We start from the raw sequence: 144,179 nt of genomic DNA, 5'->3' as shown, positions 1-144,179 counted from the left end.
AATGTAAATATGGGGTAATTGCTCATTAATGTGTGTAATTCTATTCTCTTCTATTAAATGTATTTGAATCGTGTGCTTCTACATGTTTTCCCCTTTTCTTAATTTCACTTTGCAATTTTTACACATGCTTTTCTTTTATTACAAAGCTGCTATTATTACAATTCGTTATCTAATTGCTTTTGCAACAAAGGCTGCGAGCCGTAATTGTGTTAAATTGAATTGAATTGACACAGTGAGAGACTCACAGAGGCAGAGAAGAGAGGGACTGGAGCTGGAGACTCGGCTGGCAGAGGACAGTCAGTTTGCCCTTGCAGTAGGACCACCTTATCAATTTGATTAGAGTGTGAAAGGACACTTAAGATCTCAATCCTCCAATTGCCAGCACATTAGTAGTCCACTCAGCCTCTCACCACGCAATTCACTGGCTAATGTTTGGGCTAGTGAGGGGAGTTTAAGAAGATTATTTGATTTCACTTAGATATGCCCATGCACCTGAAATCAAATAGCAATTAGATAAGGTGTGTGTGCTAAATATGAAAGGCTGAGCTTCATTTGAAAGATTGATTTACATTTCAAATGTTTTTGCCAAGTGAGTAAACACAACAGTCAGCTCTGCAATATATGGAAAAAACACAACATTTCGATGGCTGCGCCTATTAGATGACACCGATTACTACAGTCCTGCCTCACCGCTGACATACAGTAGATTAAAACTTTTAAGAGCCACTAAACGCAGTTTAAAAGATGAGTTACGGTGTAGATGTACGAGATAAAGTTTTCTTATTTTCCTCAACTCCCGGTCAAAGAGTGCAGGGGTAGGCAGAAAGTGATAATAATTCAAAGCCTGCAAAAAAAATAATAATTCAGAGAGGATGAACGGGGGGAGAGCAATCTGCTATTAGACCTACTTTATCTTCAGTAGAGAGAGGAGAGGAGAGAAGAGAAGAGAAGAGAAGAGAAGAGAAGAGAAGAGAAGAGAAGAGAAGAGAAGAGAAGAGAAGAGAAGAGAAGAGAAGAGAAGAGAAGAGAAGAGAAGAGGAGAGGAGAGGAGAGGAGAGAAGAGAGGAGAGGAGAGGAGAGTGAGTGTCAAATGGTAAATTGCAGAATTTTCACTCTCACTTCTCTCCTTTGTTATTCTGTTTCTATTCATCGTGAAACCTCAGCAGATTTTCATTTTACTTGCTTAGGGTTAAACAGGGAACTGTCAACAGCTTGGGTACGGCAAGTTCACCTGCGCAAAGAACTGCACCTTAACAACGGCCCCTTACTTGCAAAGGATAAATGACCATGTTGTAGTGACAGCAGCTCTGTGTGTATTCTTCACTATATGTACAAATGAAGGAGCAAACACACACACACACACAGACACATATTTGCAATGGTTTACACTGCACAAGGAATCTACAATCTCTTCAGGCAATTCAGAATTTTTGGATTGACTGGCTTCCTCATGCGAGCTGTAGGATTACAGTAATTACCTGAGCACGCCGCGGGGCAGATACCTCGAGGTAATTTGGGGAATGTTTCTCTCTCACAAAGACACACACACACACACTGTTATATATTTAAATAAATCTGCCCCCCCCCCCCCCCCCCCCCCCCCACCACCACTAAGTAGGAGTAATGCACACACACGCACACTCGATCAGAACTCCTGAGTTGAATACCACAGCACTTGTGTAAAGTTATACAAACTCATTCATCCGCACAGAAATCATCCAACAATCCAAAGCTCATTACACTCGCACCTCTTTGACTTAATGAATAAGGGAGCGTCTGCATTCAGCCAGGAGGCAATTTGATTTAATCCGTCACCTTCCTATAAATATGTTGAGTCAAGGCCACCGCCATGCTCATCACATTCAATTCTTTAGCCCGTGGTTCCAATTTCCGAGACATTATTACCGAACACACACATGCACGCACACACAAACACACACACACACACACACAAAAGCACCACACTGTGATTCTGTGAATTTTCAGATAGGAGTAAGTGCCCAATGCTCTTTATACCGTATGGGAAGGTTTATAATCAACGTTGATCCCTGCTATATCATACACACACAAAGACAAACACACACCTCTGATAGACTTGCTGTGAGACTAATCGTTACTAACATAGCAGTGTATCCAGCCAAGAGAGATGACTCAGATCACCAAGGGAACGGAGCAGCAGACCTTCAAGAAATGTCTCCTAATTTGTGACTTTCTTTTCACAGCTTTGTCTCTCAATACTCCTACATCTCCATCTATCCTCAAGTTTTGCCTCTTGCCTCTACAGATACAGACACAGACAGACACAGACACACACACACACACACACACACACACACACACACACACACACACACAAAGTCAATTTCCTCAACCTCTAAAATTTATTGGGATCCACTGAGAAGAACTAACACACCATTTATCGAAAGGATGTAAGCCTGCAAGCATATACACATTCATGCACATGTATGTAGATAGGCTTACACACACCCACACGTACACACACACGTACACACACAATTTTATCCAGGCACTTGTGTTAATATGCTGATGTCTGGCCTGGGGCAAGGGTGAGACCAGTCACTGCGTGCTGTTTATATTGGTGTTTCTGATGGGCTATGCTGTTTGTGTTTGGAACGATGAACACCTCATCACCGCAGCTATTACCGCGGCAACTGGCAAGGACAGAGAGGCAAGATTGAGGGGGGGCAAGGTGAGCGAAGGTGTTTCCCAGAGAAGGATATACAAATAAATATGGGGGGGGGGGGAACAGTATATGTATGGTAATTTGGGTCATTGATGGTCATTTACGCTTGGTGAAAAGAAGATAGGACACACACACACACACACAAACACGCACACACCAGTTAACAGACTGTGATAAAAGGATTGGAATGCAGCCTTCCGAGCAGCGAGGGTATAAAGTAATTTAACTGAAACATCCCCACAGAATAGAAGAAGGCTTAACGTGTGCAAGTGTGTTGCTTCGTATGTATTTGGGGATGTTTCTCATCCGTGTGTGCCTGTGTGTGTGTTCTTACAATATGCATATGCATGTGTTTGCCTGTGTGTGCATGTGTGTGGGAGTTTGGTTAGTGGTTATGTAAGAAACTAATTGTCATGCAGCGTGCAGGGTTCAGCCACTGCAACACAGACATGAAAACCTTCTCCAAAGCCCTCAGCAATGAATATTAAAGTTAATTAAGAACAAGCCTGCCCATATTCACGGGAGGGCATGTAAACACGAAAAGGCTTCCACATGTGCGCCTGTTTATGTACTCTTTATATAGTAATATATATGTTTAGTGCATTTACTGTATCTTGTATGCTTATGTATGCCTTGCATAATTGTGACCTCATCTGCATCTTGAGAAGCTTAGAAGACAAAATAATGTGACGTATTGCCATTTCAAAATAAAGTAACATTAAGAAAGTTTCAACAAGATCTCTCTCAACACACACACACACACACACACACACACACACACACAAGAAGCGCACAGAAAGGACCAACATGATAAATGAAGAGTGTATACCTGACCATATCAGATCCAAAGTGGAGTTGATACCACTACAGGGCAGTGAAAAATGTCCAGACATGAGGACAACAGGTTTAAGCAAAGTACAATGATGTATAAGGTGTAGGGAAGGAAAAATGTCCACATATGAGGACGCAGGGTCTCAGCAGCTTAATATTACAATTATCTGAATAGCATTAATTTAATGCGAGTTTTGGCTAAAAATGTGGCTAAAAGCCCACAGTGGGGGGTGCGGCTCGTTGTTTTAGTAAATTAAGCACCCGGGTTGAAATCTTTAGGTCGGAGTGAAGGCGTTTGGAGTTTGAGGAGTTTGAGGTCTTAAACCGTCGGTGACATGACATCATGGAACGCATTAGGAAAGGAGAGATTTAACTACAGATGAGTTTATATCAAAGGGCATAAGGAATCGAGACGGAGCATTAGTTAGAAAGGAGCACAATCAATTTTGCATGAGATTTTTTCGAAAGGCAATTTGCAGAGTCTGTGGCACCCGACTCAGCCTTCAAAGACCCACCACAAAAAATTGTCTTTGTGTCCCTCACTTTTTACATTTCGTGCCCTCGTTTCAAACCAGGACACTCGAAAAAAAACATCAATGCAGTTTTATTTTTTTATTTTCGATGAAATAAGGGGGCGTTTCGCAGCAGCCGGGGTTATCCTGTGAAATATTTTCAATTTGTTGCAGCGCCACCTTACGGTGGCAGCTTCTATCCCCGACAAGAAGCAGAAATCAGGGACGGTTACGGAATGAAACCATTTAATCAAACAGTATCAGGAACTGCGATCATAATGAATGTACACGCTGCATATGTGACTGTTTATCTGGTTTCTGTACTTCTAGCCTCTAAATCATTGTGACTTATTGTGGGATAAAACATTGCTCAGGATGTTGAAGCTCATTTACTATGAATCATGCACACATTACATTATCGCATTTTACGACGTATGGTGAAGTGTCGTGTAAATTCTCTTTCAGGCAGCTATTAACCTCTTAAATTCCAGAGCGTGCATATGATGTTTAAAGAGGTCTGGGAGTTTCTCTCTCTCTCTCTCTTGTTTGGATCTTAAATGCTTGAATGAATTGGTGAAATTAGGAAGGAAGAGTTTTGGTGACCAGGGGCTCCGGTTTGCCCGAGGCTCCCAGACACTGAGAAGGGGCCATGTTGGGAGGTGAGACAGGCCATGGAGGGGAGATTAATTTGTCTTAGGGACTCTGCATTACAACATTCCATTACATGAGCTGCTATTTCTAAGGGGTAGCATGGTTCACACACACACACGCACACACACATGCACACACACACAGTAACGGCAGCATGGGTCTAACACAGCAGGATAAAGAAACAGAAGGATGTCATTATTCGGCACAAATCAAATCAAACTTCCATGTCCTATTCACAAAGGCTGTCTCTCTCCCTCTCTCTCTCTCGCTCACTGTCTTTATTTCTCTCTCTCTCTCTCTCTCTTTGTCACAGCCGTTCATATTCAATTCATTCAAAAGACGAAGCAGCGTTCTCTCAAAGTCAATCACAGCACGCCGGCTCCCCACTGTTCCTTTTCTATAACCATACAATTACAATATTTATGAGAGCTCCTGCTGATGGAAAGACTATTTCTCTGGATCTGGATCTCCCCAGCTCGCTCTCTCTCTCCTTCTCTCTCTCTCTCTTCCTCTCTCTCCTTTATTCCGGCTCCTCTTTTCTCCTTTTCTCTGGGGTTTGTTGTTTTTTTGCAGCTACTTGAATGGCGGCGACATTCTGCGGAGGTTGTAATTTCCACAATACAATGACGCGAATAACTAAACTGACGGTCCTGGCGACATCGACAGGTCGCAGAGTAAATATGATTTAAAAAACACAGAGGAAGAAAGAGGGCTAACTCCCTGTTCACCTGCACACCGCTTTGTCCCTGAGAGCCACGCATAATAAAGCACCACAATTGATTGAAAAATGTAAATGCTCAGAGAGAGAGAGAGAGAGAGAGAGAGAGAGAGAGACGGGCGGAGTGACTGTGTTTAAAAAGAGAGTGGACAGAAGGGAACGCAAATGTTCCCATCAGGGCGAATATGACCTAACACCTCCACAGGGGGGCAGCAAGGCGGTGCAGTGGGGGATTACTGATGGTGAATGTATGATTGTTGGTGGAGGGGTTGGGATTGGAAACTCTCCCTCTCTCCCTCCATCCCTCCATCTCCTTCCTTCCTTCCTTCCATTAAACTCCGACTCGACATTATGCATCGGGATCGCTAAAAGGTGGCCGTCGTTTCGAGTGTGAAATCTCAATCGTGTGAACTTGAGGCTGTGTGTGTGTGTGTGTGTGTGTGTGTGTGTGTGTGTGTGTGTGTGTGTGTGTCCTGGTGAGCGATGACTTATTCATGGCGTCGTGCGGCAGTGGAAGATTATCTCCCTTGTGGGGTGTAACTCCCCTACCAAGGGCATCCCAATGTGATGGTAACGTAACGTAGCATGGCGTAGGATGGCCAGAAAGGCATTAAAGTAAGGGAAGTTAGTTTCAAAGTAAGTGCCCCAGGGTTATACAAAATTGATGCAACATTAGAAGCGACAACTTGAGGGAATGACGTCCAAACTGGGTCAGGATGACGGCTTGTAAAATCAGTTTTCTTTGAGGTGCTTTTTTTCTTTTCAATGCCACTACTCCTCCAGCCGACACATTCCTGCTCTCTGGGATCTGTATGTATATGGCACCGGCATTGTAAGTGTGGGTAATGGTGGATTCTCCTCTAGGGACAGCGGCCATTTTATGGCTTTGGCTGGCCACTCTGGTCTCTACAAGCACTGCGCTGTGATCTCTCTCCCTCCCTCCCTCCCTCTCTTCCTCTCTCCATCTCTCCCTCCCTCAGGATATTTCTACACTGGGTTACGCAGTGATGCATTTGATTGCATCGCACCTCACCAGGGCCAGCTCATCAAAAACCTTAATCCTGGGTGAGTCATGTGGGCGAACACGTTTTGTGAAGCTATCTCCAGTGGGAACATGTGGAGAAGATAAACTCCAGAAACTACACGGCAGAACTTCTCCCCGATGACTGAAATGTGGCGTGTGCTGTCAGGACGGTCGTTACTAGCTGGAGTAAAATAAGCAGATTGAGGATATAAAACAGTTTGAGGAATTTAAATGTGTCCATGCATTTTGATTTGTAACGTGTAAACAAGCAGCTGCTGAGGGTCAAAGATCTACAGCAGCTCTGGTGACTCTGCAGTTGAAGCCCCCAGCAGATGGCCCAGCGTCTCCGCTGACTCAGCGTCCCTCCATGAGGCTCGTCACAGCTTCAGACTGCTGCTTGAATGATTCAGTGGGCTTCCCCGGCTCTTCACTTAAACTTCTCGCAGTGTTTGGATTTCATTATTGATGAGCTGCTGGCCGCACGATGTCTCACATACGCAGCGTTTGCAAACGTCTGGCAGGGCGAACGTCACCGAGATGGGATTGGATGGGATGGAAAGGCAAAATGGAGAGACTGTGACGAGTGTGTGCGCGTGTGTGCCTCATTACAGTGCAGATATCACCTTGGCTCAACCTCTGGCCCTAGGCATTGCCAATGGACGACTGCACACTCTACAGGGGCAGCTGAGAGCCACACACACACACCCGTGGCCACTTTCAGGACGCTCATATTCATAACATAAGGTGCAGCCTGAAAACAAACTGGCACGCTCCAACTGTCTCTACGTTCACGCTAAGAAAGCGAGTGAGATGCTCTAAGCTGGATTTTGTTCAGCAAACAAGGAGTGTGAAATAAAATCTGTTTACACAAACGTAGCACACTGCGCTTGAGTGTATTCATCGCTGGGCGAGAAGAGCCGGGGGACTCGACAATATTACTCAGTGCAATCCCTTTTGTAAATTAACATTCTATCCTTCTGCGTCCCCTGCAGACTTTTCCACATACTTGTTTTTCTTCAATTCCTTTTATCTTAGGCTGGAGGTGTATGTATCTCAAGCCTTTTCTCTGTATCTTTGCTCTTTTTGCGCTATCTCAAAATCAAGCCACTTCACACACACACACACACAAGGTGTGTTCTTCTCCCAGGAACAATGGTGATCCGTGGTTGGGGGAACAGCCCAGATAGATACAGGCCGAGGCTTGATCCCATCTTTGAGCCACTCCTCTCAGACAAAGATCCAGTGTAATTACAAGCGTCTCAGCCAGCCATCAGCCCCCCAAGCACCCACACTGGAACACACGTGTGTATGTCTGTGTCACATTAGATTTTCGAGCCTGAGCAGTTGACTTCAGAAAAAAGCAATGATTTTCTATTGACGTCTCCTGGGGAGAAGCTGTGGGTGAGCACAAAGAGAGTTCAGGGATTTTCTACACTGTATTTTGCACATGGCTGAAATGACGAGCGTTACAGGTTGAAGCTCTTTGTGGGACAATAATTGCACAGCACAGGAGAATGAAAACATTGCAACGTAGCAAGGAGGGAGGTGAAAGAGCAGCAGAGGAGAAAGGAGAATGAAGCAAACAACAAAAGCAGAGAGAGGGAACGGAGTGTTTCATAAGCACAGCTGCTGATGTGTTGTGTATATGCGAGATGACATGGACCACCGTGAGGCAGACGCATGAGAGAAAGAAAGACAGTTTCTTGCTCCTCGACTCGTCTGTACAAACAGAATTGTGAGACAGTTTGCTGGGTTACAGCCATGTGGGAGAAACTTAAGAACAGAGAAGGCTTTACAAATGAGCGGACCTGTGACTGAATTAGCTTTTCTGTTCCGAGTTGCTGTCATCACACGAGGAATCTATGCATATTCAAACACACACACACTCGCCGGCTGCCTGGTGAGCTGGTATGCGCGGTGCTACCATGCATGTAATTCCCGACTCAGGCTGGCTGCCTACGGTTTAGCACGCCACCTCGGCCTCCTGCTTGGGCGCTGTGTCACAACGCCACATTTACATTGAGGCACCATCTACCCAGGGCCGACCACTATGGCGAATTAGCTAGCTGACGTCAAAAAAACATCTTCAGGACTAAACTTTGCTTCTAATTTAGAGACACTAATCAGTGGAGGCTACAGAGTTCATGGGTTTCCAAGAATCTCTACACACATATGCACGGGCTGAAATGCTACACCACAGTAAATACTCATCATAGTACTTGTACATGCCTTAGTAGACATTACGCGTTACACAAGCGCAGAATCCGGCCAGTTTATGAGCTGAAATGTATCGATTTACAACCGCATAATCAAGGCCTGTTACTTGTGATGAGCGCACCTTCATTTAAGATGAATAATATCACATTACAGCCTCATTATTACATCTGAGAATAAATTAATGTACTGCTTTAATTGCAGTTTAATAGTTGTAGGTGCATGTATTCATCATGACTGTACGTTCACTACAGTTTCTAGTCGGTTTCCTCAACACTTCCAGCGTCTACTTCAATAAAATAGCTAAAAAAACACAGATACTTAATCTAATGATGACATCGCGATTGCCCTCATGGATAAGGCTACAAAAGTCTCAGAAATTACATCCATAATTACACCTACAACTTTCTGAGAGTGAAGTTTTGCTGAATTTGTCTCGACCCCAATTTAGCGTCTAAAATTATACAGCAGACATTTCTGTATGCAACACCAGTAAAATTAAGTGGTTGCATAATAAGACATTTCATTTGTTTCCCTGTCGGTGTGTATGTCCCTGGTGACTTCCTGTTACATTACCTGCCCCTGTTGGTTTACTTTTCTGAAGCTTTGCTATGCGAATTGCAGGCTGGCGACAACATCTTTAAAATTGGAACCTAGAAGAAGTAAAGATAATAAAGCATCTTCTTCTTCTTCTTCTTCTTCTTCTTCTTCCATCTGTTTGGTATGTTGGGAGGTGTTTAAGGTGAATGTCTGTGTCGCTTCAAACTGCTGTAGAAGTGAAAAACTGCACCACAGCCACAAACACTATTAAAATAATTGCCACTCCTTGCTGTCGCCTTTCCAATGATTTTGTATATTGACTGAATAAAATCATTTTTTACACCCTAAAAGTGATTGACGAGACTGTACCGACAGAATATCGGCAGGATAAAACTGAGCAATAACGCCGAGGCTGTAAACTGAACATCGTTGCTGGTGGAAAGTTTGTAAACAATCCAGTGAAACGTACTTCTGTGAGTTGTACTAGTTCACACTTCAAAAACTTCTTCCCGTCATCCCACAGTACAGGGATGATGCTCGTGCGTCCTGTTACTTTAGGTTGTGTGTGGGCAGTGTGTGAATGTTCAGTCGTTTTGTCGTTTCGTTTCTGTCCTTCACTGCTGCTGACAACGGATATAAATTCATTACTGGCTGAAGTAGACAACCCATCATTCTTTGCAGAGCAGTTAGGCGGATGGGTGTGTGTGTGTGTGTGTGTTGCTGCATCTCAGTGCGGTGTCTGCTTCCACTGTGTGGGTGTCAGGCCTGGTGAAGGTCAAGCAGATAGGTGGGGTCAACACTGCCCACCGTTATTCAACTGCAGCCGTAACAGAGGCTGCCAAGAATATTGATCGACAGGATTACACCAGACGGGACAAATGTGAGGCTTCCACGCCAGTCAAGGAGCTCCAGATGATCTCACCTGCACGGCATTTTCAACACCATGAGACAGACAGAGACAAATGGGGGGGTTAGGGGGGAGAGGGAGAGAGAAAGAGATCCTCCCTGACCTTCAATGCCGAGAACATGAAAATGCATTTCATGTTGTCACCATAATCCACAATGGATAGAAACCGCCGAGTGCACTATATAAACACAACGTTACGTAAGATGCACACAAACACACACACACACACACACACTTTCAGGGATGTTTTGAGAGCTATTTAATCCTGAATCAATCTTAATGGTGGGATTGGGTACTGGCAGGTATTTCTACATTCTTTTGCTGTTCTCATTTCCTCTGGTGATTTATGAGCGGAGAAAGTATGAAGGATATCTGTTTAAAGCAGCAGAAATGCCCCCTCGCTCTCCCAGGCGAGCTCATTCAATCGCCACCCAATATGGCAGCGACAAATGACAGCCATTAGGGTGCAAAGCTTCCAGCTGCACTTTGGCCTGTGCCTCTCACCCGCTGATTAGGCCGAGCATTCATCAGGAGGAAGATTAAAGCGACTCGAGGAGGACGTGATCACAAGCCGGAGTCTGTAAAAAGATCATTATGTTCCTATTAGACATACTGCAGCAATATTACACTCTCTGAACCCAGAGTTTCCACTTCAGCACCAACTGAAAAACAAGGCGTGTCGAAGGGTCAAAGTGCAGTGCAGAGGGATTGGTGACAGAGACACAGTGGCATTTCAGCCAAAATGTCACAGTCCTTGATCTGACGCCATCTGAGGAATAAGACTGGACGCAGCTTCGATTTCCTCCCAATATGACAAAGAGAGAGAAGTTTATAGAGGAAATTACACAAGAACATCTGAGAGGAACAAAAGAGTTTCACTCTAACCTGGTTACAAAACAATTAAACATCAAATTCGGGAGGAAAGGAGTTGATTTTATTCACAACAACAAACCCGGTCAGGAGAAAATTTGAAAAACTATTATGCACACTTGAAAATATTCATAAAGTGATGTAATGCATTGGTGATTTGTAGTATATGTGCTAAAGCATAAATCAGCAGTATAATCATTTTAAGTGCTGAGTATTTATGTCTGCACATCAGGCACAAGGGCGAAGCACAGACCACACAGCTTTAAGAGGGGAGAGGGAAACGCAAGAGTTTGATTGGTCCGGGCTGATGTCATCCTAAACAAACTTGTTGATGCTTTATTATCAGCAGAATCCCTATTTATCAAGTTGACGATACAGAAAAAGAGGCATTTTCTTGCTTTCATCCACTCGGGTTTTCACACTAACTGGATTTTTTTGGAAGCGCAAAAAACCTCCCAGTCTCTGCTGGATTGAAGATTCACGCCAGGATGAAATTTTAAAAAGAGCAAGGGGAATGATAGATGAAATTTCACCCCAAAGGTCGATGAAACTGTTGATGTGGTTCAATGCACAAAAATGACATTGCGGAGAGGAAGGGTCAACCAGGGGGCAGACGGGCGGCTGTCGGCCAGACGTGGCGGCTCGGCCATGTGTGGCGTAACAACCACCGGGATCCAGGGGCGGGTCGGATGATGTGCTCGGCCGGGCGTGGGTTCCACATATGGCGGCGTCAACTAGGAAAACCGTTTTCCAATCCGCAAAACAAAGGGCAGCGGACGCCTCTGTGCAGCTTCATGTTCTTTACTTTTGAAATTTGAAATCTGTTGATCTGTAGAAGCAGAGATACACAATGATCCCCACCAACAGATAAATGAAATATTAAGTATCAAAAGTGTTTTTCTGACGTTTTCTTTGATTCCCTTTTGTTTTCATCATCTGTCCTTCAAATGTCATCCCTAAATCCTGTTTCTTTGTGCTCCACTGGCTTGCTCGCTTGTAAAACAGCAGATCTGTGAAAGAGCCGAGTGACACCAGTCGGCTACATAACTATATTTTAGTCCCATAAAGGCAATAAAACTGACAAAATTGGAATAATTAACAAGAGCAGCGAAATGGAAGGAGGACAAGGAAGGTGATAGAGCAGCTATGATCAATTAAGAGGCAGGAAGAATAAAACATTGCTAAAGCCACATCACCAATCTGTGGGATGAATGTACCAGGAGGAATCTGATCAATACCGGGGGTCAGAGTTACCCTCTGCTGTGAGTGTGAGGACGCAAACAACAACGGCACACCTACAGCTTCACTCTCCTCTGAAAGTGGCTCCCCTGCACACCTGCTCTCTCCCCGACAGCTCAAAGAGATCTGAAGGGCTTCGAGTGGAGCGGCGAACACTAAATATTTTACAGCATTTTTGGGAACCATAAAAAACGAGTCATTCCATCTCAGTGCTAAAATCTTTTTTTTTAATAATGTCAGTGAGTCACAGTGCACAGAAGAAGAAGAAAAAGAAGAAGCACAGCATACCTCCTCTTGAGCAGGGGGGGGGGGGGTATTTACAAACTTTTACCATGCTCTCCCTCCCTCTGCAGCAGCTCCAAGTCATCCTGCGAGCGAGGGAGGATGCGAACAAGGATACAAGGGAGGATGCGAGGGAGGATGCAGCGGTTTGCGGTGTGGGAGCACTCGACTGCATTCAGGGTGAAATGTGGAGCGCCTGCGCAGAGTGTGTGCTCGTGTGCGTTTATGTATCTATATTTTATCATGGGCAGTGCCGTGTTTCTACATGCACAAATGAGACGTGTGACGTGATGATATAATACAATATATCATCATAAACTCCTTCATCTTCTCCCCAGACTATCGACCCTATGCGCCTGTTTGTAGTTTTCGTCATCAAAGCTAATGGAACATCTGTCTGCTGTTTCTCCAACGCAGGCTGCACTGTTAATTGCAAATAGATTACTGCTGCTAATTATGTCACTTTTTTAATGCCGTGATTGTTTTGAAAGCATTTGAAAGCGACGGGAAGTGAGTGACTACGACTTTCTGAAAGGCTTTTCAAATCCGCCTTTGTGTGAGTGATTATTTGCGGCTTTGTGACCAATGACATTTGGAAATAAATAATGACCTCGTCTAGCTTTATGCAACCTCACGCTGTTTTTAAACCATTTTGTCTATTATGTAATTCTATTTTCAAAGAATTTGTCCCTTTCATTTCTTCTCACAAGCTCAGTCTACACTCCCTGAGTTCAGAGGGCGAGACAAACTGCAGAGGAATCTATAATCATTAGTCTCTTTTCATTTGCCCCTTATTCCGCTATATGTGCATGCGTGTGTATGTGAGGATCCCCTACAGGCAAAAAATCCTTCATTTGCTGTCTTCACCTTTTACACTGCTCTCAGCATTGGCACGGAAGAGGAAACGAGAGGCGAAGAGCGGGAGGAATGCCTCTTTCCTTCATGTGAGGGAGACAAAGGTGGAGACGCGGCGTAATGGTGGGAAGCCAAATCAAATGGAACGGGAAACGAGGAGAGGTCACGAGAAAAGGTCAGCCGAGCCGGGAGAATGAAGGAGCGGGAGGACTTGCCGAAACATGCAGCGGTTCAAAGATTCGAGAATCTTGGCAGACCAGAGAAAAATGAGAAGCGGTTGAGTGGAGATGTTGGACGGAGATGCTAATCTTAACTTCAAACAGTGACTGCAAACAAAGTGGCGCAAGGAGGGAAACGCAGTGTGGCGGCTTGAAACGAATGCAAACACAGGATGAGAGGAGACAAGCAAGGGAGCGGAGAAAGAGAGGGAAAGAGAAGGAATGGGGGCGGTGTAGAGCGAGAGAAGGAGATGTAGTAGTTGACATAATGAGAAGAGAAGGTGGTTAGTAATTCCATAGTAAGCTATATGGTAAAGGTGACCCGTCTACCCTAGTGGGTATGTAAGTAGGCGTTCAAGTCGCAGCCCAGGGGCACACAGGGGATAGAAAGTGTTCTGAGGTCAGATCACAGAGGCGCCAAGCACGGAGCCAAATCCCCCAGGGGCCCCAAGATCAGATGAAATTAAAAATGCACGGGCGAGAGCTATACATTCACGCTCGAGGCTCCACTTTGGCAGTCGAACAACAAAGCAGGAAAAAAAAAAAAGACAGAAGAAGAAGAAGGAAGGAACATGAGCTGATGAATGAGGATTGAAGGAGGGAAGGAGAGAAGTGAGGGAAATAAGAGACGATGCAATGGATGAGAGATGTACAACAATGTACGTGTTATGAAACATTTAACGGCAAGACACATCCACAACTGTTTGAATTATTCCAATACTGGGGATGATGATGATGATGATGGTGATGGTGATGATGATGATGATGTTGTGGCGGATCTACGAGGAGATGTATTATCAAAACATCGATGCCTCAAGCATCGGTGCCAAGGATGCGTAATTACCTCCATTCGTAAAGAGACGGGAGGCCGGATGCTGATTATGAACAATTATCTTGTTGTTGCTGTGTGACGCGTCGCCATTATTCCCCTCCCCTAACCTTTTGGGGCGAAAACAAGACATGACACACGTTCACCCTCTCTGGTACTTTCTTGAAGGTTTAACATGCAGAGTGAGCCACTGCCAAAGGAGGAGCTAAACTCAGAATCAACCGGGCCGTACTGCAAGAGATGTGCGTTTGAATGAGGCTTTGACACGATCCTCCCACTGCAACGCCGTGTTTTAAGTACAGTCACACAACAACTGCTTGTTTATATTTTTTAAAACTGAGCAAAAAAATCAGAGGGAGTTGAAGCGAGATAATTAATAATGTTACAACCATAGCAAGAGTTAGAGCAAACTTTGAGGATCTCTGGCACGTAATTAGAAGCTGGGATGGCGTTTCTTCACAATGTTTTCCGCTGCTGGCAGTTGGAAGCTGTCAGCCGTCCCCTCATCACCTCCACTACAGCAAAACTTTTGGCTGCATGAGATAGATTTGGTGCGGAGGTGGAATTCTGTTAAAAAATCTGGGTATTGTTTGCTTGAATATATCAAACCTACAGAGGAAAAGAAGGGAATAAATGAAGAGTCAGAGTGGCGCCTTGTATAGTGGAAGCAGCAGTCACGTAGGCTCCGGGTCATAAAGCACCTGTATATACAGATTGATAGTAAAGCTCTCAGTCCTGCACGCTGTAAAACCCGGAGCGGGACATGAACTAAGCTGCTTAATGTCACGGCAGCCGAGAGGGAGAGCTGAGGAAAGGAGAGAGGAGAGAGAGAGAGAGAGAGAGAGAGAGAGAGAGAGGAATAGGAGAAAGGGGGAATGTACTGGAGGACGGACGGAAGGGGATGAGGAGAAACAGGATTGGGGCTGTGATAGGATGCCATAGGACGGGAGCGAAGGGAGGGAAGGGGTTAGATAAACTAGTGGAATAAAAAAAAACCCTCTGCAGACAGCTGGGTGACAGGCCTAAGTAACCCCCCCCCCCCCAATTCATGCCTGCACATAATCCAGGTAGTGTGGCAGGAATAATAGATGAAACATCAAACGTCAGCCCTCCTACCTCAATCTAACCACAGTGTTCACACCCCTGCCTGCCTGCCTGAGCCTCTCCCCGATGCTCTTTCATGCTGGTGCCGCTCCAGCAGGACGCTCCAAAACGCTCATCACGCTGACTAAAAATGACGCTCTCAATGTTCCAGCAGAAAGAGAAATGCCGATGAGTTCGGTGTTCTATCTGTGTGATGATGCCGTGTGTGTCGTTGGGTGTGTGATGGGTGCGTGATGGGTGCGTGATGTGTGCGTGATGGGTGCGTGATGGGTGCGTGATGGGTGCTTGATGGGTGCAGCGGTGAACACAAATTTGGATTCAAACCTGTATAAGGTCACAAGACGACCACCACAAAAACAGTGTGTCCTCTATAGATACTCAAAGCCATGACAGGGGGTGGTGGCGTGCATTATCTAGCTTTCATTGCCATTTATTAGGGGGTTTAGGACAACATCAAAAAAAGGCCTTGCCAGCTTACGGCTGAGTAATCCACCTTCAGGGCCGCGGCGAGTGAAAACTGCACACACAAACGTAATTGCGAGTGGCAGAGAAGTGCCTGAGCTCTGCTGGAGGGAAGGAAAGGTTTGATGAGGAATCATGGGGGTAACAAAAGGCTGAGGAAGGGCGAAGCGGCGGGGGGACGGTGTTCCCTGCCCTGGAGGAAGGCGACATGCCGAGGCTACTTTGATTCCCTTCTCCTCCCTGCCTCTCCTTCACAGATCTGACCACCACGCAGGCACACACACACATGCCATTCTGTTTTGGAGCCTTTAACTCATCAGAGCAGAATCTTTAGAGGTAGATAGGACGTATTCTCCGCTTTCCTTACCCTCCTTTCCTCCCCCCTCAACTCCCGTCCTTTCTCTCCACAGAGCCCCAGAGCCGAGGCCTTAATGAAGACGAATGCGAGGAATCAATTTGCGGCATCTTCCCTCCATCTGGCCGCGGCTCGTCTCTGTGCCTCAATTAGCACGGCAGCTGGGGGAGAACTCCTCCAAAGCAGCCCTATTACACACACACACGCGTGCGGACGTCTAACAGAGCAGCGCCGGGGCCACGAGCGTTGCTAGGAGAACAATGGATTAAAATGGGAGGGATGTGCTACTTACAGCTTAGCAGTGAAAAGCTGTATTTTCCTCTAAATGAAGGAATGAAATGATAGGTTTGTAAAGCTCCACTCGGTGCGATTAGAGGTTGTCTAACAGCCCAGCTGACAAATAATAAAAGGAAGAAGTCAAATATTGGAATTGTATCACTGTAATAGCTGGTGAAGAACAAGAAGGGGAAATTATCCTTACAATAAAATTACCCTAAATAGCTTGACAGTTATGCTTTATGGAAAAACCATTAGATAAGCCACAGAGAACCAAACAGGACCTCTGATCTGAGCTGAGATATTGGACAGGAGGCAAAGTTTGGAGCCTTTCTGCAGGAGATTGCGAGAACCCATCGAGCTGTAAACTAACGCGAAGACAATTTACCTGAAACAAGCGGTTTGCAGGGAGTTTATGCTCCCTCGAGCGAGAAGCACATCTCCAATTGTTCTTCTGCGCAAAAGAATCCATAGACTGGCTGCTCTCCAGGCACTAACATAAACACTGGCATCAACCCTGGCTCAAACCAGCTATTCCACCGATCTCATCAATATCGGTCCAGTGCCGCTTATTGACGGGACTGACCAAATATTGACACGCTGCCATCGCTGACCGTCCCGGCTCAAACCGCTGGCATCCATCACCTTGCATATGAGATTAGCGTGAGGCCGACAAATACGGGCAGCGAGCGACTGAACTGAACTGCCAATACGAGGGTTTGAATCCTGGGTATTTACACTGTAAGCTTATTATGAAGACAGCGCGGGCAGATCATCCTGAGTGGCTCCACAGCAGAGAGAAGGTTCAAACGGACGACACCAGGAGGTTGGTTCATAGACGGACTCCTAACGCCTTGTTGGAAGGGGGAGGGGCTTAATCAGGTGGGCCACAAGGCAAGCAAGTTCACTATTTGCTCATTTGTTTGACACTGGCTTGCGACTCTGTGAATTAATTGCCTTAAGGTAAAAGAAAATGAAGACCCAGAGGAGATTGTAACTCTTGGATAAAGCCGAGCTAATGATTCATGCAGATTCTACACGTTGATATCTAAATGAGGGCACACCGAGGCTGTTAAAAGCAGCAATCATGTAACTCACATTACCCGACAAACATTTCATTAATAAAAGAACCACGTTCACACACATACACACACACATACAAACCAGTGGGTTAGTTAGTCACTGATGTGCAGTGTGTTGTTATCCTCCCTCACACTAAACGCTGCCTTATCAAAACACGTCGCTCCGCTCTCACCTAATTGACTCTATGTAGGTCATGCGTGTGATTCACGACACGCGTGCACATTCTCTCTCCATCGCTCTCCTCTGACTCTCTCACCCTCCCACTATATGTTAAAGCATAAAAAGCGTAGGTGATATAAAGTCTGACTTCTTCCTCTTTAATATGTTGACGGTACGGCGCTTTTAACAGTGGAAAAACATGTACTTAAGTATAGATGGCAGGCGAGATGAGAAACAGAGACATATGCACCCTCATAAACATGCATGCATTAAACATCCATACATATATGAGCTTTTATAGAGACAACCATACATCTGTGTGGCTTCAAACATCCTTGCGCTTTATGAGAGTCACACACACACACACACACACACACACACACACACACACACACCGAGACACACGCACACACAGTGCCCCTAGCAGTGTGTCTTCTTGCAGAAATGGTTACACACTCTACTGGATGAGCTTTTGCAAGGGATGAGATGTGTGTGTGTGAAACACACAATAAACAAAGAATCATTTTTCCATTATGTGTCATGTACATTCATTCATTAGTTAGTTAGTATAATACTGAAGGTACAGTGTGTACTCTTTGTGTCTCTGCCGGCATATTTCTACATTTATATCTCAGGACAACTGAGCACAGTCATGTTGGACAGGAAACAAAGGTGTTCATTTTCAAAGGCACAGTGTCTGACATGGTGGAGAGCTGCAGTGAAGCACCAGGATGCCCTTTGTAATAATTAAAAAAAGCCCACGAGGGAGAGGAACCCCCTACATGCTCTCTGTATGAGCCTTCCATCTATGCTCTCCAGACCCTGCCACCTCCTCTAACCACTCAACCACTCAGCAGCTGCCCTCTCTCTCTCTCTTCGTCTCCCTCTCGCTCTCTTCCTTCTCTCTATCTCTCTCTCCTTCTCTCTCTCTCTCTCTCCTTCTCCATCTCTCCTTCTCTCTCTCTAAGTCAGTCCACACCAATTAGCCCTCGGTACAAGCTGTGCCTTCGAGCTGTCAGAGCAGATCACCTGCTAGTTCGGCGCCGCTTATTAAACATAGGGCTGACAGAACATGGAGGTGGTCAGAAAAAAGACAGACACACACACACACACACACACACACACTAGCAGCCCTCACGAATGGTACTCATCCAGATATTGCCCTGTTTGACTTGACAAAAGAGCCGCATCTGCTCCAAATTTCTACAGTCGAGCCTTTTTCCCCCCTCGGAGTGCTGTCAGTTTGGCATCTAAGAATAGGGCGAGGGAGGGGAAGAAGCCTGTGAGTGTGTGTGAATGAGAGAGAGAGAGAGAGAGAGAGAGAGAGAGAGAGAGAGAGAGAGAGAGAGAGAGAGAGACAGGGAGACAGAGAGACAGAAGAAAAAGAAAAAGAAAGAAACAGAGACAGAATGATTACTTGTCTCAGGGTTACAGGAAGTATCTGTAGGAAAGCTGCATCTCCGCTGCCCCTCTCAGGTAATGAGATGTAACTGTACTCTGCTTGGTGGGAGTGTGTTCTACTGTAACGCTCCCTGCTCTTCCTCCTTCTCCTCCCCTCCCCTTCCCTTGCTCCCTTGCTCCCTAACCCTTCGTCTTCTTTTTACCTTCATTTGTTTCTTACATGACTTTGCATCTTTCCTCGCTGCTTACCTGTTACAGTCTGACAGCATAGAAAGATTTGAAACAAAGACGTAAAGGTAAGCTTGGTAGGAATAAATGCTAAATGGAGGGACACACAGACGCCAATCCAACTGGAGTCACTTTACATTCATCATTTAGCTGGGCGACTCCTTTGTTATCCACTGGAGACCAATAAAGACGACCGCTGGCAATGATGAAAGTAATTAACCACGGGAAGACGCTTGAGAATCGTTTACACTTTGTATCTGACGCCTCAAATTTAATAAATGCAATATTCTATTTTACTGATCACATTTCCATTAAAATTAGGATTACCTCGCCACCGCCATTAGTCACACGGTCTCTGATGGGGTTTCATGTATAATCTAGTTTGTGAAGGAGAGGAATGGCGGTGATGTCGCTGTCCGTGGTGCTGAGTGAGGAGCTGTCCAAGGTACTGGAATCTGAAGCACGCATGCTGCACTACATGTTCATTTTCAAATGATTTAAGTGTCCTCTCATGCGTCAAAAGGCAAAAATGTGTGTTGAGGCTTTACAGCAATGCAGTGGCAGCACCACACACACCTACACACACACACACACACACCACTACCAAGGGTTTGTTTGGGAGGGAAGATGTACTTAGAGCTTTACTGGTGTACGCCAGACAGCAAAAAGCTGACTGCAGAGTGCTTGAGCACCAGGGGGGACGCCAAAGGGAGACGAGGGGGAGCGAGATGCGAGAAGAGAGGAAGAGGAGGGGATAGAGAGAGAAGGGAGGAGGAGGAGGAGGAGTAGGAGGGGGATGACAGAAGAGCCTCCATTACTAAACAGAGGGAACATTAAGGGGATTTAATTTGCCTAATGACAAAGACAGATTCCCTAAATGGCTGCACACTATATTGTAGTGAAGAATATTCGATTAATGCGATACATGTCTGAATATCCAAGTCTTCCTCACTCAGCTTTTACTTCTCATTAGCCTTTTCCCTCCTGTCTTTAATGTCTTGCTTACGCTCCTCCTCTCTTTTAACTGTATGTCATTGCCTAAAAGCACGTCCGATCCATCTCTTGAAACTCTGTCATTATCGCAAGCGCACACAGACACACACACACACACACACACACACACACACACACAAATGCAACCAGATACACACAAACAAAAGGAGAGTGTGTTGGTGTCAAGTTTTGCCTCATTCACAGAACTTTGGTGCAGCTGAAGCAGGGGGAACCCTGAATAAAGCCAGCGGGTCGTATCTACACCATGCACACATGAGAGATGGATGACTGTGTGCAATACAGTCAGTTTGGTGGGTGGTGCTGCAATTTGTTGCGCGTAAGCACGTTGTTCCTCTTTGTTAGCAGTTAATGTTCTTTAAGTCAGAGGACTCAGTTGCGGTGGGCTGTGAAGCTTTCGCCAGCTCTCTCTCTCTCTCTCTCTCTCTCTCTCTCTCTCTCTCTCTCTCTCTCTCTCTCTCTCTCTCTCTCTCTCTCTCTCTCTCTCTCTCTCTCTCTCTCTCTCTCTCTCTCTCTCTCTCTCTCTCTCTCTCTCTCTCTCTCTCTCTCTCTCTCTCTCTCTCTCTCTCTCTCTCTGGATTGTCCCATATGACCTCGCTATCTGCCGCCCAGGTTTGGAGATTAAAGATTAGAAGGTGGGGAAGAACACAACTAGGGGGATTTAGATTGTTAGAGAGAATCTAGGGCTTGAAGCGTGGCGTACTTGTCTTTTGTACGCCTTCGGCTAGACGTGGTGGGAGGTCTTGAGTTTTCATTCCAACATAGTGGTTAATTGCGTAATTGTGCTTAATTACCTGATGGCTCTAATTAGTGCCCTTGATCGTGTGAGAGCAGCGACCCTCCTGATCACACTGAGAGAGTCATAAAGAGACCCCAGGCTGACTGACTCCTGCCCTCTCAGGAGAGAGTGTGCGTGTGTGTGTACGTTTGGGAAGAGTGAAAAGTGAGGTAGTATCATACTTGACTGTATTTGATGGGGGCCAGAGGTGGAACCATGAGTGCTGGTGGAGTAATAGGATCTGGCTATTAGGAGGATTTCACATTAACAGGAAATATCAGGTGTCAATATATCTCACTCACTCATCAGGAGGCCGAGTACGAGACCGTCTGTGTCTTCAAACGATGCCTGTGCCTTTAAGTGTTTAGTGTGCAGGAGAAAGAAAACAAATTAAAGTGAGAGACAGAGACGGTGAGTAAGCATGTCTTCACTTTTCTACCTCGTCTCATCCTCGTCACCCCCTTCTTCTTCTTCTTCTCCTTCTCTCTGTCTCTCATTCCTCCTCCTAATAATGACGAGGGGCTGACATGGCAGTGGGCCTGCTCTGTTAACCAGCTTATGTAACCGTGCCCCGGCGGCTCGGAGGATGTGCTGACAGCATGCTTTCTCAGCGTCATTAGCAGAGTTACACAGCTGGCTCCCGAGGAGAGGGAGAGGAGGAGGAGGAGGAGGAGGAGGAGGAGCATGGAGATAAAGTGGAGGGAGGTAAGAGGGGGAAAAAGAGGAAAGAAAGTGTGACTAGGGAAGTCAAGAACGGGGCAAAGACGTCAGCATGGGTGGAGGGGAGAGATGTCTGAGTACAGGAAGCGAGGAAGGAGCAAGCCAGGGCTGATGTAAGAATACACCGCAAGAGAAGATCCTGGTCTTAAGTCTAACCCCACTACTGTGCAAACTGAATATCTAATAACCAACTCAATCACACACCCACACAAATAATCATAGATTATTTTTTCTCCCCCCCACTACCCCCTACACACACACACACACGCACACACTTATTCAATTTCTACCGCAGCAATGCAGCAGGAGAGCCTTAGTTCCACCTATTGTTTTTGCCTCAAAGGAGAAAGACATGAAAGAAAGGAGAGAATTGCTTTCCTCCCATCAGGCGCTCGTTCAGCATGATATCGTGGCCCACATCAGAGGCAGCAGAGAAACAATTCACATGCAAATACAATCTCCCTGTGTACTCCACGCAGATTAGAAAAGCAGCAGCCTTGCATCACAGACCCCAAACAAAGTCAGGGACAACGTGCCAGATAGCGGCGATGCACCCTGATAGAATCATCAAACGCAGCCGGGAATTCTCGTAAAAAATGTAAGGCGGCGGCTGCGTCCGATTCCGCAGTGTCTGAACTCCGGCGCTCACCACAGATCACACAAAGTATCAAGGAAAATAAGCAGTGCCGGGCCTTTGTACGCATTCTGCAGTGGGGTTCGGGCGTTTGCAGCGAGCAAGTCAGCAGAGCCCGTTTGAGTCGGCTGTGCTGCTGCCATGCACATAAAAACAGGAGCCAAAATATCTCTGAGGCAGTTATGAGCGATTTAAATTAAACTACAGCAGCGACCATTTATTGGCCACTGAGCAGGACGGCCATAGAAAGCACACAGGCGTCAGAACAAGCTGATAAAAAGTTTCTCTCGCTCTCTTTCTGTCTGTTCCTAACCCATTTTTTCCAACATACATCTACCCCAACCCTCAACCAAACACACACACACAGTCTCCATTTCTGTCCCCCTGTGTGACTTAGTGCGAGCAGTTGCTGTGTGTTTATATGTTTGTCTTCAAGCCGAGCATGATTGGTTTAGGGCCCCAGTCCACAGAGAGCCGGGAGACTCGGGGCCTGGATAAACACCTGCCGGGCACGGCACAGCGGCGGGGAGAGAGGTAGAGTTAGACTTAAAAGCAGCAGTTCATTCTTCTTCACTTTAAACTTTGATGAAGATGAGAGACAAACAGAGGACAAATGTTTGCGTCGACGAAACAGACTTGTTCTATATTCTGGGGATGTAATATACAGTATGTGCATATAGTGAGTGTGGGAGGGAGACAAGGTGTGAGACACGCACACAGAGAGCGAGACCAAAATAAATTACATTACGATCATTTGGCAGACGCTTTTATCCAAAGCGACTTACATTACATTATATTATATTACCACCCTTCGCAGAGGGGGGAGCAATTGAGGGTTCGGTGCCTTGCTCAGGGGCACCTCGGCAGGGACTCGAACCGGCAACCCTCCGGTTCTTAAGCGGAAGCTCTACCCACTCGACTACTGCCTCCCTAAAATAACAAATAGTGTGTGTTCATGTGTTTGGTACACTGTGAATACAGCTTTACAGCCTTTGTCAGTCAGTCGGTGACTTGCTGCAGGATAAGTGCCGTGTCATGGTTTGTGTTTATGTAAGGACTGTGGCCTGCTCTGTGACATCACAGGCGGATAACGGGCTGAGTGCTGACGAAGCCGGCAAGTGCCTCGGGGCAGCGCGGTGACACGGTTTTACTTTAAAACCTCTTACACCTATTAATACCTCTTAATACAGAGCAGAACCGCTTTCAGCTGATGGGAGACTTTGCTACTTTGCGTTGCCCGAGGAGACGTGAATAAGTGACAGCGTCGAAACGCGCTAAGACTACACACACACTCATTTGCCGGCTCACAAAGTCCCGTCCAAACCAGTCACTTAGCGAAGCTCAGCGCTGTCTCAGAGAACCAAACGTCAAACATTTGTTGTTTTTTTTTCTTCCTTTTCCCAAATGTCAGAAGTGAAGGGCTGTGATTTTAAGTGGACGTCTCAGAGGACAATGAAAAGTGGACACTAGTGCGGCGCCCTGCTGCCTCGGGCCACGACGGTGCCAGAGTGATGCTGCAGCTCCTCCTAACTTGGTCGGTACTCACTGTACTTTGGCTGCTGAGACAACAGAGCTTCAAGGGACACACACACACGCAGAGAGAGAGAAAGCAAGTGATAGATATGCTACTGATTCTGTATTCCGTGTGAGGTATGTGCTGTCACTGTACATGTGTGAGTGTGTGTCCCCTGCAAATTTCTGTATTTTCAGAGCTTCTTTTAAGTAGCACACTGCAGGCAAACACAAATATCCCCGAGGTCGAAGAGGAGGGAGGGCTTGAAGATGGCACAGAGAGAATCGATTAAGACACACACACACACACACACACACACACACACACACACACACACACACACACACACACACACACACACACACACACACACACACACACACACACACACACACACACGGTCCCCAGACATTTTTCTGATTGGTAAACGCATGCATGCTCGTAAGGACACACATACTGTAAGTGCACACATATATAAATGTTACACACCCCCACACACCACTCTGACAAACTGCAGCAAATGAGCAAAAGTTGAAACATAGAAACAGATTTTTTGAAAATATTGCGAACAGTCTGGTGTTAAGAGGAAACAACTGAGTCTGCTGCCAAGCTAGACTTGCTAAGTTTGAAAGTCCACTTTTGAGTGCACTCTCTGTTTTGTAAATCACTCTGGATAAAAGGAGCCATTCAATTATAGATTAAGCACAAACCAGAATTGTGCTTCTAATGAAACATTCTTTTCAGGAGAAGCTGGCAGATATACAGATGATGTCAGAGGGCTGGGGAGAGCGCAGCAGCGTTTGATTAGGATTTCTGCATAATGTGTGGCCATATGCGCACACACACACACACACACACACACACACACACACACACACACACACACACACACACACACACACACACACACACACACACACACACACACACACACACACACACACACACACACACACACACACACACACACACACACATCTATTGGTATTCAACTGCTAGCCACTGCCTTGCTTTGATCTCTGCCCTGCTTTTGTTCTCCCTGTATCTCTATTTACCTCCAATACAACATTTGCATAATTTAGTCTGAACATTCAGCTTCAGAGGCCTGTTTCAGCCGACTTCAAAGTCAAGGTTGAAAGATTGGTTATATAACAGTGAGGTCATAGAGTTCATCACCTTTACAGGCTGGAGTCGACCAACAGAAACACATTTAAGAGCAAGTGCTCAAAACATGCAATTATGGTGTTTGTAACATTTGCTCTTAAAAATAATGTGGCTAAATCCACCACAGTGTCACGAGGACAGAGCATGATGTTTGTGACTCAGTAACGTATTGGAAAGTGGCATCATTTGACTATATTTCTGTTCTATTTTCATGTCTAGACTCTTTTTGCACAGCTCCTGGCTACGCATAATTTAAATCCAGCAGAGAGCGACAGCAGGGAGGGATATCAGTGCAGCCTCACTACCACCAACACAACCACCTGCCCCACAGGGAACCATGGGAAAACACATAACAGCCCACAGGTGCATACTGGGATTAGTGGGGCATGCCGTGCATAGGTAAGAGGAGCAGACTGCCCAATTAGTAATCCAGCGCGCGGGAGCGGCCGACCCCGACCACTCAAGGACCCTGGAGGTCCCAGACTCGCTCTCACATAACATTAGGCTACAGGGTGTTACCTAACTCACTCACTCAGGAAGTGTGTGAGTCTTTACAAAGTGGATTCTCCGGGGGCGGGGCCGTGTTATAAAGCACGTGGATGGGCAGGCGGACAAGTGATATGTTCTTTAAAATGGTAGATAAAGATAACAGAGACGGTGTTCATCATCAGCACGGCGCACTCCTTCTCTTTGATCTATATCAATGAAAAGGCTACTCTGGAGAGAGACAGCGCCTGCATTGATCCAGCTTTATGAAATATCAACTATGCATTCAGACACACTTGGCTGAGCCGGCCGCCGATCGAACAGGTTGAAAGGTGTGTGTGTGTGTGTATGCAAGCGTGTTTGTGAATGTGTGCATACATGGCCAGACCACCACACAATATCACATAAGGGCCTCTCGCCTATATGTTTACTTGGCACGTATGCGTTCTTTACTCGCACTCATTACCTCCCACATACTTACAGAGCTCTCTTGTGAGTAAAGTGCTGCGTGTAAAAGCTTCTACGTAATGCCCGTGTGAGAGATGTAATGCCTAAAGACAAAGAAAATCCCCTTAAATATGCAAATGCAAAAGGTGGAACTTGAATTATGACCTAAACAACCACTCATCGTTTGTGTGTGATACATTTTGAGGGGGTTTATGGGCGGGAGGATTTTAGTGGAGTGAAGTGTGTGTTTGTGTGTGTGTGTGTTTGCTTTAACGTCACGGTCCAGGAGCAAATACAAACAATCTTAGGGCCCCAGAGTCACCCAACGCCTCAGGAAGTTACAGCGCTTCATTAAACTCTCACACATATACAGGTACACACACAATCCTTCACTCAGCTGTACAAATGTGCAGGTACACACAGAAACATACACATACACACACACACACACGCCCTTGTTGCCTGCAGTGGGCTCGCTGGCACACATCCACCACATAACTCTGATTGCATTAGCTGTACGGCGTAATGACGGGCGAGGTTTTGACTGTTTGCCATCGTTTAGGGCCTCAAGCTACTTTCACACACGCGGGTGGGGGGGTGGGGTGGCAAAGCAAGGTCAGGCGGGAGCGTGGCTGTCACATGAGCATGTAAAATGCATTAAACTGATGTCCTTACAGCGTACAAGAGCCACATCACAACCGAGATTTCTGAGTGTGAATGAAAAGCTCTGATGCTCATTTGTTCTTCTGAGGTCGGATTGAGGAGCCAGTGTTTAGAGTCTCTGGTGATGTTAAGCTGGTCTGGGTGATACCAGGGAAAAGGATCGTCTCTGAAAATGTGGCGGGGAGGTGGAGGAACATGGCGGAGAATAGGGATCTTGACCTTGATGCGTCCTTGCTTTAACATTTGAAAACCGTTACCAACCGCTAGCATCAATCGCTCTGTTCCGTTTTCACAGAAGATGAATGAAACCTTCAAGCTCGGCATATCATAAATAATTGATAAAGCCGATGATGTTTATTGGTTCCAACGCAGGCTGTAATCAGACGGTGAGTGATCTTGACAGCTTCCTGGTGTATTCTACTGCTCTTAGAACTTCTCCTCCAGGGACGATGCTGAATATTGCACTTGAGCGTTAGAGCTGGAACAAAGAGCTCCTCCTCTCCCCATACGTGTCCTTTACAGGGCTCTTCTCTCAGTATGGGGGCGCACATCCAAACTTTGGCGTGGCTCCTTATTTCAACTCGGCTACTTCTTCTGCTGGGAGGACGCAGAAAGGGACTGAAGGAGGTGAGAGAAGGAGAGAGAAGGAACGTTTAAGAGGAGGTGAGCAGAGGTGAGATCATTTATCATCTTAAAACGTCTTTTGATGGAATATAAAACTACAAATCCTGTCAAATTCAATCAGTTCATCTCATTACGTCACAGTGTGTGTGTGTGTGTGTGTGTGTGAGGTCCCCAGCCATTCAAGTCTCTTGACAATGACAATGTATGGCACTGAAAGCCTGCAGCCACATCTCTGCTAGAACAGCATTCTACATCACTCCTCATCCACATGGAGAGAAGAGAAGGCACACACACACACACACGCATACGCACACGCCACTGTCACAGGCACTAGCAGTGTAGAGGACAGGTTGGAGAGAGTAAAGCAAAGCTAAAAGGATCGAAGGGCGAAGGAACACAACAACAGTTTCAGAGAGAGAAACTAAATGGAACACACAATGGAAACTAAGCAAAACAAATCAAGGAACATTTGCAGCTATGAGGATTTGTTTGTTTGTCACTTTAGGTGCATTTTATAGCTAATCACACCGATGGAATTAGATCACATAAATGTAATAACAAAACCTGTGAGAATCAGCTGCAGTGCCTTCCTACATGACCCAAAACCTCACAAAGGGATGTGCAGCTTCTGTTGTTCAGTATGTCGATGGAAAGAGGAGAGGCGTGTGTGTGTGTGTGTGTGTGTGTGTGTGTGTGTGTGTGTGTGTGTGTGTGTGTGTGTTTATGTAAGCTTGACCAAGGTCCCTCAATATAAACTACTACACGTATACGTCCTCTACGTGCTGTGTTTGTACTCTTGAGCACAGTCAACAAGAGAAACGGTGAGGAATATTGAAGTTCACAGAGTTGAACACACAGACACACACACACACACTGCTCCCATGTGTTCTGCCAGGGATGGTCAGGGACAACACACATTGTTAATTCAAACAAACCCACTGCATGGCCTTCACGATTTTTGGATTCAGCTCTGCCTCGTCTTGCCCACAGAGGCACTCAAAGACACTCATTGTCTCCCTCCTCTTCATCCTCTCCGGTACATTCTGTCTTTACCCCCGTTCGTGCTCTCATTCAAACTGGTCAACAACGGCCAGCAGAGGAAACCCAGCCGTCCCCTTTGTCACCTTATCCTACTGGCTCCTGCACAGGCGGCTCTGATACCTCAACGGTCGACTCCCAGTCGGGAAAAAGGGAGCAGATGCTGGGTGCCTGGATTTCTCCTGAAGGAGGCGGGAGGGGGGGCATGGTCCTTCCAACACACACCCCTCCAGACAACACACACACACACACAAACACTGCTCTCTCAGCTCTTCTCCATTGCACAGGCAGTGTCTTAAATTAACAGCAGTGTCTGGGGCTGCAGACAGCAGCAGCCAAAACAGAACGCAGACACAGACACACTTCTCAAAGACAGGCAAACACATAGACTCTACTTGAAGGACTTCTGCTCCCAACTTGCTGCCGTCAAAACACACACACACACACAAAGTAAGTATACAGCCGACTGCACACACACACCAAGCACTGAACAGCATACAGTAGATGCTGGCACAGAGGAAGTACACACTGGCCATTCTACTTTGCCTGGCAGAGGGGATCAAGCGGTGGAGACGGACGCTCTGGGGGGGGAGAGCGACCGTGACCAGGGGGATGGAAAAAGATGGAAAAAAGAAAGAAAGAAAACTGAGCCTTGAATAAAAAATGCTCATTGAGTGATAATTATGAGACAAAATAGTCAAAATTATGAGTTAAAAAGATGAAATTATGAGATGAGAATGCTGTTTATGTCATAATTGTAACTTTCTCAATCTTATAATTGACCGAACATGAGCACGTTTTAGGAGTTTTACAGCAGATTAAGAGCAAAATACTAACACACAATTGCACACAAAATATACAAGTGGAGACTCCTCATCGCAAAGTGGATTACAGGGCAACAAGTTTAAAATCTTGTGTGTAACAAACAATTTTAGTCACACACACACACAAGATTAATCTCCTCTCTGAAGTCACAGGGGGTATTAGAGCAGGTATGAGACATTTGTTATTAAAATGTGAAGAATACAATACACAGTGTCTGAATCAGGCCCAGTCTGTCCCACTTTACCGCGTCTCTGTATCATTGAGTGAAACTGAAACACACGCTTCTGCCTTTATCCAATCCTGCTCTGCCTGCATCATTTAACACGCCGCCACTTATTTAACGTCTAGTCTAGTTTTCCTCAGATTTCACATGTGAATGAGCACCAAAAGGAGCTGGTCAGTGTTGGCTTTATTCCTGGGCGCGCATGTGTCAGTGTGTGGATGATCTCTGTGCTGCGGTTTGGATTCATCACTCCAGCAGTATATGTGAATCCATACATTAGACGGCGACGGTGCTGCAGTGCGGAGAAGGATTTCCCCTGGAATCCCCGGACTGCGCTGTACCCAAACGCTCAGACATAAAAGACACAACCGTTTTCTCTATAACATTACCTTCCTCTGCTCCCCCACCTCCTCTTCCTCTCGCTCTGCCTGCTGTTGTGCATCTGTTCCAATGATGTGGAAAGTGCGCGACGTTTAGTTGCGAGGGTTCAGGATTGTTGTGTGTGCCAGAATGCATTTTGCAGTCCTGAAATACGAGTTATGAATGACAATTGGCGAGTTTAAATCCCGGTGTCGTCTGCGTCAACGTTAACAGCCGGCTCAGACTGGCTGTGGAAACATAAATGTGTGTGACTCTCTGCACTCTGTTCTCTACATCTGCTGCAATGTTTGCTCGCTGTGTTCACATTTGTGTATTATCGTGCCGTCCTATGCTTTACTTTTGTCGTACAACTTTGTTTTGCCTACAGTATGCTCTTTTACTGCGCGAGTACAAACTACTTTGCATATTTGCCGTGCTGAGAGAAAATATGTGTGTGTGTGCCTGTGTGTGTTTGTTGGATGCCACTAGCTTCTGATCCTGATCTGATGGAGGCCCAGCTTTGGGAGAGAGCATTTGGAGAGATAGAGTCAGGGGGGCACGGATGAAAGACAACAACAGCTCCAATCCTCTGAAGCTGATGACCGTGCGTTTGTGAATTTATTTATCACAGATGCCAGTGAAATTAGCATTAAAACCGCTCTGGCGACAGACTTTGCCCTGGATATCTCCAATGGCAGACGCCCAAAATGTTTATGGTTGGCAAAAAAAAGTCAGCGAGAGAGGAAGAAGTGAATGTGGGAAGATAAGTGAGGCGAGATTAGGAGTAAAAAAATGTACAAAGACAGGGCGTGAAAAAAAGAGGAGATAAACAGCAGAACAAGACAAAGTGAGGCAGAGCAAGACAGACGGAACAGGACGAGGGGCGCCGTGGAAACAGGCTGCACTGTGAATCAGTGGAGAGAGAAAGAGAGAGAGAGTGGAGAGAGAGGCTGAGGGAGGGAGAAAGAGAGATGGAGAGAGTGAGAGAGAGAGATGGAGAGGGAGGGAATGAGAGAGAAATAAAGAGAGGGAGGGAGGGAAAGAGAGAGAGAGAGACCGAGTGAGAGATAGAGGAAGGGAGGGAGAGAGAGAGGGAGGGAAAGCGAGAGAGAAAGAGAGGGAGGGAGGGAAAGAGAGAGAGGGAGACTGAGTAAGAGATAGAGGAAGGGAGGGAGAGAGAGAAAGAAAGAGAGGGAGGGAGGGAGGGAAGGAGTGAGAGAGGAAGTGAGAGAGAGAGGGGGAGAGTAAGAGAGAGAGAAAGAGAGAAAGCGAGAGAGAGAGGTTTATATTGGACAAAGATTGCCAATACAAGAGAACAATATGAGAGAGACGCTGTATTAAACAAGAAAAAAGTTTGGTGCGAGTAAGAGGAAGACATCAAGATGAGAGATTCTGTGATGAAGTGACAGCTGAGAGAAAGAGAGAGAGAAGAAAAAAAGGGAACTGGAAGACGAGGCTGTGGGGAGAGAAAGCAGCGAAGAAGAAGGGCAGCGCAGGGGGGGGGCCTTCTTCGTCGAGCTGCACTGCTGGGTGAGGATGAGGATGTGGATGAAGATGAGGACGAGGGGGGGTTGACACAAAAGGGAAATAAAGGCGTCAGAGGAAGAAATGGACGAACACAAGAAGAAGAGAAGGGAGGGGAGACATTTGCAAATCGTATCTAGAGAGCACACACAGAGAGAGTATCAGTGTGTTGCCATGGTAATAGATACACCAGTGGCACCGGCGTGACTGTGTGCATATAAATTGAAGCGAATGGGTTCCATCCATTTCTGCAATTTATTAGTAATAAAAGTCTCAATAGAATTCCGCTCGCTTATCGCCCCTGGGCTTAATGTCTATGTGTATGTGTGTGTGGGGGGGGGGGTTCTGTCATGGCGATCCTGCCTTCACGCCACCACTCACAGAGCTCATCTCTGTTTGCTTCCCACCCGCCGGACCCATCAAAGGCAATCTGACTGCTAAACAGAACGTCTGCTTTCATCCAGGAAACAAATTGACGAATCAAAACTTTCAGGGTTCAAGGTTCATAAAGCTGGAATCTATGAGGGGGAATCATTAATAAGAGATGAAATACCACTCGGCACGTCATCATCATCATCATATCATCATCATCCTCACACTGAGCTCAGCTGCTGCGTCTGACTGTGACTGAGCGGTGAAGATTGGAAACATTATTCAGTACAGAGCTCCACTGTAAGCAAATCCATTGGGGATCTATAAAAACCTTATTAAGCTGAGCGATAAAGCTGAGAATTAACCACTTAGCCTCTTAATTTCTGTTGATTATTCAAGAAATTAAACGTGTCAGCTCTTGCGGTTGCGGTCTGGAGCAGTCGGCACACTAATTGTTCACTGTCCCGACATTGCCATCCAAATGTGTACAAGTAAAGTAATCAGTGTCTGATGCAGAGAATACTGAAGAGTCGACCCCAGGGAGCAGAGTCCACAGAGGACCAAACAAATATGAATCCCAATCTGCCACATTTATTTTAAGATTCTGTTGAAATGAGATAAGTAGCAAAGTAAACAATCCAAGCGTATAAATCCTGCTAATCCCTCACAGGCTCACACACAGACTATCCTTCGCTTTACCTCTGATTTCCCAATTAACAAGTGAAACCAAAACAAAATGTCTTGTTATCTAAAAACGCTGTGATGTGCTACAGTGCGGTTACACAACTCAGCAGTACACACACGCACACGCACACACACAGACTGGACTGTACAGTCGACTGTAGTAACGTGTAGTAACCAAGGCTGCTAGTACCAGTCGGCCCGCAGATTAATAATGTGCTGGTGTGGTACAGGCCGTGGATATCTCTCTCTCTCTCTCTCTCTCTCGCTCTCTCTCTCTCACTCTCTCTCGCTCTGCAGTGGTTGCAGCAGTGCTTGGGTGTGTGTGTGTGTGTAAAAGGCGAGAGGATGTTTCTGGGTCACCAGCTGCCTGCATTTTCTGCAAACACAGCAGCGCCACAGACCTCACCAGCTGTTTTCTCTCACCGCCTCCAACTGCCCCTCTTCTTCTTCTTCTTCTTCTTCTTCTTCTTCTTCTTCTTCTTCTTCTTGTGGGAGGAGTGATTGAGTGGAAGAGCTGAGCGTTTGGGAGAATGTTTTTTCCTATTTTTCTTTTTCTGTTGGTTGTTATTTGATATTTTGTTGGTGGCATTTGTGTTAGTTATTGGGCGTAGTGTTGTGTTTGTTTGTTTTACTTTTAGATTTAAGTTGTTTTTGTGCGTTTTCTCCCCCAACCAGACTGTGTCTGGTTGGAGGCTATCAGAAGCTATCATGGCCTCTGGTGGTTTGTCCACGCTGTCCCGGAAGCACGGCATCAAGGTTGGGGCTGGTTCTGCGTGCAGCGTGGAAGAGGTGGCACTGGTGGTAGGGGAACTAATCGGGCACAGCTCCATCAAGTCTGCTGCCCGGATGAATAAATCGGTAGTGTTATTTTTGGAAAAGATCGAGCAGGTGAACCGGCTGGTGGAAACGGGCATCACGGTGAATGGGTTGTTTGAGCCGGTGCTGCCGTTAACACTACCAGCTGCGAAGATTACTTTGTCTAACGTTCCCCCGTTTATTAGCGATGAGTTCCTTGTTAAAGAGCTGTCTCGCCACGGGAAGGTGATCTCCCCCGTAAAGAAGATCATGTCGGGTTGTAGATCGCCTCTGTTGAAACATGTTGTGTCCCACCGTAGGCAGGTTTTCATGATTCTCAATAATAAATCCGAGGAATTCAACTATAGGTTCATCGTCAGAGTGGACGATTTTAATTACGCCTTGTTCGCCACGACCTCTCTGGTCAAGTGTTTCGGTTGTGGTGAGGAGGGACATCTGATCCGGGCCTGTCCGAACCGAGACGGGGCGGCTCCGATGAGCTCGGCTGTCGCCGAGCAGCTCGCTCCCGCTGCGCCGCGGCTGCTGTCCGGTGCTCCGGGGTGTGGTGCTCCGGAGCCCGGTGCCCCGGAGTCCGGTGCTCCGGAGTCCGGTGCTCCGGGGCCCGGTGCTTCGGGGTCCGGTGCTCCGGGGCCCGGTGCTCCGGGGCCCGGTGCTTCGGGGTCCGGTGCTCCGGGGCCCGGTGCTCCGGGGCCCGGTGCTTCGGGGTCCGGTGCTCCGGGGTCCGGTGCGGCGGAGGAGATGCTCGGCTCCGACGGGGCGGTGGCTCCGCCTCAGGTGGCTGAATGTCAGGTGGAGGAGAGACAGAGCCAGGATGAAGAACACACGGAGGTGAGGGGGGAGATAGAGAATGAGGGAAGTGGTGAAATGGAAGCTGAGGAGACAACTGAGGCCGGGCACAGTAAGATGGGCGAGGTGGGGCAGACAGCTGAGGGCGGGGGGACAGGTGAAGTGACCGGTGGGTTGTGTGAGGCAGGAGGCGAAACAGCTGAGTTGTGTGAGGCAGAGGAGAGAGGTGCAGCAGTGGCTGCAGCTATGGACACCAGTGTGTCCAGTAGATCAGCGAAGAGACGCAGCAAGCGTAAGAGCGCAGTGCAGGCGAGTGGGAGATATAAAGCGGGGCGTCTGGAGGGGACCCCCCCGGCTGCAGACAGCAGTGATAGTGAAGCCTGGGTGTCTGACTCTAGTGACACTCTGCTGTCTGCTAGTCAGGAGAAAACATTGTACCCAGCAAAAATGTTTAAACTCTTTCTACAACAGACCAAGGGCATGAAGGGCCTGGATCTAGAACAACACTTCCCTGACAAACTCAACTTTTACAGATCAGCCAGATATCACATTAGACACAAAGATGCAACTGATCTTTCAGCGCAGGAGATTTATAGACTTAAGAAACGAAAAGAGGAAGTTAGGAAGCAGCTCAGTTTTTAATGAAGTTAAGGTGTTTTGGTTTATTTCTATTTTTTACTTTTAAACACCCTCCTTATGACTATTTCACTTAGAGTGGGGACATTGAATGTAAATGGAGCCAGAGAGGCAAGGAAGAGGGCGCTAGTTTTCGATACCGCCAGGATGAAAAATGTTGACGTGTTGTTCTTACAAGAAACACACAGCGATGAAAGCATTGAGGCAGACTGGAGCAGAGAATGGGAAGGAGAGGTGGTGCTGAGCCACAACACCACATCCAGTGCTGGGGTGGGATTCCTGTTCTCTAGAACTTTTGCTCCATCATCACTGGAGGTTGAACATATTGTGAAGGGGAGGTGTCTTTTGACCAGGGCTCATTTTGAACATCACACTCTGGTCTTCATTAATATTTATGCTCCAATCAATGGGATAGAGAGGAGGAGCTTCCTCAAAAAAATTACTGCTAGTTTAAACTGCTGCGGTGGGGAGGAGTTTCTATTTTTGGGTGGAGATTTTAACTGCACAGAGAATGAGCTCTTAGATAGGAATCACACAGAACCTCACACAGCCTCACAACACACTCTGAGGCAGCTGGTCTCCTCTCATGGCCTGGTGGATGTGTGGAGAAGGATGCACACAGACTGCAGGCAGTACACATGGTCCCACCTGAGAGAGGATAAGATCTCCTTAGCTAGACTTGACCGGTTCTATTGTCTCAAGCAGCATTTCAATGCTTTTAAGTGGTGTAGAATCATGCCAGTTGGTTTTACGGATCACTCCTTGGTTTTATGTTGTGTTGCTATAAAGAATATGTTGCCCAGGAGTGCATATTGGCACTTTAATTCTGGTCTTACTTTTGATAAAGGTTTTATGGAGGCTTTGAGTTGTTTTTGGACTGTTTTTAGAAACAGAAAAGGTGATTTTACGAGTCTCAGGCAGTGGTGGGACCATGGTAAGACAGTGATAAAAATTTTGTGTCAACAGTATACTCTCAATGTCACACGAGACACCTGTCGATCTATGAAAGACTTGGAGACTGAGATTGTGGAACTAGAGACATTGAGTGGTTCCACTGGAAATCGAGGATATATTGAAATCCTCACGTCTAAAAAAATGGCTTTAGCCAACCTGGTGGAGAGTAAGGTACAGGGTGCACTGGTCCGGTCCCGGGTCCAGAACATCACAGAAATGGATGCTCCCTCTAGCTTCTTTTTTGGCCTGGAGAAGAAGCGTGGACAGAAGAAGGCAGTCCACTCGCTGCTCTCAGACACAGGGCAGGAACTGACAGAACCTAGCCAGATAAGAAAACGAGCTATGGATTTCTACTCTTCCCTCTATTCGAGTGAATATGTAGAGAATGAGGCTATGTTGGAGGGATTCTGTGTGGATCTGCCTCAAGTCTCTGAGGAAACCAAGTCGCAGCTGGAAAGGCCTCTGCAGATGGGGGAGCTGCACGCCGCCCTGCAGAGCATGCAGGGAAGGAGGGCTCCTGGCATCGATGGGCTGACTGTTGAGTTCTACAAAGCTTTCTGGCATATTTTAGCTCCAGATATACTCAATGTGTTTAACGAAAGTCTGGTTTTAGGCTCTCTGCCGCTGTCCTGTCGCAGGGCTGTTGTGACGCTCCTGCCAAAAAAAGGCAACCTACAAGAGATAAAAAACTGGCGGCCTGTGTCCCTTCTGTGCACGGATTATAAGATCCTATCCAAGGCGTTGGCCACCAGGCTGAGGGAAGCTATGGAGCAGATTATCCACCGGGACCAGACCTACTGTGTGCCCGGCAGGTCTATGATAGACAATGTCTATCTAATTCGTGATATTTTGGAGGCTTCCAGCTCGTTGGGCGTCAACACTGGTCTCATTTCGCTAGACCAGGAAAAGGCATTTGACCGTGTTGAACACAACTTCCTCTGGAAAATCATGGAGAGGTTTGGGTTCAGCACTGGATTCATTGCCAAGATCCGGGTGTTGTACAGTGACATTGAGGGTATACTGAAATTTAATGGCAGTTTGTGTGCTCCCTTCAGGGTGCATAGAGGCATACGGCAGGGCTGCGCTCTGTCTGGAATGCTCTATGCACTCTCCCTAGAACCCCTCCTCTGCAAGATTCGCACAAGCATTGATGGCCTGTCTTTACCTGGTTGTAGAGAGAGCATTGTGTTATCTGCCTATGCAGACGACGTCATAGTGCTGGTAAAAAAACAAAGAGATGTCGATGTTCTAATTGATCTAACTCACTCATTTAACACTCTGTCCGCAGCAAGGGTCAACTGGAGTAAGAGTGAAGCCTTTGCTGTCGGTAGGTGGAGTGACGGTCTCCCAGCCCTTCCCCAGGACTTATACTGGAAGAGAGACGGGCTAAAATACCTTGGTGTCTTCCTGGGGAACGACAAAATGGAAAAAAGGAACTGGGAGGGCGTTGCAGAAAAAATTGAAAGTAAACTTGATAAATGGAAATGGCTGCTCCCTCAAATGTCATATAGGGGTAGAACACTCGTAGTGAACAATCTTGTGGCCTCCCTGTTGTGGCACCGTCTCGCCTGCGTAGACCCCCCATCAGGTTTTTTGACCGCGATTCAGGAGAAACTTGTGAATTTCTTCTGGGGTGGGCGACACTGGGTGCCACAGGGGGTGTTGTTTTTACCGAGAGAGGAGGGGGGACAGGGACTTATCCACTTAGCCAGCAGAACTGCCACATTCAGGATTCAGTTCATCCAAAAGTTTCTGACAGGACCAGCAGACCTGGTGTGGAGAGAGGTGGCCAGCTGTATTTTTGCACGCGTGGGTAACCTGGGACTGGGTGCGGCTTTGTTTTTAACTGATTTCAGTTTTTTAAAGCTGAATGGGATACCGCCTTTTTATCAGGGCATTTTCAGGTCTTGGGCCCTTTTTAAACGTGTTTTAAAAGAAAGCTATAACTCTCTGTTCTGGCTGTTGCAAGAACCAATTGTGCATGGAGCCAGACTGGATATCTGCAGCGGAGCCACACCTGGGCTGATGGCAGCGCTGTGCAGAACTAAGACTCTGGTCTTTCAACAGCTGGTGGACACCGCGGGGCCGGCGCTGACCAACTCCCAGGCTGTGGGATCTATGCTGGGCATCCAGTCGGCCAGGGTGGCCCGGAAGGTCTTGGAACTGTGGAAGATGAGGCTCTCTGTGAGAGAGAGGTGCCTCCTGGAAGACTATGGCAGAGGGACCAAACCCAGCAGCACAGATCCATTCCCTGAGATCTGCCTGAGGCCACAGTTGGGCGAGTTTGGTGGACCTCTGCTTAAGGAGACAAAGGATCTCAGCCTGCGTACTGCTGACGGGAAGATAATATACAGGAACTGTGTGAAGGTCCTAAATAAATCAAGACTGTGCAACAGAGCGCCCAGCGTGTGGACTGGCAGGCTGAGGGAGGGAGCAGCTCCATACTGGAGGATTCTATACAAGCCTCCTCTAAAAAAGAGGACCGCCGACCTCCAGTGGAGGATTTTACATGGAGCCATCGCCTCCAACGCTTTCATCTCTGTCATCAACCCTGCCGTGTCACACCAGTGCCCTTTCTGTGGCCTACACGAAACTGTATTCCATGTTTTTAGTGAGTGTAAGAGACTTGCGGTGCTCTCCACTCTTTTGGCAAGTGTTTTTAACTTGTTTAATGAAAGATTGCACACTACTAGTTTTATCTACGGTGCAGGGTACACGAAGGTGCAGCGGGAAAAGTGGCAGCTTTTGAATTTTATTTCTGGGGAAGCCAAACTGGCTATTTACATCAGCAGAAAAAACAAGATAGAGGAAAGAGCAGGTCAGGAGGCAGCGTCAGTGTGGCGCTGCAACACCAAATGCAGACTGAGGCTAGAGTTTTGCTTTTACAAAATGATCCAAGATCTAGAGAGTTTTAAAAAAATCTGGTGTTACGAAAATATCCTGTGTACTATCAAGGCCGGTGAAATGCATTTTGCACATTTCCTACAGGAATAAATGTCACGCAAATTCATTTATTTATGTATTTATTCTAGAGTTTTTTCTTGTTTGTTTAACAATTTCCTGTTGACCGTGTAAGCTGTCATCATGTAAATAAAATGTGTTTGTAAAAATCAAATCTTCTTCTTCTCCTTCCTCTGTGTCTTTTTTACTACATGTGCCGTTTCCCAGGAGCGGGAGAATTGAATGTCTCTCCTCTTGCGACCCGGCTTCTCCCTGTGTGTAATTTCTTTGCTTGTTAATAGAGACGATGTAACAACGTCTTGAAATATTAGGAGGGATTTGATCATTAGTAAGGGGAAAAAGGGAGCGAGGGAGGGATGGAGGGAGGGCGAGCGGGGGAGGAGTGTGTGTGGGAGTGTGTGGGAGTGTGGGGAGGGGGGTGATTTTTCTGCCTTTGATTTTGGCTGCTGCTGCTGGTGTCAGTGGGAAGGAAGCGTTGATCATACGGCGGCGGGAAGAGAGACGCAATCACGCTCTGTTCTCCGGTTCATTTAATTACCATCTTGTAACCTCACGAGTGTGAGGAGGGGACGGAGAGACGGGAAGGAAGCATGCAGGGAAAAAGAGAACGCATAAAAAGGCCAGAGTGAAAGAGAGAGAGAGAGAGAAGGAATGGCAAATGCAAATGGTACTGGGAAAAGAGTAATTGGCCAGGAGTGATAATTCTAATCCTACAGCCGTTTAAATATGCATAAATGGGATTTAATCCACGGGGTAGCAAATGAGTGGAGCCCCAGTGGCTGTAATGGTAATGCGTTTTAATCTATGTCCCCGTATCACGCAAGAGCAATTTAGACTACAAGCCCCTGTTGGAAATGCTAATGTCTGCACTGTGTGTTTACGTCTTTGCTGTAAAGTAAGTGTGTGTGCGTGCGTGCGTGTGTCTGTGTCTGTGTGTGTGTGCACTTACAGGCCTGGTTAGCGTTTACAGGGAGGTTGTGTGTGTCCATGTGTGCACATTTCGTCACCCTTAAAGTGCCCATTATTCCTTTATATAGCCATCATTTTTAAGTAACCGTTATGTTTTTGGACATCGAAAAACATTTTACGGTTACAACTCTGTTCTGCCGCGTAAAAAGAGTTGAGTGGGAAAGAGTTTGACGACGAGTAATTACCATTAAATTGCACCCCCCCCCTCATAACTGATGAATGAGCTATTGCCAATTCTCGCAGGCCTCCACTCCAAATCTAATCTGGATCAATATGCTCAGGGCTGCGAGCTAATCTCCTTCCCCCCGTCCCCATGTGCGTCGCTATTCGATCTTTGTGTTTTCGCAGATAAAGAGATCAAACACGGTCAAGTGAGGAGGATTTACGCTTGGAGGTCACACACCCGAAGCGAGCGAACGCCAGCCCGAAAATTCTGAGCTGGCCCACATAATGTGACCGGCAGGAATGAAGATCTTGGGTGTTGTCAGCAGTCGATATCTCGTGAACCTCAAGCTGTGCCGAGCCGCTGTGATCCTGTGTGACCCCGATTGGAGATATTACTCTTTTCCTACGTCCAGTCAGAATCACTTAACCTTCACATGGGGATTTGGTTGTGGTTGGTTGTGCGCCATAAGACTTTATGAAGTTTGAGCATATGTGGTTCTGTCTAAATAAACAGAAATCCACTACATTGCATATAATATATCCCAAAATCTAGAACTAATGATTAAAATGGGCAAGAGTAAAATCTGAAATCCAAAGAGCCAAGCTTAACTCGGGAGGTGCAGCCTTCCTCACAGTACACAGTGTTGCTCTGCATAAAGCACCACATGTCTCTGAATGTCATTACCGTGGAGACGTTTGCACTGCTTTAGTAAAGCGGCAATGACACGGGGGCCATGACAACCACTACTTTGCAACGGAATGAAGCAATCACAGGAGGAGCCAGGTCTTGGGGTGCTGCAGCAGCTATTGTGAATGTGAGAGTAAAGCAGACAGCAAAGGGTACGGAGAAAATCAATACGTGCGATATCAACGCCAGCGGTGGGGAGAAAATGACACCGTCTGCGGAGATGAAATATAGGAAGCCAACATGAAAGGGGACCCGGCATTACAGAGCTGACGGAGGGAAGGTAGGGAGGAATTAAGGAGAGGACACGGACAACCTGACTGTCAAAATCACATAAGCTCCGTCACCGTGAAATCCACACTTTCACCGGCTCACTTTACCGCTTTATCAAAGTCTAGCCTGAGTGATTGCACTGACTTTTTTTCCTCACAAATGTGCCAGTATTTCAAAAAGAAAAAAGAAAGAACTCCTAATTCTGTGCTGCAGGAATCATTTCCAATTTGTTCTCACCAGTCCAGATCTGCCAACCAAACCTATTATAGGAAAGTCGGGATGATGTGCTGTCAGAAGCCAGAGAAATAGACGTCAGCCCAATAATTCTGTAATAACCGACGTCAAATTATTTCCGGGGCCTGTGTAACTTCTCCCTCAGCTTCCCATTTGGCCTCTGGCGCCTCTTTTGCAGCTTGCGAAAAGCTCGTTATCATAATTGCATAACTACAACATATTGCGTTTGAGATGTTCAATTCTTCATTCACATACTAGAGGATTACAGAAATCCACTAATGCATAGAAATCACATTCATAAATCGACGTGTTTTGTGGGACTGTAGCTGTATGCCTGTGATTCTGCAGTGTGGAATCAACTGCAGCATTTAATTACCTTAAGCTTTAGCTGCCATTTACTCGATTCAGGTGTATGTGTGTGAGAAGAGAAAGGAGACAAAGAGGACATGAGAGGGAGGAGAGGGAAGAGAGGCAAAGAGCACTTGGTTGTGTCTTGAGCTGCGGTTAAAAGGGAGATTCTGGTGAGATGTGTTAAGATGTCTTTCCAGCAGCCCTGTGAAGGCTGGATGGGCTGGATGGGCTCGCCAAGCACGATGCAGGCACGTCGCAGACCCACGCCGAGCGCAGCAGGCAGGTTTGCGCCATGTTTCTGTGTTACATTCCTTCCTTGCAAAGACAAAGGGAACAGAGCTCGACTTGGTAATCAGAATTTATTTCTGGCCGAGATCACAAATCACAATTGGCTCGTCCGACCCGGCCCCACAGAGAGCAAAGAGTCTCCAAATCAAAAACTCAACTTTCTTACAACAGCAGTGATTTCATCATGCTCAAGAGACAAAATCAATACTTTCCTTTTACCAACACACACCCTCTTATCCTTTGATTCTAAAAACTGATTTCACTTCCACCAACGGTTTCTACTGATAACAGTCCATAAGTTTGGCTCAGTATTTACATATTTATATTCATTTGGGCAACTTCTCAAGCTAGAGACTAATAAAGGCGTTCTTCTATAACTGCAAACAAGGCACCAAAACACACTCTACCACGCCCCTGGTGGTGGGGGGTAACATCACAGCTCCTGGTGGTCGATCAGAGTATCTCACATGAACCTGACAGGAATTTGGAACCAGGCCGAAGTCCAACACTCACAGTTTTGATTTGATCATATAGAGCAACATAATGACAGATTCTATTCCATTCTAAGCTCTGTACGCTATATATGATCTAACACGTGATGTTTGGTGGGTGAAGCTGAAAGGTGACTCGATCAAACAAGACAGCGGTCTCTTGGAGGCGGGAGAGCCGGGGATTGAGTGAGAATATTGTATGGGGGGAACTTTGACCTTCACTTATAGAATCATCTTGGGTGGATTTAGATGGCTGAAAGGTGACACGGTGCTTTCATTCCCAATAATACACACCAGGCTGAATGAAAACAACATGGCTGGGGAGGGAATAACATGCGACCCAAAAGTCAAAACCCTGCTGAGAGCAGGTGGGAGCTCGTGTTACAGCTGTGCCTCAATGCTCTGCCAATGCTCGCTGTGGTTAACAAACTTCACACACAGAAAACACACCTCCACACACACACACGCTGACCTGAAAATGTCAAAAATTAATACCGAGAGCAAAAAGTAAATTATTTCAGAGCTGTTTGGCGGCGCGCTCGTCACTTACTTGAACTCTGCTGCAGGCTGTGATGACGTCATGCATAAAACTTGGGCTTATCAGTCAACGCCAGGGAAGACTAAATTAGTTCTATTTTCAGAGAAGAACTCATTTAAGGTGTTTGCTTCAGCTACACAGCGTTATCCCACTTACTTTATTCAGAGCTGCATTGCTCAGTTATATACACACCATCACACACTCACACACTTCCTAGTTAAAGTTTATTATACTCGATGTGAATGTTCAAGATTTTATACTGTGGATCTATTGCACTAGATTAAGCTGTAATAGAAGAAGTATATAGCCAGTGTAGTAGTAAGACTACTTCTTCCTTATGGTTTAAATGGCTAATAAGGCACATACGGACCCACAGCACTGCGCCACACACCTGATGTATGGGTGTGAAAATAGTTTTGCACAAATCCGATCACTGATCCATATTGGGTTGATCCGCAGCCTAACACACAATTCACAACGTTAGCGCCATAAACACCAGCAGACAAACCCATTAAATACTGAACTTACTCAACTGTCACAAACACAAACCAAACAAAAACGTACCTCACAATTTACAGTTAATGAGCTATCACGATAACTTATCACGAACACGCGGACTAAAAGGTAACTTTGCTTACCGGAAATGTGTCCATTTAGGGTCTGGAGTCCAACTTTGAAATGTGTCCAAGCTCCTCTGTCCAGTCTTTGCTAGTTGTTGTCCACTTTTGTTTACAAACTGCGGCACTCTCGCTAGCAAAACATCCGCCTTAAGTGTTTATACTGCGACATTCTAGCATCAAACACTCAATACGCAGACACCTGAAGAGGTCTGAGGGCCCTGAAAGCACCACGACAGGACGTAATAGTGCGTGCGTGTGGTGACTTGATCGTGATCGATTCCATTGGTCTTCCAAGGAAATAATTAGATGTATCACAATTCGTTTATGTTGATGTATTAATGTTTCACAAAATTATGATATTCTATTTGTTCTGTAACATACATTTTCTTCGACTATAACTATATTGCATAACTGCAGCATACTATGCAGAATACTCCTCTTCCTCTTTTATATACAAATATAACCATGCAAATCAATAAGGGTTTATGGCTTTAACCCGCATTAAGTAGTTGCCCCTACAATTTTGTACATTCAACATAGCAGTGCACAGAAAGCACATTAGCTGTATCTAAAGCATGTCATCTGCTTAAGTATGTCCAGTATACAAAACTAATCACACCAATTAGCTGTGGTGACACAAATGTCACCGATGCCAATCACAGCACATTAGTATTTCAGGCTGTGGCTGCACTTTGAGCCAACACACTGAACTTGATCATAGCAGGCATCAGGTGAATTGTAAAATACTGTGAGTGGAATAAGGCAGCTTCATCCATCACAACATGGTGATTTAAAAAAAAAACAGAAGCTGTGGGACCTGGTTTGGAACCAGAAGGATTTGCTGGGCTGTCAACATGAGTATTTATTATCAAAGTCTGTTTGGAAAGAAGGTGATAAGCAGGTCTACTTTATTCTGAAATGAGAGAAATGGGGATCTTCATTCTCAGGCTCATCTGGTTGCATGCATGTGTGCCAGCCATCAGGACCAGCCACTCAACCTTATGGGGCTGCTGCCGAGGTGGTAGCACAGCCAAGGATGGATTTACATCTGAGCGGCTCACAACACAGACTGATGTTGTCCATTGTTCCTGATGCCTTGCCCGAGTACATTATGGGGATCTGTAGGGTTTCCACAGGACCCACCCATTCTGCTATATAGAGGTTAAGTAGCTCAGCGAGGATGATGTCAGACTGTATTACTTAGTTTGTCTGAACATATCTGCACCATTATTGTTTTGGTTTGTGGGAAATACAAAGCCAGAGAGGATATGCCCCATACACACACCCTAGTTCAGCCTTACAAAGTGTGTTTACTCTGAAGGACAGAGAGATGAATCTGCTGTATTGGTGATCTGAAATACATAGTAGTCCATCATTTCAAGTTTGATTTCCAGAAATAGTGTGGAAACAGATTAGTTTCAGGGTTTCTCTCGCACTCTCTATATATATCAAACTGTCTCTAACTCAACAATATCAAACTTTATGCACACGTACAGTCTCATCTCAAGATTCTCAGTGAGGAGCTGGGGAGAAGTCTGAAGTGATCCTTGCGAGGGGGTGATTCAGTCTGAAAAGGCTCTTTCAAATGAGCTCTGTCAGTCCTTCATGCAGCTCTCCTCTCAGTCATTATTTGATTTGTATACTGATCTGAGGTTTTCAGCTCCTTGGAGGAGGTCTGGATCACGTCACACTCCATCAGTATCTGCCAAACTCTGTCCTTCGTGCCCACGGACGTTAAGAACTCATTAGCTTGTGGATGATTCAGCTACATATATTCTGTCCTCCTCTGCATGAATGGGAGCGAAAACCACTTTGAATCCTCTTGTCACCTCGGTGTTTATCAGCACTTACATTATAGTTTCCCTGACAATGTCCACATATTGCTTATTGTGTACTAGATAAGCTTCATCAACATCAAACCGACTGCATAGAATGCAAAAAGTATGCAAAAACTCAACCAAGTCGTCACATCTCAGATTCAGGAGCAGTGCTGCCTGTGATCGTCTCTTTCACCTTGTTCATATAAAGCAGCGCATACTCATAACTAATGTAAAGGAACGAGAGCTTTTACGACACCATTAGGACCGCCGTCCCAGAGTGTGTTTGCAAAAAATGTCAATATGAGACGCGTCTGCTGGCTGAGATCTACATCCGACGCCAACTTTCAGCACCAAAGCAATAATGGGGTGACATTGTTGTAGTCGTGAGGAGGTCATGGTAGATAGATACAAAGTATTTCGATTTCCACACCACCGACAAGGATTTGTGTCCTTAATCCGACCAACGATTGGATTTCTTTTGTGTGTACTGTTGATTGTCTGTCATATTTAACCTTGAAAATAACTATTCTTTATAAGTGGAATGTGCAGATAAAGTGAGAATAAGTAAGAGAAATATTGGCAGAAATATTTTGCAGGATCATCCAATATCGGTGTTTCACAGCAAACTATTCTGACAGCCTCAACTAAGGACACAATAGAGCAGGAAACCCTTCACCTCTAATGTTAACCATTGTTACAAGGACACTGCTGGACTAAGGCCACATTATTAATTTTAATGGAAAAAGTCCCATGGTTCAACAAGCACAATCAGCTGCAGAGCACTAACTACCTTGCTGACCAAGACCCAATGCTTCGTTTGTACATTTTCCCCCTTTTTATATAATATATGCAACGATGTGTATACGGGCTGGATACACACACACACACACACACACACACACACACACACACACACACATACAGTGGTCCTAGACTCCAGAGACCTAGCGCTCTTGCTCTCTCTCTCTCTCTCTCTCTCTCTCTCTCTCTCTCTCTCTCTCTTCTTTTTCTAATCCTGGCAATTAGCGAGAAATAATTAACGATAAAAAATGAAAAAGTTGAGGGCAGACAGCCTTGAAGATAGAGTTCTGCACCGTAAGCATTCAATTCTCCCTCTCAAGGTCCTGGAGGTCTGCTGCTCTGGCTCTGATCCTCACACAGCTACTGGGGGAGGTTTGAACAAAGGTCTCTTTGATAACAGCATGCCCTCCTGCTTTCTAATTCACTCTCCTTACATCTTATACACTCCTTCCTTTAAGGCGATGTTCCTAACTGTCCTTGCATAGGTTACGCTCGCTCGCTCTGTCTGTCTCTCTTTCTCTCCATCTTCGGTTTCATCTCCCTAACAACAAGGCTGCGGCTCGCTTACTTATAGAATATTTTGCGGGGTTAAGGTTGTGCCACACATCTGCTGTTGCCCCAGAGTGAAGCCTTGTTTCATTCCCTCCCTGTGAAATTAATAGAAATATCCATTGACTCTCTGGTTTGAACAGGAATCCTGCAAATGTGCGGTTGTAATGGAATGTGTGATGCAGTGCAGTGATGTAACTGGTAGGGGAATGGAGAGGTCGTGACCTTGTGAAGTCACTTCAGGGCCACATATGTAATATGGTCTTGTGATCAGTGAGAAACTGCAATGTCATCCCCGGCTCGGAAGCCACACACACACTGACGTGTGTGTATGGAGAAGGGGTGTACAAGGATTTCTCCATGTAAAATGTTTGTAAACATCAACACACAGGCACATATATGTTATCAACGGTTGTATCAGTAGGAGTGTATTCAGTTGTGAGTGATCGTGTATGCATGTGTGTATCCGCATGTGCTCTGACAGACAGACAGACAGTTGAAAAGATGTCATAAGAGAGAGAGAAGGGGGGAAAACACTGCTTAGCACTGCTGCCCCCTGGTGGCACTTTGCAGTAGCATCCCTGTCTTTTCAAAGCGGTGCTGTCACAGAGTCACAGAGGAAGAGTGGGACCGCTGCCTGAATAATCTGGGAGTTTCTGCTCGTTGCAACACCTCTCCTCCAAATGGTGGCTTTGATCTTTGCATATATTTAAATTCAAAAGATGCGAAATCACCATGGGGCGGTAAAGCTCACTCACTCATACAGGCACTGAGTGGAATTTAGATCAGGAATTACACAGTGATCGGGCGTCTTTTTACAAAGCTCTTGGAACAAACGCTCTTTCATATGTTACATCAGTTTGTTTGCTATTGGCAGTGCTAATACAAGCTGGTTAAAGACACGTGCGGCTCTAAGACGCAGAAAATATCGATTTACTCGCTGTCTTTTGATCTTTCTTGACACCTATTTCGTCACATATTACAAACCCATGTACATTTGGATTTGTTCTTTAGATTTTTTTGGAATTACACAATTAAAGTTGAACGGGAATAATAACAGTTTCAGTACAAATGCGTGAAGACTTTGATAGAAATGCGTTTGATCTCATGGATCTGAGTTAACACTGTGTTTGTAGTTCGTGTTGATGGCCAGCAGATGGCATCAACAGTTAGTGCAGTGAGCCGTGTGGTGCAATACAGCGACCCTGGTGCAGCATCGCCCCTGATCAGGCAACTACGTGTAACTATTGAGAAAGAAATATATTAAATTTAATGGCACACAGTTACCATCACTCACAGCGTATTTCAGTCATCTAAGGTGCTACATACACACACACACACACACACACACACACACATGCTCTTACCTGTCAATGTATGTTTGACTGATCACACCAGTTCCTTCTGTGTGTGTGTGTGTGAGAGAGAGTGATAGGGATGGTAGGATCATTAATACACATACTAAAGAGCATGGAACAAATTTGTCTGGGGAATCAATAGAAACATCAGAAGGAGAAAGAGGGAGATTAGGTATTGACTGAGGTGAGAAAAATGCATTTAGGTGACCGCTGTTTTGGCCTCAGTACCAGCATGTTGGGTCTAAATGGGCACTGAGGAGTGAGCATTCACACCCTGGACTGTAAAAACAAATCAGGAGAATAAACCAAGTAGGAGAGTATACAGTACTGTCAGTGTCACTGCAGTAACTGTAGGGTTCAAAACTGTAAATCGTTACAGATTTATAAATGTTTCATAGATAGAAAATAAATCAATATTTAAGAGGACACAATCACCACTTTAGTGTCAGGACCAAACGGAAGGAAACACTTCAGCTCAAGCATCAATTCAAGCATTTTCCTTGCCTTACTAAAGTCACTAATGTAAATTGTTGCGCATTTGTGAGTATTTTATGGATCAATAGAAATGTTTTAATGCATGGAGTATGCGGTGGTGTCTTCAAGTATAAGACAGAGTAACTAAGAAGGAAACTTGGGAGGATGCACACTTGCCCACTAATAATTTTGTTGATAGCTGTGTAATCAAGCACTATAGGAAGGATGACGTATATTCCATCATTCATCATGGAGGCATGCATCCCTGTGGATTAACATGATCTGAACATATGTAAACATGGTTCCTGCTTATATTACACAAGTCAGATTTTCATTCTCACAGTCATTTTATGTTGAGCTGAGTTCAGTTTGGAAGCCAGGTTGGTGCTGCATATCATTTGCTGGCCACGATACAAAAAGTGCTTTCCAGTTCTGCTTGATATTTTCCTTGCGACTGTTTGATGCCAAAAACTACAGACTGCAGAAATACTGAAACCAAATCCACTGAAATATGTTTTGTATGAGAGACTGACTGAGAGAGCTGCCAATGCTAAAAATATTTTGTCAAGCGTACTGCATCACTCAGTGGGATCTGGCACTTCCAGCAGGGCAGTGGGTCCAGTCCCGTTTGGCTCACACCACTTCTGACGTCTACTAAGTGGATTATTGCTGTTTGCTGTGTCTGATAGATCAGCACGAAAGGTGGCTGGGTTCAGTTCCCCTTTCAGGTAGAATGTCTGGACCTGGCAGAGCTCCACGTCCAGTCGATTGTGACCTCGCTGTGGTGGAACATCAACAAGTCAATGTGGAATATGACTCACACCACTGAGCAAGGCATTATACAATGAGGAGTTTAATGCTTTGTGTTGTCTTTATGGACAAAGCAAATCAACTTGAACTGAACGGGGATCCTTACATCTGACTTTGTTTGTCGATTTTTAGACGTTATTGATTGATTTACTTTTTGCCAGTCTACACCAAGTGTCACTGAATACACCAATAATTTGCATTGATATGGCTTTTATTTCTATATTTCATCGATTTCTAATAACAATTATTGTTGGTGTTTTTAGTAGTATGGTGTAGTAATAGTTGGCAATAACTGTAGTCTTTTGCTTCAGAACAAAGATTATTTAATATTACACTCAATCAACCATATTGATATGGAAATCCCAATTGGATTGATTTTCAACACTAAAAAGTACTTGTTTAAGGAAACGACGGTACAACTCACGTCCACACACTGTCATCTCGCGATACTTCATTTCCTTCCACGGCGTGCATACAGCGTCACCGCTCGTGTGCGCGCGCACGTGAATCCACGCCTTCTTGTGAGTGGTGGTGCACGTAGAGAGGAGGAAGAGGAGGAGGAAGAGGGGGGCTGATCTCCAGCATCAGGGCAGACAGATGAAGCTAAAGCGATTAAACTGGAGGAGAGCTGCATGCCCCAAATATGTGAATGGATGAACACACAAGCACATGAATGACTGCATGAATGAGAGAACAATGAATGCACGAAGCCTCACTTGCTCAACCCAACAACCTGTTAAATAAGGGGAAGGTGTTAAACCTAGAACTTTATGTAATAATGCAGATTTTGAACATTGTGTATGTACATTTTAATTTTTCGAGTTTATTACTTTTCCTACTTTTTAATGCTGTGTTTTTCATAATACACTAAATGTCTATTTCTAATCTATATATTTTGTACATGTATATCATGTTTGCTACTTGTGAATGTCATGTATAGATAGATATACGTTATTTTATTGTAAAGGTCAAATATCTTAAATGTGTGAGAATGCTTGACAAATAAACCTGATTCCTATGTGTCCTATTGTCATAATATATATATAAATATATTGCGTGTGTGTATAGATTTACATGGTATGATTTACAAAACAACCAGGAGGGCTTTAGGTCCAGACTCTTGAACAAGCCAACCAAAGCCTCCACATCAGCAGAGGATATGTTAAAAAATCCCATCATCCTAAACAATAGGCCCACTTATGGAAGCACAGTGAGCTGTATATGTGAAGGATGTGCAGTAAACCAGAGAGCAACATAAAGTCATTGTAGACTTGGACACACATGATCATGATAGTGACACCTTGAGATTTTTAACAACTAAACAATACGACACTTAAAACACCACCACTAAAACGATTGCACCACATCACACTGAATATGTAATATCACACATCCTTTGAATGACACAGAAACAGAATTATTCATTAAATGAGGTAGACAAAAAGGTGAGAAAAAACATGGATTTAGATTTTAAACATCCGCATGATGAGGTCAGAATTAATCTTGTATATGGACACCAGATCCACCACTCCTTAAGATAATATTACATTAAGATGTATTACATCTTACTCTATGTGACAGGAGGTATAATTTATAGCTTAACGTATAGAAAAACCGACATTTCCTAATGGTTGTAGTTTGTTGAGTTGGAGCTCAGTAAGCAGAAACCAAAGAGAAAGGTGTGTGTGTGTGTGTGTGTGTGTGTTCAGAGGGTGGGGGGCGTCAGAAGATAATGGACTGATAGATGGAAATAGTCGCCAACAACAGCCCCCCACCCCCCTCCCCTCACATCTACCCCCCTGCCTCACCCCCCACCCCCTCCCCCAAGCCTGGGGTTTGAATTAATGCGTTTCTATATTTGGCTCTCCCGTGTTTCCAGGGGAAACCTAATGACGCAATGACGTCAATGCAGGTCACCAGCAAGAAGCAGACTGGAGGAATTGAGTGGCTTCCATTAGAGGTTTTGCAGCATTTTCCAGAAAGGAGGGAGGAAGGCAAAAATGGATTGAGATTTGGGAATTGCACGGGAATAAAAATAATAATCTTAATAAACGTAGAGCAGAAATGAATGGGAGGCAATTCGACTGACGTCTGGGAAGAGAGAGGATAGAGGGAGGGTGGGAAGGTGGCGGTGTGAGCGTGTGTGTGTGTGGTGTGGGGGGGACCCACTGCTGCATATCAATGGGTGCCGTTCAAATTCCCAGGGATTATTGGAGGGAAAAGGGGGGAAGAGAAAATGATGCACGCTTCTTCGGATCGGTGCTGCCTGGGTGAGCCGCTTCTATTTCTATTCTCTCGCCTGCTTCTCTCTTATGTTGTTGTCGATTGTTGAAGTGAGTGAAACAACAAGCTGCCATTCTGTTTTCGTGCTTCTACACCGCGTTTCCTCGCATAGAGAGAAAACCATTGAGAAATCCGTTACCCCGCTGCCCGAGTTTAACGGCGAGGCGTCAGTGGCCCGCGTTTTCTCCGGAAAGACGTGTTGATGTGCGGCGACAGGGAACGAGACGAGGCTGAAAAGTGTCTTTCGTGTCGACTTCCACTGAGTTGATTGCGATTCTTCATCATTAACCGCAGCGGTGGACGTGCTCCGTCTACAGCCGGAGACAGACCGAATCCTGCCTCCATCGATGTACATGCACCGCTCAGCCCGCACAGGCGGGAAACATACATTCCTATTATCAATATTTACAATTCTGAGAGCTGGCCATCATCATCATCATCATCATCGGAAACAGAATGAATGTAGCGTTGCGAGATGCGTCGTGCTATTCCACTTGCAACCAATTTGCATAAATGTAAACGATTGTTGTGATGTAAATTAAGATTGAGCTTTCTACGGAGCTGAGTGACCATCATTTACCAAGGGGCTACTTTTCATAACCGAGCGGTGTGTGTGTGTGTGTGTGCGTGCGCGCGCGCGCGCGCGTGTGTGGGGAGGCAGTCGTGCGCGTGGAATCTGGAAGTAACGTTACTTCTTTTAGCGTGGAACAGGGGAGATTAGACGCGCACGCACGCACGCACACCCTCGGCAGGTTTCAATGTGTTATGGCAACAAGTGCCAATTCATGCACGATCAATTCATTTCCAGTCCGCACGTCCCACCATGAGAGAGAGAGAGAGAGAGAGAGACAGAGAGAGAGAGAGAGAGAGAGAGAGAGATTTGATAAGGTTGTGTCAGCTGTTTTTCAATATTGATTTCTGATTTATCTTTTTTCTAACTGGTTATATTATTCAACCAGTTAATAGTATTCACCCATCCCACTTGCCCTCTTCTATCCACACACCGGGCTTCTGTGCAGGGCGTTCACCGCGCAGCCGGAGCCGCTTTCAGCACCGCGGACAGCTCGGAGTGCGTTTCAACACCATGGAGAGCTCCTGCTCCCCCACAGGCCCGCTGGCTTTGGCGCCTGCAGGACACGTCGAGTCCCACACGTTGGGACTGATCGCCGTTTGCTGTCACAGGTCGACCTGTACCTCTGTAACTTCTGTAGGACAGAGAGCTTAAGACGGCTGTGAGCCTGCAGACGCTGCGAAATAACGCCAATGACGCCTCAAATCTTACACATGCACCACTGATTTAGCATAAAGCATCACAGCTCTACAGAAGGAAATAGGACAACATTCACACTAAAACAGGACACAGGGAGAGAAAGCTAAAGGGGCTGTGACTCCCCCCTCCCGCTACACACACACACACACACACATGACGCATGTGGTGAGGTAAGTGTGGCAGATGCCTACGTATACAGATGGCCCAGTCTGCCGGTCCCTATCCGCCTTGGGCTTGACGTAACACCCTATACCGTCCGCCCTATCGTCCAGATGTGATCTCTGTGCGCGAGCACACACACCACACACAAAGGGCTCCTTTTTTCGTCAACTTGTTCTTTACTGGAGCATGAAATTTCATAATGCGGGTCTGCGTACATGGAATAGATTTACACGCACAGATCATATAGCGTGTAACCCTTTATCACACACATTTCCTATGTGATTTGAGCAAACACTGAAATCAGATACACAGATTCTGGTTCAGGTCTCTCTCAAAATAACGTTTCCAACTCACCGTATAGTTCTGCTTCGTCCCCTCAAAATGCACTGCAGCAAAATGACTTACATTTGCATTAAAGGTCAAATTTAGGGAGCAGCATAATTGCTTTAACTCTTCAAACAGATCCACGATCCTCCATTACGCAGCGTGTATTCTTTCCCTCAGGTCGCGAGGCTTGTGCTCGCATATTTTCTTTATTTTACAGACTAAAATCACGTGACAGTTGGTAGCGTAACTTCCTTTGTAACTCCATGAAACAAAGACGAACAAGGAAATAGGTTTTGTAGGGGAGAAGCTGTGATCCTTCCTTTATGATAAATTGGCTATATACATCAGCTCGAAAGCCTCAAACAAGTTGAAAACCTTGAACCAGGAACACTGAGGAGACCAATAGATCATTGATGACGCAAGGCGGCCAGATTCTGTCGTAAGAGCCTTTAATGATCTTACCTATATTTACGGAAGTTATTTCTAAAATGAGTTCATATTAAGGGTGTGGGCTTACAACCACCTAAATCCCAGGGTTTGACATCAAATTTTAGTGTTGCTGTTGTCGCCTTGGTAATGCACGCCGTAGTTCTGGTTCTGGTTCCAGATGTGGTGACGCTTCCTGGCATTTGGAATCAACAGAGGAATCAGTGTTGATGTTTACAGATTTGGTTGTAATCAGAAAGTGAAGAAATCAGTGTCCCAAAGACATGCACACTAAAGCCCCATAGGGGGGTGAGGGAGTTTTGGGTTTTTCGCGCAACCTGTTCGAGAGGGACTTTCGGGAGGTTTGGATGTGTTTAAGTTGAATGAATTGTATTCCCTGAGGTGAGTGAATAAGTAGTATTAACGAGCTGAAGCTGACGAAGTTGGGTTTTTAATTGTGGTTGCTGGTTGTCAGTGAGTTATGGCTGCTGCTGCTGCTGTAGACGCATGAATGAAAGCGAACCAGTTGAAGTGAGGATGGATGAAGAGTTTCAAGCTTATTTTCGTGTAGTTATGAAAAATAAAAAGCTTGAATTGTTAAGAAGGACGTCACAGGTCCTGATCTTCCAGCTTCAGGGTGAAGCCTGTGGTGGTCAAGGCCTGAAGCTTCCAGGTCAGCTGAGAACCAGGAGAGCAAGGATATGGGGCAGAATCTGGAATGGTTGTGGTCTTCACTCAAGATATTAGACCTGATTGATTTCCTTCAGAAGGAAAGCAGCAGTTTCTTCTTCTTGTCCTGTGAGTTGAGGCTCTTTGTCGGCATTTCAAATTTCCAGCCATGTGGCATCATGGAAGGAACATGAGAGAGATTGATAAGATCTGTGCAGAAATATCCACTCGTTCTGCTCCTACACACACATACACACACACACACCTAAGATCTGCTCAGACGGCCTGTGAAGAGAGCATGAGCTGGTTTCATATGGAGACACATTCATGCACGTGTGACTAATGGTGGAAAAGATCTCATCATGTATACAGCACAGTTAAAAAGTGAGACAAATGTGGAGATATTGAGTCTCATATCACATCACATATAATATCTACGGGCTTTACAGGGCCGCACATCAATGGCTCCCCACCCAAAAGCTCTCTGTATGGGAAGACGAGGACAAAACATAAACAAACAAGTCATTAAAATAACAAATAAATAATACATGTTTAAACAGACACACAACCTTCTCCCGTCATGTTACACACATACACACACACACACACACACACACAGTCTGCTTGAGAACACACCTTACACTTGTGCGAGAAGTCAGACGGATGTGTTTGGACGCTGCAGGCAGGAAGCTTCTGTCAAGGCCGATGGTCAAAATCACATTATCTTCATCATCCTCCTCATCCTCCACATCATCATACATCCTGCACTCTCAGCTCAAGGATCGATGGAGAAGCGAGTACAGACTGAACACACCTGGCAGCAAAACTTTACAACGGCTGTGCTATTCATTTTGTTCCATTCCTACTCGTTTTCTGGGTGTTTCTATGGATCATTTTGGTTGTGGGATGATCCTTTTGTTTCGTGGGTTGTGCCTTTAAATGAAGCAATCTTGGTATAGCACGCCTCATTTTTCTCCATCTTCCCGCCAAAAGTGACGACCATGAGTGTGATCGTTCCATCAGAAATCATGGGGATAAATTCGTATTTTACAGGATTCTAAATGTTTGAATGTCTCTTTGAGTGTTTGAGCCTGTTTCAAAGCGTTGTGACATGCTGAAGCACTGATGGCTTTTTTCCTCCACGTAGGTGCTGAAAGATGAAGCTGGAGCTCCAAATTCTGTCCTTTGTGGGTCTTTTTGCGGTCTGGGCTTGCTGTTCATAAGGCAGTATCCAGGAAGCCCTTACCCCAAAAAGTATCTGCACTGGATGCTGACATCCTGAACAAGAGGCTGCCCCCCCCCCCCCCACACACACACACACACACACATCGTCTACTCTCCTGATGGAGCAATGAGTATCAGCACTCATTCAGACGATAGGAACAAAGATCTGATTGCTGAAATTTAACAGGTCATGGACTAGAAGTTCACAAAATGGAATTGTTATTATAGCGCCACCATCAGGTCAAGTGTGGTTAGCCCAGACTGCTTCATTAATGAGATACAGCACTTGTTGGAGAACGAGCCACGCCCACTGAACTTTGGCAGCAAATTAGCACCGTCTAAAGGGTGGAATATCTAATTTGGTGCAAAGGGGCGTGGCCTAAGACCATACAAGTCAGGGAATTGTGATACTTCAAACATTAAAGACCGGACAGTGGCCATTACAGCGCCACCCTGAGGCCGACCCCAACCAGAATATAATGGCTTAACGTGTCGAGATACCATTGACTGAAAACACAACATCCTTGGTGGAGGTAAAAAAAAAAGCACTTGATTGAATTGGAACATATGTCCTGTATGTTCTACATCAGAGGAGCAACCTGAGAAGAATCAGATTGCGTGGCATCTTCTTACACTGCAGCTCCACTGCGCCTCCATCCAGATCGAGGAGGGTAAAGTTACACTTCCTGTAGTTCTCCTGAAGTCAAGATTCATATCATATGGGAGTGTGCTGCCTTAAGCCTATTAAGCACGCAGGAATATTCCACAAGGTGCAAAGCGAGGCTGCGGAAATACAGTAACTCACAGCCATTCATTCCCCTTATTGATACACATTGATAAGACGGCAGGTGAGAGGCTTTAAGATGCTGCAGATGTGTGTTTTTAGTGTGTAAATCCTTGATACACATTTTTAAGGTTCTTTGCTGAAAGTGTAAAACCTCTACGTGGTCAGAATAATCATTGCTTTTATAGAGCAGAGTGTGATTATAAACAGATAAGCGCTCTCAGATACATATTTATCCTGTTTCCTTGTCTTGTTGTATTTTTAGTTCCTCCTTAAATGTCTTCCTAATTTAAATAAAGATGCAGTAAAATAAACGCTTGTACTTGCTGTCTGAGTTTGAAGCATGAATCACAGCCTCTATAAAGACTGCATTCATCTTCTTCTTTGGTGCTTTGACGCTGATTGCTTGTGCCAGCGCTCACGCCAACGTGACAATTATGATCCGTCAGAGGGGAAAGAAGACGCGACGGAACACACAAATCGCTGAAAAAAAGAAATGTAGGTTTAGAAACAAATGACCTAAGATGGAATCGCTAGGAGATTCCCGGGTTGGAACGTTTGTGTGTCGCTCGTCGCCCTGGGAAATAGGCCACTGCTTCATCCGGGGCATCACGGCGGGATTTGGATTGGTGGTGGATGCACTTTTGCTCTTCTGGCCCCCTTATAGAATGAATAAAATGTGTTTCTGTGGGGACAAAAAACGTTTTTGTGACGACTCATGACTGCAAACATAGAGCGTTTTAAGAAAGTCGACCTTTTGGGTGTGATGAGGTATTTATAATCACAAAGCAACAGCAAAACATGGAGACTCTGTGAAAGACAAACAGATAAACACTTTAATATGGATGAACTCGCATTTCGGATTTCAGATTTCAGATTCTTTTAAACAAAATGACTGACTGCATCTGCATCTACCAGGCTGCTCCTCAATTACTGTCCAATCGTTGGGTGAGTGTGGCCCTCCGCAGGCTGCTTGGAGAACTGCAACCACAGACTGAAAACGGGACCAAAAAAAAGGACAAAACTCTTCCCGATCCTCCAGTGACATCTCACCAAACTTACAGGAAAAGATTTCCAAAGCCTCATCTGGTGTAACACGAGCCTGCTGAGTCAGGGGAAGTTTGCCGTTCTTGGCTTTGGTCCTGTCCTTGCACACTTAAGTGTACTGTAAGGTCTCAGCTGTGTGTTTGGTGTTTTTGGTGGCCACCTGCCAACCGTTCTGTTTCACTTTCCACCCAGATGTTGATAAAGCCAAGGCCACGATCGTAAAGTAAGATATGCGGCTCGGGGGTCGACTGATTCCAAGCAGGTGACAGTGAGTTCAGTTTTATTCAGCACGATGGAGAGGAGCTGCAAAGGGCTCATGTATTCGCAAATCAGTCAAATGTAGCAACTTAAATAAATAAATAAATAATAAAATGTATTTATTTGTGTTAACAAGGCCGTTAACATGACATATGAAAGCATTTAAGTACAAAAAGGATTGAACTTGCTTGCAACTTGTACCTTTAGGTCGGAGCTGAAATGTATTTTACTGGTGTCTTAAAGTGTTAAATGACCGTCACCGTTAGATAAGTTTCTATTTGAGATTGCAGGATTTCCCAGGAAACTCTTCTCAACTACTTCTCATCTACATTTGATCCTCGGCTGAAACTGGAGCCTGTAACAGATATTTCAAGTGGGAATCGCACAATTCTGCTTCTGATACAGTGCAGACTTTCATCGCTTGTGACTCATGTGAATTCCACCGCAGCCATTTCCTGCCGCAGATGGAGGGTCATTAGTTTAAAGCTACGCATACGTTGTTTCAGTGAATGAATGAATGAGTTGGGCTGGCTTCAAAGAAGTGAAGCCATGAACAACTGTCTGGCTATGCGCTGTGGACAGCAGAGTGAAATATGATTTTAACAGAGAAGCAGAGGCCTTTATTGGCTGAATCAGTGTAAAAGTCATCTTACTGGAATTGAACAAAGGAGACATTCCAATAAATCGCTCCTTCCTCCCCTGGTCCCCCTTTGTTGACCCTCTATCATCTACTAAAGAATGTCTGTTGTGTTAGTCCAATCAGATGCAGCAAAAATAAAGAGCTTCTTTTGGGAAGTGATTATCACGTGAACATTGACGAATGTTCTGGGAAGGTACGAGCGTCATTTGTCTGCCGCCGATGGAATTGGGTTTCACTTTAGGAACGTGGCTGACTTTAGAAAAGGAGACGGTGACGCAGGAGAAGGGGCCAAGAAAAAGCTGAGTTTGTGTGAAAAGGAAAGAAGGCGAGAACGCCGTCGTGGAAACTGGGACAGAATGCGGACAAGTGAAAATGGTCCATCCGCTGCCCAGTGCTCCTGATGTTTAGCCAAGTTTGTCAGTAAGTTACTCGAAGTTACACAAGATAAGAGCGTAAAACATCTCCGGGAAAGAGCATTATTACAGCTCATAAGCAGTTAAGTGAACCCTCCTGTGGCACCGCCTCAATGATTCCTACATTTTACTTCTTGTGCTTTAAGCAAATGGAAAACAGACTACAATTGTATTAAATACTTTCAATAATTCCCAAACCTTGTTGTGTCCAAACGTTCACCGACACACAGGGAAATGACGAAAACCTCACAAGTAGCAAAACCACTCTCCAGAGTTTAGGTTTGTGAGTAAAAGCGCTTAAACTACCAGTAAGATCAACTCATTTGCATGCTCATGTGGTGACTAACAACAACAAAAACGCAGCAAAGTGTCTGAACCCCTGCAGAGTGTGTGTATGTCTGTGTGTGTGTATCAAGACAACAATAAGCAGGAGTAGACACCATTACAAGGGACATTCTACATTTTCAATCTGTTGTTGTTATGGGCAACCTGTAATAACAGCATGCAATTAATATAGTATAGTTTTCTTCTTCTACCGATTGCTTAATTCCTTACTTTTGGTTTCATTCTTTCTTGGTTGTGAACTTGGGTGGGCGGCTTTGGACAGCGAGATACCGATCTGAGACATAAGTCCACCGACACATTTCCCAGTATCTCAAAAGAACAAAACTCCAGATAAATTTAATTGGGCCAGGAAACGTGTACGTGTATGAGTGTGTGTGTGTAAGTTCCACGTGATCGAGTCAGAGCAGCGCTGATCAACCGACCTCGACGGGTCAGGGGGGGGTCCGCGTTGGTTCAGGCGAAGCTGTTTGGGTGGATGGGGAGGAGCAGCATGGGAAACCTGGGCCGTGACTCAGTTATGTTACGAGTCGACAGACTCGGCTATTTAAAGGACGTGTGTGTGACGCCTCTCTGCCATTCAGGGGTAGAGCAGCACGGCCGCCACCTCACACACACGCACAGGTAAGCATTGTATTGCATGTACTACTGATAAAACAACTTCCTTCATATGTATGAATACAAAACAATAATCCTGCTTTTCTTACTTTTGTAGTGTTTTCCCTCGTTTGTCGTTTCCCAGGATGCACCACACGCCGGCCCTCTTCCTTCTTCTCGCCTCCGCTGGGATTTTAGCCCCAGGTTGTGCCATGAAAGAAAACTCCACAAGGAAAGCCATACAGAGCATCATAAACATTGCTCGGATCGCCCTGGTCCACATCAGGACCCTGAAAGCAAATGTATGCCCCTGCAACCACACACACACACACACACACACACACACACACACACACACACACACACACACACACACACACACACACACACACACACACACACACACACACACACACACACACACACACACACACACACACACACACACACAGCTCTGCAGGATGTCAATGTAAATACAAATGAATGCAGTTTTACTTTCTATCACTTTATCAGATAATCTACTACATTTTTATTACATAATAACTGAACTTAAATAACTGACTTAATTTAAATTATTTCAAAACCAAAACAAAGTCTGTAAATTTCAGTATTTTCAAGACCAAATATGACAGTGAAGACACAAATCAATAATAATAATAATAAAAAAGAAAACAATAAAATTCTAATAGAATAATATTGCAATATATAAAATAATATAAGAACAATAGAAAACCTTTGTATGTAATAAAACCTTATTTTCGTTGAACTTTACCTAATTTGACTTCAATCTACATTTGCTAATATCTGTTAATCAATTCTTCACTTGTACAAACATTTAGCAAATGTTATTCATCCTCATGATAAACTCTAACTTGAAGTATAATTTAGCTAAGAATGAATAATTACAGGATGACTCTTCCTCCTCCTCTTCCAGTTGCTGTCGCCTGCTCACACGGACGTCAGCTCTCCGTGCGTGGAGGGTGTGGGCAGCCTGAGCCGCGACCTGGGCCTCCTGGGGAACGAGCTGCTCCTGCTGCCCTTCAGCGACCTGCTGGCTCAGATCCAGGCCGACGTGTCCAGCCTGGAGGGCAGGGTGCGAGCTCTGGCCCTGCCCATGGGCTGCTCGCTGCCCGTCAGGCCCCGGGTGGAGGCCCCGGACCACACGTTTCCCCACAGCCACCTCCACCTGACTCTGGCCAAGGTGCAGAACTACCTGGAGAAGATCCCCCCCAACAAGGACAAGCTGAAGGTCTGCTGACGGCACGGCGCACATACAGAGGGCCGAAGGAGCCCACCCACATATTTACTCAACATGCTGCGCAATGCAAGTAGCTGCAATACTGAGGTGCCACATTATGAAAGGTTTTATAATGTTTGAACTTTATTTTTTGTAACCAAGTATTTGAGAAGTAAATGTAAAATATAAATACTTGAGGAATCAATTTGCAAATCCAGATGAAATTTTTCAGTCAAACAAAAATACATTGCTAAAACTCATGTAATGTAAAAAAGACAGTTTTGTTTTTTAAATCGATTAGAGATGTTCAGATATATTTTTGTAATACAAAAATATATTTACATTTTTCTACCTTTGAAACAAAGATTGCTAACATCATCACCGATTTATTTGTAATTTGGTTGACAAGTTATAACACATAACATTTGATTTTGATATGCTTTTGTATAAATGAATATATAGTCATTGCAGTATAATGAGTTAGAAGCTTGTGGTCAATATGGGCCGTTGTGTAAAATGTTATGTTGTGTTTTATGTTGAACTTTGCATTAAAGATTTTACTTGACAATGGAGGGCTGTGGAATTGATTAATTTTGTGCGAGAAAAACCATAGTCACAATATGTTTTACAAATGTGTCTGCGAAGCATGTAGAATTTTATTTTTTATCTAATCTTTCCAAAGATGCTTTTTATTTGGGGAGTTTTTCTACTTGGTGACTGTGGAGAAAACGCGTCGATGCTGCACCACAGCTGCACCCCCCTCTGTAATGCATGTGTTTGTGTGTGTGATATGTAAGAGGGGGTGCAAGAAATATTTCAATTGCATGTAATTTGCGTGCGAAGTGCATGTAACATGATAAATAAACTATCTTAAATCTTCTCTTAAATAGCAGGAAGGGAAAGGCTTACTTATGTATGTTATCACTTCAAATCACCCGGTCCCTATTGCATTTCACGACAACACTGAGCGGCAGAGTTTTCAGATAGAAACCATATGGTGATATCCAAGGAAAGCTAGTAGAGCAGTTCCCTAAAATTAACTTTCCTTGGATACCATGACCTGCATGACTGAGAACCTTCATAGACATCATATGGTAGTATGAGAAATTTACTACACAATAAATATTCAGAAATTAGCTTAAAAATCCATTTAGTCTCACTCACACAGTTAGCCTGTGTGGTGTTTGTGGTTTCTTGGTGGGTTTTGTTGTTTTTGACATAAATACCCGGATTATAATGTTTCACTGCGTTTTGCAGGCTCGTCCCGTTTTCTGTAATTCAATCTTTTGTCCAGCAGATGTCACTCAAAATTTACTTTGGTCACCTTGGTTCATTTTGTCTCTCATCTTGCTCGAAAATCAATAAATCAATAAAACCAATACTGCAGCGGAGCCTAGAAAGCCATCAATTATTTAAATAACAAAAAAGACAAATCTTTATGAAGAAAGTTTGAAAGACTTTAATGTGATAAAGTAAATGGCTGAAATGTCATTCCATTTGCTAAAGGCAATCAGAATATGACACCAAAACCAAAGCTACTGAGGCTTTGTTCAGATAATAAAGTGAATTTATAGTTTAGATGCTTTAGTAATGTAAAACCTCTACAAATGTTTTGTTTTTTCTAGAAAAGTGACATTGCCATAACTTTGCTCATTGCTGATTCTTCTTACTGAAAAGTGAGTTAAGTTTGGACACAGTGATTTTTATTCCCTTTTATTGGTTGAATCTTTTAAGTCATTATTTTTCACTTAAACATTTTAAATCCTACTGCACTGAGATGTGCTGTTTAGTGTCCAACTGTTCTCAGAATGATTTTGGTAGTTTAGAAGCAACAAAAAACTTGACATCATTTTATGTCCACTATTATTACTGTAAATACTTAAGGTACACAGCTCCTGCTGATAACAAACTCCAGTGTGTTGTGTGTATGCAGACAGTGAACCATTATACAAGCATGAATTGTTTGAGTGTAATAGGATTTATGACAGCAAAAAGATTTCACAAGTGAATGAATTGCATGCAGAGAGAAAGAGGTCAATGTGTTACCAGCTCAGCTCGGCCACTGAATGTGGGCAATCATGCATAAGCACATATCCATGTATAACCTCAGCTCTGACCTACTTACACACACAGTCACATACACTGCGCTGCTAAAACCAGGGACAAGTCCAGTCAAGTCAGCTTAATTACTAAAGCCCAATATAACAAACAATGCCTCAAAGGGCTTTACAGGACCACAACATCAGGAAATCCCCGCCCCTAACCAAAACTCTCTAGGAAGACACGGAAAACTCCTGTGAAAACCTTAATGTATAAGGACAAATAGAAGAAACCCGGGGGGGGGGGGGGGAATTCCAAGAGAGATTCCCTCTCAAGAAACGGCCGGGTGTGCAATAGGAACTTCCAGTGGGATTATACAGAGGTACAACAAAGCATGAAGAGCAGCAAACACAAACAGTCATGCAGTAGGAAAAACATATAAAACAGAGAGGAGAGAGAGAGACAGAGAGGGAGAGAGAGTAGTTAGAGGAGCAGTCCAAGTGAGAAGGTATACCAACATGCAGAGCTCTATATGCTGGAGACTTACACTGGGATTACTCTTTTCAAGCCACGCCCTCAAAATAGACCCTATCCTCAACGAGACCTGCAGGATAGTTACTGGGTGCATCAAAACAACCCCCATACCCTGTCTTTATGCCCTCTCTGGCATCAGTCCCCCGGGCATCCGCAGAGCCGCCATCGCTAAAGCCGAGCGCACAAAGCAGGCCAATGACAACCGGCACTTACTCCATGAACACACTGCCCCCTGGAAACGGCTCAAGTCCAGGAACAGCTTCCCTTATGCCACAGCTGAACTGGAGACCACATCACCTGCTGCCAGGACTACTGAGTGGCACAACCAATGGAACAACCTGGGCAGCCAGACAACCCAGTGGACAGAGAGAACATGACCCCAGACGAATGTCTCGCTACTGGCCACGACCAACCTTGGACAGTCTGGAGAACCCTGAACCACCTGCGGGTCGGTGAAGGACGCTGCAAAGCATCCATGAAGAAATGGACATCTACATCTTCTGATGCATGTGTGTGCGGTGAACCACAAACCATGGACCACATCATGAGCTGTAGCTACGCTCCACAATGTACTGGAGTTGACCTTGCCGAACCAAATGCCGCTGCACTAGCCTGCGCCAACCACTGGAAAGACGTGATATAGAAGATGGCCGGACACGAAGAAGAAGAACTCTTTTCATTTCTTGCACGTATATGAATAAAAGGGTAGAGCGTGGAAAGTCACAATAAAAACCTAAAAAAAAGTGAGATTATTATGCAGCTCTGAGAAGCATTACCAGGAAATATGAATGTGTAATGTAAACAAGCATGTGATAAGGGCAGATTGCTGTTATCTGTGCTTCAATTGTGCTTTTCATGACATTGAAACCTACAATCAACAAACACAAATCTAATCTGTATCTTTGTATCTCCCATAACACAACAAAGAGATCCCCAGAATAACCATGTATTTACTAAAAGAGGCCTACAAACATTATTTTGGTTTTGGTATTCAAAATAATGGTCGTTATTTTGTAATATTCACCAACAAAGAATTCATTCCAGCAACGGAACACAAAGACAAAATCCTCTTAACAAGGCCATGACAGAGCTCAGCACACAGAGCAGCAGCATGAGCCCTTTAATTAGAACCAGGATAAGATACTAAAGAGGGTATCAAGTACCCGTGCGTCACAAGTGAGTGTGTGAGAGAGAGAGAGAGCAAGCAAGAGAGAGAGTGAGAGAGAGCGAGCCTAACTTCATGGATGTGATTGTGAGTGAGTTCTGAACTGATTTTTGTGAAACTGTGTGCAGGTTGGACCTGATCCAGAGAAGAACCCATTACGTTTTTGTACCGGATGTCCTGAAGGTGGCGCTGTAATAACCACATACACATTGTGGATTCGGCTTGATAGAATACATTCAGGACTCGACCCCTCAGCTGTTTCTAGCCAAGGCGGATCATGTTTCTGTTATATTCTATCCACCTGTATAATCTGTAACATTGCCTCACCACTATTATTAAAAAGGAAAAGAGGAGCGCCAGGCAGGAACAATAACAGTTGAGTTCACATTTGAGCGTTTAGATATTTTATTTCATATTCTGTGCAGAAACCAAATCTCTAATACCCGGGAATCCTTGTGCAAAACACGGATCAGGTTATCTTTCAAAATACTCTTCAATTACATTTTAAAAATGCTTGGTCAAAACCATTCACAACATAAGTCATGCAGTTCCAAATGCTACACAGTGGAGAAAGTACATTGTTAATATTTTAAGCCACTGTAACAAGAGCCTACAGAAGGAAATGATGTAGTAGGTTTTCTGTCTCTGTCGAGGTTTGGAAGCTCTTTCTCAACATTCTCTGACGACTGTACTTCACTCTTCCCGCAAAGTACAGTCGTGCAGATGCAGAGTGTTTAAGTATTTGTCGAGCGTGGACACGTAGTCCTCCGGGTGGCACTGCATGTGAGCCGCGTGCGTCGACTCCTTCCACTTCCTGTGCTCCACGGCCACGCCTCTTTTCTGCCAGCGGTCCACAATCTCCTCCAGGGCCGCCGAGTCGCACAGGAGGTCGTTCTCGCAGGAGAAGAAGAGGGCTGGAGTGGTGAGCGGGCTGTTGTTGAAAACGTGGATGCTGTTGTTGTACAAGTCTGTTGTGTGCTTCTTAAAGAGCCAGAAGTAAAGCAAGGCAGTGTGTTTGACCAAGAAATCCAGACGGGGGAACAAAGTCAAGCCGAGACCTGAGTAACAACAACAACAGAGTGTAAATTAATCCCAGGATTCAAATTTAGAAGCAGGTGTTTATGCTTTGATTATAATCATATACTGCAACCTGAAACTCTACAGTTCTGCTTTAAGGTATCGAGTCATTTCAGAGCCAGACGTCAGCTGGTCCGGAAAGTTTCCTGGACCGATGTCAAACAGGCATCAGGTCAGCTGGCTAAATTATTTGAAGGTCTGACCTGCATATGCAAAACAAAAGTAACCCGAGCCACAGCGGCTCTCGCCCACTCACCTGTTGCCATGTGCTCCACGCTGCCAGCCACCAGGCTGTCATACACGTGGCCCTTCATCCTCTGGGTCAGGCTTGCATATTTCTCTGGGCCATGAGCAATGTGGGTGAGCATCTGGGTGAAAGTGTACCCGCCTATGGAGAAGGCCTGGGCTAACACGGGCCTGTCCAAGAACGCAGGGTCTTCCAGAACCTTCAACACCTCTAACCCGTACTCCAGCCCCCACCTGGGCCACAGGAAGTGCATGACGCTGCTCTGCACCACCAGCACGTCCATGCCGCGCTCCAAGTAGAGATCCCTGTACTTGGCCAAGCCTCTCTGCCGGGCACCCAGCCAGGAGAAGAGCAGCAGGAGGGGCCGCGGCGAGCCAGGAGGGCTGGTGCAGGCAAAGTCTGGGAGGATGGGTGGACCTGAGATTAAGGGGGTGCAGGGGGGCAGGGGTGGGGCGCCTCTGGCAGGACAGTTTGTCTGTTCTCCAGCTGATGCACAATAATAAATTATGCTGGGGCTGATTTCCCTGCACGTCAGCCCGTCTGCACACAGGTCTGCATCAGCACTTAAGAGGCTGCGACAGGAAGAAAGAGCTGAATCAGAAGCAGGAAACGAGTCATTCAACACACTTTCATTAACATGAAGAAGACTTCGCTCACAGCTAACAAATAACACATTGTGATGTCCTAAACATTCATTCATTCTTTTAGTCAACGTCACATACGGTATAAGCGATATTAAAGCAACACTTTCATCTCGTCACCTCGTGAGCCGCAGATTCCCCATCACGTCAGCAGGAAACGTGCCGGTATTGATTCGCTGCCAACACCGGCGTCTCGCCGTGTGTCTGAGGCGGCCCCGACCGGCGATCCAGCGCGGAGGAATAGATGATGACGGGGCAAACCTGCCAAATAGTGGGCCGAGGTTCTGTGGCGAGCGCTACCGCAGTGCCCCGTGAACGCGCGTTACGGCTGCGCGACGGACGCGCTGCAAGCTTCCGTCCAGAAAAAGGAAGCGACAACAGCTGCTACTATCACTATCACTGTTAACTAAATTATACGCGAATATACTTGCTGATAGTGTTGTTAACGTTAAGAATAAATATAAAATTAATCAATTAAATAACATAAAGATAGTAAAGGTAGTACAAAAATAATTTAAACTACCTTACGGAAGAAAACGGGGGAAAAAAATACTAATACCAAAATGTAAATATATACCTATATATATTTGATTAATACTTCGGTGAACTGGCATTTTGTTTAAGCGAAATGACTTTACAGTAATGAAATAACTGCAAGATATTTCCGTACCACAAGATGTCGCCAGATGCCAACACTACTTCTGTCTCCTGACCTCCTCATACACAAATATGACTTCCACAAATGTACGCGCAGCAGCTAATGCTACCTGAGCTGGATCACTTTACACGAGCGTAAGACGGATTTTAAAAAGGAGATTTATTTTAAATTGTAGCTCCTGGTCAAACATGTCAACCAAGCTACAGGGAAATAAATCCATCTAGTTCGTTACATAGTATTTAACACACACATGCAGGACATGCGCCTCTTCACTCTGAAGGCTACAGTTCACTGACTAACAGTAGTTCCAAGCAGTTGATCACTTCACATGGACAGCAGTACATATACCTGCTTCTGTGCTTATGAACTTACTTGCGTTCAGTGTTCAATCCTGATGGGCTGCTTTCAAAACAGAACATTTCAGGAGCGTGAACAGCACCCAAAGTATCTTAATGCAACATTTTGTTGATTGTTTATCGTCAATGGAGATCGACATTCCTGACAATGCAATTGGAATCACGATGTCATAGGACGTCATCATCGTGGCATCACTGCCAGGCCGATATGTCATCATGATTCCAAGTGAAATCTGGTGGGAATGACATCAGTTACGTGGAAATAAGGAAAAGCTAAGAGTTGAGCCAGAAAGTGGCAGCCAGCTTTGTAATTCTGCTCATCTTCAGCGTGGAAGATGCCATGTGGTTGTCATGACAGTGTCGTGTGTGTGTGTATGTGATCAAATCTTTCCATTCATTGGCAGGCAGCAGAGGGAGTTTGAGGTCATCCTCTCTCACCTCTTCTTTTCTTTTGCTGGATCTAATTTCCACCGTCATTTGCAGCATCCACCCACCTACCTACGCACGGACGCACAAACACATTTTCATGTTGTTTTCTCTTGGGCTGCATTCACATTAGCAACATTCGCTCTTTTCACACACCCTGATGTGTTTCTTTTCAGGCTTCAGCTGGAAAACAGCAATGAGTAGCAATTATCTGTTTTATCATGTAGCATCAGAGGGTGCAGGTGCCTGTACTGCACTGCTTCAACCACTGAAGGATTTGTGGATGGCTGCAGTTTTGAAAATGCCTTTTGCTTGTGGTTTTTGACACTTTTGTGTGTGTGTATGTGTGTGTGCTCTCTGCATTTGTCCGTGTGTTTTTGGGGACAGGGAGCGATGCAGCCTTTGCCTGGCTCAGCACGATCACTTTCAGGCTCAGCCAGGCAGATAAATGTTTGAGTCCCACAATAACATAACCCTCGCCCCCTCGGCCGTGCCTTCAACAACAGCTTCCTCTCCCTCTCTCTCTCTCTCCATCCTTTATCCCAATACGTCATTTGCCTTAATCAAACCCCATCCCCCCTGCTGAGTTTCTATACATCGTGCTCTTCAAAAACCTCTCCCTCCCACTCAGAGGAAAATAAAGCCTCCATCACTCTTCTGACTCCCTCTGCAAAGCCCCTCTTACGCGCCCGTCTTCCCCTCTCGGAACCTCAGACCACCCTCCTATTGCAGCTCTCCCACCCCCGGCCTTTCCTTTTGGCATTGTTTCTCTGTGGCCCCTATTGTCCCAGCAAAGAGGGAAAGATGGGAGGGCGGGAAGAAAAGGGGGAGAGAGAGAGAGACCGGGAGATATATATATATACACATAGAGAGAGAGAGGAAGAGAGAGGGAGAATGTGCCCTCTCTGTTCTATGGGCACGAAGGTTCCACCTACATCAGGGTGTGGAAATTCCGTCGCAGTTTCCTGCTCGCACTTAAACTTTCCCTCTCACTCCTGACTAATTTCACACTCCCTCCTGGCATCATGTGCCCTCCCATCTCGTCACACTCAGGACACAGCAGAAACACACACACACACACACACTTGTAGCTTTTAAATGTTATATGTGTATGTGTCAATGTGCAGGTAATATGGATGCCACATGAGGTGAAATGAGCACAGTAAAATCATGTGATATTCACACGTCGGTTCCGTTTCACAGAAAACTGGTGGTTGATGAAAATAACCAGAACCAACAACAGGAGAAAATGTGCGGTTTTATGGTTACTTATGCTTGGAAAGCATAGAGAGAATCAAAATGAAGGAGCAAAACACAAGACTGGACGGCTGCTCATAACCTGCTGTTTCAACAAATAAATAAGTATAATAACTCAAGCTTATTTAGGTAGCAAAGAATTTGAGACTTAGCGATGGAAAGAAGAATCAAACCTAAACTTCAACGTGAAAGCAAGAAAAGGTTGAAGATAGAAGTGGTTTTCTCTCTTTGCGTCACTAATTTGGTGAAGCAGAAGCAATCATGCAGAGTAAAGAAGTACTGTATGTTCTCTCATTTTCTTCCACTCCTATTTTCTGTCACATTGTGCTCAACTCCATATCGTCCCCTGCAGTGATTTGTATTCATAAATTGCTCAGAGTCTCGACATCTAGCTGCTATGTGACACCTGTCGCCTGAGGGGGGGGAGGTGTGTGCGTGTGTGTGTGTGTGCTTTCTTGATCGCATCAATATTCCTTTTGTACGGAAAGCCAATGTCGAATCCTCTTTAGTTGTGCGGGGCTAATGTATTAAACATGCACTGATTGATTACAGATGGTGAACCTTCATCCCAGCAGATTCAAACACACGTCGCCGAGGTCCCATCAATATTTGAAGCCACTAACTGGAGCTATAAGGATAAAGTAGGTGCAAACTGAGCACTAACAGCCAGAAAACACTGAAAATGAAGTGAAACCCTGTAAAGTATTTTGAATTGAAGTCTGTCCACTAGTATGAGCTCTGCTTTCCATCTCTCCATATCCCTACTCAGCCATCTGAAATCTGCAGGGAAAGGTGTTTGAACACACACATACACAACCTCATTGATAAGTGTGATAAGTGAAATACAAAAGATAATGCAAGGAAAAGTTTGGAGGCGGAAAGTTCTGAGCGCTCCGGGGTCGTGACCTCACAGCAGACTATAAAATGACCCTGAAAAGGCTGGGGCACAGCCAATAAGCTATTGATGGACTCGATTGTTTTTCCACCGACAAAAGAAACTTTCTGTGACCTGCACAATCTGCCATTGTGTGTTACTTTCCAAACGCTGGAGCCGGTGGACTGTACCCGGAGAGGACATCAATACGACACACACACACAGTTGTGTGTTCTCTGGGGGGTATCTATCTGCATCACGTTATCCTTTAAGACGCCAGCCAGACCTGAGAAAGCACGAAAGGTTCCTTCTGCACACTGGACTCCGCCGCTTTCTGTCACGCCGATTAGGCAGGAATATGTGCAAAAGGGCAAGACAGCTCGGGCTCTGAGAGATCTGACATGTTTACTGTGCGTGTAACCAAAGGCCGACATAAACACATGAAGACTCCGCAGGAACTACGTAAAGGAAGAATCTTTAAGCAGGACGAGCCAGTTGATTGTTTACAAGCTGGAGACAAACTTCAAAACTGCCCTGCTGTCACTCACAAACATTCGTCCATCCAAACTGGCTAAAGACTCGGCTGATCGACTTCTGAAGCCTCAATTACCTCACCCGCCCAAAACATCTCCATCTCCAAAATGATGGCAAAAGCTCAGTTTGTGTGGCTTTCATGTCGTCAACAAGCCTCACAAACTCAATTTACAGAACAATCACAGGCCTGTACCAACTTTGTTATCTATAAGAAAATACGTATCCTTTGATCTAAACGAGATGATTACACGCTACAAGGCTCTTCTTGGAATTCCAGGGAGGAAACTATTATAATCTCAAGGGGGTAAAAAAGTGAAGATGGCGAGAATAGCAAAGGACGGACAAAGGTCAGAGACGTTATTAAAGAGATCTCCACGGGATCAAGCTGAGGAAATTACGCTTGGGACTTCTGCCATTGTTCCTATATTTGGAAGATTCCTGGGGAACGCACAGGTTAGAGACATCATGCTGTCACGCACACACGCACACACACACACACACACACACACACACAGTCAAGGGCGATAAGCGAATGAAGCCGTCTGATAACGGCGCCCTGTTCCCCGACTGTGTCAAAGTTGAGTCCCTTTTCGACCTCTAGCACACTTTGTAGGGATCTGGACGTGTTGCGTGTGTGTATGGTTGTTATTGGGTGTGGCAGGCTGCACATTAATCACACACATATGGTTTAAAGCTCTGCATCATATGAATATAATCCATGTTTCTGCAGCGTGGTGGGGAATTTATTGGCAAAGGCAAGAGCTTCACATCTGTATGGTGGTTAAATTGGGTCTAAATATAGATACAAACTGCACTCACGCCTGTTTATGAACACACACACGCGGGATGTAAAGGTGTTTGCATTCAAGCCTCTCTTAGTCCATACAACTCTGCAGCTGCGGGTAGGTCTCTCCCCTGATGAACAATTTGCCCAGCGAGGTGTGACCAAAGAGGCATTGTGATGGAGCCACACACACCGGACTACTGATGCAGTGAGAGATAGACACACACACAGCGAGAGAGCGAGAGCGCGAGGGAGAGAGAGAGAGAGAGAGAGCAGCAAGAATGAGATGGAAAGTGAGGGAGCAAGAGGGGCAGAGAGAGAGGAGAGTAGGAGGGAGGGAGGGAGACTGGAACTCTATTTCACACAGACGAACCGACACGGGCACAGAAAGCCGACCTCTCCTGCAGCACACACACACGCGCGCGAACACACACCGCTGGCTGTGGATTGTCCCTGTTTTTCCATACATCAGTTGGTAAGCAGCTTGCACGTTTTAATCTGCATGCATGTAGCTCTACAGCAGCTCTACATCTGTGTGTGTGTGTGTGTGTGTGTGTGTGTGTGTGTGTGTGTGTGTGTGTGTGTGTGTGTGTGTGTGTGTGTGTGTGTGTGTGTGTGTGTGTGTGTGTGTGTGTGAATCAGCAGCTCTGTATCTAGGAAAAGGGATGTGGTGAGTGAGTGCATGCTGTTACGGAGACTGTAGCTGCAGCTCTAGGTAAACACACATCACGTACACACACACACACATACAGTATGTACAAGATAATAATTAGAATTGGGATAGAGTAGATGACAGGGAGTCATTCAGGAGCAGATGTGCATGTTTGTCGTGTGTGCGTGTGTTGTCGGTTTGTCATCTGAGGACTGCTGATCTCTATCCTGCATACATTAATGTCAACTATCCATGCTTACCTGTGATGATACACATTGAGCCTTACGTGTCAGCATAGGTACAGTATGTACAGCAGAGACCTGTATTTTAGAATAGCAATATAGGCAATAAGCAAATGGTTTCACATGCATGGATGTGTGTGAGTGTGTGTGTGTGATACAGAAAAACCTCACATTTGCATGTGTGCAATACACTCCTAAACGAGGAGCAGCAGACTCCAAAAGGTGTTCAAATCCCGGGGATTAGCCAGACGTCTTTGGCTTCAGCTGTCACCATGGCAAAGGCAGCCAGTGGAACGCTTGTGTGTGTGCGCCTGTGTGTGTGTGTGTGCGTGCGTGCGTGTGTCCTTAATAATCGTCAGGTTCACTGCATTCATCCACTCTGAGGCTAACATAAGCATCAGCCTGACACAATTAATGTGATCCTGTAAGTGTGTAGGCTGTAGCTCAAAAGCAGCGCCGCATGTCAACAAGCATTTAGATACCCGAGATGAGAAAACGCCGCCGAGTCAACAGGTTTGGTCAAAATCTCCACTAGAAAATGTTGCATTATTGGTTGATTTGAGTATGGGCGGTGCAATTTAATCATAATTTGAGCTTGTAAACAAATAAAACATACAGCACACCCAGCGTGTAAGATAAGATCGGCTGAGAGCATAAACCAGAAAGAACAAACAGTTCAAACACACAGATACAATGAATATCTGATATTTGTTTTACGTTTGATGGTCAAATGTTCCCTAATTGAGAGCCCTGTACAGAGTAAGCCATTTGACCTTGGTGAGTTTTGCAGTATGGCACTCTGTTCTATCATGTAGTTGCACGCTTAATTGGCATAATTTTCCTGCAGCTTTCCTTTTGTAAACAATTGATTAGTTTCACATCAGAAAAATGTGCAAAGTCCCCAAAACGAAGCAAACTGTGTTGTTTCTTCAGAGCATCACAGCAGTGGCACCAGATCCATGGTTGATTTACACGCAGAACGTGTCCTGTAGGAGCTTGGCGTGTTGTTTGCACACGTGACCACAGGGTTGTTTGGTTATTTTTTGCTATTCCAGGACATGTGAGCAGCAAACCATCATTAAGGTCGATGCCGTTTGGGGGACTATTGACACGCAGCGGGCAGCGGGCGTTTCTATCTGTGGATCCGTTTCGCAGCGTTGCAGTGCATAGCTCAATTAGTGACGGGAAGTCACATGTTAGGAATTTCAGTTTAAAACGATGTCAGCTGCAAAATTCTACAATGAACGCACGGTGAACCAGGCTGGTGGAGCAGATTAGATCGGTGCAAGAGTTCACTGCAAACAAAACCTCCATTTGATCAAGTTGGCTGTATTATCCGCAAACTGTTTTCCTATTTCTGATCTCTTAAGAGTTTAATCAGAGCATTCTTAGTATTGGAACCAAGCGGCTTCAGGAAATGTGACTTTTGGCACAAATAATGTTGCTATTTTATAATAAAGCAATTTGATGGATTCATTTATTTTTCATTGCACATAGTCTGTTATAGTTAACTGCACACACGCCCACACGACGGGCAAAAACAACTGCTGGTCGCCATTTGCAGGGAGGTGAATCACTCCATTATGAGGAGGGTTTATTAAAGAAAAGTGATTGTGCCTTCAGTCAATCCATCTCCATTTGTGACTGGACTCAATGTAACGCACGTTTATTTCCATCACTCAGGAAGGACCAATGCTCCTAATGCACAAACCGCCTTCCTGTTTAACCTCCTCTCCTCCTCTCCCTTCCCTCAGTGTCCTCGTCTCCTCTCTTCCTCTCCTCTGTGGCCTTGCGTTCGCAGCGCCGTAATGACACAGAAGTCAGAAGTAATATCCGTGATGACAGTACTGATCTATTGAGAAATATAGCTCGGCGCCGCCTGGTTGCTGGATAGCCGAGGCCCAGATAGCAAGATACTGAGGGGAGAGAGTGAGTGGGGACGTGTGCAGTCACACACACACACACACAGACACACAGACAGAGGAATTGAAGGCAATGAGTCTGTTTGCAGAGTTAATAAAAGAGGCTCTGGCAACAAACTAAGATGAGCATTATTGAGGCTGCTGCTCTGTTTACTCTCCTGGACTACCAATGACACAACAGCACGTCAGTATGGTGTGTAGACCCCCCCCCCCCCCCCCTCTGTGTGTGTGTGTGTGTGTGTGTGTGTGTGTGTGTGTGTGTGTGTGTGTGTGTGTGTGTGTGTGTGTGTGTGTGTGTGTGTGTGTGTGTGTGTGTGTGTGTGTGTGTGTGTGTGTGTGTGTGTGTGTGTGTCTACCCCCTCTCTCTGTTGCCCTTGTCTCTCTGCTCTCTGCCCTTCTTTCGCTGCCTTTTCCGTCTCATTCTCCATCTCTGCTTCATTGAGCACGACGACTACTGTGCCAGGCCACGTCTTTGTCAGGAGCAGCGAGACAAAACGCCAGGCAAAATAAGAGAGAGGACGAAGGGAGAGGGGGGGACGGGGGGGACGGACTGAGACTCGTAAATTCCCCCTGCAGACACTTTGTTATTCCTTTTTCCCAACAGTTGCTTTCCACTTGCTCTGCTGCCTGTCAGACGAGACAATGGCCACGCTAACAATCTCCTTTTTGATGTGTGTGAGTGGTGACAAGGTTAAAGGGCCAATCTGGGGAGAGCTGCAGTGTCATTTTACCTCCCATTAGTTTGATTGAAATTAATTTTAAATGACGAAAGCTTTGGGCTGACGCAAAGCCGGATCGCCAAATATAGTTCACCTCAAATGACAGCCTGTATGCTTATTCTGGGGGCTTTAGAAAGGTGAGACGGACTGACTGAAGGACCAGCTTAGAGCCGTTCTTCCGTTTTTTGGAAGTGGCAGACCAAAGACTACCCACAACATCGATCTTAATGACAGAAAGCGAGCACGTCTGTCAACACATACAAGATGGGTGAGTCACACATCAAAACATGCCATCTGCTGCTGCAGTCGAGTCAAATCAAACAGTCGGAATGGAAAGTCTCCTGCCTGCCTCCGTGATTGGAAACTATAAATGAGTCGTCAAAGCATCAGAGGATGTGCTCAGTTTGATATGACTTTGCAGCTCTAGATAGGATAGTAAGATGTATGAAGATGCATTCAGTTCCTCTTTACCACACGGACGACTAACAAGTGGAAGTGTCATTGAGATAAAAGTGAAATTAGAGAACATTAGCCCAAATAAATTATAGCTACCCCCATCACCTCCCCGCCCTGTGTGATACTGTAAATAATTCATCCGTTTTGGGTCAAATCTACAAAAAGGCAATCAAGACAGAAGGGTAATCCGCCCCGCAAGCTTTACAGCTAATTGAATGTTTAATACAGAACAAACTCAATCCGATTCCTTCATCTTCACATAAGCTGCATTTACTCTGATAGAAATAGCTGGAAAAATGTCTTCAGGCCGACAAATTGCACGAGTGGGTGTGTGTGTGTACCTGACACGGACAAGCACACGTGGGCGGGTAAGTACACAAGTGTGAGTTGGAGCGAGCATCAACTGCCATCGCATGGTGGCGTGTGTGGGCTGCTCGGTGTAACAAGCACACGCATCTAAAAACAACACGTTCCCATGGGGGAACGCTGATTTCATGGTGTTCAAATGCTACAACACAGGCAGGAAGTGTGTGGGCGGCGAGCTCTGCGTTTGACCCCCCTACCCCCTCCCCCCGCACAATAGTGAGTCGTCGTATCTCAGTGCGAGTTTCCACCCTCGTTCCATCCTCCAGCCAGGAACAGAGAGGAAGATGTTCTCATCACACTTCTGATGAGTGAGAGTAAGAGGAAGAGGTTTGAATGTTAGTGGCTGACTGATCGCTGATTGCTGACTGTGTGTGTGTGTGTGTGTGTGTGTGTGTGTGTGTGTGTGTGTGTGTGTGTGTGTGTGTGTGTGTGTGTGTGTGTGTGTCGCATTTGTTAACCTTTGAATCATGTAGCTTCTGGTGTTGGAGCTCCAGCTGACTGCTTCATGACACATGTGAAAAAATTTGCAAACAAACCTTCATGGTTTTCAGGAAATTTCCATCCAAACAAGGTCACTGATCGTACGTATGGTAGTTCAGGCTTTTAAGTCCATGTCAGTCCATGTTGGTGACTCAGTTTGGACCTCGACTCTAAGTAGTGTCCCTAGTATAAATGTATTTAGTCCAAACTGCTTAGGTGACTGAGCACCTAAAGGTTTTAAGTTCACACACAAGTTGCACAGTTTAGATGAAAAGGAATGCATCTAAAAACACAAAAACTCCATGGACATTGACAGCAAAAGTAGGAAATACAACTTGGTTGGGTTTCCGTGAAACCATTGATGTTTTTTTTCTTCTTCCCCCTCGTCACAGGGTAACACACACACTCCCTCACAAAGCAATATCTCTCTTTCTCCGCGCCTTGGCGAACAAATAAATCTGGGGATTGGAAGCTAGTGCGGCCAAAGGGGGCGAGTCGGGGGAGTGGGGGGGAGGTGGAGGGTTGGGGGGGTGGAGTTAAGTACAGCTAAAGCATACAGGTTGTTGTTCTGGCAGAGGAAATTCCTTTGGTGCTCCAGTCTTTTCACTGAGGCAACAGACCAGTGACTTTGAACCACTCGGTGCTCCCCAAAAGAGGTCCCTAATTCTCCCCCCACCACACACACACACATTATTTCCTGACCATTATTCACTGAAAAGACCTCATATAGGCCAGGAGTTCTCTCTCTAATTGGTCACTTGGTTTCCATTGTAGGCTGCGCCCCAGTACGCATGTGAAGGAACAACGCAACGTAAATACTGACCGCCACATCTGACAGGTCGCCACTAATTGCCGGGTGTCCGTAATGCGTATGTTCTTGTTGTGATTTGCGGTGAGGCAACTCTACAGTATTTTCGGCCTGCTAACATCAGCAGCCCCCTTGCAAATGGCCGGTGTACTTCATCTCATCCTGCCTTTACTGAACTGAGCTAGAAAAGGAGGTCACACTGAGAAATAGCACAGAAAACTCCATTAAATGTCAGCTGTAACATCTCCTCTCCCTTTTTCAAGCTCCATCTTAGCTGAGCAAAAGTGGTCTCTACTCTAAGTGTGTCAGACCGTGTCCTGTTTGTTCTTGTGTTTTAGGTCATTCTGCCAGACCTACCAGACCTGCCTCAGGGCCTGAGAGGATGAAGAACATGTGACGGATCGGCGCACCACTGTCGACAGCATGCTTTTCCTCCACGCTTTCTGCTTCTGGTACGTCTTGTTCTCGGCTCTGGCTGATGAAGACGCGTTCTGGGGGACGACGCTGTCGAGGGGGCAGCGCGGAGGAAACCCACCTGTGACCAAACCCAGTTCTTCTTGGTGGCCAAAGATGCCTTCCTTTCCTTCATTCAGCTTTTCTCCCTGGCGTGAGATAGACGAGGTCGCCGTGTTGACCACGACTGCCAGAGGGCTGATGGAACGGATCGATCCCTTGCAAGAACATTCTGGTTCAGGGGACGAGGGTGTTTTTGAAGCCTCTCAACCACCCACCACTTCGACTCGAGGGTTCCTGACCAGCGTGACGGAGATAAGAGCTGAATCACTTCCCACAGGGACATCAGATTCTCCACACGGCAGCGTAGTGCCTAGCCACAATGACGGCCTTGTTTCAGACTCCTACTCGCTGAGGAGCTCTTCCATCACAAGCACTCTGTTCACCAACAGTCCCGCCAGCACTAACGCTCCAGAACAAAATGCAACACATACTCACCCGACACAGAGCACACCAGGGCCCAGTATGGGTGCCACCACACTACACCCCACAAAGGAACACACTGATAAAGAGGAGATTGAAGATTTTGCAAAAGAGCTGTCAACAGCCTCTTCGACGATAGCGCCAGAAACTACAGTTCCCACCGCCTTGATATGGGCACCGGCTCAAACCACAACCACAAATCCGGGGACAGTGCAGACCACACAGACCAGACACCTTCTAGTAAGCGATAATCCCACCAAGTCCTCAGAAATCATGTTTGTGACGACACCAGAAGAGTCGACCGTAAGCATTAGACTAAATGTAGGAGAGGCCACCACGATGGAGGCTCAGCCCACTCAAGCAGACCTGGACTACTCCGAGGCCAAATCGGGGCCTGTGGAGGAACACGCGGGGATAATCACCACGGCTCTGAGGATCGATCACAAACAAGTGACGGCATCCATAACAAGCACCACACAGAGCCAAAAGGTTAACTTCCCAATAACAAGAGGTAAGCAAAGTTATACAAATCAATAGTGGGTGTATGGACTCAATAGATGTGATCAATCATGTGCAGGCAGGTCTTCCGTGTTCAATAGATGGGCGTCAAAGAGGGCTCAGACAGTTCAGTGTGATCAATGACTTAGAGGTGGTAAATAGTGAAAGGTGCCACATTTGCATAAAACCAAAAACCCAATATGTGTAAAGTACCAGTCTGGAATCCACAACAACATCGTTCCACTGATGAGCTACATGTTGGAATTTACATATTTATCCGCCTCCTTTAAGGTGGTGCCTTAAAGGGATAGTCCAGCCGGTCAACAGGTCAGCCTACGATCATATGGAGTAATAGAAGCAAAATATGTTCCATAAACACAGCAAAACCAAAACATCCACAACAGAATGAAACATCTAGTGCATCTGTGAAGCTTGACTCCACGGTTTGGAATGTCTTTGTTTACGTTATCCCTCTTTGACACGTCTGAAAAGAGAATGTTGTCAAGATTTTTTAATTCAACTGGGGATTTTTGAGATATTAGGTGATCACTTAACATGTCTGCAGTCTGTAGAATGGAGCACAGAACATGTCAGAGAGCGCCTAGTAGCTACTTTACATTCAATTTTGTACAGTACAGCACACTGGTTGAAGTGTGTTGTCATAGCGATCTCTGTAAGGTTGTTTGCGCGCTGCGTTATCTCTAGTAGCCAGTTACTCACACCACCGTGTGCCCAAAATGAAACCTCAACCATCCCTTTAATAGACTAAAATGCGTTTCCAAAGCCAAGATTCTGCATTGTGATTGAACAAGCAATTACCTCGGTGAAATGAAGGGAAGAGCAGTCCAATTGAATGCTACTTTGTGGAAGCTGTTATCTCCACAGTGCGTGAAAACATGATGATGATGATGATGAGGTGGAGGAGGAAAAGCATGTTGTGGTAGCGAGTAGGTTTCTGGAGTCTTTCATTTGACATTGAGGAAGTGCCCTCTTCATCCTGGCCCATCCCCCCCCCCCGACACCCCAGCCGTCTGGTGTCTATATGTCTAATGAGTCTACAGATGAAGACGCTCCTCCGTGTACATCCATCATATGAAGGTCAAAGGTGGGGCTGCGACATGATGAGGCGCTTATTCTCAGCCAGGAAGCTTTGTTGACCATTTGATACGACATATACGCACGACTGTCTGCAAAAAAGTAGGCGTGGTGACTGCAGCATTCTTTTTCACAAAGAGCCAATCAAAACGTATCAGATTACATAGGACATCATCGCACTCTGTTCTTGTTTCAGTGTCTTTGTTTGGGTCAAATCATGTGTCCAAATTATATGTTATGCTACCAGTTACTGGAACCGGGGGTGTGTTTAGTCTGAGGCGCTCAGTGTTGTGTCTGCGTCCGTTTCCTGCTTGGTTATGCACCGTGCAGCGACATACAGAATGGGGGGTTTGGCTTCAGCTGGCGAGGTGCGATTGTGTCCCTGCATCAGTATTCCAAGCGCACACTCAGCGAAACCGCCGCCTCTCCTGTGGGACCATCCGCTCACCGGTCGCCGCTCATGGATGCTGAACGTGCTTCTCGCCCTTTATGCGACTCCGTCACTCCCTCCCGATGTACCCCTCCTCCTTTTCCAATATCTTTTGCCTCTGTGCAAACACAGATCCCCGTCGTTTTTCCCCCACAGACAGACAAGGTAGCCGAGGCTGCTTTGATGACTGACAGGGTTGAGAGAAGCGTTTGGTTATCCACTAAAATATAAGAGATTATAGTGCTTCTATTCCCACTGCTCCTCTATAGGTCGTCTGTTTGTCTGCTTGAATATTGAGACGGCTAAATGATTAAACGCCACAAAAGGACCCAGGAGAGGAAAATGAAAGCAGGACACGGCTGCATTATCATGCATTATCCCCACGCGGACGTCTGTATCTTATTGTAACGCTGCACAAGGTGAATGATGATGCCTTTCAGTAACAGAGGTGTAGGGGCATCTTAACGGCACAAACACGGGAGGTTTTCCAATTGATTCATAGTGTTTGCAGTGTCGTGGTGCCCTTGAGGAGGCTGTGAGTAGAAGGGGAAAAAAAGACAGCGATGCTCTTCACGTCCTCTACGAAGGGACATCCAATCACAAGGGCAATTATGAGAAGACGGCGCAGAGGAGGAGGAGGAGAAGGGTGGAAGCTATCAGGGTTATGCTTGATAAGGAGATAGAAAAAAATGACTTTCTCCTCATGCATCATGGATACCATACACCATCTTCCCCCTTCCTCTCTTTAACCACGACAGTACATTTATGGAACATGCACAGGAATAACATTTACCAACAGAGACCACTGAATACTCTCCTTAGAATGACTCCTTTTACAAGTTGGAGGGTTGCTTAACAAACCTGTTGGATTAAGCTTGTTTGTCTTTAAGCTCTCAGGCTGAATCAACCAGTGGAAATGAAAAAGACCCAACAACCTCTGTGTAAAGCTCCCATCAAGCTTTACTGCCCCAACTTCAATTTAGGCTTTCCAGGCAATAATCCTTATTGACTTAAACACACATAATGGGAATCCAGGCAGGGTTACTACTCTTTTTTTCTTACAATGAATACTTTTAAATCAAGACTTGGAAATACATTCCACATGGACTAATGTCACCGCGTAGGAAAATCCAATGAATCCCTTGGCAACTATTGTGAAAAACAACCAAATTAGCAGAGAATGATGTAATTGAGTGCAAGTAGCGAAAGTTTTCAAGATGAGGCAGCTCAGGCGTAAATTGTCATGCTTCTGACTGCAAACATGTGACTCTCCAGCTCACTCTCAGCCATGATGAAGCCATGAATCCATCCTTTTACAGATGCGTTCAGGGTCAGGCCTGGGCCGCTGATCCTAACACAGCCATGTCGTTGATATTAAGAAAGCGTTGTGTAACATGCAAAAGACTCTGGTTAACAATTCCTGCAGCACGCGCGCACGCGCGCACACACACACACACACACACACACACACCTTAAACAGTGTCAAACTCCAGCATTATGTAAGCACTAATAAATCAGATAGCAAAACGATAAAGCAATTAACAGAATTAATGTTGAGCTGTTCCATAAGCACTGCTGGGCACAGCTTTATCGAGTGGCCATAAAATGAAGATAGTCCACTTAATTTAAGCCTCCTGCTCTCCTCCTTTTCTGCCTTATTTTGCTCGGTCAGCAGATGCTCTTTATATGGCTGATCAGTAATTTTGCTTGTGATCTGCTAATGTTGCACAGAGGAGGCTTGACTGAATAAATTCACATGCATGCATGCTCACACACACACACACACACACACACACACACACACACACACACGCACACGCACACGCACTGATCTTAGGACCACCTGTACAAACTAATGTAATCCAGTGTGCCACCCTTGCTATAAATCCTGCTTTTGTAATAGTCAAAATGTTATTGTCTTATTTTAGTAGTTGGCAGCAGGAATCTGACAGCAGAACAAGACATACATGACTGATTAGCTACGCATAAAGGGGGGGCATGTTCTGAACTGAGCCCATTAATATTTGAGGCCCCCATGATGTCTTCCTTGAGTGTAATCCTTTGGTTTTTCACATAAACAGGATGTTGTTATCCATTGCCACCCACAGGTTAGGTCTCGTAACTACATGCAAACAATCAAACGTGTTGTTGCAGACACCTGATTGTGTGTAATGCTACATATCATTTAATTTGGAGAGAATCTGCCAAGTGAAGTTTGCAGGTAACAGCTGCTGGAGCGTGAGCCAAAAGAATCCCTTTAACCCCATCATGTGTACATGTGGGAATGCATTTGCAGCTTTCTTCCATTGATTGAGCTACTATATAAGGCCATCTTCAGCCTGTAGGTACATTTTCTCCCATATCACAATGAGTAATGTGTGTTTGTATCACTGCCTGCATGTGTAGTTTTTAATCAGACCTCCTCCTCCATTGCTCATTACTCTCCCTCTCTTTGGGCTGAGACAGACACCCAGCTGTGTGGAGGTCAACAGTGCAGTAAAGTGATGAGGGGGGGTTTGCTTTGTAGACTTTTGAAGCTTCCATATTAAAATGAGCTTGACCTACATTTCTAACTCTGTCGCCGAGACTCCCTTATTCCTAGAGCCCTATGACAAGTTGTGTTTCATTACTAAGGCAGGAAAGAGCCAGAATGTTTCATCGTTGACACTGTAAACTGTAAAATGGGACCATAAAAGAGCAATAACTGTGATAGTGGAGTAAAGACACTGTATGATCGGAGACAAAACGCTGGCTCTTCTTTGAAACAAACAGCACCATCATGCAAATTCTCTGCAAACGTCTCATCATCATACAACAACGCACAAGCTGCATTGTACTGAGCAGAATTCACAACATGCTATCACCGAAGACAGAATCAATGTAAACAACACACATGCCTCACGAGAAAACACTTAATAGTTTGATATGTTCCTAATAGCGCCCCAAAAAGTACAGAATATATTCGTGTTGAAAGAGGTTTGAGAATTAATTATTGCTTAAAACATTTTGTCCCACATTTTGGACTGCAACAACCTTGCAAATGTCACATATAGTCTTTACAGATACTAAAACCAGCAGCATTTAGGCAGTAAAACAACTTCGGAGCATCTTTAATGGCAGTGAATTCAATAGTTAAGCAAAGTAGAGTTAGCGTAGCTTACCTGAGTCCATATGTCTGATTCACGGACCCGTCTGACGCTTTTAGATGGAGCTTCTCCGTCTCTGAGCAAATGAATGCGTTAACGTTGCGTGGAAAATTGTGGGAATAACCCGCCTAGACGTCTTCGAGCCGTCTCTGTCTGCTAAAAATGTCTAGTAATGTCTGTAAATGTCTCTAACTCACTTTGACGTTGTTTTGTCTTCCTCGTCCAAACTCGGAAATTCAACAGGTGCGTTTGTTTATAAGATAATTAGGGGGGAGGGGGCGTTCAGGGGAGGGGGGGAGTCAACTGAGGTCAATATAAATATAAATGTAATAACATTTTAATATCTTTAATAAAAAACGACGGAAAACGAGAAGAACAACAAAAAAGCAATATGACAATATTTATAAATTCACATTAATGCAAAGATTACATATTTTTGTTTCAAAACTGTGATCTTCACTGGCGTGGGCTTTCTTTTGAGTTCCTTGATTATATGCAGAATGACTTGAGACTTGCTGTTTCCCCAGACTACTGTGTAACAGGAAAACAGAACCAGGGCAGACACACACACAGCACACGCACACACGCACACGCACACACGCATACACACACACACACACACACACACACACACACACACACACACACACACACACACACAGAGGGACGTCACTGTAATGAGACTACAGGGAGCCAGACGGATAAATGGCTTCTAGTTGGTACAGGATATGCTGATCCATGTGACAGATCTGGGTTAAGAAACATCCCACTTTCAGCCTCAGGATTTGTTGTTTTCTCAGACTGATCCGAGTTGTAGACGTGTGCTCAGACTCTGTATCCCTGATATCTTTGAGTTGGCTCTGAGGTTAAATTTTGTAACTGTCCCCCCTCCCCCAGAGATGCCTGGCAAAGAGGATAAGGAGGATGGGCTAATGACAGATGTGGTTCCTGTAATGGTCGACACGACGACGATGGCAGACGTTTCCACCACTACGTCCCACTTACAGAGTCCAGGTGAGCAGATGTGAAAACACACAGCGGTCCAGCGCCATGGCATACATCAAACGCACTGGCGTGTGTTTGCACTGCAACACTGATTAAAATAATAGGAGCGTTTAAAGGACTGCATGGCCTCTGTTTATAAGCCCGCCTGTAGCTGTTTGGGTACCTGTAAATCTGTCAGACGGCGAGAGAGAAACTATTTCCCAGCATCCTTTGCCTGCAGCCATTAATTGCCTCCAAAGGGAGAAGGGAGAACAGTTGATTCAACGGGAGCTTTTGGGGAACTACTGAGGACAAAAGATAGGGAACACACATACACACACAGTAATATTGATAAAGTGCAGGCCAATGACAGCACAGATCATAAAAATGAAGAGCAACTGCATGGTCCACCGGCAATAAATAAGCATTACACTTTAGAATCATTTTATGGCTGTGTGATTTATTACCTAAATGAAGAATACAGACATTCAGTGCTTCAGGTAGATGATGTAGAAGTCTGTCAGAGAGGATTTGTATCAGTTTAAAATACAATCTGGCATTAAGACATTTACAAAAACCTTGAGAAAATATCAATCCGTCATGAATGAAATAGATTTCTGGTAAAATGTGATGATTGAAAGATGAATTTCCAGCCCACAGTCTGCCATCCGCAGGAGTAAGATGTAACCTACATTACCAAGCCCAGAATAGCAAATGTTGTCAAGTGATCTTCAAAAATAGACATGTCAAATTATACCGCTGTGCACGCCATAGTTTTGGTGTGTCACGAGAAAATGAATAAGTGTTAGTCGTCTGCCGTAGCCTGTAGCAAATGTCCACCGCTGGATGTGCTGTAAGTGCAACACATTAAGAATCAATGAAATGATCGTACATCTCCTGGTGTGAGCAAAATTGAAAACGAGGCAACCAAATGAAAACGACATGAAACCATCAGCTCTAAAAGCGGAAACGACACTTAAAGATGTCCGAGTGTTGGGTTTTGGTTGATGTACGCGTGTAATTTGACATGGAAAGAGTTGCCCGCCTTCATCGCCTCAGGTATTTCACAAAATGAGGCTTTGTAGGTGAGACATTTGCCAGATTTACTAGCGTTGGCTAATACAAATGTAGAAATCAATATAGTTCCACAGTGCTGCTAATGTTTCCAGTGAGACATCAATACGGTTTCAAGTAATGATGTGTGAAGCAGATCGAATAATGGGACTACGCTCATTTTACGCAGATTAAACTTAATTTTTCAATTGTAAATCACATGCGTTTTCCCCAGGCACAGTGAAAGAATGGTTGAAGGAATTGTACATTTTACATCCCAATATTAGAACTCCAACTTGTAGCTTTCTGATAATGGGACATGATAGAAGTTTTGACTCACTAGAACAACCTCCCAGAGTGCCGCCTAGCATAGGGAGGACTCTGGCTCCCACAGGAATGTGTCAGGTGATCGGGCGGCATGCAGCGGAGCGGAACACTCTGATCCTTGCTTGTAGCGTGTCCAGCACATACCAAACCCTGAAGTCAGGTTGCCTCGGCCCGCTCAGGGTCTCGCCGGTGACCTCTTATGTACGCCGAGCAGGGCAATGAAACGCAGCACGGGTCATGTTTTCCACTCTGGCCTGAGCCTGGAAAGCTGAGACACCGCCACTGTAACATAACAACATGCAACATACAACACACACACACACACACACACACACACACACACACCCTCTCCCCCCTATCTGCGGCCTCCACATTAGAAAATGCCCACACAGCTGTCTGTTTGCTTTACGCTCCACCCAGGTTTCCCACAGAGTTATTGCCCAATATGATAAGATGACATCATGAAAGGAGCCATAGTGGTTCATTACAAAATGCTACAGTTCAGTTTTTTAACGTGAGAAGGCCTAACAACTAGCAGCAGTATTATTAGAATAAGATGCGAATGCTTCCCTCCATGTCTCTTTCCCTCCCTGGGCCCATCATTGTCTGGCTCATTCAGCAAAGCCCAGTACACAGTTTTAAAAATAGATATGGCACAGATTCCTCCGTTTCCTCACTTTTCCCTCATTTGGAACATGTCTTGGTTACATTTTTTGCTCTTAACTAGTTTTTTCCCCTCCTCTCTGCTTTCATTTTTGCTTGGATCCCTGCAGAAAGCCGATCACGTTCTGACTGACATTCATGCGTCTAATTCAGCTCCCTGCTATGTATGCTATTAAACTTAACAAAACGCAGAGGGAATGTAATTACAAGGGAGCATGAGGGAGCCATCCCGACAGCATTTCATTTCCAGCCATTAAAAATCAGAAGGGCTTCATTAAAAAACACTGTAAAAACCTCTCTTATAAACTCATCGCGCTGTATCTCATCCACTTTGGAGACGAGATGGAGCTGGAGATGTCATCTTAAATGAAATCGCTACAAAGAAACGCACCGCGCCAACAGCGGTTTCATATTTCCCAGAGTTTGACATTTTCCTCACCGCTGGAACTATGATTCAACTCTTGAGTCCGGTGACGAATTATACTCTTTATAAGTAAGGAGCGTGTCAGGAACAAGGAGGCGTCTGTGAAAAACAGCGTGGTGTGTTCAGTGCAGTACAGTGTGTGACAATTACACAGATACACACCCAACGTACGAGCCTGTAGAGAGACGACAACACAGGGAAAAGAGCTTCTGGGCCTAAATGTTGTGAGCGTAATGGAATGAAATGGCCGTAAACAAATGGAAAAGGGAAAAGGCAGCGTTAGCACAGCGTGTTCAACATGGGAAGAGATGTCATGGAAATGGCGGGCGGAGGACTGAGTGACCCCAAAATACTGGAGTCTCCCACAGCGAGCTGTCCCAGTTTAGAAATATCAAACCCACCTATGGGAGTTTCCTTCTTCTTCTTCTTCTCTCTTTTGAAGGCGGGCGTTTAAAGGAAATCATCAACAAAGGGAGTGAGTTAGGGGAGCAGAGCACAGGGAGGAATGGGAAACACCTATAAAAATGCATTAAAGGACACATGAGAGGGTGACATGAAACAACAGGGCTGGACCGCAGGCGTTCCTCTGTTACTTTACACAGGAAGAGAATAAGACATCTTTAACGTACACGCAAAAGATTTACGTCTCATTATAGCATCACCACCCTACATAATGGCTTCCCCAGGCCATGAGAGGCGTGTGTGTGTGTGTGTGTGTGTGTGTGTGCTGTTTTTACAGTCTTAAACTAGAGTCTCTGCAAAGCTGGAGGCACATTTTCACACCAAACGTCCACTTAAAATGTTAGTATTTCTAAACATCAGCGTTCTTACTGTGTCGGCTCCAACGTATGCTACCAAATGTGATTCACCGCGCTATCAGGTGACTGTGTTCATTTGTCCTTGTCTGTGCCGTCCATTACAGACTCGGGCTCTTTATGGCGGAGTGATTGCCTCCAATAGGCCCGCAGCTAAATGACTGATGAGCCTCTGTGTGTGTGCTGAGGGTGTGTGTGTAAAACAAAGAAATTACAAACTGCATCTCTGCTATCGCATGTGGATATCTGAGCTTTTTGAATCTGCCTGTATCAGACTAAAGGTCCGACTGTGTGTTCTCTTGTCGGAAAGATAGCAGGCACGCACACACAGATACGCGTGGTTGCTGTTATGTATTACGGAAAAGAACAACACTCTGCCATGGAACGCCATCCCATGTGGAGCCTCAGAGGATGAGGATGTTTGTGTTTTGGCCCAGCTGTGAGGCATTAGGCCCCGCCGTGCCACGTTAGAGTCATACCAGCCCCCCTCCTCCCCTGTAAGGGAGCGGGCCTAAAGACGTGCGGAGGATGAGCTTTGCAGGCAATTCAGGCCAACACGTACTTATTGAGGTGGTTTGCTGTTGGGTTTGGAGGGGCAAAACGCTCTGAATCGGCCATTTCCCTCCGCACTGCTAGAAGATGTCCAACACAATCAGAATTAGCCGCACTAGCATGGAAACTCCAGATGGCTTACGTAATCCAAGAAAAACTAGGTTTGCGGTTGTGAGTGGGCTGATCTCACCCACACACACACACACACACACACACACACACACAGACACACACACACACACACATCCTGGCTACTCTTCCCCCTTCTTACGAGCTTTTTTGGCTTTTGTGTGGGCTTAGCACATTTGAAACAGTCCACTCTCAACATCCTGGTCCTCAGCCAATTAGTTTTCTGACTCTGATAGATGTAAACACGAGCAGATTCAAAGCTTCATATATGTTACTTCTTATTTATGATGTTATTCTTGTTCTGTAGCTTTTATTAAATAATTCCTCATGTAGAACACAAATCCGATGTTGTCAAAATTGAACTTTGCGTGTTTTGTTTCCAGGCATACCTCCAGAATCTACAGTCACTCCTTTGTACCCTGATGAGTGGCCGGTCAGTGACATCACCTTCCTCCCAGACTGCAACAGAGAACGCTCGGGGATCTGCAACCTTTCTGACACCTGGGACGCCCCGACCGCCTCCAACCTCAAGCCCACGCCAAACGTTACTGCCAGCAACCAGTCGAGCAGCCCCTTCCTGATCCCGGCTCCGCCCATGCTGGTGCCTTTGTACACTGACTGGAACAGTGCCATGGCGGCCTGGGGTCTGGCCTGGGAAGTGCACGTGTACGGCGCCGGTTGCGTCTTCGCCATGCTGACATTGGCCTCGGCGCTCAATTTGCTCTGCTTGCCTCTTCGTTGCCCGTCCGGATGCGGGTACTTTGCCCTGGTCAGTCTGTTCCTGCTTGCTGCCGGAAGCACGAGATCTTTCCTGCTCCTGTACGACGCCTACGGGCACCAGGACCGCCTGCCCTCCACAGAGGCGTCGCTGATGCTCTATGAAGCTCCATTTCCCTGCCTGACCGCAGCGTTCGGCCTGGTGTTCCTTCTCCTGTCCATGCGCTCCAGAATGCAGCTCTCCTACTCGGCCTTCCAGCGGCCTTGTTTCCTGGCGTGCCTGGTCCTCCTGCACTTTGCCGCCGCTTTCGGCCCGGCAATGTTGTATAAGTTCTACCAGCAAAGGCCTCACCTCTGCCTCTTTCTGTCCCTCGTCTCCCGTGGGGCTTTTGTAGTACTGGCAACATTTTTGTCTGTTGCCTATTTTGTATTCTACATCTACGTGCGGGCGGACTCCAAGCACATCTACCACCTCAATAACACATCACCGACGCCCGCCGAGCGCTACAACCGCTGCCCCTTCGCTGAGAGCCGGGACTGGAACCGTGCAGCAGTGACCGTTTGTCTTTCTGCGTTGTTCTCTTTGGCGTGTGCTGGATTGCAGCTATACGCGATGCTCAACGCGATGGGGCTCGCTGGAGGAGAGGAAGTCTTTCACCCGTGGCCCTGGTGGGCTTTTCAGTTTAGCTGCAGGTTGTGTGAGCTTGGGGTTTGCCTCACTTTAGCCTTGGTGGTCGCGCAGCCCGTCTACTGTTCTGACCACCTCCCAGCGGCTGGAAGCTGCTGGACTGAACTGTTGGCAGCTAAGTCTCCCATCATGCCCGGGAGCTACCAGTGGACCCTGAGCCAGCAGGAGAAGCTGGCCATTGTCGACACTGTTGGCCTTGGAGAGACGGAGAACCTTCCCCTCTACACGCTGATGGACGAAAGGCTCGGCAGTCTGAACGGCCTGGACCTGCTTTACCACAGCAACCGGGCCTTGGCCTACCGAGACCTGGACCTGGGCTTGAACTGTTCCAAAAAGCCTGAGGCTGAAGGAGGTGGAGGGATATCAGGCGGGTCCTCTTTCACTAGTGATTCCACCACAGACTTGCGGCCACCTTCGCCAATTAACCTGCGCCGCAGCATAGATGAGGCCTTGTTCAGTGAGGCCCTCTTCCCAATGAGTCTCTTCAGTCCCTCCAGGCCCCTCCGCTGCAGCGACTTATCCATAAATAACCACTGTACCTATGCTAATGGAGGCCTCTGTGATCCTCTCTCACTCGACCCTGGTCTGTACCGGACATCTTCCTGCTTGGAGATGGCCCCTCAAACGCAGCCCTCTTGCGCTCCAAATTGCGGCAACCCCATAATCGGTGCTCCACCCTCTCCCTCTCTGTCCTCCTCTAGCTCTACATCCCCTGAACATTGGAGGGGCAGTTCCTCCTCCTGTTCCCTGTATCGGGCTTCTCTCGGGGGGTCCTCGCTGGTTCTCTGCCCAAGTCCAGAAAGACATACTCAGCCACCTCCACAAGAGGGCGACTCGGGTCCTGTGGCGTCCTCTGGCCAACAAGGCTCAGCTGACCTTCAGAGGCACTATCACACACTGGGCTCGGCCTCACAGGAGAGCCTGGAGCTCGATGTGTCATCTGAGGCAGATCGATCTGTACAGGAGGAGTTCATCAGTGTTTGCAGACAAATCGATGCTATGAGCGTTTGCAGTGAGACTATTGATTTATAAAAGGACACTCTGGTCAAAGAAGGGCTAGACTTAGGACTCATTGAAAATTGGTGTCTTTTATGTGACATTTCTAGTGCATGGTTACACCGAGAAAGACCGATACTGCCAAAATAATTGCTGTTTTGCAGGTTTGATGAGCTTTCTGAAGGTGGTGATTCGTGAATGTCTATGATGGTATAAGTGCCAAGAATGTCAAAAGCCAAAAGGTCATTTGTAAGAGACTTTTTCATGTTTGATAGAGGCTGGTAAAGTTTAATACTGGGTTTTCCAGTCACATTTTACTGAAATGAGACTTAACAGGAATTTGTACAAATGTTTTGCAATTGCATTCCAATAGATAGTACTGTGACTGAAATAAGCACTTATTAAATAGGACTACTGAAGACACTTGCTCAAATCCTGTAGAATGCTTTTATTGTCATTAACTCTCATGTTTGAGTCAAAGGGTTAAAGTTTAAAGTATAAGGTCTCATCTACTATTGTACCCGCAGCAATGGTGCAGCAGTGCCCTCTACTGGTAGAATGTATACTAAGATACCTTATTACATTCCTGACTCTCCAATGCTTCTCTATGTCAGCTGATCCAGACAGCATCTGCGACCAGATCTCTAATTTATTTAAAGGTTACACACTACTTTGCTGAAAAAATGCTGTTTAATAAAGTTTGTTTAATATGACCTATGGCTTCTTTTGCTCTAATCTGCTTCCAAGGAGAACACCAGTAAATCCAGAAAGCTCATACACAGTTTGAAGTATTTATTCTTCTTTACAATATCAAACAGCAAAAGCAACCATCTCCTGTTCAGTTTCTCACTGTAAACATGATTTGTTATAAACTGAAGTCATATTCTTCATAAACCCCATTGGATTCATCGAATACACAGTCTTCTTAGTCCACTTAAAAAGCAACCTTATTACAGCTTTGGTTGGTTGGTCACTATAATAGCACTTTTTACTTTTTACATGGACTAATAGAAATCAGAGTACTCAATAAATAAGATATTTTATAAAAGGATTCTCTCTTTAGGTGGGATGCGGGAAACAAGCATCAGTCGTTTCCAAATAGATATTGGTATATGATTCTACATATATCTCCATGTACATTTCCTTGCATGTTACATAGGTGGACTGCAAGAAGTGCGTTAGTCAAGTGGGCCCTCTGTGGGGCCCTGTACATTAGCACAGTAGTGAAAACATCTCAAATTCCTACAACCTGGGACATCTTCTTCAGACCAAAAGAACCACGTCTGACTAGAACATCCATTATGAAAATGTTAGAAAAGCCTACTCCTACATAAGCTGAATGAGAACAAGCACAGGTATAGTGTTTCAAAGTAAGAAAAAGAACGGGCACAAGGGTGGATGTCTCAATGCATTTCTTGTTGCCATTTTGTGCAGCCTTATCGCCCCATTTCAGGACATATATCTGGTAAAAAAAGAAAAGAAAAAAAGCAAGAAGAGAGAGAGGACCTGTCCAACATACACACAGAGAGAGAGCGCAGGAATGAACAAGTGACTAGGTCAACAAGCGACTTTTTGCTCTAATTTTGGTTCTTTCAAGGTTACAAAAAAAAAGAAAAGAGAGTTTCAGAGAAAAGTGGAAATGCACTTGGCAGTATGTATGCAATCACCATAAAGCAGAATATACTTACAGCCGTGTGGCTTACTGAAAAAAAACATGCATATCAAAAACCCTTCATGCTCATTTCCAAAAACCCCAAAGACTATACAAGCTTTATTATAAATTCCTCTAAAAGTAATCAAATTCTGGGCAGGTAAACCCTCAGCCTCCATCAGACTGAGTGTTTTTCTCTTTTGAACACACCTGACAGCTTTTGGTCCATTCCGTGCTCGACGCAAAAACAAAACAAAACACACTTGAAATGGGACGGTGCTGATTTGGCTTGTGAGGTCAGTCGGGTTAAGTGAGAAAATGAATGAAAGACCAATGGTGGGAGAAGACGGTTTAACCGAAAAGGTCCGACTATCGCATCACATCAGGATCCCCGGTTTGAGGAACAGAAAAGCATTGAAACGTAATGAGCTACTCTTTTCTCAAATAGCTTATACAGTATATCCGCGCTGAATTATGAATGCAGCTAACATCACGGAGACAAAAGACTGTCGCACACGTACACACTGGGACATAGCCAGACAGCTTTCCTGCACATATGTACATACTGCGAGTGTGAGTGAGAAGCAGAGATGTTTGTGAGGTTTCTGACAGAGTTTTTGCTGGTGATCCCCCCTCCCCAAAAAAAAAAAAAAGAGATGCTGATGAACTTTACCTGTTTCAGTTTTTCAAATAAAATGGACACAAACGTTTAAATTGTACCGCACGCGAGGCACGCCATGCCTCATTCTCACTCGCATCAACACACACAAAAATGGGATTGGGTGCATACTTGAGTCACAGGTGCGTCACATCCAGAAAACCCTGATACACCACTTCTTAAGTGCAAAACCTCCCCCCCACCTCCCCTCCTGGTCGATGTGTCTTGTCACACTTTGCAGATTCTCGCTTCACTAACTCGCCTCCTCCCTCCCTCCCGCCCGGCCGACGACGCCGTTACAGGTCAGCAGATCGTGAGAGAGGGGGTGGTGACAGCAATGAAGCAGGGGAGAGCAAAGTGGGATGCGGGTGGGTGGGTGGTGTGTGTGTTGTAGCAGAAAGCAGCGGCTTGGTTTTGGTCACTGGTGGGAGTGGGAGTTATGTCTTGTGCGCCGCCGGTCTGCACTATGGTCGCCCCCTCGCTCAGTAAAGCCGCTTCTCGTAACTGTGGGGAGAGAGGAAGAAGCAGGAGACAAGTCAGCTTTGGCAGCAACATGGACTCTGAATTCTATTCACATGCAGTACCAGACTACATCTACACATGTGTGTGTACTTTGCTACTTTACATCTGCATTTTGCTGTTTTTTTCTTCACTTACGAGTGGAGTCCATGAACTCCTCCCTCCACCTGTGCTGACACGGTCCTCTTCTCAAACTTCAGCTCTCCAGAGTACATCATGGAACTGAGAGAGACGCAAATGCATCAACACATGACAAGAGAAAAGGCCTGGACAACAACCAACAAATCACACACAAACCACAACACACACTGTCAAGACTCACCGGAGTACAGAAAGACTCTTGGCCCCGATGTCCTGGCAGCCATGTTGGATGCCGGCAATCAGGTACGGTACAAACTTATGGATGGAGCCCTTGTCCTGGACAGAGCCAGACACACCTTGGGCCACCTTCACTTTGTCCCCCTCACTGCGTTAAGACAGACAATTATTTACAGTATCATTACATATTTAAAAACACGGATAAGTCTTTGGGTTTCAAACTTGCGACCTCAGGCATACCTAAAATAGCGCTTCTGGCTGCTGGCGTTCTTCTCCATGGCGTCCAGGGAGCCCATGCCGCGGTACTTTTTCAGCCGCACACCATCAGAGAAGAAGTACTCTCCCGGGGCCTCTGTGGTTGCCGCTAGCAACGAGCCCATCATCACTGGAGTGGGAGAAGGGAAGGAGAATGATCTTTGTGCATCTGGTTATTTAACCTGATTACGCCTCAACAAGTGCAAGGATTTGGACGTTTCTAAAAATAGCAATATTCTGCGTGCGGCAGCTGCTGGAGAGCTCACCGGTCGACGCTCCGAGGGAGAGCGCCTTCACCACGTGGCCCACCGTCTGTATGCCGCCGTCGGCGATGACCGGCACACCGAAACGCCTGGCGTACTCCGCCACCTTGTACACCGAGGTCCCCTGGGGTCGTCCACACGCCATGACTACAATGACACCAGCAGAAAACAAAGCTGACGCAATCGCCATGGTAACAGACCGTTCATGTATTCAGGAAATACAAGGCAGCATTGACAACAGATTGAACACTGCAGATTGTTGGAGTTCGTTTGTGTCCTTCTGCCATTTTGTTCCTGGTGAACACGACCCAATCTATGCGTGAGAGGCCTGTCCCCATGGCAACCCAGAAAGGGGGCACTTTGCAAATCACCATGACAACTACGTAAGGGTGGTCTCAGGGTATTTGTTACCGTTTGCAAATGAGGATGCTCCTGTTTTACTGTAGCTCTCCATCACATCTATAAGTTTCTATAGTTTCGAGTGATTGTTCTCCCTGTGCGTACCTTCCTGCGTGATGCAAATGGAGCCGCAGCCCATGCCGACTCTCAGGGCATCCACGCCGGCGTCAATCAGATTCTTGGCCTGGGCTGCCGTGACCACTGAGGGCGAGGAGAAAACAAAAGTGAGAGACGGTTTGGAAATCTGTTTCAACTTCCTGACAAAAGACAAATTTCCATTTGACATTTTCAAGAGGTAAACTCACCGTTACCGCCGGCCACTTGCAACTCTGGGTACTTCTGTTTAATATAATTTATCATGCTGATTTGATACACCGAGTTTCCTTGCGAGGAGTCCTTGAGATAGAAGAACACACGTGAAATCAGCGCCACGTGCAACACGCGCACACGTTTCCTGTTCAAATCAATCATAGGAAGTTAGACGACCCACCAGCACGACGACGTCGACCCCGGCCTGTACCAGCAGGTCCAGTCGGTACTTGTCGTCCTCGCGGGTGCCTATGGCGGCACCGCACAGCAGCTGCTTACGCGAGTCTTTGGAGGCCAGCGGGTAGTCCCTGTTCTTTTTCAGATCTGTCCTGGCGATGATGGCCACCAGCTCGTCGTTGTCGTTGACGATGGGAAGCTTGCCTGGTGACACAAGATGACGGGGTGGGAAGGAAGGCCATGGTATTAGTCGGCATTGAAATCGATAACATATGAGCCAAGAGGTGGTTGGTGTTCAGGTGCAACAACTCGCTTTGTGTTTTTCTGTTCACCTTTCTTGCTACGCTGCAGAATATCATTGGCTTCTTTCAGCGTAACACCAGCAGGAGCCACCACCAACTCCTCCCTCTTGGTCATAGCCTAGGAGATCACCAGCATCATTTGCATGTAAAAATATGTAAATGAGCAGAATACGACTACACAAAAGACAGGCAGGCAGAGTTTCACTCTCACACGCACCTCCTCCAGGGATTTGTCATGGTCTTTTTCAGAGAGGAAGTCGATGTCTCTGGAGGTGACGATGCCAACCAGCTTGCTGCCCATCTTGCCTGTCTCTGTGACGGGGATGCCAGAGAAGCCATGTCGAACCTTGGCCTCAAACACGTCGCCGACGGTGTGGCGTGGGCTCATGACGAGTGGGTCTGTGATAAAACCCTGCTCGAACCTCTGAAAACAAGTACAAGATGAATGTATTCCATCCAAAGTGAATCAAAATGAGTTCTCAGGGCGTTTGTGCATTGTGTGGCGAGAGAACCGACTGGCCGTACCTTAACCTTGCGGACTTCGTTGGCTTGGAATTCTGGTGTGCAGTTGTGGTGAATGATGCCGATGCCTCCCATTAGCTACCAAATTAAAAAAATGAATACATAAAATAAAAAGGTATGAGATACCAATGTCAGAACAACAACAAGGACGGATCCACAACTCTCTCAATATCCCAGCAGCTCTCTCACCGCCATTGCGATCGCCATGGCAGACTCCGTCACGGTGTCCATGGGGGAGGAGATGAGGGGGGTCTTCAACGTGATCTTGCGGGTCAGCGCCGACGTTAAGTCCTGAGAGAGAGAGAGAGAGAGAGAGAGAGAGAAAAAAGGAAAAGAGGTCACATAAACTGTAGCGTTTCCTGCATGAGCCACTAGAGGGCACACTGAACTAGGAGGACACCATTTGGTTTTCAATGATGCAAAGGAACAAACAAAGAGGGCAACTGAAGTGTACTTAAAAGTGGTCCAGGTTACAAGAAGCCCTCTGATAGTCAGTTTAAAGATAGACATTTTTATCTGATGCATGTTTAAAGACTCATCTGTGGCCTGAAAGGGGAAGTCTGGTCCATTGGAGGGGATATGAAAATAACAGCTACATTTTGGTTCCAACTTCATGCCGTTTCCCACAATAGAGAGCGTCAGACCTTCGCTATCTTCAGGTGGAGGAGTGGGAAAGCACCAAAGGGGGCCGGAGCATTTCGCTCCTTATCTGCAGCAGACCAAACTACGCTGGAGGCCTGCTGTTTTTCTCAGGGGGTTTATTGGCACTGTGAGATAAATCACCAGAGGGAGCGACAGCACCAACCTGCTACATTCTTCATACTTTCGCAGATATTAGGAAAGCCCATCGAGAAACAAACATAACCCCAAAGAATTTCCCACGGGCGAACTAAAAGCCCCATTTCCCTTTTGTAACACCTTCCATGTTGTGTGCGAGCCAGGCAGTGTACCAGAAACTAGGCTCTAATCTATAGGGTTATCTATGTGAACAAGAAGCGCTCTAATCTAAAGTTTTGATTGAGCCAAACATGGAAGTGCTTGTGTTATGCAAGCCCACTTTGGGGAGACGACTGAGCCATCATAGCGAAGCTTCTTAAAAAGCAACAAGAGCTCAGAGAGATCCATTAAATTAACCCCCGTCCATGAGATGGACACGGGAGTAGAGTGGAATTTCTTTTAAATCCCTCAGTCCCCACCGATTCATCCTCTGAAAAGCAGACGTGAATGTAAACACAGGAGTGAGGGAGCAGCCGGCGGGTGACCGCATGGGCCAAAATAGAAAAGCAATGATGCAGACGGGGTTTAAAGAAAGGGCCCAAACAAGGCTATTTCTGTGAGCTTGCAATTATAATTAAAAAAAAGAGGAGGTTGAGGTCTGGAGCAGAGAGGGTTGTTTGTTTATAGAAGGACATGGGGGAAGGAGATGGATAGACGGGACCTGGTTTTTGTTTTTTTCCCCAAACAGCTCAGGATGAACTTGCAACATGACGTGACTCACATCCTCCTGTACATTCTGTACGTCACGACCTGGAGTGAGTGAGTGAGTGAGTGGAGGGGCTGTGTGTGTGTACTCACCACTTCGTCTGAGGTGAAGTCGATGAAGCCGGGGAGAATAAGGAAGTCACTGAAAGACAGAAGCAAAGCGCAGAGTAAAGCACTTATGCTTATACCGTAGGACAGATACACACTTAACGTTACTAGTTCCCCATCCAGCAAACGACGACAATGAAACCATCCGCTTTTGTTCCGCAAAATGTCTCTAAACCACATGGAGGAATGGAAATGTTGACCCACGATGAAACACAAATGAAATGTGAATCAGACACGAGCATGTTACGTAAAAAACAAAACAGCGTTATTGGAGTTACACGGGTCACAAACTTGTTTGAACCTTTGACAGCAATCTAAAGCCATTATCAGGTTGAGGTTAAATATAAGTTAATTATTGTTGCCACGGGATGACAGTGGTTAGATCGTAGGCAAGTACACATACACATAGACATTTTATAAGGGCTGAGAAGTAGTGTTGGACAGTCTCTCATCACTGCTCATGGTTCATCAAGTCTGGTGGTCACCGTTGCGGAAAAATGTAATTGCGTCTATGATTTAATGTCTTGGAAAAGGAGGTGTTGGCTTCTTCGCGGCCCCTGTCTAAATTTTGTGTGACCCCGACTTGTTGAAGATAAGAAACATCAGGATAATGACGCAAGAAGCGGCTTCAAGTAGAAGCAGTGCATTCAAATGAACTCACTCAAATCAGTCAAAAACACAACTGAAAACAAGCATTGACGCAAACATTTGATATATTTGCAGCCTGGATGGTAAATTTGCTTGCAAGTCTAGTTTTACAACTGTGTTGAACTGAAAGGCAAACAAACGTGAATTGGGTAAAAAGCAGTGTTGTTGAGGACACAAGCTAGAAGGGTCACAAACTTGTATGAACCTTTGACAGCAACCAAAAGCCACCATCAAGTTGTGGTTAAATGACTATGAAGCATTTATAAGTTAATTATTGTTGCCACAGAGTGACAGTGGTTAGATCGTAGACAAGGTTGTACACAAATAGACACATTTTAGAAAGAAGAAGGCCTGTGACTATTAGATTACCTCATCTATAGCAGATCCTACCGTCCCATTCTTGGTATGAGAAAAAAAAAGCTACAGTTGACGTCTTTAAATTGTCAGTTTAAACACAATGAGACAAAGAACGAGATGAGACGCACACAGGAATGGTGTGTTTGCTTTGTGGCGCAGACTGTGTGCAGATGGGTGTGAGAACAGGCAGGGTACAGAGGGAAAGATGGAGGAATGAAGGAAGCTATGTGTGGTACGGGTTACAGAGAGCGGGGTGAGAACAAGTCAACACCACGCTTGGGCGCAACCTGGATGAGAGTGGGAGTCGAGATACACTCGCACATTCGCGCCCGTCTCTCCGCTGGGGCCTGGGTGGGAAAAGGAAGGTCTGAAATAGACGTGCTAGACAGGGACGGGCCGGGGGGAGGCGTCCTTATGGAAACCAAACGCCCACAAGTATGTGCGCAACGACAGGCAAACATCTGCGAACATTTAGCCACAGCCGCAAACCACAGCTCTGGTGTGGGGGCGGGGGTGTCACTGCCACAGCCCACACCTAGTGACTAAGGGTCACGGCTACAGGGTGGCTCAACGTCCCAGCCCCGACGCCAACGTGTGATTCTATTCCATTTGAATTTCAAATGTAAAACAAATATATAATGCTAAGTGCGAGAGCTTCAGGCCACTAATGTCAAAGGCTGGCCGCAAATTGCCTTTACTAACAAAAACCAACCAATTTCTGAGGGTAGAACCTACAACAATGTTTGGTATAGTCCAACAAGTCCTCATGTGTGCATCATCAATTTGTCATTTGTGCACCCAAAAATAAAAAAAAAAAAAGAGAAAAAACAAACACACAGCCCACACAAGCAAACAAGCATCTCTGAGCTGGTAGTAAAGCCAGTCTCTCCACTACTGCATTGGGTTTGACGAAAGCAGCACTGAACAAACAAAAGGCCGGCATGCAAAATGTCAGCAAGCCGAATACCTGTGGTTTAAGCTGCTCGACAATAATGGTTTCATGGGAGTTTGGGGGGGGTTTGGTTCTGTCATTAACGTGCCCAGCTGTGTCCATAAAGCATTAAAATGTCAGAGTGATTAAAGATGAAATCAAAGTGAAACTAGGCGTGCAAGAGACACCACAACACAAATATACAGTAGACACAACGTCTATGGCCGTGGTTCTCAAACTGGGGGCCGATGTTTCAATGACATAATGCTGCCTGGAACAATGGCCACAGGATGAGTCTGTGAGCTCTTCCAGGCAGGAAGCTGGAGTGGTGCTGCGTCACCTTTACTGGCCGTACATCGTACTGCTCTATGGACACTCGCACCGTATACACACGCTTTGCTTATCTGATTTCTCATTGCTGCTGCTGCTGCTGCTGCTGCTGCTGCTGCTCAGACCTAATGCATTTTGTTTGTCCTCCCCCTCTCCAGCATCCACCTGTGGGTCTCTCTGATGAGGGGTGGGGGACTTGCTTTTGATGTCCGCCATCTCATTGGCCACTAAATATGCTTCACAAGGTAGCGGTAGAGAGACACACCGGCTTTGATGCCATGAATAAATCTGCGTTTGAGCATTTCTATATAAAGTGCATTTCAATACCATTGTGAGGTATGAAACTCTGCATATATTAGTTGATTAAATAAATACTATGCTTGTTTCTATGTACACAGTCGAGAACATATTCACAACTGCACCTACAAATCCATCTAACCATCCTGCTTGAAGGGCACTATATTCGTGAAAACATAATCTCACAATGTTGCATCCCCCCCTGTGAGACTTAAGAGTTGTCTGTGTCCGGGGGATTACAAGGATTTGGTCAGAATCCTGTTTGCTAAGAAGGCAGTGGCCCCATGCAGTACGCCTAAACTAGTAAACAGATAAAGGTAAAGAGAGTAAAAGGAAAACTGCTAAAGCCGCTTCAAGCAAATCAAACCCTAAAACCAGAAAGTCTTCCACCATTACTTGTATTCTGGCATTGTGGCGTTAAAGAGGTTAACTGAAGTCTCATGCAGGTCCATTCTGACCCTTTCATCCCCCCAACAAATCCCAACTTCACATGATCACAATTCAAGCTGTCATGTGCGCAACCTTTACTTCGGCCGTGACACACACACACACACACACACACACACACACACACACACACACACACACACACACACACACACACACACACACACACACACACACACACACACACACACACACACACACACACACACACACACACACACACACACACACACACACACACACACACACACACACACACACACACACACACACACACACACACACACACACACACACACACACACACACACACACACACACACACACACACACACACACACACACACACACACACACACACACTTAATGAGAGCATTACCATGTCAATTCAATTTCCCTCTCCAAAGCAGGACTTGTACTTTGACTGTCAGCAATGTAACGATTGTTAAGCTTAAGTGCTGGAGGATCTTCAGCTAATGAAACGTTACACTGAAATGTTAAAATGGTCACAGAGATACAATAAAAACTTTACATTTAATGTGGTTTGACATTGTGTTAATAGGCGAGGTGATGGAAGCGTTTTCTAGACTTAATACTGCAACAAAGCTTGCTTATGACCTACATACCATTTACAGATGGAGTGTGGATTATCTACCATTTATATATATTTATTTATATATGCTCTACAGTCTATCTTCAAACTAAATAACACAACATTCATTAGCTAATGGTCTATCTGACAGCACTGAGAGGACCTCTTAGCATTGGCTTTAGTTTTAGTAAGGAATAGTGGCGGATACAGGAGCTTAAGCATGTGAACGGTTTGGGAAAATGTCTTGGAAGGGCAAACACAGGGACCAAAGTTTCGCTCCAACAACGATTAGAGAGGAGCCATGTTCTTGTTATTTTCAGATGATGGAGGAAAAAAAAAATCAAATCAAAGCTTCCCTTGTGTAATGACAGGAGGCAGTAGTAGCAGTGAGATGTTAGTGCTATATTAGTGTGTTCTCATAATGCTGCTGTGTCACGTATGAGCATGAGCTGCTTCGTTATGAATGATGCATGACAGAACAGCTCATGAGAAGTTAGAAGTTAGAACAGCAGTTATGCCACTGGAAGCAAAAAGATCATCCCCATGATCAAAATCAAGTTTAGGATCAAAACTCCTCAACCATCTGCAATCATGCATTTCTCCACGCTAGATTGAAGATTCAAAATTGTACCACTTTTTTGCAGTCAGATTCAACAAGCATTACACAGACAATCATTTGCTTCCCCTTATACTATGGAGTCATCATAATCATTTCATCATCATCAGTTTTAAAACAGTTTGAAGGCGACCGTTTTACTCACTTGTAAGTCAACCCATCTCCTTTAGAGCATAGCTCTTCAGCCGTTTGACCATCGGAGACAACACACTGTTGGTCAGATCTGCTGGTTCAAAATGTGTTGGCCATTACAAAGCGCTGGCGCATGTACTTCACCCACCAGAGCGCAGGGGTGTCGTTTTGATATCACGAGACCATACTGTCAATGATTTCTTTACTGAGATTGAACAAAGAAAAAGGCAGTTTGTGATGCAGGTAAACTTACTTGTAAGTAAGTCCATCTCCAACTGAGAAGAGCTGCTGAGCCGAGAGTCCATCGTCGGGAACGTAGCCTGTGCCGCCACTGATTAAGTAATCCGCCATGCTATCAAATGATGAGAAGAAACTAATTAAATGACCTGTGCAGCCCCAGACATTTGGAGATAAAGATGTTTACTTCCAGACATTTTGCAAGAAATGCACTTTGCAGGCAGCACTTCAGTGACCTTCTCACAGGAAGATATAACCATGGAGACAGACGGACACGGACGGAGACACACACACACACACACACACGCACACGCACACGAAAAGAAAAAAAAGGCAGCCTCAAACCAAAGACAACACTACCAAGCAAACTTCACCATATAGAACAGGTGGATGAATAATCCAAGTGCACACTTGCAGATTTACAGCAGCTCCACAAACACTGAGCATTATTCTACAGGTCAACAACAAACGGTGGCTGTTAGGAGGCATTTTAACATCAGACCATAAATTGCAAACAGCGATGATTGTGTGAGGCTAAATATAGACGGCCCACTAACATTTGACTGAACCCTAGACAGTGACATGACATAAATAAGCTCCATTAAACGAGCAGACTCGGGCGTGAACAGCTCCAGAGCCTACACAGACACACACATACATTCCAGGTTGTCCCGTTCTCCTGGCCCGGTGACCTACATTATCTCAACAACAATGTATAGAGGGAAGACAGACACAAACGTAACTTGATGGCCGCTCGCCTGTAAACTGAGGCAGCATCAGCCTCATCGCCTCTTCCGCCTCCTCCTCTGCTGGCTCATCCCTCTCCTGGTTAATCGTTAGCGAGCTCTCACATTAGAAACGAGAGCCAGGTAGCGCTTAATGTCAACATTTGTTTGATTGGTTAACATTGTTTAGCACAGATTGTCTGTCCGTCACGATGAAGCTATTTACAGCTGCTTACCGATTATGAAAGCTCAATTGTTTTGTTTTACCGTAATACCCAGTTTTTGCTGCGTTGCGTTGCGTGTGTGAACCGAATTGAACCAGCGGAGCTCTGCGATTAGCATCATAACGTGAACATGTGCAGACACATATGGGCTTATCGCACATAAACACACCAGCAAAGATGAGGCGGTATTTTCAGCAAACCACGAACTAAACAGGAAATATAATCTGCCATATTTCGGTCAGGTCAATTGACGTGATTAGCATAATCAATAAGAAGGTTTGGTGGGGAGAATGACGAGCTCAATTAGCAATTTAACCTACATGAGCCTAACTTTAACACGACTAACACAGCGGGACTGGAGACACCAGCAGACCCGCCAGGCTCCATCCAGGGATAACACAGCTCACTAGAATCATGCTGACGGTTATAAAGGTTTACTAGTTCGGTGAATTCTGCGTCTAATTCCACGTTGACCAGAATAACAGCACCGTTAACAGTCTGGACAACCGCGCTGTCACTAGGTGCCTCTTCCGTGCAGCTTTGGTAAACCCTTACATCAGCCTCATTACGTGGACAAAGTGCTTTAGCCAAGAATAAACGTTTGTAAAAGGACAAGAACTATAACTACTAACTCCCAGCATCCAGGTGACCTCATGTGCTCCCGTTGTGGCTGCTAAACTAGACGGTAACTGCGTCCAGGCTGCGTTTCACTAGTAGACATGTGGCAGCGAGCGAGCAAGCGAGCGCTAGCCTTTAGCATTAGCAGCTAGGTTAGTTTCATAAATTAACACGTCACGGGTTGAGAGACCTTTCCAGCTTTCTGGGTCTAAATGTTCAAAATGACATGTTCAAGACTGCGTAGCTTTCCAACCCCCATACACACACAAACACACACACAGCTGCTCCCCCCTCAGACGTGTGGCGTTTGCTAGCTACCTTTACGGAGCTGATGCCCACGTTGAAGGAAGGAAACGCAACTTTCCCGGCGTAGGGAAGTCAGAATGACGGCGAAGATGGATGAAGAATCGCTTTACCTTCGGCCGGGGGAACACGCGGATGGAGAGACGGGTCGCTGGATGGTCCAAGATGTTGAAGTGTGTGTGTGTGCAAGTGTGTGTGTTAGAGAAAGTGAGAGGCGGTAGTCTGTGGCTGTCTGTAGACACTGTCTTATGTGTGTGTGTGCGTTAAGTACTCGCGGCAGCAGCGTCACATCCCCTCTCCCCTCAGAGGCGTGTTTAACCCTCCTCATCCCGCCGTGAGCTCTGGACCAACACGCTGCTGGACCACAACCGGAACGCCTCACGCTCTCTCATGTGTGTGTGACATTCAGCCGTCACTCAGTCAATGTGCGGGACGTGTGGACGTTTCTCTGTTTTCTCTGTCATTACGCCCTCAGAACAACAATAGGCAGCTTTTAGTTAGTTACATATGTGTTCCATTTGACCTCTGACCTATTTGTTATTAATCTTAAACTTGTATACAACATTTATTAACTCATTATATGTCACCGATAAACTGTCAAAATAAGGACAAAAAGGGTCGAGTGTTCAACCAGAATCAAAGTTCACACATGCTGATCTTCAGAGCTGCTCTGTATGGCCAAAAGTATGTGGACACTTGACGCATTGGGCGGATGTAGGACGGGTAGGCCCATGACAGGGCCACGCCTGCAGGCATAGACAATTCTGCTGCCTGTGTTTGTGTGTTAAAATTGCATTGCTGTGTACCCAAAAGTAGCTCAACGAGTGAAAGCGGTGTCCACCTACTGGTTGTGTATTTCATTTATTGTTTGACATTGTTTGTTGTGGCTTTAACTTGCATTCCCAACCAATGACCCACTTTGTCACACCTGTAATTATACCCTGTGCGGAGGTGTTACTGATAATATAAATCATGTTATTTGAAGCCTGCCGATACTGCTGGTACTGAATATGACACAGATATTATTAGTACGATTGGTTTGATGGGTCCAAGCACACGCCCCTATACGTTGAACAAGCAAGCCAAACTGCATTTTTATTACCAATAGAGATACACAATAGCTTAACACCAACACCTTAAGCACCATTAACTATGTGCCTCATGAAGGGAGTGTTGTTACAGAAAGAGTCTTGTCTTCTTCCTGTACTGAAACTGTGTTTCCTTCATGTAACGAAATGTAGGTGTGTCCTTGCATACTTGGAGAGCTTAGTCTGCCCCAGCAGCTCTTAAAGACGCACTTGTAATGTCATATTGGGCTTTATAAATAAACTTGACTTGACTACAGCTAGGAGAGAGAATCATTAAATAAACCCACTCAAGCATGGGTACGTACGGTATGACCAAAACAATGCTTGTATCTATTAGAACATATTCTACATTTGTAAAGATCAAAATAAAATGTGTGGCCATCCATGAAGGAGTTTTATCATCTCATGCATGATTCTGTGTGCCGCCCAGAAGGAGGCATGTTGTGATTCTGTTTAACTACGGGAGTGATCTTCACCTGAATCCCACACAACCGCAGGTCACCACATGTCAAGCTGCTGCGGGGCTCGTACCGCAATTTGGCATCAACCAGTCGCAAATGCTCAATTCAAGACGGATTGTGGCGCACATGTTTTACAGCATTTTTTTAATAGTGCAGATTGCATGATATAACAAGTCTACTCAGAAGTTGTATATTTATATCAGTTCCTCGTTTGACATACATTACATTACATTACATTACATTACGGTCATTTAGCAGACGCTTTTATCCAAAGCGACTTACAATAAGTGTGTTCAACAATCTTTGTGCTAGCACTTGTAACAATTTGTTAGTGATAAGTTTGTTGTTAATGTCCTGCACAGAGGACTGATAATACACTGAATACACAAATCACCTTTCACCTTTCACCACCACACTTTGTCTTCACTTGCTCTGTAATATTCTTATTTAAAACTGCTGAGGCGACTTAGATGATCTGTTTCCCACTCTGCGTTTGTCTCAAATGTAAATGTGGGTCATTGCAGATATGGGTCAGTGGTTCCTTTATTCTGCGTATCTATTTTGAGCAGTTGATTCTGCCTTGTGTACTTATTCCTATAGCATGCTGCTCACTGCCAGGATTATTAGATTTTTAGCAACAAAGACAATTAAAGTAAGTAAATTTTAAATGGCAAGAGACAATTGAAAATAAACCGTTCCTAACCATGCAGTTATCAGCTCTTGTGTTATTGACCAGGCCTTGGCGCGTCTCAATAATCAAGCGTGTCAAGGGATTTACCTTGCAAGGGCATTTGCAAACTGATCCAAACACGTGTGCAGCACATGTAAACTGATCTATGATTTCAATTTACATGTGCAGCCTTTACGAGGGCGCAGCCATGGAAGGTGGCTACTGAGCATGAAAGTGAAAGCTCACATCAGCATTTCACTTTGCTGCGTAAGCCAGGAGTGATCAGTCATGATTGCAATGATGACAATTCTGCAGCCTATTTATGGGTGTTTTTTTTAACCTGGATGTAAATGTTTTTTGAGCCAGGACTGACCGTTGTGTCATTTCTGGAAATTGCTTGACCTCAAAAATTAGGTCGATAGGCAATAGAAATAGCAACAAAATATCAGGGATCTGTTTGTCTAATTCCTCTTCACACTGATGGCGTTACAACATAACCTAATGAAGTGTTGTGTAACTCACCTCTCTGGGGCCAGACCAGCCTGGATGCGTGTTGCACTGTATCTCTGGGCAGCTGTTTCATGTCTGTGTCCGTGCGGGGTTATCCAAATAGGTTGTTCTCCTTCCCGGGGTGAAAGGTTGACACACGGGGCTGGAGTGTCCCCTACAATTCTTCGATAGTCCACCTGCGGGCTGTCCCTCTCTCCATCTGACCCGAAGTGATCATAGCCATACCCCTGCATCGTCAGGCCTCTCGTGGCCTCGCTGTTTGCCCTTTAGCTTTGTTTTGAAGCCTGAAGTTAGTCAGAGATATCCAAGAGCTGAAGGTTATATTTGGATCAAAACAGCAGAGACTGATCCTGTGAACCCCATACACCAAGAGATTTAAATGGACTTAACAACGTAAGTTTAGTCAGATGAGTTCAGCAGTCGTAATTTGCAGAATAATCTCAGCCACAGCACAAGCTTTCCTCTTGTTCCAAAATATTATTATTTTCCCGTGTCTTCCCGTATCTGCTGCCCTCTAGATATGGAGCTGCACGGACATTCCCACAGAGAGCAATGGCAGAAGATTAGAAAAAAAGATTCACGGTGTGTCACTCTGTCTGTCCCCACAGCATTGTGCACCTGCCTACAAAAAGGCATCAGCTACCTCTGGGCGTGTCAACGGAGGGCGTCACCTAGGAGATTCTCCCACTGAGAGGGTGTCGTTGTGGAAATGACTCCAGCAGCAGAGGGTTGCCGTTGTCGTGGAGAGGCCGTGCTGCTGCTGTCTTTGAGAAGGCTGTCAGTAATGAAGGTCGGCGGCTATGGAAAAAGGCGTAGGGAGGGAGGCGTAGAAAGTGGAAGTAAAGGCCCCTGTGATGATAAAGGAGTCAGTGCCTGGAGCTTGAGCTGTTGAGTAAAGCGAGTGGCATTGTCCCGTTGAGTGCTTCCCTGTCTATTTCTTGTTCTTTCTGTCGGGTAATCCTGCTTTACATCTGTGGCACCGCATCACTTTCACAAAGAGGATTTCAGCATTAGAACAAGCAGGGCGACAGAGTGCAGCACACTTACAGGGCACAAACAGCCCCATCGTCAGTGTGCAGCATGTTGCTTTTATTTGTCCTTGTGGGCAACACTGAAACCACAAAGTACAGCCAGCACAGCTCGGACAAGCAGAATTTGGCACAGAGCAATATATTTATACAAGCCCGGACTCGAATGATGCGTTTAGCTTCTCACTACCCGGACCCAGGGGTATGGATCTGTGTTTGTGTTTCACATGCTTTGTGGCCAGTTTGCGTTCTGATCTTTGTGTCAATTTTAAGAATTCTGCCGAGCTTCTTCCTGGAAGATTCCAGGGCCTCTACACACACTAACACCACATGTACTTGTACCTTGACACAGTTGAGTGAAGCTAGCGACAAAGTGTCAAAGTGTTACATAATGGCAGAACATCTCATGACTGAAATGTTTTTCGACAGGGTAATTTGATCAAAAAATGGCAGCACAGTTACAGGTCTGGACATATTAATAGATTATTTTTAGGTTGATAAAGACAGGCGCCCTGATGCTCCTCCACACACACACAAACACTCACCCCATACTATATATACACCGTCAACTCAGGGATCACCTCCAGCTGACTGACTGTTTGTGACAGTTTGTAAGGCGCTAAGATGGAAAATCCTCTTATCCTCTCCCTTGAGGCTTGATTAATTTCCCCACTTACAACTACTTGCATCCCTAACACATGTTAACGGACCCTCCCTTCGTCACGTAATGCAGATCAAGTATGAAACCGATTTTTAGTATCAAAGATAACCAGAGTGTACGGTTCTTGGTAATCTGCTCTGAATGTAGCTTTGAAATCATATTATTTACGGCATCACATGGACGAGTCTCACTCATCTCCTGTGCACGTGTTTGTCTTTAGGACACATACGGCCCCCCCTCATTCAATTACATTTATGATAATGAATGTCACAATGAACATCATGTGCATGCTGTGGACACTCATTGACTGGCTGAGACAAATCTGAGTCACAAGGTAGCCATTCCCAACAAAAGAGTCATCTGAGCGTGCCTCCACAGGAGACATGATATCAGATGATCTCAATCTATGGTTGTCTCGCATTGGACAGCTTGGACACAACGCGACGCTTTTTAAGGTATACATCTGAACTGCAGCTAAGGCTACTAAACAACCAGGTCGGCCTTTCTTTAATAGATTCCCGTCACGATTACAATTTTCATTTTAATTCATGCAGTCATTTTGACACAAAGGTACATGTCGTGTCATTATAGAATTAAAATCTAATGGGTTCCTCTCTTTGATAAAGAGACGGAACAGATTAGAGGTGGAAGGAGATACTCTGGATCATTCATGGACAGCTCCTCTCATATGATTCAGATCTCCTTACGCTCCTTACGCCCTACGCCACAAGACCCGATGGATCAAGATCGTGATACAGGACAATGTCACAGAGCAAACATGTGATCCAAAGTGTTTTCCAGACCTTTCTGGTACATGTCATTCATGCTGACAGATGCTGCAGTCTGCCAATACAAGCCTGTCTGCTGTAGTTTGACCTCCTAGCTGTAAAGTACTGCCATCTAGTGGATATTAGTGGTTTATTTCATCCTATTTGATGATCAATCTTGTTTTTCACATGCTCCTGCACACAAGGGCACAGTATCAAAGTGCTTGTGTGAATTTACAGATGCTGATTCAATATTCTGCACATCATCATCGCACCACATTCTCTGAACTTTCAGTCACCACATCAAAGCTGTAACCAATTCTGTGTTTTGGCAGCTCAAAACATAGCTAGGAAACCTGCACCTTGATACTATTACCTATCTTAAAATAGATCTTCTTTTTACTTATTGTTTAGCTTTTTATTTCTGTTAAAATGCTTATTTCATTTTGTTTTATTTTATTCACATATAATGACCTCTGTGTATGATGATGTGTTATACAAATCATTTTGCCTTGCCTTGCCATAAAAGCTCACCGGCACGCCTCCTCCACACTGTGTGATGACCCATGTGAGGAAGTGAGCGCAGAGCTGTGACTCGGTAAAGAGCACACAGATAGTTCAGCTGCTTTGCCCAGTTCAGCGAACAGGGGAAATTTCCAGAGTAAAAGCTGGGAATGTCCCCTCCAGCGTCTCCATGCCAATTAGGGATGTGGAAATTCCTTTTGGTCTGACAAAGGACAGCAGTCATTAGTGTCGACTTATAGTGAAGCTGTGTGTGTGTGTGTGTGTGTGTGTGGCATCTTTTTCTGTATCCTTTGACCTTTCTGTTTACCATTCTCCACATCTCGCCCCATCACACCTCCACACCCACACTGACACTGAAGCCAGAAACCCTGACAGCTCCAGTGCTGCTGTCCTCTACCTAACCCTGAACTTTGACCTCTGTACAGTGGAGGTGAACGGAAAGGAAAGTTTCCCTTTATGATTCCTTTTATTCTTATTGTTGCATATTCCATCTTATTGAAGACAAACCTGATCGGGTGTGAATTCTGTTTTGATTCATACTGACCAAAGGTCCCTAACGTTCTCTTCCAAGGCCGACCGCCAGCATTTAAAGCCACTTTTATCTAAATGGGCCCATAAAAACCTGGATGTCATTCCTCCGGTTGTCACCAGCTGATTGTCCTCATGAACCAGATCGAACTGGTGGAAGCTGAGAGATGGAGAGATGAAGTTCACTTCATTATCCCCAAGGGAAAACTTTGCTTTTGAGGTCAATCGTATAAATAGTCATTTTCATTATTTATTTCAAATAAAGTACATTTTAAGGTATATGTCTTCCCTTCCAGTCCCTCTAACATCATTGAATGTATTTCTCTCTCCCAAACACGAGGCAAAACAAACCTACATGTGTGCTTTTACTCGTGATATCCAAGTATTTACTTTAAAACGACCATGAAAGCAGCAAAGAATGGACTGCTTTGCAAGTCGGATACCATCATTCCTGGGAATTCCGAGCATTTCATTTCTTCGATGTCATGACGCATCAAACAATCCGGCGCAGCCACCGAGCAGCTATATCAGAGCTCCCACAGGCGGCGGAACATTCACTCCAGCCTATCGACTTCTGAAGCGTCAACCCTAAAGATGAAGGCTCTGATCAGCTGTTAGCCAGTTCAAACCGCGTGATCTCTCTCTGAAACTCCTCTGTTTGTGGTTGCGAACCGCTTTGGCCCGCAAACACAAAAGACGGAACACAAAAGACGCCATAATTCAAGACTCCGTCAGGTAAGTTCGCGGTGCGCTCGTTTATGACACATGATACACAGAGTCGAAATGCTTTATTGATCCTTAATCAGCTTCTGTATCGTTCTTATGTTTCGACCCGTCATCTGATTCCGCGTGTAGTTCACTGTTTTACGTGTTTTCCATGTGCTCTGAGTTGCTCACGCTGCTTTTAAAGTTTCACTAATATAGCCTTCTTTCGCTTTCACAGCTGTTTGTCGGCAAAATGTAAATACTTTGCGACCTAAACTACAACATTATACTTTATATGCTGTAAAACAATAAAAGGTATAGTGAATCGACGTTTTTTTGAGGGAGGGTTGTTTACATGTGTTGTAACGAGTATTTTAAGGAAGACGGAAATTGCGAAACATGCTGTATGTTTGGAGAGCAGCCACTCGCACATAATGATTGATTGTGTTATTTAGTCTTTGGCGTCGAAATCGCCACTGGTTTTGCCAAATCAGGCACTTTTTCGATTGCGGCACTTCTATAGTCTGTGATTACCCACAGCACTTGAATCAACCACCACACAGTAACTGAAACAGCCCTTCCTCTTGTTTTCTGCCTTTCACTCTGATAATCCACTCCGCCACTCAAACGGGTTTTAAACAATAATACGTTCGCATGGTTCAATTCTGCCGAAATTGGTCATTATGTATATTTGCATGCATGCAGGATCCAGAATGGTGATGTGGTGTTTTCTCTTAAATACATCATATTTCATACTAAACATGCATCAAAGTAGCCCAATAATCATAAAAGATGTAATCTAAACTGAACTCTCTTTTATCTACAGGGCTAACGTGCCGGTCTTCTCTCCTGCAGCCATGGTGTTTCCTGTTCTGAAGATGTATTTATTTGGAACAGCACTGGTTTTCCTTGCTGTCATCTTTGACATAGCAGACTCCTTTGGTGGTATGATGCATGTCCAAGACCACCGCTATATGGGACCACAACACCAGACGCAGAGACCGCTGTCCTCAAACAACCTTCAGGGAAGATTGCCTATAATCAAGCGCATGGGCTCATGAAGGAGAAGTCTCATCTCTCATGAACATTCTGGCTGGATACAACACGACTGAGATGAACTCCAGTAATTGTTTGGAGACACCTGGAGGGTTTCTGATGTGTTCCAAAAGGTTATTGCAGTTTATTGACATTGACACACGTTTGTTTGGGTCAATTTTTTGCTATAGTTATGGTGATTCTGGTGAGGCAATTTTAATGCAGCTATAGTTGTAACGATGACTGTGATCCAGCTCCACTGACACATTTATTTGCACTGAGATAGATTTCATGTTTTCAAAATGAATTAAGAACATTTAAATTGTAGACACTTTTGCAGTGGTGCTGGGCTAATATTGTCAATGTGCCATATTGTCAATGTACACATGGAACACTGCTGGCCAATGCGCACAGCTGTGGGGTCTAACAAGCACTGAATCCTGATCTTAAGTTTTGCACTTGTTTGGTAAAACTGAGGAGGAAGAGCCTACAACCACCAAAACCTCCTTATGTTCGCTTTTTAGTATTTTGGCTAATTGTCAATTTTCCATTACATAACAGATGAATCGTGAAGGAAGATGCTTATGATGTATATTTCAAACAGATTACATTAAAAAGATCCACATTAATCAATTTGCATGAATGAGTCCTTCATTATCAATAAAGAAATGTTAGATTTTTCTGCTTCAGTCTTGTTGAGTGACTTCAAAGGCAGTACATTTCTCATGTCTGCATGAGTTCGCTTAACTGCGTTTGACTGCATTTTAGTGATTATGTCGCCATCTGATGGCCACAGGTGGAGCTACACACGGGTGGAAATCTTATTCTAAAAGAACATTTCTATCCCATATTAACATTTAGCATCAACATTTGAATAATTGAATTCCGCCCTCTGAATCATCAGTTATATCATTAACAGCGCGCTCTTTCCAGGTATTTACCCGTTTTGCTTTTTTGATTCCTCTCATATCTCAAACTGGCACTTCTATTATTAACACAAGTTGCAAATTAATCTCACAATTCTGTTGAAAGTGAAATTAGTCCGACCGCCTCAGCCGATTGTTTTGGGCATCCGGGTACTTTCCACTGAAATCCGAATCTGCAGCTCAGCGCAGGTCACCTGGATGCGGGCGCAGGACGCACCGCTTTACGCAGCACTTTTTTATGTTAATGACCCAGTCAGCCACTTCCCACCCCTGCTTAGAGTAGTAAAAAAGCCCCATTGTGAGTGAGTCAGTAGCGGCAGGGTCACGGTCTGCGGTACTCCGTCACAGGGGCGCGTATTGCTGGTGGGGGTCCCACTGATGTCGGATATGATCTGGAGATTCGCGTTCCTCGGCTGGTTGTGCGTCCTCCTCTCCGTGAGTGCCAGAGCTCGGGGCGCAGACGGCAGGAGCCCCGGGAGGACTGTGACGTTCAACCGGGATGAGAGCCAAGTGCGCACACGGCCCAGGAGGGACACCGGCGGCACCAACGGCGCCCCGAAGACCACTCACGGACCCCCCTTCACCTCCTGCCGCCTCCCGCTGACCCCGGCAGAGCACAGGATTCTGGACGATAACACACACGAGGTGAGGCGGGGGAGCAAATGTTAGAGATACCACAACGATGGATATATAAATATGGAGTAATGATTTGCTAAAGATAAAGTAAGATATTATTTGTAGAATTTGGGGCCCTAATGAGCACCTTATTTTTACACACTATGTCTCTTCTGATGTGGTAATCAAGTGCACTGATCAGCCTTATTAGAACACACCATTATTTGACCATCATGTTGGGATCTTTCGTAGACCTTATATGGTCATACAGTATGTGTCAGCTCTCTCTCTCTCTCTCTCTCTTTACAGACAGGCTTCAATGGTGATGATGGATCCAGCTTTACTCTGACATGGGTGGGAGACGGTACAGGAGTGAGTATTGTCATTGTGCTCCTCTCGTACTTGCTGCTGTCATGATAATAGCCTTGGGATTTGTGGCCTAGAACCAAACACACATGCGGTTATTCTAACGTTTCTTCTCTTCTTCATCAGTCCTTTTCAACCATGTGTCTGTATCTTCCTAGGTCATCCTTGTTTTGTCAACAATCAGCGCTCCCATCGACTCGTTCCTCGAAGGAGGCTCCTCAAGACTTTACAGAAGGTCAATTAGTGTGTGATATGATGGCGTAAAAGAGGAAGTCACACTTCAGTCCAACCCGCCATGACACTTTTGTCTCTCTCTCTCTCTCTCTCTCTCCCCCCCCTCAGTACGGACTACGGCAAGTCTTTCCATGATGTCTCCAACCGGCTCAACAACACCTTCATAAGGAAGGAGTTTGGTGTCAGCGCTGGACCTGGGAACTCTCTGCATGTAAGTCAACAGTGTGTGTCTGCTTTAGGTCAGAGACTCCCAATAGACTCTACTCTCTGACCCACACACGAAGCACACACACTCTTTTCGAGAGGGTGAGATGTTGCTTCACAAAAAAAGTGTGTGCGGACATCTCGTGCAACATCCTCTCTGACAAGCCGCTGTCTTGTCCTGGCGGCGCTACAGTTGGTTGACAAGGTCCTCGGCCCTATATAGATTCTTGTTGAGATGTGCAGGAGGTCTCAACTTAACCCTTTCAACCCCTTTGAAATCTCAGGTGATTTTGACGGCGGACACACCAGTGGTGGACAATCCAGGTGGGGTCATCTTCACCTCAACGGATGCCGGCGTGACCTTTAGATCCATCCAGCTGCCCTTCCACCTGGCTCAGCCAATCACGTTCCACTTCCTCAACCCAGATTATCTCGTGGTCATCAGCATCGATGTGAGTAGTTTCTCTCTCTCACATCCCACTTATCTCCTTGCGTAGATTATGAGTGAAGATCTCTCACCAACAGGCGCACATACACTCGATCACCTACATCCACACACACGTCACACACCAGGCACACACCTTAAAGCAAAGGTAAACATTCCTTTCGCTCCCTTTTTGATTTCCAGGGCAGCTTGTGGCTCTCACTGGACTTTGGCGCTACGTGGACAAAAGTTCACGATGGAGCACATTCTTTCATGTGGTGAGAATAAACAGGAAACACACACACACACACACACACACATACACACACAATCCCAGTGTGTTGGTTGAAAGGAACACTTGCCAGGCAATTATGGCGAAACAGGTTAAAAAAAATGTTTAAAAAGAAAAGAACCATTTTGATTTTACAATCTAAGATTCAAAAGTTACAAGCCAAAATGTAAAGGTGGTAGTTACACAGCGCCACCATCAGGCCAACTGGTACCTGGATCATATCCAACCTGCTAACCAATAACGTTTTGAGCTCTTCTTCCTCATCTCAGGGGTGCTGGTGTCATTCTGTTCTTCAGCTACAGTCCCGTAGGAACAGGTAAGAGTCCACATTTGTATGAGCTCAAATCCACTGAAACCACAACTGGACATTGCCATCTCCATGTCTCCGTTGCAGTAGAGGCAGACAGGAGGGGCGAGCTGCTGCTGAAGAGGACAGAGGACCTGGGCCAAACCTTCACCACCATCGCAGAGGACATCTTCTCCTTCGGCTACATCGGCGGCTTCCTCTTCACCTCTGTGATGGAAGACCTGGTAAGAAACGGGACAGCGGCGACCCCGACACGTACACAGCAGGATGTGCGAGTGTTTGTGCGGTGATGTGTTGTTGTTGTTGTTTTGGCAGAGATCCCCCCGGGTCATCTACGTATCATCTGACCAAGGAGGCTCCTTCAACAGAGCGCTGCTGCCCTCCGCCTCCACCGAGCAGGTGAGAGGTCAAAACCACACAAAGGAGACATTTCCTGACTAAATCTGTTCCAACACATGAAACTGAAAGACGTTTGTGCAACTTTTGAGTCAGAACTGATGTGAGGAAACTCTCCTGCCAAGTGTGTGAGATGCGCGAACACACACGCACTAGTTCAGATGTGGTGGTTGGTAGTGGGAGACAGCGGCAACATTTCCCTTTTCAACATCAACTTAAGACACACACTGGTCTGTTGAAACAAACACACACACACACACACACACACACACACACACACACACACACACACATCTTGCTGACAACACAAACATATTCTCTCTCTATCTCTCTCTCACGATGATTAGACAAGGTTTAGGGCAAAGAGGTTGGACGAGGGGATTTGTCATAAATCCAAATCTGCATGTCTCTCTGTGTGTGTATGTGTGTGTGTGTGTGTTTGCAGTTCTACTCTGTCCTGGATGGAGATGAGGATATGATCTTCATGCATGTGGACAATCCAGGAGGTAAGGTGAACACACAGGAGGACCTTTCTACCCCCTTTCCCTGTGTTTGCTCTTACACAATCACACATTTTCAAAAAATGCTTCACACACACACACACACCCGTTCACCCATGCAAGCGGCACAGTTGACACACTTTAAAGCCCTCAGCTCCTTTTGTTGCAATGGAAAGTTAATGCCAGACTGGTTCCTCAACTTCTCGCTGTTGCTGACAAATCATTCCATCACTTCAGTGTGTTTGGGGCTGTGCCTGTTTGTGCACGTAGCGCTCCTTCCTCACTCTTTGTTCCCCCCTTCGCCCCCCCTGCCCCTGCCCCTCCCCCTCCCCCTCCCCTCCCATTCACTCCTTGTGTTGTTTATGCACTTTCCTCCATTTCTCCCGTCTTCATTTCTCTGCGTTTTCCCGCTCGGCGCCCTAGTTCAGATAGTTAGGCGAGATATGAGGGCAGGGGGGACTTAAGTTACACTGCAAAAGCTGACACACATATCTCTGGATCAGGGTGCAACACACACACACACACACACACAGTTATCACGTCTATCCATCGCCGGCCTTAGCTAAGCTCTTCTGAACATGATTGATGATGACTTTGCCTCTGTTATGATGACGTTCCTGTTTAAAAGGGCTGCTCTAAGACTTTTACAGTCGTCATTATAATTACAGCAAATATTTATTCTAATGAAGTCTGTTTTTCTGCTTACAGACACTTTCTTTGGGACCATGTACACATCTGACGACCGCGGCGTCTTGTACTCCAAGTCTCTAGAGCGCCACCTGTTTGGCGGCCACAGGAAGAGCGACTTCACCAACATCACCTCACTGAGGGGAGTCTACCTCACTAACAAACTGGATGAAGGTGGGGGTGGGGGGTGGTTTGAGTCTTTCCATGCATCTGTACCCACACACAAACACACACACACACACACACTCACACACACAGCTGTTGTTGACGTTGTTGTTCTCTCTGTTTGGTTGCAGATGGCCGCATAAGATCTGTCATTTCCTTCAACAGAGGAGGAGAGTGGAGGCAACTCAACAAACCCGACAACGTGGAGTGCAGCGACACAGTCAATGTGTGTGTGATGTGTGGTTCAGGACAAAATTCACAATATGTGTGCAAACAACAATAAAACACTGTACATACAGTTTATACAGATATAACCAGTTGTATTTGTGTGTGTGTGTGTGTGTGTGTTCCATCAGTGCAACCTCCACATCCACGGAGAACACAGCCGCTACAACCGCATCATCCCCATGCTTCCTCTCTCTGAGCCCACCGCAGTCGGCCTGGTCATCGCCCACGGTAACCAAACTGCGACTGCGTCGTGCGTATCCCCAAAGTGGTGCTGAATGTTTTAAGACTGAGAAAAAAAATATCTTTGCTCTCCTCTTGCAGGAAGTGTGGGCGACTCTCTGTCCTCCTCGCAGCACCCGGATGTGTTTGTGTCCTCAGACGGCGGGTACAGATGGAGGGGGACACTGAGGGGTCCACACCATTACAGCATACTGGACTCCGGCGGTCTCATCGTGGCGGTGGAGGCCCAGCGCGAAGGACAAGTCAAGTCCATCAAGTAACTCCAACAGATGTTCTCCTGTTTTCTTACTAACATGTCCGGCGTGGTAGGAACTCGTAACGCAGGATTATCTTGTCTCCAGGTTTTCCACGGACGAGGGTCAGTGCTGGAGATCGTACAACTTTACTGAGCAGCCCATCTTCTTTGCCGGCCTGGCGTCTGAGCCGGGCACCAAGGCCATGAACATCAGCGTGTGGGGCTACCGGCCGGAGGACGACGCCCAGCCCATGTGGGTGGCGGTCACCATTGATTTCCAGAGGCTCATAACCAGGCAGTGTGAGTCCAGATGTTCTGAACGCCATCCGCCTCAACCTGCCATTTCAGTGTATGGGCAGCTGTTCTGATCGGTCATCGTTTGGTTCCTCAGGTGATGAGCAGGACTACGAGGAGTGGTTGGCTCACTCTGCAAGGGGCGGGGCCTCAGACAGAGACGGCTGCGCCCTGGGCGTGAAGGAGACTTTCCGGAGGCTGAAGAAGATGTCTGTCTGCAGAAATGGGCGGAGCTACGCAGTGAACAGGAAGCAAAGTGCCTGTCTGTGCACTAGAGAGGATTATCTGTGGTGAGCATATTCGGACGCATATATCTAGGCCTTGACGGCGAAAAAGTCATTTGCATCAATAACTTTTGTTCATTTCCAACAGTGACTATGGTTACTATCGCCATGGGAACACGTCGGATTGCATGAGACAACCCAACACTCAGAATCAAACCTTGCACATCTGTTTGAACGGAGAGGAGGAGGAGCTTCAGTCATCAGGGTAATAGTCTCACTCTCGCAAGCAAAAACACACACACATGCAAACACACACACACACCTAACGACGTGTGGGATGTATGTCCATCTGTAGGTATCGTAAGGTCCCGAGTGACAAGTGTGAGGGAGGATTCACTCCTCAGCACAGAGTGGAGACGGTGGTCCGACCCTGCGGAGTGAATCCCAGCACTGATGCACCGACCAGCCGCTCATCTTCACTCAGACACTTTGACACGCCGGTGAGAAAAATGGCATTTGTAATCTATTTGTGTGTGTGTTTTCATAGTGTAACAGCTGTGTGTGTATTTTCCAGAGGGAGAGGATGGTGTTGATACTGGTGTGTGCAGGAGCAGGAATTATTGTGCTGGTGGCTGTGGTTTCTGCTGTGCTTGCTGTCAGGAGAGTAGTGTATAGAAACAGGTGAGCTGGACGGGCAGACACACACACAAACACACAGACAAAGACACAGACAGACACAAACACACACACACACACACACACACACACACACACACAGACACACACAAACATATAGGTAGACTTTAAGCTGTTGTTGTTCTGATATTTGGATTTTTTTAATCTGTGATACAATTAGGATGAATAACTAAAATACTTTGAATGTTTATATCCATTAAATAAGTTCATTTAAAGGCCTCCTTCATAGGCAGTCCCGTTCACAGCGCTTAGCCTTGGCCTTCTGCCCTGTGCAGGATGTAAACACGCAGCCTGACTGCACACATTATTGTCTTTTGTCGCCCCCCTGCAGAGCACCTGCATATCGTTTCTCCAATCTCCGCATTCAGGATGACGATAACGGCATCACAGCTGATCTCGAGAGTGGCACCAGCAGTAACGGCACGGCCTGTCAGCAGGACTCAGATGATGTATTCACTTTAAGCACTGTTTTGAATCAAATCTTTGATACTGTATTATTATTTTTAAAGCGCACTGACATTTTTTCCTTGTTTTCATCAGGATCTTATTGGATAACACACAGTCAAGACTGAGAGCAGATCAGATGCTGTACTTCAAAACATTGCAATGATGGAAGAAACCTTTTGGATGACGTGCATGGAAATGTGAAACTTCTCTATTTATTGACCTTTCTGTATTTGCATGATTTGTACAGTATTTTTTAATTCAAGGCAATGAACACAATATATTCATTTTCCCTCTTTTGCACTGCCATTTTACTTTGTTGTATTTCACTCCATCCCTGAAGTGTACAACAGTTATCAAAGGTTCGTGTAAAACATTCCAGGATTATTTCAAATGCACAATAAACTCAAAACTGTATGCTGGTGGTTGTTTGTCCAGCTGTTAAATGGGCGCTGCTGAAGGAAAGCGTTTGTCCGCTGGGTGGCAGTAGTGATAAAATAACGCCTTCAATGTGTTTCAAATTGAGCAGAGAACAAGAAATGGAAGCGGCGGGGATTACATGCGTAGAAGATGTCTCACTCAGCCAAATGGCCGGAAATAAATATAATACGTCTCAGAATATAAAGGTTACTTATTAAACTGCTGTAAAAAAAAAAGTACAAGTATAGTATATGGTAAAATGTATAGTAACTGCAACTACTTTCTTAAACCAAAAGGAAAGATTGAGAGGGATGAGGCAAAACTCCGCTCTGCTAGCTGAATTCGTTCATAGCGGAGTAACTGCTCAATGGAAGCTTTGCAGAGTTTTACGCGCAATAAAATGTCATTTTTTTGTGACATATTTTACGTTAATGTTCAATATTTCCCTAAAAAATAACAGATTTGACACACATTCGCTCGAACTTGGAATCATTTATAGTCATTTGTGTAGTCACAGATCCTCCCACTTGTTTGTCCTCGGCTTGTAGAGACAGGCAACCCTCTCGCTGTCATACTATCTCTGCTTCTTCCTCAGCTGTCATCGGAGGTGCTGTCACAGTGTACATTACAGCATCACGATATCTGGTTACTGCGACTACTAAACGGGTAAGAAATATCTAAAGAAAATCAATGTAAAAACTACCTTTTAAACCCTAATGTTATTATTTCCCAATCTATTTATTACAAGAGGTATAGGCGTTTCTTAGCTAGCAAGTTAACAACAGCACTCGACCGGTTAGCTGTAAACCGCAAAGTGTTAAAACAAGCGAGTGACTATCTAATAAATAAAGAATAAACGCTAACTTTGTGTGTTTTAACTTCGAAGTAAATTGTGATAAGGTAAAAAAGAAGTCAAATAAATCACGGCAAAGTTAAAATGTTGTTGTAGCCTATCAGTTTCCTGCAGCTGTATTCGCTCAACCCATTTCAAAGGACACCGACTATTACTTGGTTGTAACCTGGTAATCTGTGTTGTTAATGGTCACTCCTGTAGGTTGTGGGCTCTGTGAAGTGGCTGGAGGCTCTAAAATGGTCAGAGCAGGAGGTAAACGTCTTCCAAAATAGCTAATTGTACACGTTCCGTGTTTCTTTTGATGTCTTTGTGGCAGTAATCGTTATTTGCGTGGTGTTCTTCCAGGTGTTTTGAAGTTGGTAGTGCTCGTCTGTGCCTTCCTCCTCGCCGTGTTTCTAGTTCTTCAGTTGTTGGAGATCAATGTGGACTTCAAATGGGGCAACATGATTCGTGAGTGAGAGCAAAATGAACCCCCACCCCCTCCCCCCACCCCCTCCCAACCAGGAAGTAGGACTTCCATTTGACTTGTAATCGCAAGTATTTGATGATAGTTTAAATCATCAGGGTTATAGATTTCTCCATGGTCATGTGTTTTTCCTCACAGAGCTAAAACTCAAATGGAAGCACTAAGTGAATATGAATGCTAAATGGCGCCCTCAGGTAATCATTTCTCTCCACATGTGTGCATGTTCCTTCCTTTTCAGCAAGATCTGCACATCAGAACGAAGCCAGTAAGTATTCACCAGTCCATCTCATTCAATCTGAACTCAAGCATACCTAGGCATGTGTATCTAAATCCAGTTTTTCAATAGAGGTGGTGTATTCCTTGTAGGTGTGTGTTAGCTAATCACAAAGTTAAACAGAACATTGTTGGCAGAGCTGAAGTTCAACAATGGAACAATGTTTGGCAGCTGTTTCAAGATTGCGGCAACCCTGTTCCACCTCTCCCAAAGTGTGTGAGGAATTTGATCAAGCTTTTTTCTTTTCTGTCACAGCAACCAAAACAGTGAGGCATAAGTGTGGGCTGTCCAAGGCCTGTCCAGCTGGACACTTCTCTTTCAAAATGGCCAGCGGAGCGGCCAGTGTGGTGGGGCCCAAAATTTGTCTGGAGGACAACTTGTAAGAAGATACTGTTCACTTTGGCTCTGATGTTTCATAATACAGCACCAGTAGACACCTACACACACACACACACACACACACAAAGGTTTCATAAAGGTCAATAAACATGGTATACACACAGATTCCAGGATATATCTTGTATCAAAGCAAACATTGACTGATCCTTGTGCAATGTGTCAGTAGGGACACGGATCTGAAATGTGTCTGTGTGTCCTTCTTTCAGATTAATGAGTGGTGTGAAGAACAATGTGGCGAGAGGACTCAACCTGGCCTTGGTTAATGGTAACGTCATCAAATATATTGCGTCACTTGCACACGTTTACATGTCGATCGCTTAGCGAATCAGCAACTGTTGATAAGATAACGCAGGCCTTAGAATCTCAGCGTTGTAACAGCTGCAGAGTGAGAATGTGCCTCTGCAGGAGCAGGTTTAGGTTCTGCTCGCACAGTTTGTGAGGTCACTTATTGTCAGACAAATGTTTGAGTTTCAGAAACTCAAACATTGGTTCTGGTGTTAAACCTTTGTCACTTAAAGCTACAGTATACAGTATTGATTACTGCTTTCAGACTTTTACTGGTTACAAAAGATTGCATGACTGCAGGCATCTGATCATCCTCATTAAGCGTATTTGTCATTGTTGTGAATATTAAGCAATTGTTTCGGCAATGAAATGAACAAAGCTGAATTTAAATAGTGATAAAGTTTCCTCAGTTTATCCGAACCTTTCCAAAGGCCTTTGAACATTATGGAATATGGTGTTGCATTTCAATCGTTCTGGTGTCGTACTGAAATGTTAGTATGGTCCTGAGCATTCAGTGTTCTGTGCTGTCATGACACAGAATCTCTTTTCCCTACAGGAAAAACAGGGGAGCTGCTGAAGTCAGACTCCTTTGATATGTGGGCAGGAGGTGAGTGTATCTGAGGAGCTTTTGGATTTGTACAGTGTATTTCACAAGCATTTGCTTTGTATTGAACCAGGTGGTTCTCTGTGATCCACTGCAGATGTGGCTCCTTTAATCACATTTCTAAAGGAAATTGGCGAGGGGACAATCGTGATGATAGCTTCCTTTGACGATCCTGCTACCAAGTAAGGTCTACCTCACCATGGCTTGTTTTACATGATTTTTTTCTGACCTGACACCCAATTTACAACGATGGCGTCTTTGTTCTGTAGACTCAATGAAGAAGCCAGGAAACTCATTGCTGAACTTGGCAGCTCCATGATCAACAGTTTGGGCTTCCGGGATAACTGGATCTTTGTAGGAGGCAAAGGCATCAAGACGAACAGCCCGTTTGAGCAGGTAACAACAAACAACAAACACGCCTACACTGCTCCTCAAGGTTAAAGTGCAGTTCAAGTTGAAGGAAATGAGGTGAATGTTACTGTCTAGCTGGAGGATGCTGTTTGCCTTTAACGGTCTTACAGGAGAGACAACTACTTCGGCTAGAGTTACAAGACTCCATATTGGCTGTGTTATCTCGATTCATGTGTCCCGTATTTTGCTCCTCAGCACATGAAGAACAGCGCAGAAACCAACAAATACGAGGGCTGGCCTGAGGTGCTGGAGATGGAGGGCTGCATACCCCAGCGACAGGACTGACCTTCCCAAACGCTAGCCGCTTATACCCTTTGACCTCTCGCCTGTCTTGTCGACTGCCCGTCCTCGATCTTCCTGTATTTCCAGTCCTCACGACTCAGCTGTTGTACTTCCCGGGACTGAGAAAGGTGTTAATCACAAACTTCCAGAGCGACCAGACCAATAAGGAAGAAGTAGAACAACCCTCTGCCAAAAGGGATCAGAAGGAATCATGAGCCACAGTGACACCTCTCTCTCGCTCTCTCTCTCTCACTCTCTCTCTTTCCCCGCTGGACTAACTGAATCTTTGAAGTGGTGACTGGCACACATGATCACACATGTTTTTACGGACCACAATGCTCAGCTGCAATATACTATTGCATTATTGCACTGTAAATGTTGGGGAAAGAATTGTTTTAACCCAGGTTTATTTGGGGTTTACGCCTAAACTTCCATTTCCTGTAGTTTGCCTTAATCTCTCAACCCTCGTATCTTCTGATCGATTGTTACTTTGCTCACATTTTTCTATAGAAATGAGAGCAAAACGCTTTTCAAATCTTAATCATTGGCTCTAATGAGATTATTTATAGAGTTTTAAGACGGAACTTGTTACTGATTTTAACCAAGATGTACCAAATTCACTGTGAAATTTGTAAATACTAGTTGAGAGAATGATCCAGGTTTGTAAGATCCCAATTTAATGAACATTGTAATAATATAATTTCTTAAAATAAATGGTATGTTAGCGATGCCTGTGTGTCCTGTGTGTAATTAGTTGTATACAGTCAAATTAACTTTCAACTTACTTACATTAGTGTAAATATTTGGAGTACTTGTTAACATAGTATAATGTTCACATTATTGATATTTGTTGGCTTCATACATTTTACATTCAGGAACTTACATTTGACACATTTTAGTAGATCACCTTATCGTTATGTGTTGTGTCATTAATTTTTACAAACCAACTGACTTCAGTTTTATTATCATTTAAATGCAGCATGTGATATCTTGAATTTTACATTTTATCTATGATTAATTCGGAATAACGTTGCCGTTTGCTCTGACCACCAGAGGGCGCCACTACCTCATAAATGAGCCTGCATCTCCTGCATGAGTCATACCTCTGCTTGTTTTCATTTGTCCTTGCAGCAATACGCTTCTGTAGGGGGGCCAAGAAAGTGTCATCTCAGCTGTTTCACTGTGATGATACTAACATTAAATGGAACAACAAACATTTAGGTCCTGGCCATTACATCACTGATATGCCAGACGTGAAGAGAAATGAGAGAAATTTCAAAAACAAACGCTACCTGGCTTTGTCTGTCTACATACTGTATGTGTGAGAGTGAGAATGTGTAAATGAGTGCGAGGAAGTGGGGGAGTGTGTACAGTCTTGTGCAGCTGTTTTGATGTGTGTTTTCTTAGCTACACAACTACACTTAGTTACACTGTAACAGAAGTGCAGATGATAGCAGCGACCTCACGCTCACATCGTACATCTGCCAGCCCTCTCACTATCATTAATTCTGTCACTCGACCCCCCCCTCCTCCTCCCCCTCCCCCGCCCCCTCCCCCTCTCACACACGCACACGCACACACACACTTCACTCAATCTTGTGTGACACACACTTCTCCTCTCCAGCTTTGTCCTCTGCCAGGGGACTGACATTTGTGTTCCCCTCCGCACAGAGCTCTTCCTTATTCCCAGTAAATGAAAACCACGCTGGTGCTCTCTGTCTGATCTCATCTGAGCGCCATGCACGACATCCCACCAACATTTTATATCCCATGTGCGTCTGTGTGTGTGCGGGGGAGCATTTGTTCAGCAGTTGTTTTAGTGCATTGTTTGTGCATTATCAATATCCCATTGTTTGTTTTGGAGCAGTTTGAGTGCATGTATGTGTGATGTATGTTTGGTGTAGGCCGAACCTCCTCTGAGGTCCCGTGTTGCTCTATCGCAAGCGGAGGTGTAGGAGTGAATCTTCTCCAGCTTGGCTTATATAAGCCAGGCTATACAATGCATTATGTATGAACATGGAATATCTCCAATCTCATAACCCTCTAATGATGAGACACTGCATGGGAGCCTGGGGGGGGGCATAAGTGTATAAACACAGAAGGACTGAGAGGAGAGCGTGTTGTCACGCAACAGAGTAATGGGTAATGTGTTTCACTGAACGGCCCCAAACAGGCTGAAGCTGAAGCTGTAAATGGAATAAGAACCTTACCAGTGAGATTCAGATCACCTGAGAGTCATTTTAGTCACATTGAGTTTTACACTCAAATACAAGGTCAAATGTAACACAATGAGAAAAAAAAACAGCAGTGTAGACGGGGCGTACAGAGACAGAGCTGCTATTTAAAAAGAGAAATCTTGTTCTTATACTCTTTCCCCAGGTCATGCAACATTTTCATGTTAGCTTAGCTTAGCTTAATAAATCGAATGTTTAAATCTTAATAAACTTTGTCTACATTTTAAATCATGGGATTCGACTTCTCATTCAATTAGGCCTCTGTCATATAATACATATAGGGTTGGTAAATAAAGTAAGCAGTGGATAACTGGAACGCAAAACTTGAATGAAAGGAAAACAAAACATCACACAGCAGCCTAGCTTAGCTGACTCAGGACACCTGACTCAGGAAACAACAACACCAACTATTGGACACAACACAAAAGATTTTCCAAAATGCTACACAACATCAACTGTGATTGTATTGTGACACTATTTCAAAAAATAAAACTATCCCCATCTGAAATTAGTTTGATATCACGCAGGCTTAAGACATAGAAGAGGTTTTGGGGGTTCCTGTTTTGTCTTCTCACCCTTCACGAGTCCCAAAATAAATCTGCCCACCAAACAGAGCTACACGCCTCTCTAAGCAACTGTCCCAACATTGGCTGTTGAGACTGACCCCTGACCTGCAAACTCTGCCCTCACCCCCAAAGCAAGTCACTCAGGCCTTTATTTACCTCCAAAACACATGCTCACGCCTCCTCGCTCCTCTGCCCCTCCACAAATCTCTTGATGTAGCTCTGGTTTAGACTGAAATACACACATGAACACACTCGCCTTCACCCACACAAACACACGCGCGCACACACACACCCTCCCACACACCTCTAACCTCGCTGCCCAATGCGTCAGTTGATCAGAAAGGCCTGGCTGACCTTAAACTTTCAACCTCCAGAGAACATCCACACACACACGTCTAGGTCAGAACTCATGAGGATTCAGGCTCTCTCTGCTTTCTTCATTATTTCATCTTAACGCTGCTCTATTTAGGAATCCAGAAGATACATTTAGCTTGTATTGTGGTGGGCATAACTTCTTCAAAAGCCTACAGACCCGGTAAATGCTACAACCTTACAAGAAACAATGCCAGTCAGCTTGTTTGGATGAATTCTTCCTGAGTATCATTACATTTCTTTTAGCATGGAACCCAAGACATGATTGACAGTTGAGAGAGTGATTCCCCAGGTTCCCCAAAGTTTCTGGATTCCTACTTGGATGAAATGTGTTTTTATGAAGTAACTGGCCATAGCTTTAACCAGCTGCTCCGTTGTTGTGTCGTCTTACGTCTTTTGAAGAAAGCTGGGGCCGTAAATCTCTACTATCTATCTATGACCAAACCCAAAACAGTGCCGGGCCCTGTTAACTTTACTCTTTGCACCTTGACCCCCTGACTTCCTTAAACTTCTTTTCAGTGACACACACACACACACACACACACACACACACACACACACACACACACACACACACACACACTCACGCCCTCAACCCTTCCCCCTTTTTCATTTCAGCAATCACCTCGCTGCCCTCACTTTGTGCTCCACCTCCAGTCACTGGAGGCACTATAATTGCCTCCCAGCACCCACACACAGGCACACACACACTGATCCAGACAGCTGTGTTTACACTCTGAGAGTCTGTGGGAACTTCCTGCTGACCTCAGCACAGATAGACAAACAGCACGCAGGCCTCAGACGCTCAAGCGGATCAATAGTTAATCATATGTAGCATTTCACAAACCCCATATGTTCATAAATGCACATTGATCAGATGCAGATGTGAATATTGACGAATGAGAAAACACGCAAACAGCAAACTGAACCTATTTTGCCCCTCTCCTTCTTCTTCTCAAATATGGTTTAAGTTGTACTTTCCTTTGTTGTTGTTATTCCTGTGTGTGTGTGTCTGTTTTCTCTCATGGTCGCTCCTGATCCTACTGAGGTCACAGGCGGCTTTTTCCCGAGAAACCCAAGAAGTTTTTACACTAATGTCATGCTAAGACACAGAGAGAGCGCTGGCCTTTTCACCCGCAGTAATGACTAACATGGCTCACCTACAAACACACATATGGTCCCTGCGGTCTTCTATACCAAACAAAGGTCTCATTCACGCCGGCCACTCGGGCTCCAGGTCGCTTTTAGCTTGGGTTTAAGCTGAGGGTCAGAATATTGAATTGAAGTTGCAGTTCAGATCCCTGCAAGTGAAAAATAGATGCAGCCCACCCACCCCCACCCCCATTTTGAGCCAAATGGTGAATCCCAACACCTACTGGAACACAGAGACATAAATTCCAGTCCTGTATGACCCGTTCGCTAGCACTTGGATAACTGGTTTGCGTCTTTACACCTCTTGTACTTTGGGACTTGCAGTGGTCAGTGTTACGTCTATTTTCACAGTTTTTTACATTTTCAATTTCAAAGTGAAGGTTAGCACATTGAAAGTGCACTTTTACTGTCTGCCTCAGCACACAGCTAAGCAAATTTAAACAAACATTGTGACACATGGTGGCTCATTTGCATTGTCACCAACAAAGTCATTGTGCAACAGTTCAGTCGGCTGTCCTCTCTCTCACAGAGCTGAAATGAGTTACCGCGCCGACCCCAATCAATGACATTGATAAGAGTTATGGCAGTCATATAAATAAATACGCTGCACAACAAGTACAGACATGATTACAAAAATGTTTACTCAGAGCTGCGAGGATGCCAGCTGATACTGAGGCGTCAGCCAGGGCAGAAAAATCCAACTTGACTTTCTGGGAAGCAGACGGTGCGTTTTCCCATAAATACAAACACCTTGTAAATCGTGCCACGTTGATTTGTGTCTCAGCGCGTCAAAAAAATGGATGCAGAATTCAAAAAGACATCACTCTCAGTGTCCACATGGCAAGTCAGTGACATCACAATGTGTAATTATGGCCCGTTTGTAGACATTTCTATACTATTATGGTACTGTACTGTACTAGGTTCAGTTACGGCAAATTTATGCCAGGAACAAAGAGCATCTCATGGATGTCTCCATCAGCTCTGCGTCTGAACTCTTTTGTTATTTAAAAGTCAAAATTACATAAACGCTGTCAGTTACTGCGATAAACTGACGGCTGCTTTATTCCCACAACAAAGGAAGAAGCGAGATGGAGTCTCCAGTCACAGAAACATGATTCATCCTGATAGGCAAGCTTGTTGGATTTCCACTTATTGTCCCCGCTGTCTGTCTCCTCTGAGTGATATGGTGTCTCTCATTGTCCCCTAATCCCTTACTATATTTCATAGGGGTGGAGGTAAAGGGATTAGGTTTTTACATGAGGTGTCACAGCGACAGCATGGGGGTATTTGAGACCACTACGGAGAAGCAGTGATTCCCTCTTGTCCCTTTCTATGTTCTCACACACACACTCACACTCACACACACACACACACACACACACACACACACACACTGTATTCTGTTACTATTATACAGCTTTGGGTGTGGTGTATGTTTTATGTTACCAATGTTACCAATACCTTTATGGATCTGTAATGAGCCATTCTGGAGTCCTAAGGTGTGAAGAGGCCCTCTGGCTGGTGTGCATCCTCCTCCTGCAGCTCTTGGTTCCCTCTGAACATTTAAAGAACACACATTAACTTTTACAACAACCCGATCAGTTCATTTCTATAGCAAAAGAATCCTTAAATAATCACTTTATGACATTTATACCAGCAGAGCTTGTGGCTTATTAGAACGTGAGAAATCCATGACCACAGAAAAAATGGGTATTTCACAACCTGGCAACCCAAAAAGTAGTTTTTCCTAATTGGTGAAGCTCCCCCTGGGGGTGAACCAGAATATTAACACAACAAAGGAATTATTCAGGAATAACACTGCACTCAATAAGGACATTTTTTTTAAACATTTGATCATAATTCTGTTTCTTCCTCGGGAGTATTCTGGTCTTCGCTTCCAACACAACAAGCATTTTGTGCTGCACCGAGCCGAGGGCACACGGAGCAAACACACTCCAGTGATGATTCTGTAACATTTGTGCACACACGCTTTAAGATGTTGCCAGGTCAACTGTATACACTGTCGGTATTTCACAGCTCCACAGCTGCACAAACGCAGAACTGTCTCCTGTGTTTTTGCTTCCATAAAATGGAAGCAGGTGTGTCGGCACACTTTGTGAAATGCCCAACACACACACACACACACACACACAAGCACAGCCATCTTACGAGGCTTGTGACCCTTGTTAAAAAATAACCCAAGTTAGGCGCTGGAATGACACCATTAAAGCCTCTCAACTCCATTATTTGGAGCTGATTTCATCTGGTAGAGTGTGTATGTGTGTACAGAGACACAAACACACACACTCATGACACCTCTGCATTATTTGCTGGAGTAAGGATGCTGCCGTGACGTGACCTACATAACTGCATGTCGAGCGTCTCTGCACAGAGTATTTGCTGTGATAACTGCACTCTTTGCACCGCACACCTACATACTGCGTGTGTGTGTGTGTGTGTGTGTATGCACATAAACCTTTTAGAAAAATAGGATTCTGGCCGCTGCTGCTGTTTTCTCTCCGACTTACTCAGCAGATGTTGACACTTCATAGTTGCACGGGGAGTGGAGGTCAGTGAACCTGCGGAGGGTGTTGCAATCTGGCTCCTCAGGTGACCAATGAGGATCCAGAATTACCAGGTGATAGCACAGGGAAGGAGGAGCCACGGCATGCCTCAGAAAACAACATCTCTGTGTCTCTTTGTGTGTGCCTGTGTGTGCCTGTGTGTGCCTGTGTGTGTGTGTGTGTGCGTGTGCACCTATATGTGTGTGACAGAATGCATGAAAGAGGGTGTGACTACCACGAGTGACAAGGTAGAGTGAAAACAACACACACTAAGGGTTACTGGACGGCAATGAGGGAGTGCCTCTGCTTTGTATTGTGTGTATTTTTTTTGCATGTGTGTGTGTGTTTTTGTTGCGGGTGTGTGTTTAAGCCCGTGTTTGGGTTTCATTGTGCACGATTGCCTGTGCATGTCCTCCACCATAAAGCCATGTGTGTTTCATCTCCGAGCGAACACACAATCCCTCTCAGATCATTTTTCATAACATCTCTGATCTGTGACCCCCCCCCTCCCCCGCCGCTCCTGAGGCAAATGGCCTCTCCATGTTACACGAGACAGCGCAGAAACACAACACCGTGTGGGCCTAAAGCTGTCTAAATATGGCCCCCGGCCCATTTTGGGTCACGCCACAAGGAATCGTTCATCACGTTCCTAATTCAATTAACAACGACTTCATCAGCGGAGTGTGACTGAGGACGGTTGCCATTTTGCTCCGGTCCGTCTTTTCAAACCATTTGGGTGTTTTTCTATGGTGAGACATAATGACCAACATATCTGTGTGTAATATCACAACAGAAGGCCAAGGGACAAGAACGCCTCTGTCTGTCTCTGCTGCTGGACGGGCCAGGGGGACGCTTTGTGACGCCAAAGACTCTATTTGGCTTTATTATGCGACCTCAATATCAAGCCTATCATTTGCTCAACCTTTGTTCCAAACCCTCATCCTCCTCCTCCTCCTCCTTTTCCCCCTCCCCCCTCCTCGCTCCGCGACGCCTCCAGTAATCGGCAGCAGTTTGGTGATAATTATAGCTTACTGGAAAAGATGTGGCTCACTGCGAGCGCTTCCTCTTGGGCAGGGAAAAAAAACAACAAGGAGATTCTTCCTCGTCTCCTGGGAGAATGCGGGGAACGCAGAGTAGAGTGTGTGTGTGTGTGTGTGTGACTTTGAGAGGTAAACAGAATCTGCTCCTCTTCTCTCTCTCTCTCTCTCTGTTTCACTTCCCATCAGTGAGACAGGCAGGCAATCGCTCCTCTCTTCATGTTTGATCCCCTTTCTTCCTCATGCTCACATACACACACACACAAACCTCCCCCATCATATGCAGGATAACACACTACAGCTTAAGTGCTGTGAGGAGAATACTGGTAATGGTTTCCAGTATGTCTCCGAGTGCATGTGTGTGTGTGTGTGTGCCTATACATGCCTACCCTCTTGAAACTGAGTGACAATGTTGAGCACATACGTGTGTGTGTGTGTGTGAGTGTTTGTGTGTATGTGTGTGTGCGGCAGGGGCTCTGCAGTCTCTTAGGTTCTCAATAGTCTGATCTAGTTACACTAATGGCTGCAGTCTTGCTATCCTTTAATGGCATACCAAGTTCACAAGGGAGGGATGGATGATGCAGGGAAGACGCGCGCACATACACACACACACACGCACACGCTAGTATGACACACACATGCACTCAGTGTGGACGCACATGGATTGTATGAAGCAACAAAGGAGCACATCTCCATTACGAGCGACTGTTACTTAGAGAGCCATTTAATCTCAGAGGTAACATGTCTTTCACCTAACGAGGCCTGGCAGATTAAAGTCACACGCAGCCCGTCTTCCTCGCCATGTGTGTCTGCCCTCTTCACCTTCACTCAGAAGACCACTTCATCAATTTACTAAAGGCGTTTGGGATCTCTGTGGATGGATCTCAGCTGTATGTGGAAATACCCGGGTGTACAATAAAACACATTTCCTTTCTTCAAAATGGATTCTGATTTCAGGAGAACAAAGTCATCTTCAATTATGTCTAATTATGAAATCCACATCCATCACAAAGGAGGAAAGCTGTGGAGGCTTTGTACGCTTTGTTGGTTTAAGCGCCACACGTCCCACATTCCCATTTATAACCCAAACCCTGACTGGAAGGAGATTACATTACTGTGTATTTCTTGAGACCGGAATTTGCCTTTTCACCTCCCGCTGCTATATGGGAGTCATGGTAACCCGAAGGATAAAGGCTTTCTGACCAAAGACCTTCTCATTCTGGAACTGCTTCCATTTGGTGTCTGCCTAACTGGATTTTCAGGCTCTGAATCGATCTATTTTGGATGCAAATGCCTGACATGGCTCAATAACAGAACCCTCAAGCATTCCTTCCTCCAGGCTCGGCTGTGTCTGCATATTTCTGTCCATTCTAGTTGCCAGACCATAAACGGTGACATAAGTAGCTTGACGTATTTCCTCGCTGAAAACTTTTAAGACAATAAAAGCTGTGTTTCAATGTTAAATTTAGCTTTAAGCACTTTGTGATAAACAATAGGGCAAAATACATTATAATGCAATACGATACGATACATTACAACACAATACCACATAGAGATATCACAAATACACTTTCTAACAGTAGAGGAGAAGTCAAAGTTAACCTTCCTCTTGTTATTTTCTCTTCTTTGCTTTCTCTTCCTGCATAATTTCACTAAATGTCACCACCTGCACATGTGCGTTTCACAGCCCGATGAGTCACAACATACTGAGCAAATTACTTCATCTGAATTGTCGTCCAAGAGCAAAGCTACCCGCTAACGACCGGAAACCACAACGGACAGCTGAAGCATATATTGGGAATCCTTTTGTTATAATAGCAGATGACCAATCGCGTCCCTCGCCCACCAATCATTACCTTTGTCCAGAATGCAATGTCTAATTTTACACAGGGATGGGGTTATCTGCTCCTCCCGACCCAAGTTTCCATTTCCGTGGAGATAGTTCTGTACTATCAGGGCACTTAGGGGCGTCCAGGACTCTTGAGTCCAAATAGTCCCTGTCAGTCAGGAGACACACACTACACACACACGCACGATTTGATCCCCTCATTGCTATCACAGCTGTCAGGAATGTGTGTATCAACGTCAGCTTTGTATTGAACCCCCCAAGGCCCCCCCAACCCCCAACCCTGCAAGGCCTCCTGCTAATCCAGCTTCATTATCGATTGTCTCCCTTTATCCCTGTGACGCTTTCCAAAACACCAGACACCTCTTTCCACTGAAACACACGCTGTCTCTCTCTCTCTCTCAGACACAGCCTTGCCTCAAAGTCAAATGATAATTCATAACTCATCTGTGCGCCCTTTGGTGAGGCAGCCGTCAGTTCCCTTTATGAATTCTGCTACTTTAGAATGAGAGACTAAATTCCGTCTGCAGAGCATTACTGCCTCCCCTTTTGTACGATGCCTCTCGCCCTCTTTTGAGTTGTAGAACAGGTCGGCAGAGTTTCCAGCGTACGTACACAGAGCAAACAATACGTCTTTAATTTGCTGGGGGGGAAACGGCCCCGGCCTTCTGGGAGGTGGATGATGTTTGTATTGTGCCAGAATGGTTTGTTTCTGTTTAAACTCCAGGTGCCTCATTATCATTGTTTGATGTCATATATCGCCTTTCGTGCATCAATTGAAGGGTCATTAGGAGTAACGACAACACCTCCCAGTCCAATCCCAGTTTGGTTAATTATCAGGTTTTTCCCACTTCCTTGTTTTGCATACTTGAACAGATAACAATATTTTTTCAGTTTCAGTATTTAAGTTGTGTGTTTTCCCCCCCAACACAGTATGACGACATCAACTGTAGGGGAGCAAAGCAGGAGGAGCCCCACAAAAACCACGGTCAGATGTTGTTGCTTTGTGAGTTGCTTTGATTTGGATTGGATATTTTAGAAGAAAAAAACTGCACTTGAAAATGTACAATGTACAAATGTACGTACAAGACAGAGAACAATTGCAACTAGCTGCAAAATGACAGCCAATGATCCAATGTTGCCATGCCAACCAAGGCTTCAGGGAAAATGGACACAATTACATTTCTACGTGAAATGTTGCCTCTTAAGCTTCAATATACTGAATTTTATTTTCGCAAGGACGCAGAAAAGCACAAAAGCGTTGTGAAAGTTCAATATTTGTGGTATTTGCAGCTGTATTGACGATTTGTAGCTGGTTGTAGGACTTTAACATTGATGAAGTAGAGATAATTCAATAAAAAGACGTTTACTTAGACAGTACATGTGTTTTGATATCCATGTTTCCTAATTCTCTCGAAGGAAAAAGGGGAAAATTCACTTTAAAGAAGCTGCGCATCATGGAAAAATGTCTTGTTACAGATACAGCATTACTGAAAATGTGCTTTGTATGCAAATATAACTCAAAAGATATATTTTGAGGAGACAAATGCAAATGTAATCCATAAGGTGCCGTGTATCAGAAGAAAAGGAATGCACTTTACTGAAGCGCTCCTCCTGGGATCATGATTTCACCTCTTTCACAGCAGCAGACGTTCTATATTGTAATGTATGTAAAATCCTTGCAGGTTGCTTACAGAGAAAGTCCTTGCAGCAAGGTGAAGATGTGCAAATTGGGTTACGGAGCGCACATGTGTGTGTATGTGTATGAAATCGAGCTATTATTGAGATTGTGGGGGGTTTCAATCATGGAGCTGATTGCAGGAGCAAGTGAAGAGGGGAGCAGATTGATGGCAAATGTAATTGTCGTCGTATGTAGGGGGAGAAGAGAGGGATGATCTGAATATCTCCAATCAGGTTATTAAGACCTGCTAGCTTTTGCGTCATGTTTAGTGTGTGTGTGTGTGTATGTCGACTTTGAGCGTGTAAGTGCAATTTTTCTTTGATTAAACTGCGATTTATCCTGCACAAGAACAGAAGCATTGATGTAAACACACATTCTGTCTCCTCGTGATGTATGATCTGAAGGCACACATGCATACATCCTCTCTCTATCTCTCTCTCTCTCACACACACACACACACACACACACACATGCATACACAAGAGCAGTAAGCAAAAGGCAAGGCCACCTTGTGTTGTTGTTGTCAAGGATCCGCTCTATTGTAAGTGCGAGGATGGTTGCAAATTCATCAAATTGTGCGTTTCATCCCTTTGCATGCATTTATTTGACCAAATCAGCTTATCTTTATTGTTTCGATCAGCAGGGAAACTTCTCCTTCCCTCTTTCAGGGGAGTGTTGGGGATTTTTCATTTCTAGCAATGGTTTGCAGTGTAGATAAAACCGGGGAAAAACCTGATTAGATGCAAGGGGAAACGCAGAAAAGGGAAGCGGAAAAGACGTTTTGTGGAAGTTGTCCAGATGAGAGCTAAATATCCCTGCTACATTCTGCCTCTGCAATGTTTCTGCTTGTGGCTCAGCCTGACTGGCGTGTGATGGAAAAGCTGTCCGGCAGCCCTCTGCAGAGCTGTCTCTGCCCTGCAAAGGTCATCTGGCCTGCAACAGATGTTCAAAGGCCAAATCACAGGCTACTGCGAGTATCCCGGTAGTCAATGAGCTCCTGTGTCTCTGCTCCACGTCTGTCTGCTGTCTCACTGATCAGCTGAACGTGGATCAGATAACACGCTGGCCAAAACCATCCCATGAATGGTCCCTTTGTTAGAGGAAAACATCAGACAAACCTAGAGCTTTACTAAATGTGTTAGACGTTGTTTCTCTTTTCTTGTTGCAGTAAAATACAACACAGGGTACAACGTGTCGCTATGACTCTGTCTCTGATTGTTTGCTGTTTCCACACTAATACAGACGATCCAGTTAGATTGAGTGAGCTAAAAAAGGTTATTATGCATCTCTCTGTCTGATTGACTAATTGTGGCATTCAGCTTCTGCCATTGTTTACGTAGCGGCACAGTTACGATAAGCTTGTGCAGGGTAACAACAGTGGGACTATTTTTTCTTAAATGGAGCTAATTAGTATTAGCTTCATTTAAAAGTAATTATTGTTGTTTTTTCTGTAAGTAGCCATATAATGAGCAGGATAATGTATTGATAATACTTTCTCCCTTATTTAACTGACAGAGAAAGACAGAAAGGAGGATTATACACCAATAACAAAAGATGAAAGACAGCAAAATCCCCAATAAGAAGGTTTCAGGCTTGTCACATTAGTTAGGGGCAGTTAAGGTTAGAGACAGCATGACTCAACCAGTGTTTATCCCGGTGAGTTATTTATGGTGCTCCTGGTTCAAAGGTCAGTTAGTCTGAGCGTCCGGTATCAGTTTTGGAAGATTTCGGCTTCCAGACTAACAGCTGCTCCTGGCCAGATGCACGGCCGCCACAAAAACTCCACTTCCCCCCTCTAACAGTCCCAGCGAAAGCCTTACAAACAATGATTTCATCACACGGGAGATGGAGTGAACCAGTGAGTAATGTTTGGAATGAGACCTGGCAGCGTTACAGCGGCTCACACTGCAAAGCAAACTAACAAGATACACTTAACAGGATAATTCAGCACTTGGCGTTTTTGATTTGTTCTTGGATGAAACGCAGCTAAGCAACATCTGCTGTTTTGTGGAGCTCCAACAACACATTTCTCCAGGATTCATGTTTCCTTAATGAGAGCAATAACACTTAACTTGTGCAAAGCTATCAACGGGAAAATACTCACTTACAAAGAAAAGCAAGTATTAGCTGTAAAATGTACTCTAGTATCAAAAGTAAAAGTGATTTTGAGATTTCTTTTGCAGTATCATCAATTGTGAAGTTCGGAAATGAAATAATAAAACTCTAGCTTGGGAGTAGAAGGAAACACTTTAAGAAACACCCTTTAGAAGTGTGAAAAACACATTGTGACATCGAGCTACAAGACAGCAGCAACATTGTACGACATTGTGTCACGCCGAGTAACGGTTTGCAGATGTCGGACGCTTGTAGTCGAGCAGCAGCATTTCATCTCGTGGTTGAATTTGCGAGGTTTACATGACTGGACTCTCGCGTTTACAGTCTCCACGCAGGTACACACACTAACTCAAGATCTGCGGGCAGCGTTAAGCAGACATGAGGACCTACCGGGCTGCACGGCTCATTACGGCCCCCCCACAACCCTGTAATTATTGATGCTCTGACAGCCCGTCCACGTGTAGCCTGTCATTAGCACACAGGGTCACATGGGGATGTATGAATTCATCGCCATGCAAACATTTCCATCTGCTCACGTCTGGGGTTTTTTCTACATTTGCATGGGCCTGTTTGTTTACAATGCAGCCGAAAGAGGAAGTTTAGAGCGGTTCAGCTTCTAAAGTGTTCTAAGTGTTTGCATATCATGTGCTTCTGCAGGGGCTGTGTGTGAGGGCGCGCGTGTGCGTGTTTGTGTGTCACAACAACAATGGGGTTAAGCTGATTTGGTTGTTTTAGTGAAAGCAAAGGAGATTGAATCAGCGTAGGCAAATGCTACAGTCCCTGGAGATTGTTTACACCCATCAGCCGCACACAGACACACACAAACACACACACACACACACACCATCTTTTACCTTCACCCTCGCTCTCTCATGCAAATGCTTGTTATTCAGTTGTATTTTTACAGGAAGCCTAGCAAAGCACAATGCGTGTTTTGGTGGTGTGACTGGTTCTACAGAAAGGAAAATGAAAACCAGACATGCTGTGTGTGTGTGTCACCTGTGCACCTGTGTCTCAAAATGGCTGTTTTGTTCCACACCATGCCCTCCAGGACATGCAAACACAGCAGATACTATCTCCTACTGACAACATCTTTGCAGCTCCTCATTGGACGCGATGATTTGCATCCCCAACAGTCGCTCATTCTGTGGCCCGGGAATGGATTACATCTTTTTTAAATACTAAAAAATCTGTCTCTTCCACTTTGACTGATGGTGAGAGTTTGACATTTGGACGATCTAATGTTGTTTTGCTCTGCAGGTTTCGCAAAAGAGGAATCGGGTCGTTTGATTCAAATGATCACAAGTTTTTGTTTTCTATATCTGCCAACTTCCCTGTTTATAGGAGTAGATGAAGAACTGAAATCCTCAAGTGTTAGCTCACAGGAAGAAACTTACAAGTAAACGTCCTTTAAGCGTATTTACCATGGTATTATACATTAAAGATACTCCAAAATACATCACCCTTTAACACCAAATTTGGAACAATATAATTCAAAATATGTGAACTGAATAATGCAAAGTCAGCTTTTTCATGTATAAGACTATAGCTGGCAAGTCAAATGCATAACATTCCCCCTTGAAACGCAATACAAAGCCGCAAGAAATCTTAAACTTTGCGCTAAGCGTCCGCCCCTTATTGTGTCGGATCACGGGATGAGCTGCGGCGTGCCCACACTTTTCTCACGTGCCCACACTGTCCCTTCTCTGTGGCAGTCTTGTTTGGCGCTGGCTGCTTCTTCGCCGACATAAGAGGCCCATTGAGTGAGCGAGGCCCCGGCAGACAGCTCAGTGGAGGGCGAGAGCCCGATGACAACAAGTCGCCCATTATGACCCCGAGACAGATGCAGGTTGTGGATGTAGTATGTTTGCTGGAAAAAGATAGCAGGCCTGTGTGTGTGTGTGTGTGTGTGTAAGAGTGTGTGAGCAGGAGTTGTTGTGAAGACTCATCAAATGACCATTGTTGCTGATGTCTATGATGTATGTCAATGGAGTTCTCCGCCCCACCCCGACTTGCTGGACATTTTGACCCCGGCGCTTTGTAAGACTCCTTTTAGAACCACTGGCCTGTGGAAAGGGCGGCCCAAGAGGGGTTGGTGTGTGTGCGTGTGTGTTGCTCTGCCCGGAGAATGAATGATGTCACGGATCCCTGTAGTACAATCGGCTCCGTTGATGTCTCCTGGCAGACGGAGAAGAAAGGCAGTGTTCATTGTCCCGCCCTGTGGCTACGTTACGCTGTTATTGAGCACCGCGGTCAGCACCCAGGGTTAAGATGCGCTCCAAACTGTAGTTATCTCTATACAGCAGCAGACAATGATGAATTAAACTCAGTGGAACAACATGCCTGGAGCCATAATAAGGAGGAATGGCAATGCATAAACAGACTCATTTGAATAACTATTGTTAACCAAAAGGGGGAAATGCTGAGAATTCTGTGCATGATAAAACTTGAAAAGTAGCACTCACATGACTCAAAACTAATTGAACAACTCAAGGACTGAACTGTCTGTTCTGTTAACTTACCGGGGTTGTATAAAGGTTGACTGATAAGTCCTGAGCTCACCACAAAGGTCCTTTTCTCGCTTCTCCCCCGAAAACCTCTCCTAATGCTAAAGTGGAGTCAGCTGCTAGAGCCTCGAGGTGAAAGTCCGAGGGCACCGCATCAGATGAGTACGTTGGGTGCTGATGGAGTTCAAAGCCACAGTGATTGATAGTAGCCATGGTGCCTGATGGGTGTGCAGGCATATTGTCCTGATAATAGAGCAGATGTTTGCCGGGCCTCCAATGGCTGCGGGAGATCGGCGCATACTTCAGTCATAATCTTAGAGATCCTTCGCTATTCTGCTTTTGTTGACTGTTTTGACTTCAGTCACAATCTATGCACGCCAGCTCTAATTCAAGGTGACGGAATACTGCAAGGCCTTATCAGCTTTCATAACTATCAAGGTTTTCTTGGGACATGTTCTCTCATTTCACTCATAAGGAGGCAGTGGCTCAGTGGGTAGAGCTTCTGCTTGGGAACCGGAGGGTTGCCGGTTCGAGCCCCTGCCGAGGCGCCCCTGAGCAAGGCACCGAATCCTCAATTGCTCCCCCCTCTGCGAAGGGTGGTAATGTAATGTAAGTCGCTTTGGATAAAAGCGTCTGCCAAATGATCGTAATGTAATGTAATGAAGAGTCGGAACTCAATGGCACTGAACCTTCTTCATTGCCAAATTATACACGATAATGGCATGACTCCTCTTTTGGGCGTGTCCCGACAACACGCACACTGAGTCAATGGGCCGTCAGTAATTAACACACCGTGGATCTTCTGCATGAGTTCTGGTGTTGTCGCAGTAAAGGCCCTGCCAGACAGGGGGGGTCATACTCCAGGCTCTCCATCGCATCATTTTAATTCTGCTAGCCATCTGTCACAGGAAGGGGCACTCTCTGCCAGCGCTGCAATCGTATCTTCAGAGACGGCGTTAAGCCCTTTCAAGTTGAGCCCGCTTCATTCGCCCTCCACGCTCCACTCACACGCCCTCAGGTCGCCCCTTCAGCGAGTTGTAATCATTTAGCTCAAATTCATGCAGATGGTAAACACAAACACATTGCCAAAAAACACAGAGTTGCAAAAAGAAAGAAGATGAAAATGGGGTTGGGTAAGTCTTCTGTTGAAGAGAAGGACCTGAGCTGACACCGTCCTCATAGCTGCCTTGGGTGTATCATATGATACCTGAAGCATATAGATCCTCCTGCAGATAGCCTAAAGGGGGAGGTTTGTCCTCACGTACCTTTAGTTTGTTGTCCCCCCTCCCTAGAAGATAACCCTTTACCATCAATATCTACTACATAGACACTAAACTGATTTATGGACTGTAACACAACACCCGCACCACACGGCAACAAGCGTAAATCACCTTGGTGCATGTGTGTGTGTGTGTATGTCACACACACACACACACACCGTGTGGTCAAAGAGGCTGGACAGTGTTACCTGCCATGAAGGTCGTGTTTGCTTCTGAACTGCTCTCCCACGAGTAATTAGGCTTGATGAAGTGTGACACATTGTGCAGGACGCCACAAAAGGTCATCCATACCCACGCAGAGTAACACCCACGCAAACCTGACCTCCTTCCCGTGCCAGATACACATGTATGACAGCAGACACACACATGTGCACACGTACACATAGAGGGGACATCATGGTCGGGCACGTCTCTCTCTCTCTCTCTCTCTCTCTCTCTCTCTCACTGTGTGTGTTTGTGTAAATCCCATATTCCAACCGGGGCCCCATTTTATCCCCCCAGCTATGAGACACAGAGTGACTGCGATGGAGTTAAGCTCTGGATCCGTGTAATCTCTGGACATTTCTACCCCCCTGCTGAGCCTCCAGTGTAGACTTTGTTGTCAAAACTTCTCATCGTCTCAATTTATCCCCTCTCTCTCTCTCTCTCTCTCTCTCTCTCTCTCGCACACATACATATAACAAAGTAGCGATATATCAGAACCTTATTGTGGCGTAATTTCAAAAACGTATATAGTTTACCAAAGAGACCAATTTAGTTGATAGATAAATACGGCCAACATTGCTTTCAGTCCACCATTGACGTTATTCTTTACAGTGCAGTGGTATATTTTGTGTTTGCAGGCTTACACACACACACACGTACACTTTCTGGTTACTTTTGCTTCCAATTTTGACTGGGCACGGCCATTTATGAGGTAATATAATCATCAAACATTTCTCTCCCGGACGATGCTGCGTTGTTTTGTTCTTCCCCCTTTTGTTCTTCCTCTCAGGGACTCAAACCATCATACTGTATATTCAACACGGCCGCCATCTCTACATTCTCATATGTGCGTTTGTCTGTAGGTTTGCTGATGTGTGTGTAGAGACGAGAAGAGAGAGAAAGAGAGAGAGAGTAACAGCACTGAAATAGTAAAGAGGAAGCTGAGGGAGTGTACGCACAGATTGTTTCCTGTCACACAGAACGACGATAAACACAGCACACAACAGTCACGCTGATACAAACCATATGCCCGTAATGCATTACTTGCCGTCCCTGCTCTCTCTCACACACACACACACATACACGTTCACACAATCTCATTTTCCTCCATAACAGGCACAGGCACCAAAATAAACAAAACACACACAGGCTATAGATAAACAATGAGCTCACATGGATTCTATTCTCCCACGGGTCCTGGGCTGCTGATAGCTGCCCCACCTCCTGCCTGCTCTGAAGTCTGCTTGCTTTATCTCTTATTTATAAGAATTGGAGGTCAACGTGACAGAGGCGACCCTTTAACCCTTGCCTGCCCATGAGAAGAGGAGCGCAACGAGCGGAGCTTCTTTTCCTCCTTTTTTTCCTTTGTGTTTGTCACAAGTGATATTTTAACGTACATTTTCTCTATGTGGCAGAGGAGCCATCAGCAGATTGACGCTGAGCTGACATACCGTGCCGCCTATTAGAGAGCAAGCGTGTGTGTTTGTGGGGATGGGGGGGATCAGTCACGTTATCCCCCCTGCTGCCACTCAGTTTACCCCAGAGGCTCCCGCGGCGTATGATGCTAATAAATTTAGCAGAAATCACATCAAGCCGTCTCGCTGCACCATCGATCGTGCGGGTGACATCATCCTCCCTCTCCTCCCTTTGCTGCCCAGACAAAGCAAACAAAGTGGAGGAGAGAGGAGAGGAGAGGCCCTCAACCAGGAGAGATCCTCTTTCAGGATGTCTTGCCTCTCTCCCACACACGCAACCGCACACTTGGATAGACACACACTGGTCAGCTGGCGAGTTTGCTCCGGCATAGAAGTTTCCACATTAGACCTGCTAGGAGCCAGCAGACAATCTATGAAAGAATTGCATTACAGCGCCAAGTGCGTGTATAAAAGCTACTCACACACTTTAGGCTCCGCTAATGAATATGAGTGTGTGTGGGTGTGTGATGGAGAGGGGCCGCTGAGGGTGTGCTGCAGTGCTCATTTTCAAGCCTTATAAACTTTCCTGTTCCATATGAAGTTTGTAAACACGTGGAGCATTTAGTGCGAATTGTTTTAGTGCTCTAATAAACGAGCCTTTTAAAAGGTTCTAGGAATTCTGCTCGCGTCTTCTACGAATTTTAGTGCTGTTTTATGTCCATCATTCCTACTTCACCCGGCAAACATGCAACGCCGCGCAAGCTGCACCCAGTCCCGTATGGTCTTTGAAACCGACCATGCAGGTTCAATAGCTGCACCTTTGTCATGACTCAATCTGTGCTGTCAATGTGCCAACCTGAGCGGTAACTTCCTCTCAATGTGTACAATCCCGTCCCATAAGTGGACATCAGCAGACATTCAATACGGGTTCAATATATGGATCTCGACCTCGGACTTCTATTGGCGTTCTCCACCATCTGGGTCGATATCTGCGTCGCTGCAGGGTCGCTGTATTGGATTCTACATCGATGGCATCTTTTAGGGGTCTGCAGATGTCGACACGTAGAAAGAATTTGTTGAATATCTGAATATTTAGCATTGACATCTTTCCTTAGTCTATAGATATCTAAACAATAGCCATAAATATGATGTTTGGGTGTATATATTGAATTCCAAATGACCCTCTAACCCTAACCCTCTGAAGACGACTTCTGGGTGTCAAAAGTGAAAATGAAATGTCTACAGCCAATGTTACAAAAAAGACAACCCTTCTTCTCTTGACCAACCTAAGAATGCGCAGTTGGACATCTGCTACAAGTTTGCTCAAAATTTGGATTTTGAATGCAAATATTAACATCATCTGCAGAAACAAAGGAGGAAACAGTGTTGAACCACAGTTAGTCCCTCTGTTATTGTGCGAGTGTGTGTGTGTGTGTGTGTTCTAAGTGTTGGGTGACTCATCGAGGCTGAGCACTCCCTGTTCTGTCCCCATCAATCCCAAAGCTCATCCTCTCCCTCTCTCTCTCTCCTTTCTCTCTCTCTCTGTCTCTCTCTCTCGCCCACAGGGGAAGCAATGAGATCTGCCAAATGGGCATTAGCGGCTGCACACACACACACACACACACACACACACACACACACTCGTCCCAGGCTTGACCCACGCGGCACCTTCAAACCTGCCCGGGTGTGTTATTTACGGTGTAGTAAACATCTAAAATAGAGCATTAGGTAACGGTTTTATCCTGCTGTGTCCTTTTGTGGGCGCCGTTAACTGCTGCATTAATCTCAAACCTTAATGCGTCCAGATATATGTTTTATTTATATATATAAATAGAAGCCATATATATATATATGTATACA

At 45.4% G+C, this 144,179-nt stretch overlaps 6 protein-coding genes and 1 long non-coding RNA gene across 11 annotated transcripts; 5 read left to right on the top strand and 2 right to left on the bottom strand.

The window, feature by feature from the left end:
* The first annotated feature begins 59,491 nt into the window (after positions 1-59,491).
* On the top strand, positions 59,492-61,309 carry lepb (leptin b). The gene is made up of 3 exons (XM_076158978.1): positions 59,492-59,576; positions 59,695-59,851; positions 60,484-61,309. Exons 2-3 carry the CDS (start codon positions 59,696-59,698, stop codon positions 60,805-60,807), a joined length of 480 nt encoding a protein of 159 aa, XP_076015093.1. The 5' UTR covers positions 59,492-59,576; position 59,695; the 3' UTR covers positions 60,808-61,309.
* A 3,612-nt stretch (positions 61,310-64,921) lies between these two features.
* On the bottom strand, positions 64,922-66,806 carry LOC143007557 (transmembrane protein 53-like). The gene is made up of 3 exons (XM_076158955.1): positions 66,611-66,806; positions 65,859-66,421; positions 64,922-65,583 (listed from the first exon to the last, which is right to left on the bottom strand). The coding sequence occupies exons 1-3, from the start codon at positions 66,631-66,633 to the stop codon at positions 65,219-65,221; spliced, it is 951 nt and encodes a 316-aa protein (XP_076015070.1). The 5' UTR covers positions 66,634-66,806; the 3' UTR covers positions 64,922-65,218.
* Positions 66,807-77,602: 10,796 nt separating this feature from the next.
* Positions 77,603-91,229, top strand: prrt4b (proline rich transmembrane protein 4b). Its single transcript, XM_076158895.1, has 3 exons — positions 77,603-78,471; positions 84,027-84,143; positions 88,460-91,229. The coding sequence occupies exons 1-3, from the start codon at positions 77,679-77,681 to the stop codon at positions 90,511-90,513; spliced, it is 2,964 nt and encodes a 987-aa protein (XP_076015010.1). The 5' UTR covers positions 77,603-77,678; the 3' UTR covers positions 90,514-91,229.
* A 25-nt stretch (positions 91,230-91,254) lies between these two features.
* Positions 91,255-104,195, bottom strand: impdh1b (IMP (inosine 5'-monophosphate) dehydrogenase 1b). Of its 5 annotated transcripts, none has more exons than XM_076158901.1 (16): positions 103,913-104,195; positions 102,044-102,142; positions 101,804-101,884; positions 97,426-97,474; positions 96,040-96,141; positions 95,854-95,928; positions 95,546-95,752; positions 95,359-95,446; positions 95,031-95,230; positions 94,846-94,936; positions 94,646-94,741; positions 94,145-94,288; positions 93,864-94,008; positions 93,628-93,771; positions 93,444-93,527; positions 91,255-93,290 (listed from the first exon to the last, which is right to left on the bottom strand). In XM_076158901.1, exons 2-16 carry the CDS (start codon positions 102,139-102,141, stop codon positions 93,269-93,271), a joined length of 1,626 nt encoding a protein of 541 aa, XP_076015016.1. In that variant the 5' UTR covers position 102,142; positions 103,913-104,195; the 3' UTR covers positions 91,255-93,268. The 5 variants fall into 5 exon arrangements, with proteins under 5 accessions (XP_076015016.1, XP_076015012.1, XP_076015013.1 ...); XM_076158897.1 differs by having other exon boundaries at positions 104,011-104,194; XM_076158898.1 differs by having other exon boundaries at positions 101,804-101,881; positions 104,011-104,194.
* A 6,427-nt stretch (positions 104,196-110,622) lies between these two features.
* On the top strand, positions 110,623-112,556 carry LOC143007520 (uncharacterized). Its single transcript, XR_012964486.1, has 2 exons — positions 110,623-110,870; positions 111,667-112,556. It is a non-coding gene; the product is annotated as an uncharacterized LOC143007520 (long non-coding RNA).
* A 535-nt stretch (positions 112,557-113,091) lies between these two features.
* On the top strand, positions 113,092-119,769 carry LOC143007518 (sortilin). The gene is made up of 21 exons (XM_076158896.1): positions 113,092-113,446; positions 113,726-113,788; positions 113,941-114,017; positions 114,125-114,227; positions 114,505-114,672; positions 114,849-114,922; positions 115,206-115,252; positions 115,331-115,467; positions 115,559-115,642; positions 116,085-116,145; positions 116,848-117,000; positions 117,123-117,217; positions 117,348-117,447; positions 117,541-117,715; positions 117,801-117,994; positions 118,086-118,278; positions 118,361-118,477; positions 118,568-118,712; positions 118,787-118,893; positions 119,240-119,357; positions 119,449-119,769. Exons 1-21 carry the CDS (start codon positions 113,180-113,182, stop codon positions 119,461-119,463), a joined length of 2,493 nt encoding a protein of 830 aa, XP_076015011.1. The 5' UTR covers positions 113,092-113,179; the 3' UTR covers positions 119,464-119,769.
* Positions 119,770-120,314: 545 nt separating this feature from the next.
* On the top strand, positions 120,315-124,076 carry fam3c (FAM3 metabolism regulating signaling molecule C). Its single transcript, XM_076158995.1, has 10 exons — positions 120,315-120,438; positions 120,827-120,877; positions 120,971-121,075; positions 121,330-121,356; positions 121,621-121,744; positions 121,971-122,029; positions 122,606-122,656; positions 122,751-122,835; positions 122,923-123,049; positions 123,260-124,076. The coding sequence occupies exons 2-10, from the start codon at positions 120,862-120,864 to the stop codon at positions 123,347-123,349; spliced, it is 684 nt and encodes a 227-aa protein (XP_076015110.1). The 5' UTR covers positions 120,315-120,438; positions 120,827-120,861; the 3' UTR covers positions 123,350-124,076.
* The last annotated feature ends 20,103 nt before the right edge of the window (positions 124,077-144,179 follow it).

This window comes from Genypterus blacodes, unplaced genomic scaffold, assembly GCF_046128005.1.
Source record: "Genypterus blacodes isolate CSIRO-AG114 ecotype Tasmania unplaced genomic scaffold, CSIRO-AGI_Gbla_v1 ptg000090l_1, whole genome shotgun sequence".
NCBI lineage: Eukaryota > Metazoa > Chordata > Actinopteri > Ophidiiformes > Ophidiidae > Genypterus > Genypterus blacodes.
This window is presented reverse-complemented; position numbering and strand designations above follow the sequence as displayed.

What these genes read in the sequence shown, in the direction of transcription:
- lepb (XM_076158978.1), top strand. Translation starts at nt 59,696, where the DNA reads ATGCACCACACGCCGGCCCTCTTCCTTCTTCTCGCCTCCGCTGGGATT. An exon ending in TCAGGACCCTGAAAGCAAAT is followed by an intron (nt 59,852 to 60,483) that starts GTATGCCCCTGC and finishes CTCCTCTTCCAG; the next exon opens with TTGCTGTCGCCTGCTCACAC.
- LOC143007557 (XM_076158955.1), bottom strand. Translation starts at nt 66,633, where the DNA reads ATGGGGAATCTGCGGCTCACGAG. An exon ending in GGGAATCTGCGGCTCACGAG is followed by an intron (nt 66,422 to 66,610) that starts GTGACGAGATGA and finishes TTCCTGTCGCAG; the next exon opens with CCTCTTAAGTGCTGATGCAG. An exon ending in CGTGGAGCACATGGCAACAG is followed by an intron (nt 65,584 to 65,858) that starts GTGAGTGGGCGA and finishes GTTGTTACTCAG; the next exon opens with GTCTCGGCTTGACTTTGTTC.
- prrt4b (XM_076158895.1), top strand. Translation starts at nt 77,679, where the DNA reads ATGGAACGGATCGATCCCTTGCAAGAACATTCTGGTTCAGGGGACGAG. An exon ending in TAACTTCCCAATAACAAGAG is followed by an intron (nt 78,472 to 84,026) that starts GTAAGCAAAGTT and finishes CCCCTCCCCCAG; the next exon opens with AGATGCCTGGCAAAGAGGAT. An exon ending in GTCCCACTTACAGAGTCCAG is followed by an intron (nt 84,144 to 88,459) that starts GTGAGCAGATGT and finishes TTTTGTTTCCAG; the next exon opens with GCATACCTCCAGAATCTACA.
- impdh1b (XM_076158901.1), bottom strand. Translation starts at nt 102,141, where the DNA reads ATGGCGGATTACTTAATCAGTGGCGGCACAGGCTACGTTCCCGACGAT. An exon ending in ACGAAGTCCGCAAGGTTAAG is followed by an intron (nt 95,753 to 95,853) that starts GTACGGCCAGTC and finishes ACTTGTTTTCAG; the next exon opens with AGGTTCGAGCAGGGTTTTAT. An exon ending in GGAGTTCATGGACTCCACTC is followed by an intron (nt 93,291 to 93,443) that starts GTAAGTGAAGAA and finishes CTCTCCCCACAG; the next exon opens with TTACGAGAAGCGGCTTTACT.
- LOC143007518 (XM_076158896.1), top strand. Translation starts at nt 113,180, where the DNA reads ATGTCGGATATGATCTGGAGATTCGCGTTCCTCGGCTGGTTGTGCGTC. An exon ending in CGGCCTGGTCATCGCCCACG is followed by an intron (nt 117,448 to 117,540) that starts GTAACCAAACTG and finishes CTCCTCTTGCAG; the next exon opens with GAAGTGTGGGCGACTCTCTG. An exon ending in AGAGTAGTGTATAGAAACAG is followed by an intron (nt 118,894 to 119,239) that starts GTGAGCTGGACG and finishes GCCCCCCTGCAG; the next exon opens with AGCACCTGCATATCGTTTCT.
- fam3c (XM_076158995.1), top strand. An exon ending in CAAATGGGGCAACATGATTC is followed by an intron (nt 121,076 to 121,329) that starts GTGAGTGAGAGC and finishes CTTCCTTTTCAG; the next exon opens with CAAGATCTGCACATCAGAAC. An exon ending in CTTTGATATGTGGGCAGGAG is followed by an intron (nt 122,657 to 122,750) that starts GTGAGTGTATCT and finishes GATCCACTGCAG; the next exon opens with ATGTGGCTCCTTTAATCACA.